This window comes from Ranitomeya variabilis, chromosome 4 (genome assembly GCF_051348905.1).
Source record: "Ranitomeya variabilis isolate aRanVar5 chromosome 4, aRanVar5.hap1, whole genome shotgun sequence".
Classification (NCBI taxonomy): domain Eukaryota; kingdom Metazoa; phylum Chordata; class Amphibia; order Anura; family Dendrobatidae; genus Ranitomeya; species Ranitomeya variabilis.
The window spans coordinates 94,940,825-95,085,003 of NC_135235.1; the positions used below are offsets into that span (position 1 = coordinate 94,940,825).

Sequence of the window (144,179 nt, forward strand, 5' to 3'; positions counted from 1 at the left end):
CAGCCACTCTATGTGACTGCAGACTTGTGAATCCTCACAGCGTGTGCACTGCACCCTGTGAGGATTCTCCATTGTTGGCATCGTATGTGATTTGACTACATGTGGTCACATTCCGACTAGAAAGGTGTGGCCTTGCTGAACGCAAGTGTATTGAGTGAGGCTTGATACAGTCTAGTTGGACTGTGACCAGAAGTATGCCGGCACCGCACAATGTGAGGATTCCCAAGTCTAATCACTTAGAGTGGCTGCAGACTCGAAGCATAAGGTCGGACAACCCCTAGTTCTCTTGTAATGGACAACCCCATTAAAACTTTTGGACTATAGCTGGTGTTTCACAAAACATTACATAGTAGCATAACGATATACTTGATAGCTGATTTTCAATAAGTAGGTTATTACAGTGGGTACGGAAAGTATTCAGACCCCTTTAAATTATTTCACTCTGTTTCATTGCAGCCATTTGGTAAATTCAAAAAGTTCTTTTTTTCTCATTAATGTGCGCTCTGCACCCCATCTTGACTAAAAAAACAGCATTGTAGAAATTTTTGCAAATTTAATAAAAAAGAAAAACTGAAATATCACAAGGTCATATGTATTCATACCCTTTGCCCAGTATTGAGTAGAAGCACCCTTTTGAGCCATACAGCCATGAGTCTTCTTGGGAATGATGCAACAAGTTTTTCCACATCTGGATTTGAGGATCCTCTGCCATTCTTCTTTGCAGATCCTCTCCAGTTTCGTCAGGTTGGATGGTAAGCGTTGGTGGACAGCCATTTTCAGGTCTCTCCAGAGATGTTCAATTGGGTTTAGGTCAGGGCTCTGGCTGGGCCAGTCAAGAATGGTCACAGAGTTGTTCTGAAGCCACTCCTTTGTTATATTAGCTGTGTGCTTAGGGTCATTGTCTTGTTAGAAGGTGAACCTTCGGCCAAGTCTGAGGTCCAGAGCACTCTCGAAGAGGTTTTCATCAAAGATATCTCTATACATGGCCACATTCATGTTTCCTTCAATGACAACCAGTCGTCCTGTCCCTGCAGCTGAAAAATACCCCATAGCATGATGCTGCCACCACCATGTTTCACTGTTGGGATTGCATTGGGAAGGTGATGAGCAGTGCCAGGATTCCTCCAAAAAAAAGTGGTTTGGTACCGTGTGAAAAAAATATATATACTAGAGTGCTCTCAGTCTGAGAGACAAAATAGGAATCTTGTGGGTGTGATACCTTTTAATGGCTAACAAAATATAGTGAATGATGTTACAAAGTAAGCTTTCGAGATGGCTTGCGTCTCTTCATCAGGCTGGTTTAAAAAAAAACATACAACCGAAAATGAAGCTTTACTATACAACCCTGCAGTCGTACCTAATATACAACAAGAAAAAGAAACTCCACAGACTTCGACTGAAAGCAGGATTATGAACCAGTCAAGATCCTTCTAAAAACTACAGCATGGCGCAAAACCGCCAGAAGGACACAGGTACAGTCAGCTGTGTTATTAATTTGTCATCTCACAAACCCACTAATCTAAAACTCAATGTACTTTCCAGAGGTCTAACATTCTGTCCTACAAAATCTCTAGACAAAAAAGAACTTTGTAGTGACATGGAACAATACTTCCGGAGACTTAGGGTACTGTCTCACAGTGGCACTTTGGTCGCTACGACGGTACGATCTGTGACGTTCCAGCGATATCCATACGATATCGCTGTGTCTGACACGCAGCAGCGATCAGGGACCCCGCTGAAAATCGTACGTCGTAGCAGATCGTTTGGAACTTTCTTTTGTCGCTGGATCTCCCGCTGTCATCGTTGGATCGGTGTGTGACACCGATCCAACAATGCGTTCGCTTGTAACCAGGGTAAACATCGGGTTACTAAGCGCAGGGGCGCGCTTAGTACCCGATGTTTACCCTGGTTACCATCGTAAAAGTAAAAAAAAAAAAAACGTACATACTCACATTCCGGTGTCCGTCAGGTCCCTCGCAGTCTGCTTCCCGCTCTGACTGACTGCTGGCCGTAAAGTAAGAGCAGAGCACAGCGGTGACGTCACCGCTGTGCTGCGCTTTCACTTTACGGCGGCACTCAGTCAGAGCGGGAAGCAGACGGCAAGGGACCTGACGGACACCGGAATGTGAGTATGTACTGTTTTTTTTTTTTTTTACTTTTACGATGGTAACCAGGGTAAACATCGGGTTACTAAGTGCGGCCCTGGGCTTAGTAACCCGATGTTTACCCTGGTTACCCGGGGCCTTCGGCATCGTTGGTCGCTGGAGAGCGGTCTGTGTGACAGCTCCCCAGCGACCACACAACGACTTTCCAACGATCACGGCCAGGTCGTATCGCTGGTCGTGATCGTTGGAAAGTTGCAGAGTGTGACAGTACCCTTAGACTGAAGGAGTTCTTCTCTGCCAAAGAGGACTTGGGGCTTCTGGGCAGCCAAACTCAAGTCAGAGTAGAGAGTAAGAAAAACTCTGACTGGACACCTGCTTCTGGCCGCAACACCATTTTGGACCAATATATTGACTCACTTAGACATTCTGTGCAATCCACAATATTGGAAAAAAAGCAAAGGAAATATCTAATATCAGCTTCCAGGAGAGAAAGGCGATTCACGGCCTGAAGAACAACAGGGAGATCACTATTAAGCCTGTGGATAAAGGTGGTGCCATAGTTCTCCTTAACACAACCAACTACATCAGAGAGGCACACAGACAACTGATGGATATACAGTACTACACCAAACTGGATGATGACCCAACTCCAAAATATCTGAGGGAGCTGAAAAGATCTGTGTACAGACTCCATAAACCTTCTGGACTTAATACCTGACAATCCAAGGATGGGAACTTTCTATATGCTTCCTGAGATTCATAAGCCAGGCAACCCAGGGAGGCCTATCATCTCAGGGGTGGGAACACTCACTGAAAAAATCTCAGGGTGGGTGGAAAACATCCTTAAGCTGCTGGTAAGGAAGACCTCCAGCTATATACAGGACACTACAGACCTGCTAAATAAGCTATCCACGATAGGTCCACTCCCCGAACCATCTTAGCCAACATGGATGTTGAATCCTTGTATTCTAACATCCCATACGAAGATGGACTAACCGCCTGCCGAATGTTTCTTGAGGACAATGGGATCCCTTCAGAGTCTGTAATAACACTGACCAGATTCATCCTCACACACAACTTTTTCTCTTTCGGTGAGGAGCTTTATCTACTGGCTAAACTGGAAAATTACTTTTTAACATCCTGCTCCATTAAACCCTTTGCCTATTTCTGTTATATAGATGACATCTTAATAATCTGGACTGAGTCCGAAGAAGAACTTCTAAATTTCCATGAGAAATTCAACAAATTTCACTCTACCATAAATTTGACATTGGACCACTCAAAAACAAAAATCAACTTTCTAGACACCACCATAAGGGTATGTGCACACGTCCGGATTTCTTGCAGAAATTTCCTGAAGAAAACCGGAAATTTTCTGCAAGAAATCCGCATTTTTTTTTTGCGTTTTTTTTTTCTGTTTTTTTCGCGGTTTTTTTTAGCATTCTGCAAGCGTAATTAGCTTGCAGAATGCTAAAGTTTTCCAAGCGATCTGTAGCATCGCTTGGAAAACTGACTGACAAGTTGGTCACACTTGTCAAACATACTGTTTGACAAGTGTGACCAACTTTTTACTATAGATGCTGCTTATGCAGCATCTATAGTAAAAGATAGAATGTTTAAAAATAATAAAAAAAATTAAAAAAATGGTTATACTCACCCTCTGCAGACAGCCAATCTCCTCAGCGGCGTCCGTTCCTATAGATGCCGGTGTGGTTCAGGACCTTTGATGACGTCGCGGCTTATGATTGGTCACGTGAGTCACATGAGCGGTCACGTGACCAATCACAAGACAGCGACGTCATCACAGGTCCTGAACCACACCATCTATAGGAACGGAAGAGAGAGCATGCACCGGAGAGGCGGGAACACTTCGGGGGCCATCAGAGGGTGAGTATATCACTATTTTTTGTTTTAATTCTTTTTTTTTTACCAATTATATGGTGCCCAGTCCGTGGAGGAGAGTCTCCTTTCCTCCACCCTGGGTATCAACCGCACATAATCTGCTTACTTCCCGCATGGTGGGCACAGCCCCGTGCGGGAAGTAAGCAGATCAATGCACTCCAAGGTGTGCGGAATCCCCGCAATTCCGCATTTTTAATGAACATGTTGCTTTGTTGCTTTTCTTTCCGCAATGCGATTTTTTCGCACAAAAAATGCGGAATACCCTGTAAATAATAGGAGGCATATGTAAGCGTTTTTTTTGCGTTTTTATCACGTTTTTATAGTGAAAAAACGCGAAAAAAACGCGAAAAATCCTGAACGTGTGCACATGGCCTAAGAGTCCAAAATGGTTTGTTCCAAACATCAGTGTATCAGAAACCAATTGACCATCCCACATACCTCAGATGGGACAGCTTCCATCCTAAACACATTAAGGCTGTGTGCACACGTAGCATATTTTTCGCGGTTTTTTTCGCGGTTTTTCGCTATAAAAACGCAATAAAACCGTGAAAAAAACGCTTACATTAAGCATCCTATGTAATAGAATGCAATCCGCATTTTTTGTGCATATGCTGCATTTTTTTCCTGAGCGGAATCGCATTCCAGAAAAAAATGCAGCATGTTCATTAAAATTGCGGAATCGCGGCGATTCTGCACCCATAGGAGTGCATTGATCTGCTTACTTCCCGCATGGGGCTGTGCACACCATGCGGGAAGCAAGCAGATCATGTGCGGTTGGTACCCAGGGTGGAGGAGAGGAGACTCTCCTCCACGGACTGGGCACCATATAATTGGTAAAAAATAAAGAATTAAAATAAAAAATAGTCCTATACTCACCCTCTGATGGCCCCCGAAGTGTTCCCGCCTCTCCGGTGCATGATCTCTCTTCCGTTTCTATAGATGATGTGGATCAGGACCTGTGATGACGTCACTGTCTTGTGATTGGTCGCGTGACCGCTCATGTGACTCACGCGACCAATCACAAGACAGTGACGTCATCGCAGGCCCTTCACTGCACTCCAGCTATAGGAACGGACGCCGCTGAGGTCTGCAGGTGAGTATAACCATGTTTTTTATTTTTTTTATTATTTTTAAACATTCGATCTTTTACTATAGATGCTGCATAGGCTGCATCTATAGAAAAAAGTTGGTCACACTTGTCAAACACTATGTTTGACAAGTGTGACCAACCTGTCAGTCAGTTTTCCAAGCGATGCTACAGATCGCTTGGAAAACTCTAGCATTCTGCAAGCTAATTATGCTTGCAAAACGCTAGTTTTCTGCGGGTATATACATGCTAATTCTGCATGCGATATACCCGCGGCAGGAGGCGCAGAATTGCCGCTGAAATTTCCGCTGCAATTCTGCAACGTGTGAACTTAGCCTAAAAAGACCATTGTCTACAGACAGGCCCTCAGATATAACCATATCTGTTCCAGTCCTAAGGACAGGGATGAACACCTAACCCAACTTAAAATGTCATTTTTAAATCAAGGTTACCATCCCACCTCCATTGATGATCAGATCATTAGGGCCACAAGGATCCCTATAACTCAAGTACTTCAATATGGAAAAAAAGAGGAAAGTCATCGTGTACCTCTGGTAGTGACCTACAACCCACAGCTTGAAATACTGAGAAAAATGGCTAAGAAATTTCACCATATCCTACACAAAGATGACCGGTTAAAAATATTATTCAAAGACCCCCCCTTGCTATGTTACAGGCAACCTCCTAATTTAAGAAACATCATGATCCAAAGTTCAATGCCCTCAGATTCACCAAGAGGGACATATCCTTGCAATGGGAGGAGATGCAAAACCTGCATTCATATAGAGACCAACGACAAGATCCAAATCCCCAACACCCAGCAGGACTATAAGATCCCCGGGACATTCACATGTTCCTCTTCCAATGTGGTAATTTAATTCTATGCAATATATGTCCTGTGGGAGGCCTCTATGTTGGAGAAACAGGACAGAGACTGAGAGCAAGGATGAGGTCCCATCGCCATACAATTACAGACAAAAAAATCCATTTACCTGTGGCCAAACATTTCTGTGGTCCAGGACATAACATAGACAATATGAAAGTTGTCATTTTGAAAGGCAACTTCAAGTCACAGAAACATCGCAGGGTTTGGGAATACAAATTTATTAACATCTTTAAATCTGTTCACACAGGACTCAATTTGTCAGGAGGATTTATGGCCCACTACCAAATCTGAACAATTTCCTCCAGCCCTTTGATCTCACATGCATATGGGGTCCATGAAACTTTCACACCACTTGTCTAATCTTACCTAATTAAGGATTCTCTCTTTAAGGTACCTTCACACGAAACGACGCTGCAGTGATAGCGACAACGATGCCGATCGCTGCAGCGTCGCTGTTTGATCGCTGGAGAGCTGTCACACAGACCGCTCTCCAGCGACCAACGATGCCGAGGTCCCCGGGTAACCAGGGTAAACATCGGGTTGCTAAGCGCAGGGCCGCGCTTAGTAACCCGATGTTTACCCTGGTTACCATCGTAAAAGTAAAAAAAAAACAAAACAGTACATACTCACATTCCGGTGTCCGTCAGGTCCCTTGCCGTCTGCTTCCCGCTCTGACTGAGTGTTACCAGTGTAAAATGTAAAAAAAACAAACAGTACATACTTACATTCGCGTCCCCCGGCGTCCGCTTCCTGCACTGACTGAGCGCCGGCAGTAGCAGGGCACAGCGGTGACGTCACCGCTGTGCTGTGCTTTCACTTTCACTTTGCGGCGCTCAGTCAGTGTGGGAAGCAGACGGCGGGGGATGCGAATGTAAGTATGTACTGTTTGTTTTTTTTACATTTTACACTGGTAACCAGGGTAAACATCGGGTTACTAAGCGCGGCCCTGCGCTTAGTAACCCGATGTTTACCCTGGTTACCAGTGTAAAATATCGCTGGTATCGTTGCTTTTGCTGTCAAACACAACGATACACGGCGATCGGACGACCAAATAAAGTTCTGAACTTTATTCAGCGACCAGCGACATCACAGCAGGATCCTGATCGCTGCTGCGTGTCAAACTAAACGATATCGCTAGCCAGGACGCTGCAACGTCACGGATCGCTAGCGATATCGTTACAAAGTCGTTTCGTGTGAAGGTACCTTTAAGCTCAGTGTTTGTTTATTTAAATGTCTATGTATCACACCTTGCCTGTGCACATTACTGTATATAATTGAGTTTCTTCAAATATTTTGTTATACCAGCCGGATGAAGAGACGCAAGCCGTCTCGAAAGCTTGATTTGTAACATCATTCACTATATTTTGTTAGCCATTAAAAGGTATCACACCCACAAGATTCCTATTTTGTCTCTCAGACTGAGAGCACTCTATATATATTGGTTTCCTCCACACATACCTCTTAGAATTATCACCAAAAAGGTCTATCTTCGTCTCATCAGACCAGAGAATCTTATTTCTCATAGTCTGGGAGTCCTTCATGTGTTTTATACGGGCTTTCATATGTCTTGCACTGAGGAGAGGCTTCCGTCGGGCCACTCTGCCATAAAGGCCTGACTGGTGGAGGACTGCAGTGATAGTTGACTTTGTGGAACTTTCTCCCATCTCCCTTCTGCATCTCTGGAGCTCAGCCACAGTGATCTTGGGGTCAGGTACGGACTGGGGCTGAAATTCAGTTCTGGCATTTGAAATCACACAGGCCCATGATGTCCCCATCCCAATGAACCAGATGGGATATACTACTAATATTACCATGGATGGAGGAAAGGAAGATTTTCTACAAGACCAATATTTCTAATGATACCCTTGGCCTGCTGGGGTGACGGAGTCGGTGTGCTCCATCACAACAATCTGTTAACAACATAGCAGACAAGGCAGCCCATGACCAGACAGGCCCTTCTGGCATTTGCCAGAATTGCCAGATGGCCAGTCCGGCCCTGCTTGGGGTTCTTCTTTACCTCTCTCACCAAGGCTCTTCTCCCACGATTGCTCAGTTTGGCTGGATGGCCAGGTCTAGGAAGACTTCTGGTGGTCCGAAACTTCTTCCATTTAAGGATTATGGAGGCCACTGTTCTCTTGGGAACCTTGAGTACTGCAGAAATTCTGTTGTAACCTTGGCCAGATCTGTGCCTTGCCACAATTCTGTCTCTGAGCTCCTTGGCCAGTTCCTTTTACCTCATGACTCTCTTTTGGTCTGACATGCACTGTGAGCTGTGAGGTCTTATATAGACAGGTGTGTGCCTTTCCAAATCAAGTCCTATCAGTTTAATTAAACACAGCTGGACTCCAATGAAGGAATAGAACCATCTCAAGGAGGATGACAAGGAAATTGACAGCATGTGACTTAAATACGAATGTCTGAGCAAAAGGTCTGTGTAACGAATGGAAGCGGAGGCACAGGTGATGAAGTTCACATTCGTTTCTTTATTTTTTGAGTGGAGCCTCAGTCTGGGGGGCTCCAAAGGGGGTGTAACTAGTGAGCCCCAGGTACCCATAGTAAGATTCCTTGAACAGGACCAGAGTGGAATACCTGGGGGACACAGGTGCTACCTCCAGTTAGACCCCGGACACGTGGCAGCTGTCCCAGCGGGACAAATGGATAAACACATATAACAGATATGGAGGAGCTGACCGGCGGACACCAGGTGTGAGATATGAAGCTGGCTCTGGCAAGGGGTCAGACTTCGGTAGATGGGAGGAAGCTGACTTCGGCAACTTTTGCGTTGTCCAGGGATTTGGATGGCGAGTGGTGGAACGGGATGGCACTTGAGTAAAAGGTACAGGTGTCATCTTAGGATAGCCGAACAACTGGTCACTGATATTCTGCGGAAACAAACAGTATAAGCAGAGTGCAAACGGAATGCTAAATCAGCGCAGACAGAACAAGAACAGAATCGGAAATAACAAGAGTAGATACTTGTTGCTCCAGCACCCTCCCTAAACCGGAGGGGCCAGAAGTAGTAATCAGTGCGCTGCCATTGGTTAATTGAGATTTTCAAAAAAGCGCGCTGTCCCTTTAAGAGACTGGAGGTAAGTGCGCGCATGTCATAAGTAGTGTTGAGCGATACCGTCCGATACTTGAAAGTATCGGTATCGGATAGTATCGGCCGATACCGATACCCGATACCAATACAAGTCAATGGGACACCAAGTATCGGAAGGTATCCTGATGGTTCCCAGGGTCTGAAGGAGAGGAAACTCTCCTTCAGGCCCTGGGATCCATATTACTGTGTAAAAAAAGAATTAAAATAAAAAATATTGATATACTCACCTCTCCAGAGGCCCCTGGACATCACCGCTGGGAACCGGCAGCCTTCTTTGCTTAAAATGAGCGCGTTTAGGGCCTTCCATGACGTCACGGCTTCTGATTGGTCGCGTGCCGCTCATGTGACCGCCACGCGACCAATCACAAGCCGCGACTTCATTCTCAGGTCCTAAATTCCTAGAATGAGGAGTTTAGGGCCTGAGAATTTTGAATTTACTAAATGGCTGCAATGAAACAAAGAGTGAAAAATGTAAAGGGATCTGAAAACTTTCCGCACCCACTGTACTGTTCTGTGCACCTGTTTGTACTTTGTACTTGTGCAAAGTGTTATGTATACAGGGTCGGACTGGGGCACCGGGACACCGGAGAATCCTCGAGCGGTGGATGCTTTATTCTATAGCCGCCCATCACTGGCTGGCAGGCTATACAAATAATGTGAAGTGCAGCCGCGCGACATCTCTTTCACATCACCTGCTAGCAGCAGTGCGCAGCCTGCGCACATTGCAATATTTTCATAAATCAGTTCCCTTATAGTATTACTTCGGGGTATTTTTTATTTCACCACCAGAGTGGTATCAGTAATGTAAGTTCCCACTGTGTAATAAAATACGTAACAGTCGCTGTCTTCTGCCAGTGTGTCGTAGCTTTGGTCCTCTTCGTTGCCGGAAGCAGTGGAATACGACCAGTAGTATTTAGATTACCTCCTGTGCAGCATAATATATATAGAGACTGTGTCCCGTATGGAGTAGTATATAGAGGATGTGTGGTGTAGTATATAGAGGATGTGTCCCGTGTGGTGTAGTATATAGAGGATGTATCCCATGTGTTGTAGTATAGAGAGGATGTGTCCCGTGTGGTGTAGTATATAGAAGGTGTGTCCCATGTGGTGTAGTATATAGAGGATGTATCCCATGTGTTGTAGTATAGAGAGGATGTGTCCCGTGTTGTGTAGTATATAGAGGATGTGTCCTGTGTGGTGTAGTATATAGAGGATGTATCCCATGTGTTGTAGTATAGAGAGGATGTGTCCCGTGTTGTGTAGTATATAGAGGATGTGTCCTGTGTGGTGTAGTATATAGAGGATGTATCCCATGTGTTGTAGTATAGAGAGGATGTATCCCGTGTGGTGTAGTATAGAGAGGATGTGTCCCGTGTTGTGTAGTATATAGAGGATGTGTCCCATGTGGTGTAGTATAGAGAGGATGTGTCTCGTGTGGTGTAGTATATAGAGGATGTGTCTCGTGTGGTGTAGTATATAGAGGATGTGTCCCATGTGGTGTAGTATATAGAGGATGTGTCCCGTGTGGTGTAGTATATAGAGGATGTATCCCATGTGTTGTAGTATATAGAGGATGTGTCCCATGTGGTGTAGTATAGAGAGGATGTGTCCCGTGTGGTGTAGTATATAGAGGATGTGTCCCATGTGTTGTAGTATAGAGAGGTTGTAACCCGTATGGTGAAGTACTGTATATAGAGGATATGTCCTGTGTAGTGTAGTATATAGAGGTTGTGTGCTGTGTGGTGTAGTATATAGAGGTTGTATCCCGTGTGGTGTAGTATATAGAGGTTGTGTCCTGTGTGGTGTAGTATATAGAGGATGTATCCCGTGTGGTGTGGTGTAGTATATAGAGGATGTATCCCGTGTGGTGTAGTATATAGAAGTTGTGTCCTGTGTGGTGTAGTATATAGAGGAGGTGTCCCGTGTGTAGTATATAGAGGTTGTGTGCTGTGTGGTGTAGTATATAGAGGTTGTATTCAGTGTGGTGTAGTATATAGAGGTTGTGTCCTGTGTGGTGTAGTATATAGAGGTTGTGTCCTGTGTGGTGTAGTATATAGAGGATGTATTCTGCGTGGTGTAGTATATAGAGGTTGTATCCCGTGTGGTGTAGTATATAGAGGTGTCCTGTGTGGTGTAGTATATAGAGGATGTATCCCGTGTGTAGTATAAATTGTATTATTTCTATATAACTGCATGGTGGGCCTCAAGAATGTCATTTCTCTGGTGGGCCCAAGGTACTCCAGTCCGACGCTGTATGTATATGCATCTATGTGTGTATGAGTTCTTTTTGCCCTGAAACCCCTTCTTGTAAAAAGGAGTGTGATGTGGGGTGGGATGCTTTCTTTACTCACTTGTTGATTGGGAGTCCTTGTTACCTCCCTGTCCACTGCTACAGATATGACAGGAGACCATAGGTCCAGTTCAACAGGTTTAGCTTTACTGAGTATATGGATTCAAGCAGATGCGGCATACATATTGAGACAGTCCCTTTTTTGTGATGTTCTCTTGGTCCTGTGTATTATCAGTCATTGACTCCATTGTTCCTGACCTGCCCCCGCCTCAACATCTTCTGTTGGTCCCAGTAGCTTCCCATCCGGCATAAGTTTCCCTGAAGCCCACCATACTTTCCTTCTGCTGCGACCCAGCTGACATCTTCCTCATCAGGGAGACAGAGACACAACACTCAGTGTCTCTTCCGGGCCCCAGGCCCAAAACTGTCCCGGTGTCCACACGAAGCTTGGGATGTGTCCTGCTACTGTTTAGAGACTTGTACTGAAAGAACCCTTCGCCTCTGCTACATCCGTTCTCTTACATCTTGTTGGCACCGTCATTATCTAGCACTTCTTGACTCTGCTAAGCACTTCACTCACTCTCCTCATTCTTAACTCCACTGAATCTCCCGAGGAAGTGCTTCCCCTATAAATTAATCTAACACCTCCCAACTATATGTTTTCCTGTGTAGTTTAAACTATATCCCATTGCTGGTAATGGTGCCCCAAGTGGACAGACCTCCCCCATTACCAGGGACATCCTTGAGGCAGAGCCTCCAGGAGAACCGAGACACAAACCGGCCATAAGGATAAAATACAACTCTCTTTTATCAAACACATATAACACAACATATTAATATATCACAATGCATATTTAACCTTATGTTGCCATGACATCTTCATCTACCCCCTACATATACAACCACAGATAACCACAGCACACTATATATATTTATGTATATTAGTACTTGAGTGTTCAGTAGCTCAGTGTGTCACAGAACTATATATTAGTACCTGTGTGTACAGTAGTACATGTTTTTGTAAAGGTGTATTTATGTATTTAAATATATATATATATATATATATATATATATATATACATATATACCGTATATATACATATATACATACATACACTGCCCATTGCCACTTCTTCTATCCTTTATGGTTACAAATACATTAATCAAAAAACACGTTTTTATATATAGGCTGAGAGCATGATAAAGTTAACCTCCCCCAGTAATAATCATACAATAATACAAAAAGTGGAATACTCCAACTATATGTATACCAAAGAAAGGAGTAGCACACACCACTGTGTATAAACTACACAAAAATCTTTATTAATTACACCACAATCTAAAAAATTAGACAGAATCATCCTACATAATTACATAAAAAATATATAGAAAAAAGACAAAGGGGGAAAACTGCCGGTAAAAGACGAGGAGGCGATGCAGATCCAAATGTAGGATTTTAGGCATGCAAATATCAAATCCAGATATACAACCACATTAAGCTACTCATAAACCATAAATTCAAACATCAGACTTATAGTCATCAATACCGCATTTGCTTACATGTTGTCAAGTAAATGGTTAAATGCTTACCCATTGTGTATCCAGACCTGCGACAACCTCCCCACGGCCCCTGAGGCGCATTTGCGTGCTCGCTTTCTCAAAGGGGGATGGTAACCTTTATGGTTGGTATAAATCTCATTATGTGCTCTTACTCTGTATTATTTTGGACATCTCAGGGGGTGTGGTTTTATCAAGGGGCGTGGCAGACATCTGTGAAAAATTTGGACCGTCAGTGACTTTTGATCCAGTTTTCCAGGAAAAATCAAATATGAGGTTGGCAACCCTGATGGTGTCTGCCAAATACCAAATGTTGCTTCTTCCTTTCCGAGCCCTGCCGTGTGTCCAAACCAAAACTTTTTGACTACATGTTGGTGTTGCCACTCAGACGAAGTGCACAACAAATTGTGTGGTCCGGTTTTTCATGTGACCTCTTTGAAAAAGTGAAAAATTTGAGGCTAAAGCAACATTTTCGAGAAAATTTGTTTACATTTTTAATATGACAACCTAATGTTACTAAATTCTGTGAAGTACATGTGAGTTCACTATACCCCTGGAAAAAAATCCTTGAAGGGTATAACTTCCAAGATGGGGTCAGTTGTGGGGGTTTTCTGCTGTTTAGGCACTTTAGAGGCAGTGCGAATGTGACAAGGGGCCTGTTATCTATTTCAGCCAAATTTATGTCCCAAAAGTCAAGCATTGCTCCTTCCATTCCGAGCCCTGGCGTGTGTTCAAACAGATCTTTTCGACTACATGTGGGGTATTGCCATGCTCAGAAGCAGGGTAACAAACTTTGCAGTTCATTTTCTCGTTGCCTCTTGGAAAAGTGAATAATTTGGGGTTGAAGCAACATTTTAGAGTAAAAATTTAAATTTTATTTTTTTTAATTCGACTTTGCAATAATTCCTGTGTAGCACCTGAAGGGTTATAACTTTTGGGGAGTTTTCAATATATAGGACCCACAAAGTCCATTTAAATCTGATTAGGTCTCTAAAGTTTTGTAAATTTCTTGAAAAAAAAATGAGAAATTGCTACTAAACTTTTAGCCCTTCCTAACAAAATAAATGACAATTGAAAGATGATGCAGCTTTAGGCTATGTGCACACGTTCAGGAATTTTCGCGTTTTTTGCGAGTTTTTTCGTGATAAAAACACTATAAAAACGCATACGTATGCATCCTATCATTTAGAATGCATTCCGCATTTTTTGTGCACATGATGCGTTTTTTTCAGCAAAAAAACGCATTGCGGGAAAAGAAGCATCATGTTCATTATTTTTGCGGATTTTATGCGGATTTCCCATTGTATTATGCCATTTGGAGTGTCCGAAAAAAAAAAAAAACGCTAAAAATCTGCAAAAAAACGCGCAAAATCCACGCAAAAAACGCATGCAGAATTCCTGCGGAAAACCTCAGGTTTATCTCAGGAAAATTCTGCATGCATTCCGGACATGTGCACTTACCCTTAAAGTAGACATAAGGGAAATGTTATTTATTAATTATTTGTACAGCATGACTCACTGGTTTTAAGAAAATAAACATTGAAGATTGCGATTTTTTTTTTCCAAACTTTTGCCAAATTTCAGATATTTTCACAAATAAACGCAAAACATATCAACCTAAAATTACCATTAACAAACTACAATGTGTCTCGAAAAAAGTCTCAGAATCAGTGGGATCTGCTGACGTGTTCCAGAGTTATTACCACAAAGTGATACTGGTCAGAATAAAAAATGTGGCTTAGTCAGGAAGGTCAAAACTGGTTCAGTTACTAAGGGATTAAAGATGCCGTGGTACCATGTTTTTTAGGAGTATTTTCAGCAAAGATTTCTATACAAGCCTCAAGAAAACATATAAAAGCGCAATTATATTTTTGTGCAGAAGTGCAGATTCTCTGCATTTCTGCAAAAATAACACATTAAAAAAATACTGTATTTTGCAGATTATAAGACGCACCCCAAATTTTGGGGAGGAAAATAAGAAAACTTTTTTTTTTTTACATTTTTTTTTTTTTTAAATAAAATGGTGGTTTGTCTTATAGCCCACTTTTAGCTTACCGGGGGGAGAGGTGATGGCTGCAGTGGAGCGGTGCTCCCATAGGAATGGTCGCAGCTACAGGAAGCTGGCGGCGGCAGTAGTGGGACGATGCTGCGAGCCTGGTAAGCTACATTCAGATTATAAGACGCTCCCCCAATTTCTGCGAGCCTGGTAAGCTACATTCAGATTATAAGACGCTCCCCCAATTTCCCCCCAAATTTTGGGAAAAAAAAGTGTGTCTTATAATACATCAAATCAGCTGCAAAAATACAACACAAAAGTAAAAATAGCATAAAAAAACAACTCAGCCTGACTGCATCTAACATCTGCTCCTATTTTCTGCACTTATTCATGCGTTTTCATGTGCATTTTGATGTAGTATAAATGCACCAAAAAAAATGTAACAGAACAATGACAGACTAGCCTTTAACCTGCAGATTTAGGGGCCCTATTGAAATAAATGAGTAAAATCTACATAAAAAAATGCATTTCCGCAACAGAAATTGACAAGAAGTGGATTTAATCGATGCAAAACAAGTCAATTTCAACCCAAATTCTGCAGCATAAAAAATCCAGTTTGCTGTTACTGTAAAATTCTGCAGATTTCATATAAGTAAAATCCACACCAAATACTCAACATGTGAACCTAGCATCATGGTGGAAAGCAAAAACAAGGGTTTCTGGGTCTAGAGGTTTTTGGACCATTTACCAGCCTTCTGACTTGGTTATTTCTTGAGCACTAGCGTTTATCATGAGTTTGCCCAGTATGGTTTGACCTCTGACTGCTTGACCCTTTGCTTGAATACTTTTACTAGCTCTAATGGATCTTGTCTCGGCTACTCATGACCTTGCTCTTTGATTCTTGTTGTGCTTGTCTAGTGTTTCTACGGTTCTGAGCCCCGCAAATTTGGATCATCCTTATATCCTGTAACTCCACAGTTAGGGACTACTCCGTGGACACAACCTGGGAGCCCATGCAGCAATCTTTATATCCTTCTAGAGGGGTAATGGGTGTACACCAGGGTTCTCCCTAGACTCTGTCAAAGTGATATGCGCAAGGCCAGATTTTGGAAGCCCATTTATAGCTGACCATTTCATGACACCTACCCACATGTAGGGCACAAAATTGTTGTGAAATTCAGGATATGCTATAGATTTCCAAATCCTTAGCAGGCCTATTATGTTGTGGTATTTCAGAGGCTTAAAGGGTTTGTCCTATGAACAATATACTGTACATGTTAATAAATATATTTTTGAATAATAATAAGAATGTGTTAAAAAAATGTTCCTGTTAATCTTAAAAATGTGACACTTCTATGTACTGTGTAATGGATCCCAGGAGCTGTGAAATGATCAGACCATGTTCCTACACGGTCAGACACGGCCATTACACAGTACACAGCAGGGACACATTTATAAGATTATCTCAGCACAGGAACATTTTTTTTAACACATCCAATTGTGGAACTTATTATTATGCCAAGATCTCTTAAAGAGTACTTTGTGGGAAATTCCGTTTAAAGGGTTTGTCCAATCACATCATAATGGTGGACATATCCATAGGTCAACAATAGGAGATCAGTTGGGGTCTGACAATCTGCAACCCCCCAATAAGCTATTATTTGCTTTCTGCTATTGAATGGAGCTGAGCTCTGCACCTTTGTTCTATGTCTTTACATCCAGCCACCGCCGGAGCGACCAATTCATCAGTTGGGGGGATGGGTGTTGTTACTCCCATTGATCCCATATGGACAAATCATCAATATGGTGCTACTGGACAATCCCTTTAAATACATATGTATTTTGCTGCAGTCTTACATTTTTGGAACACTACTTCACACAATATAAAAACAAGAAAAAACAACATTAAAACGTTGCAAATTTTATTTAAAGACAGACGATAGGCAGTATTTATTATGTTGAGATGAAAACAATGACAGATGAAATTTACACATTTTTACAATTAACAGTTTTCAAATAATCTAACACACAATGAAATGTACTCTCAGTATCAACAGATTAATGCAATTACCCCAATGGAATATTCAACTTGTCGGCCACAGAAAACTAACAGGATATTGCAAACACATTATAGACTATAACAAAGCATTAATTCCAGTTTTCTAAGAAAAATCAGTTTAAGTTCTAAAATAAAAAAAATAAGGCATAACATTTTTGTGAATTAAAGACATGAGCTGTACAATATTCTGTACCATTTGTACATTAGAACCGCATTGTTACACAAGTTATTTGCGTCTTATCATATAAAATAAAACTTTTAGAAGTCAGATTAAAAAAAATTGTCTATACAGTAGTTTGTTTCGGAAAAGAAAATCAATCAAACGTGACCCTGGACATATAATAGCCGATCAGAATCTCCCATGAATGAGTCCAAGTCATTTCAATTCTGCCAATATCAAAGACGTGTGCTCAGAGTCAGGAGGCTGCACGCTGAGGGGAGATGGTGACTGCTGCCGGGCAGCTCTAGGTCCGGATTATCTGACATAAGAACACGCGATTCAGCGTGCCGAAATCCAACATGCAAGATTCTTCTACTCCCCGATATCTACTATTGGGTGGCATTGGGACACCCCAATACACACTAGATGTGTGGTCTACTCTGCCAAAATTGGTTGGTTTAGCTGATGTCCTTGAAGGGAGCATGGGCATTATTGGAAGGTAACCCAGCTTTGAAATAATTTTTTCATCAGTGGTCTTAAGACCCCCAACAATTGCTTAAAACAAGGGACGGAAGCAATCAGTTTACGACTTGCCAAACAGAGGTGTGTCGGCCTATTAGAAAGTCTATAATCTGAGTCGAGGATAAGCGAAACTCTTCTGCCCCTTTGAACAATCACAAGGCATTTCAAGACTCAGACCAACAGCGATAAATATCAAAAAAATGATTTAGAAGTTTAGTTTCCACTTAAATATTGGCAATTGGAAACTTCTGAAGAATCTACTTCATGCTACAGGGTTTGAGGGGGCATAAATATTGCACCAAACCACCATGAACTCTGAGCCCACTGATTCGCTTAGTTTGGCTTATCATGCAGAAAGTGTCTATCCAACAACTGACTGTCAGCTAGAGCCACCTTACAGAATATAATGTAGTGTCAGGCTGGAGTTACACCGAGATTGTGGCCACGACAAGGTCGCATGGCCAAAGATTGCTATGACCCACTCCTATATGTGAGTGTATTGCAGTTGAAAGGAGTTGCATTGCGCCCCTGACGGTCCAGTAACCTGGGAAGCGAAACGCAAAAAGTCAAGATTTTTTTGTGCCTCGCTTTTTGTGGTACTTAAGGGGTCTCATTGTGACCCCATTCATGGACAAGTAGCAGCTGCACATAGCGACCTCTGGAAGCATGACACGTATCGTGGCCAGAGAGGTCTCATAGCTCCAGCTTTAAAATTACTCACAATGGCGAGTTTTAGCATTTAACATCACAAATCTATTTATAAAAAGGCACAAGCAATGCTCATGTCCAAAAAAATACGAAAAATTAAAGTGAAGAAAAGAGAAAACAAACTAAATTTTAAATAAAATAAAGTGTTCTGAAGGAAATGTCAATCGCTGTGCAAAATTGGTAAGGTAGTTTTCTTATATGAGAGTATGACGCTTTATATGACAGCACATAGCTTTAGCAGCACTTTTAGTGGGACCACTAAAAAACCTTCAGGGACATATTAAAAGGGGGAGGAGGCATGTCATTGACGTTACTCAATGTCTCTTGCATGAATCTAAAGTCTTCTCATTCAGATTAAGTTGAATGAAACTAATATTTTGATATCAGTCTGACATTCTCGGAAAAAGCTGCAATGTAATCTGAGATCTCACAAAGCCAAAATCAGGCCAAATGCAACAATGTAAGGAGATTAAGGCGGCCTTCCTGGAGTCTCCTGCCTGCTAGGGTTGTGTCCTGGAGGCTCCTGTCTGCTAGGGTTGTGTCCTGGAGGCTCCTGTCTGCTAGGGTTGTGTCCTGGAGGCCCCTGCCTGCTAGGGTTGTGTCCTGGAGGCTCTTGCCTCCTAGGGTTGTGTCCTGGAGGCTCCTGTCTGCTGGGGTTGTGTCCTGGAGGCTCCTGCCTGCTGGGGTTGTGTCCTGGAGGCTCCTGCCTGCTGGGGTTGTGTCCTGGAGGCTCCTGCCTTCTACGGTTGTGTCCTAGAGGCTCCTGTCTGCTAGGGTTGTGTCCTGGAGGCTCCTGCCTGCTAGGGTTGTGTCCTAGAGGCTCCTGTCTGCTAGGGTTGTGTCCCAGAGGCTACGGTCTGCTAAGGTTATGTCCCTAAATATTCTCATCTGTTCAGCACTAACTGGATAATGTCACCCCATTGACAGAGGGTTAGGTGACACCTAGAATGAAACTAATATTCTGATATCAGTCTGACATTCTCGGAAAAAGCTGCAATGTAATCTGAGATCTCACAAAGCCAAAATCAGGCCAAATGCAACAATGTAAGGAGATTAAGGTGGCCTTCCTGGAGGCTCCTGCCTGCTAGGGTTGGGTCCTGGAGGCTCCTGCCTGCTAGGGTTGTGTCCTGGAGGCTCCTGCCTGCTAGGGTTGTGTCCTGGAGGCTCCTGCCTGCTAGGGTTGTGTCCTGGAGGCTCCTGCCTGCTAGGGTTGTGTCCTGGAGGCTCCTGCCTGCTAGGGTTGTGTCCTGGAGGCTCCTGCCTGCTAGGGTTGTGTCCTGGAGGCTCCTGTCTGCTAGGGTTGTGTCCTGGAGGCTCCTGCCTGCTAGGGTTGTGTCCTGGAGGCTCCTGCCTGCTAGGGTTGTGTCCTGGAGGCTCCTGCCTGCTAGGGTTGTGTCCTGGAGGCTCCTGCCTGCTAGGGTTGTGTCCTGGAGGCTCCTGCCTGCTAGGGTTGTGTCCTGGAGGCTCCTGCCTGCTAGGGTTGTGTCCTGGAGGCTCCTTTCTGCTAGGGTTATGTCCCTCAATATTCTCATCTGTTCAGCACTGACTGGATAATGTCACCCCATTGCCAGAGGGTTAGGTGACACCTCGTTATCAAGTTTTTCAAAGATTTCCAAAAGGAAAAACGGGAATAGCACAACACTGAGCTTCATGAAAAATTAACTAAAACAAACATGTCAGGAGAACTAACAGGATCTTTTCAGTAAATTTTGCATGTGTATTTAAAGGGAGTGTTTAATAAAAAAAAGGCCTACTGTTTAAATCAGGATTATAAGTTAAATGTACCATGTATTTTTAAAAAAATATTATTCATATCACGATCTGCATTAAATATTTTTTAATCTTGCCACTGCGGATACTAGCGAATCATACCTCTTTACAAAATAATTTTCAGCAGTTTCATTACCATGACAGACAGGAGTACAGTGAAAAGTAACATCTCAATACACTGCTAATACAAGATCAACCAACGATGATCGGCGATGTCACAGCTGACCCTGATTCCCATCCTTTTTAATCACCTTTCACACGCTCATTAGATGCTTCCATGCAATGGAATAAGGTATGAGTCAGTCTATTGCTGCTAAAGTACATGTGAACTTCTGGATATAACAATTGCTGGTGTGAAAATAGCAAGATTTTTTTTTTTTTAAATAAAGATTGTGACATGGGGTAAAAGAAAAACATAAATGCACCATAAAAACCTGATTTAAACAGTAGGTTGTTTTTTTGATTACATATTCCCTGTGATGTATCAGGTCCAATATATGCAGGATTAAAGGAACTTTTGGCCAGACTGGAGGTTTGTCAGTAACCAGATTACCAAGTTGTCCAGTAATACCCCAATGCCCCACTGCGCAGCCCCACAATGGGAAATAACTATGTGATGTCATTGTGCGTCATACACATCCTTTACAAGAACAGATTAGACTCGCTTCAGACTAGCTTAAAAGATGTAAAATCATAAATTAGATTTATAGTTGTACCTGCAGCAGCCCCCAACAAAAGGGCAGATTAAAAGGCTATTTACATAAAAATAAATATAAAGAATTACCGCATTACAATTAGTTCCCGATCACTACAGTACATTTGGCCTTGTTGCACAGTTTGTTTTTACAGTAAAATATACAGATAATATTTATATATACACAGTCTCTCAGTGACTATTTACAGGGTATAACATGAAGGTGTAAAATGGCTTTATGTGTCTTCTTGAAGGAAGGATCTTCTCCAGCAATGAGCAGCACAGAAATTGGATGCGGGGGTCTTCCTTCAATGATCGTCATTCATCTTGAAAAGCTCCAGCAGGGCACCAACAGCCCCGAAGTAACCCTGTAATAGACACATAGAGAAGGTTTTCACAACACTGTACTTTCACTTGATCGCATTTTATAGATATTTTGCAAAAGAAGCAATGTGCAAATTACTTTATTCTGAGGGGTTTTCCAGTACTTTTATATTTATAGCCTATTACTGTAGACCAGATGTGATTAGCTGCGGAGCTGCACAGCCCAACTATGTCAACCGTATAGTGGCTGCGGCTGGGTTCGCCACATCCGCCCCTATTCGAATGAACCAGGGTGGATCTGCACTACCTCGCTGCAGCCATTATACAATTGATGGAGATACGCTCTTCTGCTCTGCTAACATGTAGCTGCCATTAGCACCGGGACCACTGAATGCAGGCAGTGCTGGGTGTTGTACCCCACCTCTAAGCGTAGGCCATCAATATAAAAGTACCGGATAACCCCTTTACAAATGATATTCCTTTCCCCATGAAAAGCACTCCAAGCTGCCGGCCACTAGGTGTCTCCCTTCTCTCTAACATGCTGTCCACTACCTCAGATTTAACCCTTCACCCACGGGCCATTTTTTCGAGTTTTGCACCCTTTCTTCCCAGAGCCACAACGTTTTTATTTTCATATCAATATGGCCATGTGAGGGCTTGTTTTTTGAGAACAGAGTTGTACTTTTGAATGTCATCATTGATGCTACCATATAATGTACTGGAAAACGGGGGAAAAAACCAAACATGTATAGGTTTTCTTTTATTTAAGTGGTGAAAAAAACCAACGTATGTATATATTAAAAAAAAAAAAAAGGTACGCAAATTTCCGAGACCTGTAGAGTCTTTATTTTTCAGTACCTGGGGTTGGGTGAGGGCTTATTTTTGCACTCTGAGTTGCCGTTTTTATTGATACTATTTTGGGATAGATACGATATTTTGATTGCTTGTTATTGCATTTATTGCAATGTTGCGGTGACCAACAAGCCGTAATTCTGACGTTTTGATTTTTTTTCTCGTTATGCCGTTTACCAATCGGATTAATTATTTTTATATTTTGATAGATTGGGCGTTTCTGAATGCGGAGATACCAAATATGTGTATTTTTTATTGTTGTATTTTGAATGGGACAACAAAGGGAGTGATTTGAACTTTTATAATTTTCTTAAAAAACATTGTTCCTCTCCATAGGAGGCTTTAAGCTGTGATTTCTGATCGCTTGCGCTGCACATAGCTGAAGCCCTGCTCTGTGTAGCAGAAATGGTCATCTGCTATGTACACTGGCCACGGGGCGGCGCTCATAGCAGATTGGCAATGACAACCAAGGGGGTCTCCTGCAAACTCACGATTGTCATGCCGACCCATTGGTGCCCCGCGATCATGTGACAGGGTCACCAATGGGTGGAGGGTGGGGGGGTTTAGACATGCTAATGTTAAATTCTGCTTTCAGAGATTAACAGAGGCATTTAACATGTTAACAGCCACTAAAGAAAAATGAATGGCAAGTTACAGAGCATAGAAATCGACAATTTCTGGAAATACTGTATGTGACTGGTATGTGCACAAAAACTATTTAGCATGTTGTGCAGGTTGAGAGCAACACAACTAAGCTTTTCTACAGCTTTGTGTGAAATAACGGGTACACCTTAAGTTTAGAGGGATTTTACACTTGCTGTATCTGTGAAGTCACATCATTAGTGACTAGATAGCACTAATTCCACTAAGTATTGTATCCTAAATATATCACTATTTAGGGTTAGTATATACAGTAGCTCCACTGTAGATTTCATTCTAACTATTTCACTAGGTAATTCTCCCTCTTCCTCACATAGAGCAGCGGGCGTCACACATGAGCTGCCTACCCTACATGGTGGAGCATCAATGTATCCTTCAGTGCCATAAACAACGGGCAATGGATGTATTGACATTTCGTCATTGGTCTCTGTCGTGTCACGGATGTGAGGTGGAGCATCATGCAGAGAACCCGCCAATGTGTGACATAAACAGATGTTAGTTACACCTTGCTATTTATACCCTTTGATTTCAATATTAATTACCTCCTGATAAAGCAAGGATGCGAAACGTGCTTCACCGTGTCTGAGATTGGTGCACTTGAGCAATCTGCATGCCTTTAGGTAATATAAACCCTTCAGATCTTTAGGAATATGAGTAAACTACCAATACTTATGTATGCAATGGATATGTATACAGGCTGAGATTGGGTGGGCAAGTACCATTATGGATGTCTATTAAATTGCAAATTTAGTGTGATCATACTTCTTTGGTGTACAGTGTTATACGGATACCTGAACTAATACAAGATAACTAATACTTAGAATTGCATGACACCCTTTCCAGTAATATTATATATTGGGGATATGCCGCCATCTTTTGCAGACAAATACATTGTTTTATATGGGATATCCCGCCGATATGCTCTGTATGGCTTTTGTACTTGACCATTCTAAGGTACCGGTAGTCCATTGTTCTAGCTGGGCCTTGGTTGGTGTTTTTTTTTGCTATACTTTTTAATTGTCTGTGATTTGTTATTTGACACTAATAAAAATTTATTTTTAAAGATATACATGTAAGTTTTGCAATAAAGTTTCATGAAAAATATTTGGAATGTTTGGCTACTATAGCCCTCATAGTACATAGACTGCAGAGAAGTTAATAGTGAATCTGTCACAGCATGGTCTGTAACCCTTATCTCTGTTCTCCTCAATGATCTTCTAAGCTAACAGAGGACTATGTGGTCATAAATCAGCTTGGCATAATATGGTTCAGGAGAAGAAAGATAAGAGTAATAGTTCATGCAGCCAGAACAACCTCGATGATGGATCTTGCAGTCTGCCATACACTGTAATACGTAGAGGCAGTTTAAGATTTTTAATAAAACCCTATTAGTTTTTTTTTTTAAAGCGAAAACTACATGCCTTTAAGTATTTTCATAGACTGGACATAATGGCATCCGCTTCTTCGCTTGCCGGGGATTGCAGCCTGTGATTGGATACACCTTATGTTCTGGTGTGCCGTCTAAGATCCTATTAATCTGAACCCCCACTAATTTGGTTACTATGGATTTACCTTAACTGTATATAGGCAGAATACCACTTTAAACTCCTCCTTCTCTCACCTCATGTTCCAAAAAGAGGGCTTTCAGTTGTCCCTTTGACCAGTAATCCATTGCATAGGATAGCAGCTTCATGGAAACCATGTTGATCCGTAGAAAGTTCCCAACAAACAGCACTCTGTCAATGTTCTACAAATGGAGGTATACAAAAGGATTTACTCAAAAAACAAAGATTAATCAGCCCAATTATTGAAGCAGAGGTATCACTGACATGGCAACACATGAGACAGGGCCGGTCATGCAAGGGCAGACATGGAATTCAGAGGGAGGTACCTCACTCCCCAAAATTATTTAAAAAATACTTTTTCTCCATGTACACACAGGTAAAATAAATTAAAAAAAATGTTCAGAAGGCCTACGCGTTTTAGGGTTTCCGATCCCTGATCGATAGATAGATGTAACACAAGAAGTGTGACAATGAGCAAAACAACATTCCTGTGCATTATGCTCATTTTCGGGGAATATATGCACTAGTATGGGGCGAGGCCGCACCTTCTAGTCAGATGCGCACACTGTCCGGCCTCCGCTCCATACACTGGCCTGGGGTATGTATAACTCATACATATGATTACAGACTTATTGATTTGGACCGGACAACCCCTTTAAGGGCTCACTCACATCTGTGTATGAAAAAAAATTGCTCCGATGTTCATCCTGAAAAGTTGGAACTTCATCTTTTACATACTATAACGCTCTATGTAACTTAAAGCTCGTTTCCACACCTAAAAAAAGCAATCTTATATAAAGATAATAGACAGATAGATGAAAGAAATATATGAGATATATTAGAGATAGATAATAAAGAGATAGAATAGATGGATATCCTGTAGATATGTCATTTCTCAAGCCCTCTACATCTTATAAACTTGCACCCTTTGGTGCCTTTCATGTGGAGCTTATTCTACAGTGTTTTAGGCTTTTTTTAATCAAATAAATAAATTTAAAAAATGACATGGAGTCTCCCCTATTGTGAAACCAGCAAAGGTAAAGCAGACAACTGAGAGCTGATATAATCAGACTGAGAAGGTCGCTTGTTATTTGTCCCTTCCCAGCCTAAAAACACCAGCCCACAGCCACCCCAGGAGTGGCACATCACATGACATGCGCCAACTCTGGTGCTTCACCGTCACTCTTCCCTATTGCCCTGATGTGTTGGCAGTCAGGGTGTATGGTAGTTGGGGTTGAAATCACAGCTGGAATAAAGCCCTGGGTTAGTAATAGAGATGTGTCCATCAGACGCCCCCATTACTAACCCAGTAATAAAAACAACACAAACATAAAAAACCTTTATTTAAAAATAAATAAAAAAAAAAAACACTCCCCGACACTTTCCCTGGTTCACCAATGTTGCCCCGTTACCCTGATTTTCACCGCACCAGGGCAATCGGGAAAGTGAAGGTAAGCACCAGAAATGGCGCATCTGATGCACCGCTTCTGGGGCGGCTGCGGGCTGGGATTTTTAGGCTGGGCAGAGGCCAATAATGAGGGACCTTTCCAGCCTGATACAATAAGCCCCCTGCTGTCTGCTTTACCTTTTCTGGTTATCAAAAAGAAGGGGGACCTCACAACTTTTTTAAAATTATTTATTAGGTCAAACAACCCTAAACACCCTTTAGTGCTACAGGAAAAGCACTAAAGGGTGCAAGTTTATTACATGCAGGAGGGTTGTGAAATTATATATGCACAGCAGACCTGGAAAAAAACTCACAGACCAGCACTGACTCGTTCAGTAACATTAGTCAGAGTGCAATGGGATTTTTACTCACAATGCACTCGTCCGATTTCTACGCTAATGTGAGCGAACCCTCAAGGAAAAGAAGAAGCTCCTACTTGCTGGTTTTCCTGGGATTCCTTTTATCCAGTTTGGCCTTTTGGCCACTAGATGTCAGCCCATGACAAGCCTAGAATATGTGGTCATATATACACCCATCAGCCAGAACATTTTACAAATATTGTGCACTATGCAGCTTCATCCACAGCAAGCTGCAAGGCAATATGTCTACTGACACTCTTTATCATAGTCATCAATAGCTTTGTCAGCCATTTTTGCTCTTGCTCTGGCCTAACATACTTGTGTCCTCTAATATAGCTATCTAGTAGCGGACGATCAGATTAGGCGTCCAAAATGAGACTTGCCAGAGTCTAATACCCCCACATCATCTTTCGAAAGAAGAATCAAGGGGCCACCAAACACATTAGATGACTATTGGCAGATTCAACTGACATTAATCTAATGTGTACGGGGTCTTTAGCTTACCAGTTGTCCATTCTTAGCCAGGACGACCCCACAAGATCTGCCATTTCTTGGATGCGGTGACCCAGTAGACTACTTGTCACAATTTAGCTCTTGCCAAAGCTACTCAGATCCTTACACTTACCCATGTTTCCCGCTTCCCATACATCTACTTCAAAAACTGTTGTATCGCTGCCTAGTATATCTCCCCTTCTCCATGGGACGACGTAACAAGATAATGTCATTCACTAAACTGGTTAGTGGTTTTAATGTTATGGATGCTTGGTGTATATACAGTACATGGGCACACAACAAAAACAACAACAAAAAGATCCTACAAAGTAAATAATAAATGGTGTGAAAACAGAACACGCTATGGCACAAATCCCTAAAAAGCTGATACATTTAAAAGGACACTTGTCTATAGACACGAGGCTTGAATACTTTGTGTAGACACTGTACTTGCTAGGATGCACCCACATTGGGTGTCATTTATATGGCGCAGAGGGCCTGGTAGGAGAAGTTTACTGTGTTTACACCGTACCCAAAATATGCCCAAATACCACAACGCTATGATGACACAATGTGCTACCTATAAGACGCACAGCAGTCATGGCACGACCATCCTGGGGGGAAAGACAATGCAATGTGGAAGACTAGACCAAGAGTCGGGTCCTTGGCAGCTTCTCCCGACTGACAGGTCTCCCCATATGTGTATGTCAGCCAATGGTAACCGGGCTGGGAAGACCACCATTGACCAGCCTCTTGGACTAGTCATCCAAGCTGTATTGTCCCCATCCAGCTTTTAAAGGAATGTAAAGCAGCCACATTTCAGAGTGAAACCTACAAGGTTGCAAAAATGACGCCAGGGTCGGATTCATGCTGCCTGCCATTTGGGCACCATGAATCAGCTGTCAGGTTCCCTTTAACCATAGGCTTTGAGAGACTTGTAAACAGGCCAGTCGAGTTAGTTAAGGAACCCCGATCGGCTACATGAAAGCTGACTGCCTTTTCCGACAGGCCGGCAAACATTCTATGTGCACAGAACGCGTTAACACGAATGTTCTCGGCAGCACACTATTTACATGGGGTGATATGCCATCAATAAAGATGATTTATAAGCCGGCTTCAAAATCATCGCGCCTGACGAACAAGAGTTTTTTTTCCGTGCTTGTTATGTGATTGCCCACCTGTTTAGATGAGCCGATAGTTAGAAAGGGGCATTTACCACTTGTTGGCTCATTTAATAGGGCTGCTTTACAGACAGGTGAATACAGGACTAATGTGATCTACCCTACACATGACACATTTAGGATGACTAATGAACCCTTTCTGTAACCCAGAACTGAACAATGTGTGCTGCCGAACATGACACAGAGGTATAATACACACGGCATGCACAGCAGAAACGGTCATAGGAAGCACAGGCTATGGCACAGCAGAAACGGTCATAGGAAGCACAGGCTATGGCGGGGATCCGACTCTAGGATTCTGCTGCAGTTCTTCATGCTTTGATAGCCCTGTACAATGCTGCTTGAACTCCATGCCACAAGGCAACACTGTAAAGAAGCTGAAAGCAGAAAGACGATGACATGTTGATTTCATTCACCAAGCAGGTCTGTGCCCGTGCAGGGCTTACAATCTCCATTCTCTACTACAGTGACATAAACATATCCATAGTCATCAGGAGTCTCAGTTATAAAGAAAAATAAATTCTCTAAATTAAAAAAAAAAAAAAATACTGCAATTCACCCCAAAAAAATGCAATAAAAGACGATCTCCAGTCTTGATACACTGAGAAACAGCTCATGGGATTGAAAAAGTAGAATATCGCAGCCGATCATCAGTCCAAAGACTTTTTTTCTTTACTTTTATAAATAATAATTTGTTTCCTCTTGAAGGGCTTATCCTACAAAATATAAGAATCATCTATCCCAAGGACAGGTGATTATAGGGGTTGTCCGGTAAAAACGATGCATCACCTTACTGATTGGCGGAGGTCAGACAACCGACACCTACATCAATCAGTAATTGGGGGAATTTTTTACTCCCCCCACCACCAAAGAGAGACCTTTCATCACTATTACAAAGTAGGGTGCCTGACCACCACGGCATTCATTCTTTATGCCTAACAGCAGTAGCACCATAGGGAATGAATGGAGCATAGGTCGCACACATTGCTCCTCCACGCCAACTGTCTACAAGTGCCCCGTTCTGACAAGTGATGACGGTACCAATGATCAATACGGTATCGTCTCTCCTATGCGTAAGTGATAACTTGTCTTCACCAGACAATCCCTGTAATGCTTGATTGCTGGGCCTCCCAATGATTTAACGCCCACTTACCACTGAAACGGGGGTCTCCAATTCATCCTCACTTAACAGAATGGTGGTTGAGCATTTGTGTTGTTGCTCCACTCTAAGTCTGTGAGACACAGTGCTCGGTGAGGCAGCCCGGTAATGATACGCCATCCTGACATTGTGAATCCAAAGGGGCCATTTAACTTCCATTTACCTTTTTTTTTTTTTTTTGGGTGGTTCTCAGTCCCCACTAACAGGGGAAATGATAATGAGTAATTTGTTAATTTATTGATACAGTTCCAGGAGGAACAATAGCGGGAAAAACAATACAGAATTCTCAGATACCCCTTTAAACGGTAGAATTTCAACTAACTGGGACGGTATATAGAGTATATAGCGGAATAGGTGTAATTCAGTTTTTCGCCTAACCAGTTTGTAAATCCCATTTGAATAGATGAAGAAATGTGATCATTACCTCATTGAGGGCGCACATACGAGCAATGGATCCTATGTTGTTTGTAATGGTAACCAGGGTCGCTCTTGCCAAGTCTTCCTTACTTATGGTGTCTCTTTTCTCTTTGCTCATCATGTGGCCAAAGCTTTGAGAAGGACAGCAAGGACAAAAGTGTTAATATGTGTAGACACAGGCATGATAGATTTCCACTAACATACAGGTTGCTCTCAACGGGCAAGGCTCATGTTGCCTTCATTCTTGTATATACAAATCCCCTTATATTCTACTTACAGGGGATTTCCAGGACCACATTTTATTTTTACTATGTGCCTAAGAACATAACAGGCAGGTAGATGCAACCTATGTTGTACCTGACGACAATTTTTGCTGACCCAGAGCGGTCACAGACCACTCCTGCCAGCGATTCAGTGGCTTCCACTGACCTTATGTCGACAGAGCAGAGGCTTCCTTTCCGCTCTGTTGACGAGGTGTGACTGCCAATATCATGCTGACCGACAGCCGGCTCCCCGCATCCTAACTGCGGGGAGTTGGCTATCTTTCCAGATAATGTTGGAAGTGGATAACCGTGGACAGAGCACCCGGAAAAGGAAAAGCTGCTGTTTTGAAATGGAGCAGCTGAATTGCCGGCAGGAGTGGTAAGTGACAGCTCAGAGCCAGCACTGCGTAGAACAGCAACTACTTGCCTGTTACTTATTAGGCCCATAGAAAAAAAAAATCTTTGACAACCTCTTTAACCAGGAGCCGGAATGACATGGATGTAAGTGGTAGTCGCAACTGGGTATCACCTTTGGAAAATTAGAATGAGGATCTTAAAAGAGGACGTATCACTCACTAGCCATAAATATATGGCTGAATGTGGAGTTGTCGGTTATTTGTTCCTGTACATCTTTGTTCCTGAGATATGGCCCCCTCTTCCCAGTTTTAAATCTAGTCTTGTTAGCCATGGAGGTATGATCATTAATGCTTCTCTGGGTAATTTAGAGTAATAGAGAGTCATATCTCAGTAATGGAGAGGTGCAGAAACAGGTTAAAAAAAAAATAAAAAAATTAAATAACCCACAATGCCAGACTCAGGAAAGCAGTGACAAAAAATTACATAAGCATGGTAAGTGTCAGGTGTTTTTTAAGTAGTAAAAAGTGAAACAAAAATGTCACACATTCTGGATTCGGCCAAGGAAAAATTATCAAAAAAAATTAAAACTATGTATTAATGGATTTCCTAAATGACCTTAAAGAAGACCCATCACCAGATCAGAAGTGTTCAGCTTTTGCTCTCACTTTATTCCCCATGCTTCCCTGATTATTGCATGGTGTGTTTTTTTTAAATCCACCATATGGTTCCAGACAATTAGCCTTGTTATTTAGCGCTAATTTTAAGGTCTTCACCAAGGAGGCGCTGCTCACAGGGTAATAATTCAAAGCGCCTAAAGACACAACCCCAAAGAATCCTGAGAAACGCCTCCTTAGTAAAAGAAAAAGCAGCACTAAATAAAAGGCCTAGATCTCTGGAACTGTATGTTGGATTTAAAAAACAAACAATGAAAAAAAAACTATGGAACATTCAGGGGAGAAGCAGGAATAAAATAAAAGCAAAACCTTTAAACATGCTGCCTCCCCAAGACAACACCTTCGGTGAAGACAGCCGCCCTTGGCGATCACCTGATCGCAGCAGATCAGGTTCCCGGGAACACCCACAGTAAGCTGTTTTAGCTTGGGGAAATCTTTCGATAAGGTGACATGAGGACATGATTTATTCCCTGAAATTATTATTCTATGTGTCACATATACGGATTATGACATTTACAGTCATGGCCAAAAGTATTCACACCCCTGCAATTCTGTCAGATAATACTCAGTTTCTTCCTGAAAATGATTGCAAACACAAATTCTTTGGAATTATTATCTTCATTTAATTTATATTAAATGAAAAAACAATCCAGCAAAAATAGCTAGAAAAATCTATTCTGCCACTAATTGACCAATCAGCAAGAATACCAGCTACAGCATGGTCAGCCTCAATATATGCTAAAACATAACATTTATTAAACCTTTAAAACGCAATAACAGCATAAATAAATCATTAATTAATATATGTGCTCATAAACACCAGTGCTCAAGTAAAAAAAGGGTTTTGGTTCAATCTCACCCATATGAGTAGTTCTCTCTCGTTTCTCACAGCTCATTCCATGAGGATAAACCGCACCAGCAGGATGAAACAAATATACAGTTCTAGAGGGGGACCTTGGGGTCTATATCTCCTTGTCGTGCCCCTGTACGTCTCCTGCCCTAACAAGGGCAGTACCCAAGTGTCATACTGCTTTAAAGGATACCCATAAATCATGTAGCCTCCCTATGTAATGTATCTTCCCAACGCGTTTCCTCCCCTGTCACGGGAATTCATCAGGGGAAGTTTAAAGTAGGCTATTAAATAGTTGCCTGCAGTGACATTTGAAACTCCGAAATACCGACTGGTGTTGCCGGTGCCCCTCAATGGGGAAAGTGCTCTCATGGAATGAGCTGTGAGAAACGAGAGAGAACTACTCATATGGGTGAGATTGAACCAAAACCCTTTTTTTACTTGAGCACTGGTGTTTATGAGCACATATATTAATTAATGATTTATTTATGCTGTTATTGCGTTTTAAAGGTTTAATAAATGTTATGTTTTAGCATTAAATGAAAAAACACAAAAGAGAATGAAGCAAAAAGCAAAAGATTGATCATTTCACACAAAACTCCAAAAATGGGCCAGACAAAAGTATTGGCACCCTCAGCCTAATACTTGGTTGCACAACCTTTAGCCAAAATAAATGCGACCAACTGCTTCCGGTAACCATCATTGAGTTTCTTACAATGCTCTGCTGGAATTTTAGACCATTCTTCTTTGGCAAACTGCTCCAGGTCCCTGATATTTGAAGGGTGCCTTCTCCAAACTGCCATTTTTATATCTCTCCACAGGTGTTCTATGGGATTCAGGTCTGGACTCATTGCTGGCCACCTTAGAAGTCTCCAGTGCTTTCTCTCAAACCATTTTCTAGTGCTTTTTAAGTGTGTTTTGGGTCATTGTCCTGCTGGAAGACCCATGACCTCTGAGGGAGAAACAACTTTCTCACACTGGGCCCTACATTATGCTGCAAAATTTGTTGGTAGTCTTCAGACTTCATAATGCCATGCACACGGTTAAGCAGTCCAGTGCCAGAGGCAGCAAAGCAACCCCAAAACATCAGGGAACCTCCGCCATGTTTGACTGTAGGAACCGTGTTCTTTTATTTTTTTTTTTATTTTTTTTTTTATAATGCCTCTTTTTTTCTCCTGTAAACTCTATATTGATGCCTTTGCCCAAAAAGCTCTACTTTTGTCTCATCTGACCAGAGAACATTCTTCCAAAACGTTTTAGGCTTTTTCAGGTAAGTTTTGGCAAACTCCAGCCTTGCTTTTTTATGTCTCGGGGTAAGAAGTGGGGTCTTCCTGGGTCTCCTACCATACAGTCCCTTTTCATTCAGATGCCGACGGATAGTACGGGTTGACACTGTTGTACCCTCGGACTGCAGGGCAGCTTGAACTTGTTTGGATGTTAGTCGAGGTTCTTTATCCAACATCCGCACAATCTTGCGTTGAAATCTCTTGTGAATTTTTCTTTTCCGTCCACATCTAGGGAGGTTAGCCACAGTGCCATGGGCTTTAAACTTCTTGATGACACTGCACACGGTAGACACAGGAACATTCAGGTCTTTGGAGATGGACTTGTAGCCTTGAGATTGCTCATGCTTCCTCACAATTTGGTTTCTCAAGTCCTCAGACAGTTCTTTGGTCTTCTTTCTTTTCTCCATGCTCAATGTGGTACACACAAGGACACAGGACAGAGGTTGAGTCAACTTTAATCCATGTCAACTGGCTGCAAGTGTGATTTAGTTATTGCCAACACCTGTTAGGTGCCACAGGTAAGTTAGAGGTGCTGTTAATTACACAAATTAGAGAAGCATCACATGATTTTTCGAACAGTGCCAATACTTTTGTCCACCCCTTTTTTATGTTTGGTGTGGAATTATATCCAATTTGGCTTTAGGACAATTCTTTTTGTGTTTTATTCATTTAAGACAAATTAAATAAAGATAATAATACCAAAGAATTTGTGTTTGCAATCATTTTCAGGAAGAAACTGAGAATTATCTGACAGAATTCCAGGGGTGTGAATACTTTTGGCCATGACTGTACATTTATAAAGTCAGAGAAATAAAAGTTACCTAGAAGCAACAGCAGAGCCCTGAAGGCTGAAGCGCTCATAGTCCCCACCGTAGATATCCTTCACCAGTTTATCCACATTAGTGCTGTCTCCTTTTGCGGCCATTTCCAAAGCTTCTTCAAATGTCTCACAACCCGTCAGCAGGCAGCACAGGCCAAGGAATGTTCCTCCTCCCAAACTGAAAACCGGACACAAAAATGTAATAATTGATGATTACACAAATCATATGGGCAGACAATCTACACTTATTGGTGCAGCGTTGTGGTACATTTGTGGTGTAGGTTTGTCTTTCACGGAACAAAGCCTAAAAAACAGCAACTGTCATGTTAACATCCCATGACCGCGAGTTCCATGAGACGCTCCAGAAATCCAATGACAGGAAACCAATCTGCTCTTAGCTAGAATTATTTTTTAACATTTTTCTAGTAGGAAATTGGGGAAATAGTAGTAGAATATAATTCCACCCCCGCCATGATTATATTTCTGACCACAATCACATACGCTAGGTGTGATATATGCAGATCTCAAAATCCCTATGTTATGATGTTCTTTATGACATTGTGAGAGCATAACAGCCAAGAACAAAAATATATTATCTATGAATGATTGTCTTGTAGACTTATCCAAGATAATACCCAGTGTTAGAATAAAGCTCAGGCTACAAGGCGACATTGCCGCAACTTCTGTCACATGACCAAAATTTGTCGCATGTCGCTGCTACATCAGTATAAAGAAAAAGGCAGCATCCATTCCAGCTACATAGGATAAAATGCCAAACCTTATCATACAATGGATAAAATTCCATAGCACTCAAAAAATAAACGACGCGTTGCGATGGCACGCATGCATTCTTAATCAGAGCTCTGATTAAAGAAGCCCTCTTCACATCAAAATTGTTATCCTCTTAATAAATTGCAATCATATTACATAGCACTGTGTACTTACAATTGCTCATTTTGCCCTTCTAACCATTTAATTCTTCTGTTTTCCATTTGGTCTATTCCATTAAAAACTGACTAAATGAACCCTTTTAAGCTCTATGTAAAAAAAAAGGAGGTCAATTTTCCCTGTATGAGTCATTACTCACTGCAAAAGTCAATGGCAGTGGAGAGGGGCAGAGCAGGTGGGTCAGGAGTTGAAGAGAAGAATGATTTCTATGGAGACAAGAAGCTTCCTGTTTCTACATACAAAAAAGAAAGAAGAATTATCTGGGTAGAAACGCAAAATGAGCAATTGTAAGTACACAGTGCTATATAATATGAGGAGTGAAATATATTACGAGGAAAAAAAAAAACTTTTTATGGGAGGGCTTCTTTAACATTGAAGGAGTATGAACAAAACACGTAGCTCTTTCCTCCCTAATGGTTTCTCTATTTTCTGAGCGCTATAGAATTTTAATCATTATATAACAACGTTTGGAATTTTAACTTAGAGGTAGAACATTTTTTTCTATATACTGCTCCATACATTTGTCCAGGACGAAGTAACGTGTACATGGAATAATTGGATATTTTTGGTGAGCTAACTCTATCGCCTATATTTTACTCACAGTGCTATTATTTCCACAGCGCTTTACATACATTAGCCTTTATGAGTCGCTGCTACATCACAGCACAACGCAAGTGAATGTGGTTGTCTTGTGACCCTAAGGCTGCCTGCACACGTTCTGGATTTTTCACGTTTTTTTCGCTATAAAACCGCGATAAACGCATACATATGCATCCCATCATTTAGAATGCATTCCGCAATTTTTGTGCATATGTTGCTTTTTTCCGCAAAAAAAATGCATCGCGGTAAAAAACGCAGCATGTTCATTAATTTTGCGGATTTCCCACTATATTATTGCATTGGGAACCTCTGGAAAAATCCGCAAAAAATCCGCACAAAAAACGCGAGAAAAATGTGCAAAAAAACGCAAAAAAAACGCATGCGGATTTCTTGCAGAAAATGTCCAGTTTTGTTAAGGAAATTTCTGCAAGAAATCCTGACGTGTGCACATAGCCTAAAGGTACTGCGACAAGCAAGTCGCAAAAAATCTGACGCTGTTGGACTTCTTGTGACATGCTTACTGCAGTACCCTCGGGGTCATGCGATACGACCACATTAATTTATATTGTGTTTTGATGTAGCTGTGACACCTAGTAAACGTTGGTAGCATGACAAGTGTTGTGATTAAAGTTGTCTCAACCTAAGGTTGTTGGGGGTCGCTTTGAAAAAGCAATTCGAAAAAAAAAAAATAATATAGTCTCTTATTTCACCTATGGGACCCTATCAGACCTTACATGAGCACTACATATAACTATGGCCTTCTGCACAAAAGTATATGGCAGTTATAGGGACACCAACAACCTTAGAATTCAAGAGAAAGAGTTGCAGACAAATTTAGCCACTTCCCTACCAAATGGCCGAGAGGATGAATGGTGAAGGTCCTCCTATGTCCTCAGGTGGTGCATGGCCAAGAGGTTAATTGCCCCATATGTATAATCTATCTGTGGTGAATGGAAGATCTCTCAGGGATAAAACGACGTTTACCTGGTCCCAGTGACTCTTTTATAGTTGTCTTTAGAATATACCGCAAGAATGCTGACTCCTGAACCTATGTTAACCAGCAACATAGGATAAGGATTATCAAGGCAATATGGCTTCTTCTGACACTGTTCTGGGTTCGTTGGGTTGTCAAAGTAGTAGCATTCTGGACGGCCATTAAAGCCAACAGAATCGACATAGAGGAGGCCTCGGATCAAGCAGTCCAATTCATCAAGTTTATGGAGCTGGAGGTCGGCTATCTAGAAAGAGAGAAACATTAAGTTAATGAATAAGCAGGTGTAAGTAGAGCAGAGGATACTGTCTCCAAACACAAGGGCAAAGAGCCATCAGGCGACACTTGCTCTCCTGTACATATTAGATATTGCATAAGAAGTCACTTATAAACAAGGTACAAAAAGTTATTAATTTCTACATTGCACTTTGCCTGGGCAACTACAGCAAAAGCTACCAAAGGTCGTTCCAGGTTCTTCAGGGCTAACAAAAAAGTGTGGGGAGTGGGGCACCACTAATCTTATATTCAGGAAGTATATTCATAGACAACACACGGCAGCATAGCATCTATGTACACATTCCTTATCCATGGAGGATTTCTAGGCACCGAAATTGACCTGTAGCAAAGATCCTCAAGATCTGCTCTCAGAGACTAAATGAATCCGAGCTGTGATCACATTTCTCTTTGCACCTTCCGTTTAGAGGAGCAGACAAATGGATTTCATGTGCAAATCCATCGGCTGCATTACAACTGAAGCAGAGGTACCCCGCTGATTATCATGGTCTCCACCTGGATTTCCATTTTGTTCAAGTTTTTAGAAGAAAATTTGCATCATGCAGAACACATAACAGAACCCAATGAGCAACGGTACAGTGCAAAGACTGAGTACAGTGCCGCGGCTCATCGCTCCCTTAAATTCATTGAACTGGATGAGGAAGCCTGCATAGCAGAGATGCGGCACACTGTCACGATGGACGCCAGGACTAATGCTTTCAGCTAAGAGTACCTAGAAAGCAACAGAGAAACAGCCAACTTGGTGAAAAGACCCACCATAGACCCCCTTATTGCTCAGATCCAGGGGTATATATTATCAGTATCTCGGGGAATGTATCTGTCTGTATATTATGAGGGGAGGTGAATATATTATCAGATTATTCCCAACATTTACAAATATCACCTATCCACGGGATAGGCTATAACTTGAGGATTGGTGGGTACCTAACCTTTTTGATCCCCAATGATCCAGAGAATGAGGCAACAATTTAAGTGAACCAATACTTCCTTTATTTTCTATGGGACTGAAGGAATAAAAAGGAGTCCTGTACTCGGGTATCTCTGCAAGTCCCATATGAAATGGACAGAATTGTAGTGCTCATGTGGGCCACCAATCCATTCTGACCGGGCATTGTACAGCTTTATTATAGCTATCCGTGGGAGTCAGGGCAGTTGGCACCCTCCGATCCGCAAATTACCACCTATGCACTGGATAGCTGATAATTTTAAAGGGAACCTGTCACCAGGTTTGGCTGATAAGAGATACGGCCATCACCCTTCAGGGCTGATATACAGCATTCTATAATGCAGTATATCAGCCCCGACCTGCAAGAGAAGAAAAATAACTTGTTATACTCACCTGCGGGGCGGTCCGGTCCGATGGGTGTCACTGGTCTTGGTCCGGTGCCTCCCATCTTCTTACGATCCCCGTCCTCCTTGCTTCATATGGATTGACGCATCCCTTTGTCATCCACACAGCCTCCTCGGCACCGCGCTCCTGAGCAGGCGTATTTCGCGATCCTGTTAAGGGCAGAGCAAAGTACTGCAGTGCGCTTTCGCCAGGGCTCTTTCCCAGCACCCACGCACTGCAGTGAAGGGCAGAGAAGTACGCCTGCGCAGGGGTGCCGAGGAGACCCACCATCCACACAAAGCAGCACACAAAGCGGCGGACACCGCGTCCATGAGCGCCACGGTGGCATGCAGCACATTGACTGTACATAGACTTCAACAACGCCATTTCTCTACCTTACGAAGGTCTGAAGTCAAGACCGAAACGTTTCTCTACTACAGTAGTGATTCCTATTAAATGCCGTTTGGTCACCTAAGATGAGTTCTGGGTTTACTTAATATATCCAAACAAAGCAAGCAGGATGGCGGCATCACAAGAAGAAGGGAAGCGCCAGACCAAGACCAGTGACGCCCATCGGACCGGACCACCCCGCAGGTGAGAATAATAAACGTTATTTTTCTTCTCTTGCAGGTCGGGTAGGGGGCAGAAATACAGCATTATAAAATTCTGTATCAGCCCTGAAAGGTGATGGCCGTATCTCTTATCGGCCAAACCTGGTGACAGGTTCCCTTTGTATTGGGAATAACCCTTTAAATACTACTACTAAAACCAAACTGTATGCAATGAACACCAAATGTTTCACATTTTTCAGTCCAAATGAGAAAAGATTTGTGATGCACTATAGGGGCTATCTACAGTAATGGCCAAAAGTATTGACACCCCCGCAATTCTGTCAGATAATACTCAGTTTCTTCCCGAAAATGATTGCAAAGACAAATTCTTTGGTATTATTATCTTCATTTAATTTGTCTTAAAGGGAACCTGTCACCACGTTTTTGGAAGATGGGATAAAAATAGCGTTAAATAGGGGCAGAGGTGGGCATTACATTAGTGTGTTTGTTATGCGTTTATTACCCACCTAAGTTGCCGAAATACCTTTGCAAAGTCTCCGTTTTCGCCTGTCAATCAGGCTGGTCTGGTCAAAAGGGCGTTGTCTTCCCCCAGATTTTGCGTAGTTTTCCGTTGGTGGCGTAGTGGTGTGCGCATGCCCAAGGTCCCGAATCCTTTGCCAGGGGATTTAAAAGAGCGCGCTGTTCGTTTTCATTGGTGATCGGTGGGCGCGGCCATCTTCCTTTGGCCGCGCGTGCGCAGAAGCGGCGCTCTGCTGGCCGCGGCTTCAGGAAAATGGCCGCCGCGATATCCATCTGCGCACGCGCGGCATCCCGCGGCCATTTTCCTGAAGCCGCGGCCAGCAGAGCGCCGCTTCTGCGCACGCGCGGCCAAAGGAAGATGGCCGCGCCCACCGATCACCAATGAAAACGAACAGCGCGCTCTTTTAAATCCCCTGGCAGAGGATTCAGGACTTTGGGCATGCGCACACCACTACGCCACCAACGGAAAACTACGCAAAATCTGGGGGAAGACAAGACGCCCTTTTGACCAGACCAGCCTGATTGACAGGCGAAAACGGAGACTTTGCAAAGGTATTTCGGCAACTTAGGTGGGTAATAAACGCATAACAAACACACTAATGTAATGCCCACCTCTGCCCCTATTTAACGCTATTTTTATCCCATCTTCCAAAAACGTGGTGACAGGTTCCCTTTAAATGAAAAAACACAAAAGAGAATGAAGCAAAAAGCAAAACATTGATCATTTCACACAAAACTCCAAAAATGGGCCAGACAAAAGTATTGGCACCCTCAGCCTAATACTTGGTTGCACAACCTTTAGCCAAAATAACTGCGACCAACCGCTTCCGGTAACCATTAATGAGTTTCTTACTATGCTCTGCTGAAATTTTAGACCATTCTTCTTTGGCAAACTGCCCCAGGTCCCTGATATTTGAAGGGTGCCTTCGCCAAACTGCCATTTTTACATCTCTCTACAGGTGTTCTATGGGATTCAGGTCTGGACTCATTGCTGGCCACCATAGAAGTCTCCAGTGCTTTCTCTCAAACCATGTTCTAGTGCTTTTTGAAGTGTGTTTTGGGTCATTGTCCTGCTGGAAGACCCATGACCTCTGAGGGAGACCCAGCTTTCTCATACTGGGCCCTACATTATGCTGCAAAATTTGTTGGCAGTCTTCAGACTTCAAAATTCCATGCACACGGTCAAGCAGTCCAGTGCCAGAGGCAGCAAAGCCACCCCAAAACATCAGGGAACCTCCGCCATGTTTGACTGTAGGGACCGGGTTCTTTTCTTTGAATGCCTCTTTTTTTCTCCTGTAAACTCTATGTTGATGCCTTTGCCCAAAAAGCTCTACTTTTGTCTCATCTGACCAGAGAACATTCTTCCAAAACGTTTTAGGCTTTTTCAGGTAAGTTTTGGCAAACTCCAGCCTGGCTTTTTTATGTCTCGGGGTAAGAAGTGGGGTCTTCCTGGGTCTCCAACCATAAAGTCCCTTTTCATTCAGACGCCGACGGATAGTACGGGTTGACACTGTTGTACCCTCGGACTGCAGGGCAGCTTGAACTTGTTTGGATGTTAGTCAAGGTTCTTTATCCAACATCCGCACAATCTTGCGTTGAAATCTCTTGTCAATTTTTCTTTTCTGTCCACATCTAGGGAGGTTAGCCACAGTGCCATGGGCTTTAAACTTCTTGATGACACTGCGCACGGTAGACACAGGAACATTCAGGTCTTTGGAGATGGACTTGTAGCCTTGAGATTTCTCATGCTTCCTCACAATTTGGTTTCTCAAGTCCTCAGACAGTTCTTTGGTCTTCTTTCTTTTCTCCATGCTCAATGTGGTACACACAAGGACACAGGACAGAGGTTGAGTCAGCTTTAGTCCATGTCAACTGGCTGCAAGTGTGATTTAGTTATTGCCAACACCTGTTAGGTGCCACAGGTAAGTTACAGGTGCTGTTAATTACACAAATTAGAGAAGCATCACATGATTTTTCGAACAGCGCCAATACTTTTGTCCACCCCCTTTTTATGTTTGGTGTGAAATTATATCCAATTTGGCTTTAGAACAATTCTTTTTGTGTTTTTTCATTTAAGACAATTTAAATGAAGATAATACCAAAGAATTTGTGTTTGCAATCATTTTCAGGAAGAAACTGAGTATTGTCTGACAGAATTGCAGGGGTGTGAATACTTTTGGCCATGACTGTAAAAAAACAACAAAAAAAAACGCAACATTTGTATACATACATTTACATTTTTTGACTGTAGAATAATATAATAAATTTATACAAAATGTATAACTGGAACACTAGCATGGGGCACAACTATTGGTTCATAGGAACAGTCCATGTAAAACATGTAACGTTGAAAATAGCGATCATCAAAAGTTCACTGCCAAGTGATAAAAATTTTAAAAAACATGCCACATGTATTGGACGTCCACTAGAAGTAAAACTGGGCGAGTCCCTTGTGTGTATTTGCAGATCCCAGACTAAATAGCAGCATCCAATGTAAAAAATGCTACAAGTCTCAAATATGCAGTTCAGTTCTGGGCACCAGTTCATAGAAAAGATGATCTGGAGTTATGGTGCTTTCACAATGGCAGCTGTTCATTGGTCCCATCGGGGCTTATGTCTGCGCCCCCTGGCAAAATGGGATTAGGGTGTATGCCCCAATGGGGCCAGACTATAATGGTGCGGGCAGAGCGAACATGTGCTCTGTCATTCATCATTTGCGGGTGTGTATGCCTACTGGAGACGTACACCCAGACAGTCTGATAATGGATATGGAGGATCTTGGTTTTGAGGAAAGATTTAAAAAAATTATATATTTTTTTTTTTTCTTGAAAAGAGACATCTAAGGCGGGGGGACATGAGTACCTTGTACAGGTACATGAATGGCCTTCACAAAAAGTGTGGTCAAAAGTTGCATCATGTACAGTTATATGAAAAAGTTTGGGCATCCCTATTAATCTTAAGCTTAATGTTTTATAAAGGTTGTTTTTTTTGCAACAGCTATTTCAGTTTCATATATCTAATAACTGTTGGACACAGTAAATGTTTCTGCCTTGAAATGAGGTTTATTGTACTAACAGAAAATGTGCAATCTGCATTCAAACAAAATTTGACAGGTGCATAAGTATGGGCACCTCACCAGAAAAGTGACATTAATATTTAGTAGCTCCTCCTTTTGCAAAACTAACAGCCTCTAGTCGCTTCCCGTAGCTTTTAATGAGTTCCTGGATCCTGGATGAAGGTATTTTTGACCATTCCTCTTTACAAAACAACTCCAGTTCAGTTAAGTTTGATGGTCGCCGAGCATGGACAGCCCTCTTCAAATGATCCCACAGATGTTCAATGATATTCAGGTCTGGGGACTGGGATGGCCATTCCAGAACAGTGTAATTGTTCCTCTGCATGAATGCCTGAGTAGATTTGGAGCGGTGTTTTGGATCATCGTCTTGCTGATCCATCCGCTGCGTAACTTCAACTTTGTCACTGATTCATGGACATTATTGTCAAGAATCTGCTGATACTGAGAGGAATCCATGCGTCCCTCAACCTTAACAAGATTCCCAGTGCCGGCATTGGCCACACAGCCCCAAAGCATGATGGAATCTCCACCAAATTTTACTGTGGGTAGCAAGTGTTTTTCTTGGAATGCTGTGTTTTTTTGCCGCCATGCATAACGCCTTTTTGTATGACCAAACAACTCAATCTTGGTTTCATCAGTCCACAGGACCTTCTTCCAAAAAGAAATTGGCTTCTCCAAATGTGCTTTTGCATACCTCAGCTGACTCGGTTTGTGGCGTGCTTGCAGAAACGGCTTCTTTCGCATCACTCTCCCATATAGCTTCTCCTTGTGCAAAGTGCGTTGTATAGTTGACCGATGCACAGTGACACCATCTGCAGCAAGTTGATGCTGCAGCTCTCTGGAGGTGGTCTGAGGATTGTCCTTGACTGATCTCACCATTCTTCTTCTCTGCCTTTCTGATGTTTTTCTTGGCCTGCCACTTCTGGCCTTAACAAGAACTGTACCCGTGTTCTTCCATTTCCTTACTATGTTCCTCACAGTGGAAATTGACAGGTTAAATCTGAGACAGCTTTTTGTATCCTTCCCCTGAACAACTATGTTGAATAATCTTTGATTTCAGATCATTTGACAGTTGTTTTGAGGAGCCCATGATGCCACTCTTCAGAGGAGATTCAAACAGGAGAACAACTTGCAAGTGGCCACTTTAAGTAGCTTTTCTCATGATTGCATACACCTGGCTATGAAGTTCAAAGCTCAATGAGGTTACAACACCAAAAAAAGTGCTTTAGTAAGTCAGTAAAAAGTAGGTAGGAGTATTTAAAACAAGAAAATGATAAGGGTGCCCATACTTATGCACCTGACAAATTTTGTTTGAATGCAGATTGCACATTTTCTGTTAGTACAATAAACCTCATTTCAAGGCAGAAACATTACTGTGTCCAACCGTTATTAGATATATGAAACTGAAATAGCTGTTGCAAAAAAACACAATTTTTATAAAACAATAAGTTTAAGATTAATAGGGGTGCCCAAACTTTTTCATATAACTGTAAGACCCCTTCAAAAGACAAGGAGTCACTTCCTTCGCCTGGAGAAGAATAGGTAAATCTCCAGAGGAAACAAGCCTTCTTTACCATAACGAATACTCTGTGGAATAGTCTACCTCAGGAGCTGGTCACAGCAGAGAACGTTGATGCTTCCAAAAAGTCTTAGATGCTTTTTAAGAAGAAAATAATATAAATAATCAAGTGTATAATTTTTTAAATGAAAATTTGGTCCAGTGGATTGATAATTGGGATCAAGAGGAAGGGTTCTCTCTTTTGGGGTGGGTTGGATCATGCCTTGTCGTTGTACATATGCTCCATTTCCTTTCTTATTTTCCATCTCTTGTTGAACTTGATGGATATTTTCTCAATTGTACTAACGATGCAAGTAATTGACGCAAGAAGGAGACCCATATTTTTTTCTGATAAAATGCAACGGTCTCCAAAAAAACCCTAAAATTTCTTGTCGCAAGCCACAAGTAACATCACCATCATGGGCCACAATGTAATAACTACACGCTATTGCGACTTGCTAACAATCTGACGGGGTTTTTGTTTTGATAGCCAAATCACAAATAGTCACAGACAAATCCCACAATCTAAGATAGATGTTGCTGTAGCCCAAGATCCTGTAATATATACAGCGTGTGCCCTAGATGATCCAACCCAGGAAACGCTGGACTCCTGGCACAAAGTAAAGTGTCTGAACTCTGCTGTTTTGTGGCCAATATTTCCATATATTACCCCATTAATAGCCCTACAGTTTGCAGCCTCATTTCTCTGTTCGGTTGCCTTTTTGATGAGAAATGGTTCCAAATTACAATCAGCCGCCGAGGCCGGGCCTACCGTCTCTTCATGCACATTTGGTTGCTATGCAACAGGCGGCAGTGAGATCGCCAGCTCTTCAGTGTCCTGTCTGTTTCATAGAGAGACCAAAGGATTATTCTATTCAGTGTTCACAGAGCACAGGCTCGGGATTATACTTGTGTGTCCTCCTCGTATCACTGAGAATCAGTCCTGCTCCTACAGGCACTGCCTACAAATGGCCCTCTGCAACCATGTGTGAGAAAAACCCACAATGGTCACTGGAATTACATGAAACTGACAAAAGTCATGTTCTATTTAAATGTATTTAATATCAACTAAGGCTTCTTTCACACTTCAGTTGTTTGGCGTCAGTCACTTCCGACATAGTGACGGATTGACGGATCCGTCACAATTGTTGAGAAAACGGTTCCAACGGATCCGTTTTTTTGACGGATCCGTTACTTGGGGGTTGTCTGGGAAAAGTATCTACTTTTTGGAGCATGCGCAATTGAAAAAGCGGATTGGGGCGACGGATCCGCCGAAATGACGGTCGCGACGGATCCGTCGCCCATAGGCGGCCATTCTATGGAATGACGGACGCGACGGATCCGCCGCGAACCGTCATTTCGGTGTTGACAAAAAACGTTTCAATGTCCGTCTATGTCTAGACAACGTCCGCCAAATTTTGACGGATCCGTCGCATGACGGATGGAACGGACGACCATCCGTCACAATCCGTCGCCAATGCAAGTCTATGGGAAAATAACGGATCCGCCAAAAAAAAATGACGGATCCGTTATTTGAGGAAACTGGCGGTTTTAGACTGACGCCAAGCAACTGAAGTGTGAAAGAGGCCTAATGAAAACCAGAGGATGATTTTGAAATTGTGATTCAACAGAAATATTTAAAAAGCAAACTAATGAAAATGTCCCGGATAAAAATGATGGAACTGCTTGAAAATAATTTGGCCATAGGGACATGTTAAACTAAGGTGTGTCCTGTTACTAGCATCACAGGAGTCTACAAACTTGTAATCAGTCAGACTGCCTATTTAAAGGGAACCTGTCAGCAGTTTTGGCCGATATAAGATACGGCCACTGCCTTTCAGGGCTGATATACAGCGTTCTATAATTCTGTACATAAACCCCAACCTGAAAGATAAGAAAAATAAGTTTGGTCTGGTTCAATGGGTGTCGCAGGTCCGGCACCTCCCATCTTCTTGCGATGCCGCCCTCCTGTTGCTTCATCGCTCCCTGGCATCGTGCTCCTGCGCAGGCGTACTTATCTGTCCTATTGAGGGCAGACCAAAGTACTGCAGTGCGCAGGTGCCGGGAAAGGTCAGAGAGGCGCAGCGCCTGCGCACTGCAGTACTTTGCTCTGCCCTCAACAGGGCAGATAAGTACGCCTGCGCAGGAGCACGATGATGGGGAACCATGAAGTAAGCAGGAGGGCAGCAATCATCATACCTAACAGACCGGACATTCAGCGTCTCCCACTCACACACCACCTCCTCACCTCGCCCCCTATCTGTCGGAGTCCCACAAGGTTCAGTCCTTGGGCCCCTGCTCTTCTCCATTTACACCTTTGGCCTGGGACAGCTCATAGAATCTCATGGCTTCCAGTATCACCTCTATGCTGATGACACACAGATCTACATCTCTGGACCAGATATCACCACCCTACTAACCAGAATCCCTCAATGTCTGTCCACTATTTCATCCTTCTTCTCCGCTAGATTCCTGAAACTTAACATGGACAAAACAGAATTCATCATCTTTCCCCCCATCTCACGCGACCCCCCCAATGAACCTATCCTTTACAGTAAATGGCTGCCCACTCTCCCCAGTCCCACAAGCTCGCTGCCTCGGGGTAATCCTTGACGCTGATCTCTCCTTCAAACCACATATCCAAGCCCTTTCCACTTCCTGCCGACTTCACCTCAAAAATATTTCACGAATCCGTTCATTCCTCAACCAAGAATCTGCAAAAACCCTAGTCCATGCCTTCATCATCTCTCGCCTTGACCACTGCAACCTCCTACTCTGTGGCCTCCCCTTGAACACTCTCGCACCCCTCCAATCTATTCTAAACTCTGCTGCCCGACTAATCCACCTGTCCTCCTGCTATTCCCCAGCCTCTCCCCTCTGTCAATCCCTTCACTGGCTCCCCACTGCCCAGAGACTCCAGTACAAAACCCTAACCATGACATACAAAGCCATCCACAACCTGTCTCCCCCATACATCTGTGACCTCGTCTCCCGGTACTTACCTACGCGCAACCTCCGATCCTCACAAGATCTCCTTCTCTACTCCCCTCTTATCTCCTCTTCCCACAATCGTATACAAGATTTCTCTCGCGTATCACCCCTACTCTGGAACCCTCTACCACAACATATCAGACTCTCGCCTACCATCAAAACCTTCAAAAAGAGCCTGAAGACCCACCTCTTCCGTCAAGCCTACAACCTGCAGTAACCACCGATCAACCAAACCGCTGCATGACCAGCTCTACCCTCACCTACTGTATCCTCACCCATCCCTTGTAGATTGTGAGCCTCAGGGGTCCTCACTCCTCCTGTACCAGTTATGACTTGTATTGTTTAAGATTATTGTACTTGTTTTTATTATGTATACCCCTCCTCACATGTAAAGCGCCATGGAATAAATGGCGCTATAACAATAAATAATAATAATAATAATAATCATAAGAAGATGGGAGGCGCCGGACTGGATTGCCCCCGGGTGAGTATAATAAAACTTATTTTTCTTATCTTTCAGGTCCGGACTGGGGGCTTATCTACAGCATTATAGAAAGCTGTAGATAAGTCCTGAAAGACGGTGGCCATATCTTATATCAGCCAAACCTGGTGACAGGTTCGCTTTAAAGGTTGAAAAGTAGTGACTGTGCTGTTTGGTATCATTGTGTGTACCTCACTGAACATGGACACACACAGTTATGTTCTCTTTGCATGCGTTTCCTCCCACACAACAAAGACATGCTAATATGTATATTGTTATATACATTGCACATATAGCCACTGTAAAAAATTTTAGGCTATGTGCACACGTTCAGGAATTTTCGTGGTTTTTCGCTATAAAAACGAGCTAAAAATGCATACATTAAGCATCCTATTATTAGAAAGCATTACGCATTTTTTGTGCACATGATGCGTTTTTTTCCGCGGCGGAATCGCAGCATGTTCATTCTTCGTGTGGAATCGTGGGGATTCCGCACAATAGGAATGCATTGATCCGCTTACTTTCTGCATGTGGCTATGCCCACCATGCGGGAAGTAAGCGGATCATGTGCGGTTGGTACCCAGGGTGGAGGAGAGGAGACTCTCCTCCAGGCCCTGGGAACCATATCATTGTAAAAGAATTAAAATAATAAATCGTGATATTCTCACCTTCCGGCATCCCCTGTAATCTTCCCGCTCCTCGCGATCCCAAGGATGCTTTGCGGCAATGACCTGTGCTGATGTGCAGTCTCGCAAGACCGCTACGTCACCTGGGGTCATTGCCACTAGGCATTACTGTTTTGTTTATTGGGAGTTTGATTTTTGTGCTGAAACATTCATGTTGCTCTACAGTGGAAACTCTTAAAAGTATTTGTAAAGATCATAAAATCAGGAGAGGAACCTCCACAAAGGAGAGGCATGTGTGTCAAGTTAAGACGGACAAATTGATAGATTAACACGTGTTCTTTGGTTTCGAGTCGCTACTGTCCTTAGCCTTCAAAAGCCATGAAATACTGACCAAAACTGTTGCTGTGTGAATAAGGACTTGCACTTATCAATTTTTGGAGTTGAGTCTATGATAAATGATCATCAGGTTTATTCAGGATACATGCATCAGCGTAAATAATGAGTTACAAGACAAGCATTGCCTGCAGACACCTCCTCAGAATATGCACACTTTTACATAGGAGATTCCATTAGGAGCCACCATCACAGGTTTCATCTGTATTCTAGGGGATCCTGCAAAGCCACAAACCAGATGTAACCAGCTATACAATTAGATGACTTTTGGCTGATAGACATCTTGGCTCTCCCATACCCAGGAGCACTTATTCGGTTCTCTATGTGTAAGCCATCACCAGACATCTCTGCCAGCTGCTTATCTCCAAGAGGACAAATTGATCGGTAGTCCAATGTTGGATATGCTCAATCAACACCGCCAGTCATAGTCAGTTGCCAAACACCACCATATACATTAGGTTGTCCACTAAACCCGTCGATATAGGCAGGTTGGGTCAACATTAGTCCAATGTTTATGCGGACCTTTAGTCTCACCATAAAATGGTCATATTTTTTACATCTCAAGTCATACTGTTCATGGGGAATTTGATGATTAGCATATCAAAATATTTATTAATTGATGTAGGTGTGAGTTGAAAATTAGAGGTAGCTGCACAGTCATCAGCAGCAAGACCTTTAATTATCAAAATCTCTAAATGCACGTTGACTCACTTTGTAATATGTACATTCACAATCTATTGATTGTAGGTAGCAGTATCGATCATCATTTTTGTAAGGCTAAGATGACATCATCATATATCCGGTCTGAGTGCTGTCAATGGAAAAAACGGACATCGCTTGGACAGAATGATGAATAATGTAATTCAGTTGTGCCGTTCAGATGTCTGTTTTCTTTTTACATGAACCAAATATCCTCGTGTGGAAAAAATTGCAGTATGGACACTATAGTCTCTTCCATACTTCAGACGAGACTCTCTCATTCAAGTCTATGACTGCTCAAAAAAAAAAAAAAAAGAAAAGATGAAAAATTGTCAGTTTTTTCTGGATGAAAAATTGGACAGTTTTTTTATACCCTCATGTGAACTCAGCCTTACTAACATATATACTATTTTAAGAGTGAGATTGGGATAAGTGGCTTCCAAACTTCTGACACCGCTTGTCACAATCAGCAAGCTGGAATGTAAGCTGCCGAATCCTATAAGAGTGATGTCTGGGTCCAGATCAAATCTTGAAATTGCATGTCACGGCTAGGAATCCAGGTCAAGTACCAGTACCTGAGGGCAGCAAAACGCCAAGTGCCACTAGGAGATTTCTACATCAACCGCTCGGTGACGGCATGTCACTCAGCTGATTTCTCATGAATAGACACAAATTGTTAATCTTACACGTGTTCTCAGTTATCTAAATATGTCCCATGTACTAATTTGGCGGGTCAGCCTGTACACAAGAATTCAGATATGCTAATGAGCCTCGAGATGTTTTCACTTATTACTTTGCCCTTTGATTTCTGTCTATTGCTGCCTGTTATCTAAAGTCAAGGACTGTACAAGTAGCAAGAGTGTAAACTGAGGTGTGACATTTATCTGGAACAACAGGCCTGACTGCTACATGAGCCTGAATTTAACAGACAAGATCTGCACCCTATATACAATGTCATGCCATTCTGTCGTATATTGCATTTTATCATTGAAGAAATGCCCGATTTTAAAAGTGAACTCGCTAGTAGCCATGTTTGCCAGTTGCACAACCAGGGGTCAGCTGACCGGTTGGCTTTGCTGGATTTCCATTTTCTTTTAAATGTTGATCCTTCATTTTGGAATGGGAAGATGGATAATGCCTTGGAAATGTACGGGCCAATAAAGCTTCCCCCAACGAACGATAACTGCTGATTACAGAGGCAAATTGTCAATACACATTATATAAAAGTCAACCAAATCTGCCGATTTGAACGAGACTATTGACCACTTGATAGGGGCCTTCTGACATCAGAGAAGTATCAGGCAATTGGAATTTCAAAACCTTATGTTTTCAAGGTACATAGGCCACTACCAAGGTTGTCTGGCAGTGGCTTTCTCCTCTCCCCCAAATGAAAACAGATGAGCAGTCAGATAACTGCTCATGTAGGAATCGGGAGAGGTAAGCAACTCCTGTATGAACATTTGGCCAACAGCCCTCATCACCTTATGAGAAGTTGACCCCACAAGAGATCATTTGATCACTGTGGTGGCTCCCGAGTCACATAAGAAAATGTTTCAAACAACTTTTTAACTTTTTTGTTCCTAGCCAGGAGAGATTGCATCAGACACCTTCGTTTTGCTATTATCAACGATTTGGACATTTCCTTTCAACATTGTGGATCATGGGTGATGGCAATCAGGAGATTACACATCTTCTCAAATAGACCTTATAAAGCAGAAACAAGCAACTTTTTTCTGGTTTGAGAACTACCTTGTCAGATCGAATTAATCCCCAGGACCCGCAATAAAACATAAAAAGATTCTATAAGAATGTGACAATAATGGCTGCCATCACGTATTTCACGCTGCAACCAATCCTAGTCATGTGTCAGTATGAGTTGCAACCTGAAGAAACACAGTTTGAATTAAAAAAAAAAAAAATTAAGAAATTCTCCTTGGCTGACTGAGCAGTACAATTTTGTTTCTCCTGCTTTAGGCTATGTGCACACATTCGGAATTGCAGCGGAAATTTCCGCAGCAATTCCTCAACTCCCTGCCACGAGTAAAACGCATGCGGAATTGGCATGCGTTTTCCCGCTAAACACTAGTGTTTTGCAAGCGTAATTAGTTTGCAGAATGCTAGCGTTTTCCAAGCGTTCTGTAGCATCGCTTGGAAAACTGATTGACAGGTTGGTCACACTTGTCAAACAATGTTTGACAATTCTGACCAACTTTTTACTATTGATGCTGCCTATGCAGCATCAATAGTAAAAAGATAGAATGTTAAAAATAATAAAAAATCGTGATATTCTCACCTTCCGGCGGCCCCCGTAGCGTTTCCGCTCCTCGTGATGCTCCCGGCAACTCCCGTTCCCAGCGATGCCTTGCGACAATGACCCCAGATGACGTAGCATCACGCGAGACCGCTACGTCATCACAGGTCATTGTCGCAAGGCATCGCTGGGAACAGGAGCTGCCGGGAGCATCGCTAAGGCCTGGGCTGGATCCAGGGGCCTACAGAAGGTGAGTATATAACTATTTTTTATTTTAATTCTTTTTTTTTTTTTATTTATTTATTTTTTTTTATTTTACACAGGATATGGTGTCCTCCAGACACTGGGTACCATCCGCACATGATCAGCTTACTTTGCGCATGGTGGGCATAACCCCATGCAGAAAGTAAGCGGATCAATGCATTCCTATGTGTGCGGAATCGCGGCGAATGAACATGCTGCGTTTTTTTCCGGAATGCGTTTCCGATGTGGAAAAAAACGCAGCGTGGGCACAAAAACTGCGGAATGCATTAAATATGATGGGATGCTTAAAGTAAGCGTTTTTATAGCGGAAAAACGCAAAAAATCCTGAAGCCTTAGTCTTGCTTTGTGCTCATTTGTGAGCCCGTTCTTCCAGACAGTCTGAGAGCTTTAAAGCAGGGCATGAAGGATAACTAAGCATGGAGCAATGCTGAAACAGGAAAGCAAAGCCCATTCTGCTCAGTCAGACAGAGATTTTTCTTCTCTCCTGCTTTTGCTCTGCTCCGCAGCTGAGTGAGGACATCAGTTATGCTTGTTCACGATGCTGCTCCTCAGCCTGACAGTGTAGACGTGTCACAAGTGGTGTTTTTCTTAGGCCTTCAACCCATCCTGATAAGTGACTAGGACAGGTTACTGCTTGAAGTATGTGATGGTAGCCATTTTGATCGCATTTGCAGAGAACCCATTTAAAGGGATAGTACATTCTACAGCATTTATGGCACATCAGCAGTATGGTGTCATTTTCACTTTCAGTACTTGTGTCTATGTGGAGAATGGAAGTATATTCTTCCCCAATGGCACTCTGAAAAGCAAAAGACCATCTATGCATGTGGCTTTTCCATGCACATTACTCAAATTAAATAGATAGAAGGAATATAGCCTCAAACAAGCATGGCCACCTCTCCACCTCACACATTGAACCGTTAGTATTTACCTTTACCTGTTTCTGCCAAAGTAATTATCTCTAAAGTAGAAATGACATCTGAGCAGCTACCTGGCACAGACAAAAATGTCAGTGACCAGATGGTTAGTGGCTACACTGATTGGCATAGATGGGTACAGGTGGTCCCTGGACAACATGTTTTGCATCCCTATAGTAAAGGGTTTCCATTAACCTCTAAATGTTCTTCTCGCCTTTTAATGGTTGCCAGACTTTGCATTTTTATTTATCTCAATGGTATACTTCTAGAAGAAACAATCTAGAGTAGATAACACTATATTTTATTGGTTATTGACCCCATGTTTGGTTAATCTGAGCAAAGCATGCTTTACAAAAAAAATGTTTATTTAGACGGTTCTATTGGATTGGACTTTGAGACCCCGTTCTGATCGCTTGTGACACAGTGCCCTTTCCCCTACATACCGTCCTGAAGTCTTCTTCAAACTTGTAGGCGCCCCCTCCGGTGGCACATAGTGTAGTGTGCAGGCTGGAGAAGTTTTTCTCGCTCCCCATCTGGATGAACCGATGCATGGCACATGAAGGGAAGCGGATGAAGTGCAAATTGCCCTTGCGGCCGCACATGGTCAAGTTTTTCAGTTCCAGGTGTACATCTCGGATACCAGTTTTACCGTACGCTGTATTTGAAGTCAAGTATTTTCTTATGCTTTTCAGATTTTCAACCTCCTCCTGTTCTTCTTCTGCCGTGATATCTTTAGGCTCAAAGTAAACCAGCTTCACCAGTGTTCCCCCAATGTCCATTCCAAACCATGGGAAGGCTGAAAGAAATGGAGAAAATCCAAACATGACGAGAAGGCATAAAACTTTCATTGTATTCATATTTGTAATTTTCTAGACTGTAGTTCTGTGGGAGACTTGCCAATATTCTGAAATTTGTGCATGATCATTGTTCAGTGATTGACAAAAAAATAGGGGTACCATGTTGGTCGAACAATCATCCATGGTATCTTAATAGATCAAGGGGTCAAAAGAGTCTCAATTTTAGACTGTCCTCAGAAAAATAATACATCTGTAAAAGATCAATCTGAGGGCAAAAATTAGATGTGCAAAAATTATATCTTTTATTTATCTTCTCCTCTTGATGGACATAATAAATCTCTAATATTCATACAGCATTATCACCTATACCGACATACAGGTAATTTCACCTCTCACCTCTTCCTTTTAGACCTAATGGACTGACTCTGATATGCCAGGATTATATGTCTATTTTGCTGGGACTTTATGGCACTGCTTGGTGTTAAGATTTGCCAGTATTTTTTACTTTTATTTTCTCTTTTATGTATGAATATTAGAGATTTATTATGTCCATCAAGAGGAGAATATCCCTATCCTATCATCATGCGATTTACTTTAATTTTATCCATTTATGGATATATCACTTTGGATGGACACTTCTGTTTTGTGACTTCGACCATGAGGAACTTGAATAATATTGATTTATATGTGACATTCAATGTATTTTGTCTATTGTGATGTAATTTTGTTTTCTGGAATATATTTCTAGATAAATCGCCGTGTAAAAGGCCAGGTTTGGCCGAAACGTTGGCGTAGTATTGTATGTCTGGTCGAAGATAAATAAAAGATATAATTTTTGCACATCTAATTTTTGCCCTCAGAATCATCCATGGTAGTTAGTTATGTCAGGGATCTGGGTCTGAACTGGACTAGGGCATGGTCTGTAAAGTGAATTGTATTTCTCTAGATCTTGATAAAAAGGTTGTGTGTCTGATCAGTAGATAGACCCTGTTTTGGGTAGAGCATTCACAAAGCCTTTTTATTGAGCAAACTGGGCTACACAGTTCTCCGCCTCCCCATCAGGATCCGTCAAATATCCATAAATTTTTCTCCCATTTGAAAAGGATCCGTTTTTTGCTTACTGGATCTTTTTCAAGTAGCTAATTCCTTGAAAGTTCACATGTCCAGTAGTGTATGACATATATTTCTTTTTCCACCTCCAGTATGGCTGCTTTCACTCATCAGGCTCAATCCGGCGAATTTTGAAAAAAACAGATCCGTTGCAAATTGTGAAAAACTGGTGCTACGGATCCGTTTTTTTGATGGATCTGACTAGCTGATATGGCATTGGATCCTAAAGGTATGGTGAGAGACAGACCAGACTGGAAAACGCTACTGAACATACTCTAAAAAAACAAATGGAGCTTGCTCAGTTTAAAAAACGGATCCATTCTAGCAAACACCAAATGGCGCCGGATCCGTTGCTCTCCGTTTTTTTGACGGACACAAAAAACGTTCCTCTGTGCGTGGTCTCCGAATCTGGGGAAAGATGGATGAAACATGGGGACATCCGGTGCTAATATAAGTCTATGAGAAAAAAACAGATCTGGCTGCATAATTCGCCGGATCCATTTTTTTCAAAATTTGCCGGAAAAAAACGGATCCTTTTCAAATGAAGGAAAATGGATTGCTATTTAAAGGATCTGTTTTCCACAGACTTCAATGGTAAAAAAACCCAAAATGGATGAAGTTTAAATCAGTGTCTATTTCAGGCGGACGAGGAAGTTTTTGTCAACCGATTGCTGCTGGATCGGTCCTAATGGATGATTACTGGACATGTGAACTTAGCCTTACACTGGAAAAGAAGCACTGGCCCATACAATGTGAGCCAGCAAAGCGGAGTACTTGTCACATGAGCCAGCAGACGACAAGAGCGGAGCTGGAAACCAGGGATGTTAACAATCGGTAAGTATTGATTACAATTACACTACGTCACATACAGAATTAGGAGAGTTTACAACATTATTTTCCTGAGACTTCATCTTTAATAGAACAGTGCCCCACTACAGAGGTCACCCTGATGTGGCAGTGGGCTTATACACTTTGATTAAAATGTTAACAAGAACCTTATGTTCAATTTTGTTTCAAAATTCTTTTCATTAGGGGATTTTTACAGTATATGGGATAAGGGGTCAGGAAAGGAATGAAGGGAAAGGAAAGGCAACCAAAGGAAAAGAGAAAAGGGGGTAAAGAGGAAGAAAAAAAAAGTGAAAGGAAATGCAGATCATCTTAACATAGTTGCACCACAACAATTAGGATACCAAGTGCAAAAATGACATAAAATAAAGTATATATTAAAAGAATCCTGCTGAAGTAATAAAGATACTTTTCTTGCATGGAGGAAAAACTGCGTTCCAAAACGTATGCTCAATTTTGAAAACAATTGCTCAGTCGTAGTAGCTCAATAGAATATTTGGATCAGATGTGATTTATAACCAGTATCATTGTTGGAGGGCAGTGGAGTGTGGTGACCGTACATCTTGTGATATTATCCGATGACCACAAATTAAACTATTAAGTGACAGCGGAGACCTTGAAACCCGGAAGGACTTGGTGCAGAAAGTATATTGGAAACTTGTACGAGTTTTCATTTACACAATGTAATGACCTCCATTTGCTGTAAGTGGAATACCCCTGTAAAGAAAAGAAATCTACGCCCTCGTATGATAATTTACAGCATAACAGAAAGTCTGTAGTGCAACATACTCAGCAATCCCAGTCAAAGAGGCATTAACGCACCGGAGAGGATTTTATTCTCCGCACCGGAGAGGATTTTATTCTCCGCACCGGAGAGGATTTTATTCTCCCTTTTGGCTTCTATACAAAAGTGGCCACATGAGAAAAGCCTTGTGTGGTGGGAAAGGCGAGAATAAGATCTTTATTACCTCCAGCAACAGCCAACCAGGGCCAAGAAATGGCCGACGAGCCCACCCTGCCTCTGAATGCAAACTTGGCATCTAACACAAAACAGTCGAGTGTTTTGATGTGGCTCTAAATATAGAGGTGATGTAGAGTCTCCGAACTGTCCTCCTCTAGACTCTGATGAAGTCATGGCTTAACCGTCAGTGTTGAGTTTTAAAGAAGCAGCAGAGTTTTACAGAGGTTCGTTAGGAAGTTCTCACATATACGGAAACTTACCCTATAGTCAAAAATTACCTGGAAATTGAATTTTCTATGAAGTCTTAATATTTTATTCCCGAGTATCCACTTAAGTTATAGGCAAATCGTATTTGACTGTGGATTACGAAGGCAAACAACGTGCAACCAGGATCCAAAAATGTAACCGCATTGCGGTCATGACAGGTTGTGACTAGTGATGAGAGAATGCACTCTGATAAGGAGTTATCTAGGGTGCTGACCGAGTGTCTTCGGCGTGCTCGAATAACACGTTCCAGTCCCCGCGGCTGCATGTCTCGTGGCTCTTCAACAGCCGCAACACATGCAGAGATGATAAAACTTGATTCCAGCTCACCCAGTTGCTCTATGCTCATCCACCTGGGGCTCAGACATCGGCCTCGCCCTGGCCTCACATCAAGGAAAATAGAAAAAAATTGGAGTCTGGCTCAACAGGACTGAATTTTCCTTTTCTCTTTCAAAAGAAAATATGATGCATACAAAAGAAAAATGTATATGGTTGATATGACCCAGTCGACGCCTTTCAACTGCACTAAGCAGTCTTACTCATGACTCACTACTCATCGTAAGACTGCCCATGTAAATTTTTCTTTTGAAAAAGAAAAAGAAAAGGAAAATCCAGTCCTGTTGAGCCGGACTCCAATTTTTTCTATTTTACATGCAGAGATTGCCTAACAGCCGTGACCGTGAGTCATGCAGCTGCGGGGAATGGAACATATTATTCGAGCACGCAGAAGACACTCGGTTAGCACCCTAGATAACACCTTATCCGAACACGCTCGCTCATCACTAATTGTGACCCCAATGATACACTTTTTTCTTCTGGTTTCTACCCTCTTGAGGCTTTGGTTATGAAAACTGCAAAAACTACCTAAGCTACTGCAATGCCCTGCACATGAGGAAAGAGACACAGCGAATCAGGAGAACTATACATTTCTAAATGGAGGTATTTGCGAATATTATTACTGTATATCTACTATATATTGAGTGGGAGAGGATCTTGGAGATGGGCATACCCCTTTAATGAAAGCCTGTCTGCATGAATGGAATTCTGTTCTACGCACCTAATATCCTTACAGTTCATCATCAATCACGTGGGGTAAGCAAGCAGGTGGCAACTGAAAGGATGAAATGTGATCTAGGCTGTAGCAGACAGCAATCTGGGGGAAAGGTCTAAGGCTCCAAACAAGAGTAGCGCACAGTAACTACAGAGCCACATGGGGTTAATGGTGTTTCTGGCTTCTAGGGGGGGTTTATCACACCTGATTTTTTACACTAGTTTTGCAGATATTAACAAAAAAAAAGTATCCAATGCAATAAAAGCACATGACGACACTGTTCTGAAACACATGACTATTTGGAAAACTCCGCTTGCTGTGACTGAATAGATTCTGCCATGACGTTCTTTAAATTTACAAACCTTGAATCTCTAAAGACAATTTTACTAATCAAACTAGTTGTGCGGCTGTATAGGTTTTAGAACAATACAAATGATACAGATGATACCTGTCTGGAAAGAATAAGCTGTCCAGAAAAAAAAGTAAATCAAAATGTCAGCCATGGCGATCAAAAGAGAAATCATGTGTTGATTGCACGTGCCAGTGCTGAGAAATCAAAATTGGAAGCCACATGCAAAATAGCATGGAAATGATTTGGGGGCATGTCAAAGTAAGTGCAGAAGCGCCCCCAACTCACATCCATACTAATCTGCATGTGGCTTCAAAGATCGATTTCACAGCACATGCAATGAAAGCTTGATTTCTCAGCACATGCAATGAAAGCTCGATTTCTCAGCACATGCAATAAAAGCTCGATTTCTCAGCACTGGCACATGCAATAAAAGCTCGATTTCTCAGTACATGCAATAAAAGCTCGATTTCTCAGCACTGGCACGTGCAATAAAAGCTCGATTTCTCAGCACTGGCACGTGCAATAAAAGCTCGATTTCTCAGCACTGGCACATGCAATAAAAGCTCGATTTCTCAGCACTGGCACGTGCAATAAAAGCTCGATTTCTCAGCACTGGCACATGCAATAAAAGCTCGATTTCTCAGCACTGGCACATGCAATAAAAGCTCGATTTCTCAGCACTGGCACATGCAATAAAAGCTCGATTTCTCAGCACTGGCACATGCAATAAAAGCTCGATTTCTCAGCACTGGCACGTGCAATAAAAGCTCGATTTCTCAGCACTGGCACGTGCAATAAAAGCTCGATTTCTCAGCACTGGCAGGTGCAATAAAAGCTCGATTTCTCAGCAAAGCTTGATTTCTCAGCACTGGCACGTGCAATAAAAGCTCGATTTCTCAGCACTGGCAGGTGCAATAAAAGCTCGATTTCTCAACACTGGCACATGCAATAAAAACTCGATTTCTCAACACTGGCCACATGCAATAAAAGCTCGATTTCTCAACACTGGCAGGTGCAATAAAAGCTCGATTTCTCAACACTGGCACATCAGATTGCTACAAAGCAGATATAATTTTCATCTGCAGAATAGACATGTTAAGTTCATTGACACAACCCCAATTCAGAGTACAGTGCCCATCCCTCATGATCTTTCAGGCTAATTTGCATGTGTGTTTTTCTGCAATCTGTGCAGCCATATTACTAGTTGAGTAGTATAATGATCATGAGAGATTCCCTTTAAAGCCTTTGTTAGTACCCTGATCATTTGGGATTAAGACTAAATAGCCAAGGGTAATTTATTTCCGGGGATTAATATAAATCTGGCCATTCCTGATGAGTGTAGTCAATGATGTGGACAGTTGTAGATTTCTACTGGTTCATACTCTGACATTTGTTATGCAATCATTTTTCGAAACACAGGGTATATTTTATCACCATAATATGTGCCGTAACCGTCATGTGGATTATGTCCACTTTGTATGCACTACTTTGTATACAGTTTCATGGGATTATCCTGAATTACCTCTACCGAACTGCACAAATCATGTTGTGTAGTCGGCAAGTCATGTGAAAGGCACCGAGACCTGATGTCAGGCTGGAAAATGGTCATCAGTGTTCACAAATGGCATCACTGATGAGTGCGGGCACTCCGTGTGTCTAATGATAGTGCGCAGGAGAACACGAGCTGGCGCGTCATGCCACTCGTCACACTGTACCCAGCTTGTGTCTGAATCAGAACTTATATTTTTGCTGTCTATGCAAAACCTAAATATCCAGGTGATGCGACTATAATTAACTCTATAAACCATTAGTACAATGTGATGCTAAGGCGAGGCCTCCATGATAAGGAGCAATGCCTGCGAGTTTTATCTTTATCTATGGGGGGGGAGCAAACAACAGTGCGACGTGTACCTAATCCTACAACTACCACCAAAATAAAATAGATAGGAGTACAAAAGATTGTATCAAAATGTATCCAACTTTTATTATAATCAATTTACACAAAAACAGAAAAGCTTATTTAAAAAAAACCCACTTGAAAAATTGGACAGTTACATATACTAGTCTCAGATTACTCCTGCAATAGCACGCTTTGCAAATTACAAAGAAAATCCTATATCCACCATTTGTCATTGTGAGTACAAACCACACTGCTCAGTACCCTGATGCGCGTTTTGAGTGTAGCTTCATCAGAGGGTAGGCCCGCACATGATAGCAATGATATGTGGGACACAGGACGAGGAAACTGCCATATAAAGAATGGGGCACACTGGAGATCTGTTAGATGTTCCTTGATGAACATGAGCTATTAAGCAGTGGTGGACACAGGCAGAAGAGGCTCCTGTGTAAGAACAGTATAGGGATCATTTGCAGTCCAATAGCTTAATGCTGACTTCCACCAGCTTCCGAGGTGAAAATAGATTTACATACAGTGAAGAGGATGCCATATTGAATGGAGAAGTACAGAAAAACAAATCAGAATCGTGATTGCAGCATTTACAGAAGATCTTGTAAAAAAAACAACAAATGCTTATGTCAGGCGACAGGTCCTTGTTAAATGCAAAGAATCTGTCAATAGGATCAACCCTCCTAAGCCATCTAGAAGGCCATGTAGGTCATAGGAAGCTGAATAAAATGATACCTTGATATCTGCGATCTGATGTCTTATTACAGAGAAATCCACGTTTTTCCTATATGTAAATGAGCTGGTAAGGCCGGACACTGATCATATATTATTTTATATGAAAGGGGCATTTCCAGTGTGATGTGTAATGGCCGCTCTCTGATCTCACTGCAGAGCCGTGTGTGATTATACCTGACACATCTGCAGGTTCCTCTCAGCTTCCAGCCCACAGGAGCCGGTGCTACAATACAGCAGAGCTGTGAGAGCTGCAGCAAATGTGTTTGTCAGGAGACAAGGTTCAGCCCTACTGTTCTGTGTTAGTTACTTGTCTCACACTGGTAACTCCCCCTTTTTATTAAAAATAATCTCTGGAGCAGATTCTCATGCAGATCAGAGTCCGGCCCACAGTCCTGTACAGCTCATTTACATATAAGAAAAACGTGAATTTATCGGTAATAAGACATCAGATCGTAGATATCAAGGTATCACTTTAATCAGCTATTAGCAGGATCATCAAGTTGGAATCCCAACGGCCGATCCGGTTCTGGGTGGAGTTAAGCTGCTACCTTTTACTATGGCCTCCTGAGCCCATCAACAAGGTGCAGCGCCTTAACATTGACGCATTTCAGACAACACAGATGTCCTTAGGCGATTCAGGTCTTTTTCTTGGATCAGAAGCCCATAACAAAAGAGATTCCAAGACATTACTCAGCTCTAGGGCTGTTTTTGCTCCACACAAACACTTCCATGAATTGCCAAGGCACTACATCTCTTCCTAGAAGCTGAATCAGCGCTGTCAAAACCTGTGCTCCTACTACAAGAAAGTCATCTCCCTTCACTTTGATGAACTAATGTAAGCCATGATTTCTTCATTCCAACATACACTAATTTCCTACATCAAAGGTTTTGAAGAAGCCCATCAACATGTTTATCCTCTTAATATATTGCAATCATCATATTATATAGCACTGTGTACTTACAATTACTAATTTTCCCTTCTACCCAAGTAATTCTTCTCTTCTCCATTAGGTATATTTCATCATGTGATTAAACACTGACTAACTGAATCCTTCTAAGCTCTATGTAGAAACAGGAGGTCAATTTTCCCTGTATGAGTCATCACTCACTGCAAAAGTCCCTTGCAGGGGGGAAAAGAGGGAGCTGTTGGATCAGGAGTTGAAGAAGGGAATGATAAATGCAGGAACAAGAGACTTCCTGTTTCTTCATAGAGGAGAAAAAAAAAGACGAAGAAATAGCTAGGTAGAAAGTCAAAATGAGCAATTGTAAGTAGAGCTATATAATATGGTGATTGCAATATATTAAGAGGATAAAAACCAGTTGTCACGACCCAACAGGGTCGGTCCAGCGGATGGCACAACACACATCCAAAAAAAAAGGGGGAGGAAGGCCCTAAGAATAGGGAACGAGGGATGGGGCACCTCCTAAACAACGACCTGTGCCTATCCCTAAACTCCCCTAACAACCTATGCGGGTCCTTCTCCCTGCCGCCGTCACATGCCTAGTCCCTAGCCGTCACTTCACTATACCCTGGCCGGCAAGGGCGCTAGCCTCACCACTACAGATGGTATAAACACAGGGGGTAGTGACAAGCACGAGACAGACAAGGAAAGGAACAACGAAAAACTTAGCTCAAGCTTCTGCTGCAAACTCCACACAGCTGGGGATACAAAACCAGGACCACAAGCAGCTGATACACAGATGGCACCAGAGAGCTCCCGTTTCCTAGGCTGGTCTCCAGAGAAAAACTCTAGCTCATGCATTAGGTGGTTATCTATACGATTGTGGGAGTGGTCTCCACCCACATCAGATGACCAGCAACACAGCAGCTGCCACCAAGGAAACCGACATTAATCCTTGCTGGCACAAAATCAAAATCCACATTAAAATAAAAAAAAAACACGTTTAAATGAAAGCCAGAACCAGTGCCATCATGACTCCAAAAACGGTCCCACTGATATTGCCCGACAATGTTAAGTGTATGGGGGCCTCCCAACTCCCCTCTACAGATAATGTTGGTGGAAAGATAGGTGTCGGGCAGTCTGAACTTAAACACAAGACCTTTTTGTTCTCTTGAAGATATGTCGCCGCCAAAACTGTCTGACAGCAGCTTTCTCCACTCCACCTATTGAAAACATGTGAACGCTTGAACGAGACAAACTTTTTGAACTTTGTGCTCAGTCTACAAGGTTAAACAGCAAAAAGTATATATATAAAAAATATTTAACGCCAAGGATGGCATGACTGTATACAGGACAGGGAACCCTCAGTATTGAGCTTCAAACTTGGCAATAGTCAACTCTTACAGAAGAAGTTGACAAAGGGAAGGGACTTATTTTATGACATGAATAGAGAACTGATAAAATCCCATTCATCTGTCTGATACAAAAAAGAATAAACAATAAAAAGCCTGTAAATAGATATTTCCCTAACAGAAAGAATAGGACAACCTTTTTTGCCCTATGGTTGGTACATAGTTGTGATAATCTGACTGGCATTCATGCTGAGCTTGTATGGGAAATAAACAGTGGCCATTTGAGCCATTGAAAACCGATGGAGAGGTAGTCGTCCACAAAAATCTATACTGAAGTTTGGTAAAAATTTAGCCAAGCGTCGCTATAAAAGGGCGAAGAGGGGACACAAACACCCTGAAAGGTGTGTGTCTCAAAGGTGGGATTTCCACCTATTAGACATTTAGGGCACTTCATACGTATACCACTAGGGGTATATGGAGAATGTCAAGTTAGCGTAAGGAGACTTATAGGCCATACAATGCACCGCTGAGAAAATAAATAAATAAGCAAATACCCTCCTCATGGAGGAAGAGGTCTGGAACTCCGGTGCCACCTATTGGGAGCAGCAATCCTATAGTCAATATGAACCCTTTAACAAGCCTTGCCACATGACTTAAGATAAGAAGCCAAACCAGACACTTCATTTGTAGACAAGTGTTTCAGGGCGTGTGCTTTTCATCAGTATAAAGCAAGAGGTCTGATTTGGAAGGTTATAGGCACTCTCACAGAGGCTCTCTTTCTGTAGAGTGCTATGTCAGAGTAAGGAGACTTATAGGCCATGCAAGGAAACAGAAAAGCTATTTAATTTGATTAATTTAATTAGGTGGCACTAGAGTTTAAGTCCTATTTCACTCTGAAGAGATAATTTGCGTATAACATATAACTGAAATTTTCGAGACGGCAATACTTCTTAAATAGGAATATGTTGCTTAAAAGGGGTTGTCTAGTGAAAACAAATTATCAGCTGTCCGTAAGATAGGTGAAGGCGGACCGTCGGGAGCAAAAAACGCTACATGTAACGTTTTTTGCTCACGACGGTCCGCTTTTTCCGACCGCGCATGCGCGGCCAGAACTCCACCCCCACCTCCCCACGCTTCCCCGCACCTCACAATGGGGCAGCGGATGCGCTGGAAAAATGCATCCGCTGCCCCCGTTGTGCGGCGGAGACAACGCTAGCGTCGGGAACGTCGGCCCGACGCACAGCGACGGGCCGAGCCCGACGCTAGTGTGAAAGAAGCCTTATCGATGTATTCCTTATGGTGCTGTAAAGCGCTGCACTTGGCTTTTTCCAGTAGCACCATAGAGAATGAATGATGGTTGAGTATGCGCTCCATTGTAGAAGGGATAAAACAGCCCAATCGGGGATAAACGTTACTCATGATCAATAAATTATCATCTACCCTATGGATAGCAGATAACTTGTTTTCACCAGAGAACCCCTTTAATGCACTCCCTTATACAAGACTGACTGTTAGATTGTTAGGCTAGTTTGCAACTCTTGTATCAGAAAAAGCTCCCTGCCAAATCCTCAGTTAACTTCCTATACAAGGAGACAGAGTTCATTAAAATGAAAAATGGTGAAAATTTTTTAATGAAACCCAATTGCAAAATTGATTTTCCCTATCATTTAAATGACCAATCTGATTAATTAGTTTGGCACTGTGCAGACAAAAAGGACAACAGCTCCTCCGCAGAAAAATCATGTCTCCAGATATAACTAATGATCTACAATGGACATGCTTCCCTTTCTATATTGTAGTAATTGACCTGGTTCTTGCCTAGTAATCGGACCACCCCAACCCCCACACTCCTGGTGATACCATCTCTGCAAAATGTGGAGTAAAACCCACATAAATAAAGGAGTGAAAGGTACCTGTGTATTATGGTGCTATAAGGCTATAATTACTAGTCATACATAAACAATAATGATGCACAGAAATATGGAGGTCACAGAGTTCTTTCTTGAGTAAACTGCATGACTTTCCTCTTCACGTGTCAGCCCGTGAACCTGACAACTCTACATTCTGCACTGTATTCATTTGAGAGAAAGGTATATACTGCACCTACAACAGATCTGCCTGGAGAAAGCCCGCTCCTCAGGTAAATACTAAACTTAGCCTTGGAAACAGTCTCTCACATTCATGCATTCAGTGGTTAGATACTGCAGAGCTGAATTCATAGAGCTGAATGTAGTCATCAAGAACCATCTTGCTAAGCAGAAGCAGCTAAGCCACATAAAGAGACCAGAACGGCAGTCATAACCTGACAATAATGTGCGCTCCCCTTGTGTCAGCCCTGTGAGAGGTGCTGTGACTCCCGAGTTGGGCTCAGGGGCGCTGCTGTGACTCCCGAGTTGGGCTCAGGGGCGCTGCTGTGACTCCCGAGTTGGGCTCAGGGGCGCTGCTGTGACTCCCGAGTTGGGCTCAGGGGCGCTGCTGTGACTCCCGAGTTGGGCTCAGGGGCGCTGCTGTGACTCCCGAGTTGGGCTCAGGGGCGCTGCTGTGACTCCCGAGTTGGGCTCAGGGGCGCTGCTGTGACTCCCGAGTTGCTCTCAGGGGCGCTGCTGTGACTAACGCGTTGGTCTCAGGGGCGCTGCTGTGACTACCAAGTTGGTCTCATGGGTGCTGAAGAGAGAGGATTCAAAAAGATATAAATAAACTGGAGCAGTGGGCAGCAACTAACAGATTGGTTTTTTAACAGGGAAAAATTCAAAGTACTACATCTGGGCAATAAAAATGAAAAAAGTATATACAAAATGGGAGGAATAGAGCTAAGCAACAGCACATGTGAAAAAGACTTGGGTATACTAATAGATCACAGGCTGAACATGAGTCAACAGTGTGATGCAGCAGCAAATAAGGCAAATACAATTCTGGGATATATTAACAGAAGCATACAGTCTAGATCATGTGAAGTCATTATTGCCCTCTACTCCTCTTTGGTCAAACCTCATCTGGAATACTGTGTCCAGTTTTGGGCACCACATTTTAATAAAGACTTCAATAAACTGGAGCAAGTTCAGAGAAGAGCGACCAGAATGGTGACCGGTCTGCAAACCATGTTCTATGAGGAACAGTTACAGGATTCGGGAATGTTTAGCTTGCAAAAAAGAAGACTGAGAGGAGACTTAATAGCTGTCTACAAATATCTCAAGGGCTGTCACATTGTAGAAGGATCATCTTTATTCTCATTTGCACAAGGAAAGACTAGAAGCAATGGGATGAAACTGAATGGGAGGAGACACAGATTAGATATTTGAAAAAACTTTTTGACAGTGAGGGTGATCAATGAATGGAACAGGCTGCTACGAGAGGTGGCGAGTGCTCCTTCAATGGAAGTCTTCAGAGGCTGGACAGACATCTGCCTGGGATGATTTAGTAAATCCTGCTTTGAGCAGGGGTTTGGGACAGGAGGTCCCTTCCAACTCTACCATTCTATGATTCTATGACTACCGAGTTGGCCTCAGGGACGCTGCCGTCAAAAATGAGTTGGCCTCAAAGACGCTGCTGTCACTAACGAGTTGGCCTCAGGGACACAGCTGTCACTACCGAGATGGCCTCTGGGACGTTGCTGTCACTACCGAGATGGCCTCAGGGGCGCTGCTGTCACTACCGAGATGGCCTCAGGGGTGCTCCTGTCACTACCGAGATGGCCTCAGGGGAGCTGCTGTCACTACCGAGATGGCCTCAGGGGCACTGCTGTCATTACCGAGATGGCCTCAGGGGAGCTGCTGTCACTACCGAGATGGCCTCAGGGGAGCTACTGTCACTACCGAGATGGCCTCAGGGGAGGAGCTGCTGTCACTACCGAGATGGCATCAGGGGCGCTGCTGTCACTACCGAGATGGCCTCAGGGGCGCTGCTGTCACTACCGAGATGGCCTCAGAGGAGCTGCTGTCACTACCGAGATGGCCTTGGGGGCACTGCTGTCACTACGAATTAGCCTCAGGGGCGCTGCTATGAGGACTGAGTTAGCCTCAGGGCGACTGCTATGAGGACTGAGTTAGCCTCAGGGGAGCTGCTATGAGGACTGGGCTAGCCTCAGGGGGACTGCTATGAGGACTGAGTTAGCCTCAGGGGGACTGCTATGAGGACTGAGTTAGCCTCAGGGGAACTGCTATGAGGACTGAGTTAGCCTCAGGGGAACTGCTATGAGGACTGAGTTAGCCTCAGGGGAACTGCTATGAGGACTGAGTTAGCCTCAGGGGAACTGCTATGAGGACTGAGTTAGCCTCAGGGGAACTGCTATGAGGACTGAGTTAGCCTCAGGGGAACTGCTATGAGGACTGGGTTAGCCTCAGGGGAACTGCTATGAGGACTGGGTTAGCCTCAGGGGAACTGCTATGAGGACTGGGTTAGCCTCAGGGGAACTGCTATGAGGACTGGGTTAGCCTCAGGGGAACTGCTTTGAGGACTGGGTTAGCCTCAGGGGAACTGCTATGAGGACTGTGTTAGCCTCAGGGGAACTGCTATGAGGACTGGGTTAGCCTCAGGGGAACTGCTATGAGGACTGGGAAAATCGATAGGGGCTTTGGTGATTACCTAGCTAGTCATGGGGCTGTTGTGACTTTTGGGTGAATCCAGTTGGGACGGCAGTGGTTACTGAGCTAGTCGAAGAGGGGCTGCGGTAACAACTAGTAATAAGGTGGGAGTTTTTCTTCTGAAATGTTTATTTTTTTGTGCACCAATTGCTCAACTGGTTTTGTCACAGAAAATGAACTCTCCGGCATCCCCAGTACACACAGTGCTTTCAGCGCTGCCTTATAGGCTGAATATAGCACAAAAAATAAATCAGGCAGAATATGGGCAGCCTGTATTCTGCAGCGGGAGTCAGGGTAAGGACACGTTCACACATTCGGTATTTGGTCAGTATTTTACAGTAGTATTTGTAAACCAAAACCTGGAGTGGGTGATAAATCCAGAAGTGGTGCATGTGTTTCTATACTTTTCCTCTGATGTTTCTCTCCTGGATTTGGCTTACAAATACTGGGGTAAAAAAAACTCATCAAATACTGAAGGTGGCCTGTTGTTTCTAGGACACATCTCTGTAATAAGAAGCACAACTGAATGCACTGTAAAGATATTTGGCCTGAAATCCCAGTAGTCCAGACGTGTAAGCTAATCACCATATACTTATGCCTGGCTAGGGACATTGCTCAAAAATGCACAGAAACTGGGGAATTGCCATTTATGCCGTTTCCTAACATATTCATTACCTATTGGCTACACAGCCTTTTTTCATTTTACAAAAGCACATGATGAGGAGGAAAAATAAATGTCTGATTGCTGGGATTATGGTACAATTATGTAACACTTATCATTCTCTAATAATTACGAATTAAAGTCCAAAGTGGAGAGATTAGAGGAGGGCCATGTACTCACGTGGAATGGGACGACCATTATATCTGAGCAACTCATAGGCAACTAGAAATAAAACAGAAGGGGTGAACGGGGCGAATATGAAAAACCTGCAACTCACATCAGCTTTAGTTAAGGGGTCAACATTTCACTATGATATATGTCACCTTAAAATTAAAACCCACCAATATGTTATTGTAGGAGGTCAGGCCGCTGTAAGCAGCAGCCTGCATTCTGCACATTGTATATGAAGGGCAAAGGTAGAAAATGTGAAATATCCTGCAGCGCTGCATGTGAATGTTCCTTCATACGTAAAGGGACGGATTCCAATACAAAGAATATATACCGTATATATATATCCATTCCCGTATACATACTTAAAGGGGCTGTCCGCCAAGTTCCCTGCCCAGACCCTCAGTGATCAACTGTAATCTGATGACAGAACCAAGTAGTTAGGCTATGTGCACACACTGCGGAATGGTGTGCAGATTTTTCTATACTGATTTTGGTAAATCCGCAGGTAAACCGCACTGCGGATTTACTGCGGAATTACCGTGGATTTACCGCGGGTTTTGTGCGGATTCCACCTGCGGTTTTATGCCTGCGGATTCCTATTCAGGAACAGGTGTAAACCGCAGCAGAATCCACACAAAGAATTCACATGCTGCGGAATATAAAACGCAGCGTTTCCGCGCATTTTTTGTTCCGCAGCATGTGCAATGCGAATTTTGTTTTCCATAGGTTTACATGGTACTGTACACCTCATGGAAAACTGCTGCGGATCCGCAGCGTCAAATCCGCTGCGGATCCGCAGCGTGTGCACATAGCCTAAGGATACATTCACATGGAGCACATACACAGCGGATTTTCCAAGCGGAAAATCTAGTTTATTACATTATTGGCACTTTGCATTTCACAAAATCTCCTTCACAGGCTGTTGGGATCTGCAGCATAAACTGACTGATGTGTGAATTAGGCCTAAATCTCTAGCATCAGTTTTTCTTGTCAGCGTTTTATTGGTATTTTAAAGTGAAAACCAGAAGTGGTTCCAAAAAAAAACCAGAACAGATCCATTGCTTTTAACTACGGTAGTTTTTTTCACACAGGTTCCACTCCTGATTTTTGCTAAACACTTACCAAAAGAAGTTGATGTGTGAATGAGGCCTTACGGTATGTGCACACGTTGCGGATTCCATTGTGGATTTTTCCGTGCGGATTCTGCAGAATCCGCAGGTAAAATGACCTGCGTTTTAACTGCAGATTTTGTGAGGATTTCGCCTGCGTTTTTACACCTGCGGATTTCTATAAATGGAATAAGTGTAAAAACACTGCGGATTCCGCACAAAGAATTGACATGCTGCGTAAAATAAACCGCTGTGTTTCTGCATGGAATTTTCCGCAGCATGTGCACAGCGGATTTGGTTTTCCATAGGTTTACATGGTACTGTAGAATGCATGGAAAACTGCTGCAGATCCGCAGCCAAATCCGCAACGTGTGCACATACCCTTAAAGTTTACAGCAAGTCAATTTATGCTGCAGAGGTCATAATTAACCCTACGTAGGGTGAATGGGAGGCATAGCCACAGCATTTCTGCAACAAAATCAACAATTTTAGCTGCTGATTTTCAGATGTAAGGGATACCTTAAGACTATGTTCACATGCAGCATTCTTTCTGCAGCCAAGACCTGCTCTCTTCGCAGTAAAAGCATTGTGTTGAAAAGTCAGATTTTTCTGCGTATTTGCCAAGTTTCTTTAGTGCAAAATACATGTGACTTGTCTACAGTACATGTTTAATAATGTTAGTATTATTCACCAAAAATGCAGTTGAAAAAACAAAACAGCAAAACATGCTTGCCACTTTTTTTCGTTTTTAGGCTATGTGCACATGTTGTGGATTTGCTGCGGATCCGCAGCGTTTTTTGAGGTGCAGAAACGCTGCAGATCCGCAATTGATTTACAGTACAATGTAAATCAATGAGAAAAAAAAATGCTGTGCACACTTTGCGGAAAATCCGCTGCGGAAACGCTGCGGTTTAAAAGAAGTAGCATGTCACTTCTTTTTTGTGAATCTGCAGCGTTTTTGCACCCACTCCATTATAGAAAACAGCAGGGGTAAAAACCGCAGCAAATCCGCAAGAAAACCGCAGCAAAAACGCACAAAAAAACGCTGCGGAACCGCACAAAAAACCGCAGGTGCGTTTTCTGCCAGGAGAGGCAGAATCCGCACCAGAAATTCCTAAGCCTAATCCGCAACGTGTGCACATAGCCTTACAGTGTTTTCGCTGTTACTGTAAAATGCAACTTCTTTTCTATAGAAAAAAAAAATGCTGTGTGTGAACTTAGCTTTTTTTTTTGTTCAGTTTCACTCCAAAAATTGCCTGAAAAGTCGATTAAAGGGAATCTGTCACCTACTTTTTCGTATATAAGCTGTGGCCACTGCCATTAGGGGCTTATCTACAGCATTCTGCAATGCTGTAGATAAGCCCCCCCTGTTAGACTATACTCACCTGGGGGGGGCGGTCCGGTGCGATTGGCATCGCGGTCGTCATCGCATGAAGATGGGAGGCGCCGGACCGCCCCCCAGAATGCTGTAGATAAGCCCCTGATGGCGGTGGCCGAAGCTTATATACGAAAAAGTAGGTGACAGATTCCCTTTAAAAAAATGCTTGAAAGACTTTTCCTATTCTTTTCTATGGTGAAGCCACTTTTACTTGTCATATAAATTGGTGTATTGAGCTCCCCACCTCCCTGCCTTTTGGCTTGGTAAAAAGAAAAAAATGCATGTTTTCTTCTTTCCTTATGAAATCCACTCCAAACAATTCATGTCCAACCAGAAGTCTGAAAAAAAAAAAAAAAATCTACAAAGCCATTTCAGAAAATGAAAAACTCTTCAAAGAATTTCATGAAGTCTTTACACTTGAAAAACTTGTTTTTAACCAACTTAAAAAAAAAAAATCCTATCTGCACAGCACATAGCCTATGGGTGCTTTCACATAGCGTTCAGGCACCTGTTCGTCTCCCCTCACAAAACGGGATTCGGCATATGTGCCGATGGGGCTATAGACTATAATGGTGCTGACAGAGCGAATGTGCGCCGTCGTGCATTATTTTCGGCTGTATACGACAACTGGAGGGGACACTCAGACACAGTCTAGTACATCTGGGTTTTTCGTCTCCAGTAGGCGTATACGTCCGAAAATTATGCACGGCGGAGAGCACGTTTCCTCTGTCAGTAACATTACAGTCTATGGTCCCGTCGGTGCATACGTTTGAATCAAGCTTTGAGGGGGTTTGGACGCAAGCCCTAAAGGAGACATTGAGCGGGTGCCTGAACACAATGTGAGAGCATCCTAGGCCACATGTTCAGAATTTGGCGAGTTTTTACCTCAGTATCTGTAAGCCAAAATGAGGTGAGGAACAATCAGAGGGAAAGTATCATAGAAAAACATCACCACTTCTGTATTTATCACCTGCTACTGGTTTTGTCTTACAAATACTGAGGTAAAATCCTGACCAAATACTGAACGTGTGAACGTGGCCTAAATATTCAATATCCTTCCAGATGGGAAATAAAGTGACATTTCATTTTAGTGAATTTCCTAAAGCAGACAACCCTTTTATTGATTGTATGATAGTGATGAGACAAACAAACTTACTGGGAGCGCCCCGGGCCTATTTGCCCTATACCCTTTGTCCTCACCCCATACAAATGTAGATATGTTGTGCATTGTGTAACCTTTAGTTACCTCAATAAAAAAAAAAAACACAAGCTGCGAAAGTAATTGCATCTTCTTAATCCTTTTAACAATGCTAAACAAGTCAACAGGACATGACGACCTACAGTCTCCTACCTATACTGCGCTACCATCCCGACCAAACCAGAAAAACTTGGTGCTCCAGTAGGCGCCTCGCGTGCCTCCCACCCATAGGCCAAGGACAGCAACAACTTCTGCCATGACAATTCTGGATATCAGACCATGTCCACAAGGGGGGAAACAGACAATCCTTTTCAGAATCCACAAGTATAACAAGCATTCTTGCTTTGAAATTGTGAAATAATTCAGCACGGATTTCACTACTTAATATAGAAATGGCGGATAAAATGCAGAACAGAAATTAACATGCCAATCTGCATAGTATTCCAGCTCATGGATGAGATTTCTTCTAATCTCATGTTTCCATCTCAAGTAAATGTTACCTTTGTCACACATAAGATCATTTCTGAAGCCATAGCATTATAGGACATTATGATGCCGTCAGTTTGGGTCAGTACATCCTCATCAGGTCGGGACGCTCCACCATAATACAGATGCAAAAAATGCTCTCATATTGCACAAGTGTGAAACTAAACCTAGAGGGGTATTATCGTTCCCCACCCCGATATATTAGGTAATTGTGCTCCACTCTCTTCCCTAATACAATATCATAAAAAAAATCAAGAGAGCAGCAGTGATGTGATCACAATCGGAGATCGCCAATACTGTATAGATCACCATTTCTGGAGACCTATAGTTTGCTTAAGGGGCACTTATTTATTATGCTTTGCTTATATAGCGCTATCATATTCCGTAGCGCTTTACAGACATAATCAGCACTGTCCCCATTGGTGCTCACAATCTAGATTCCCTATCGGTATGTGGACGGAAACCGGAGAATCTGGAGGAAACCCACAGAAACACGGGGAGAACATACAAACTCCTTGCAGATGTTGTCCTTGGTGGGATTTAAACCCAGGACCCCAGCGCTGCAAGGCTGCAGTGCTATCCACTGAGCCACCCTGCTGCCCAATATAGACATAGAATACTGTATGGCGGCAAGGAAAATGCTGACTTCCCTACAACTTCTTCTTTACACTGAGACATATTAGGAAATTGCACAAAATGCAATTCCTGAATCCCAAGTCAGGACTACCCATCCGAGAGTTCTGCCTATGCCGAGAGTGTGCCACAAGGCACAGAGGCAAACTTACTGCAAACCTACTTCTCCCACACATGATGCCAGGGGCACAAACTGCCCAGAAGAAGCGCTTATCCCCATGACAACTCTTCCTGTATGAGTTATATAGGATATCACAATCCACACAGCATTCCTGACAATCGCACTGTTCTGTGTCCCTGATGAGTTTCAAATTCCTTTAAGAACACCAAAAAAAAAAAGAATTAAAAAGTAAGGAGCCTAACTGCAGAAAATGGGCTCAAATAAAACAACCCTTATGTGCCAGTGCTGGAGGAGAAGCAGGTAAATAATGGATATGTACTATCACATTGCCTTTAGTTACACTACTAAATGTGAGGAATTTGGGGGAAAAAATTATCAATCCATTTACGATCCATAAATAGGTGCAAGTTGAGTAACAGAAGTATCCTACCAGCTACATACATCTATTTAAGGATCTTAAAGGGATTGCTATTTCTAACCGCTTTTCTTACTTGTACTGGAGACCTTTTGGCACTGTAATTCATAGGCACATCTATGCCATAGTGCGACTTTTAGGGAGATGTCGCACAGCTCATCAGGCGCACCTATGACGTGCATCATTCAGTATCACAGCCACATCTGGGCTCAGGGGTCTCCGCCCCCCGCCATTCTCATACTTACAATGTTTCTTTTCGTCAAGAAGCTTCATTATCAGGCAGTGGGGGGCACAGAGTCAGTAAGCAGCAGTCCTGTCACTCCGCCGCTCGCAGCTCCGCATCCCCGCACAGTCTCGTCTGGATTTACTAGGAACAAGGTCACATATTTCGTTGCTGCACATAAATTGCGAAATGTCTCCTGTTGGACCGAGCGCCCGGGATCCAGCATGCAATCACAATAGCCATGCTTCCCGCCTCCTGATTGGATGATCGCAGACCGGCCCTCCGTGGTATCAGTGGGTGTGTTTGCGATTCCGCTCTCGTGATTGGCTGAGCGGAGCAGGCATTTAACTCGGCATTGATTTGAAGCCGTCTACTGACTGCGGTCTCACCAATCCCCCGCAGCCAGCGCCTGGTGCCAGCCCTGCAGGGGGCGATGCCGGAGACCCACATCATGCCCGTCATGTCTGCACAGAGCCTGATGTCATGGGGATGGGAGAGCCGGCAGCCTCAGCCATTGCTAGGATGAGATCAGATACGACCGGTAACCGCTGTAGGGAAGCAGAACTGGGGTATGCATGTATCCTCCTGCCACGGAAAATCCTCCTGCCACGGAAAATCCTCATCAGACATGTGAATGGGATGGTACCTGCAGCATTGGGTGGATTTCTGCAAAATCAGCATGTCAAGCATGGAGACCCTGCTGTGGAATTGCATGGCATGTGCAGAGATGGCCCCATGGCCCACAGCTCTCAGGCTATGTGCACACGTTGCGGATTTGGCTGCGGATCCGCAGCAGTTTTCCATCCGGTTTACAGTACCATGTAAACCTATGGAAAACAAAATCCGCAGTGCACGTGCTGCGGAAAATTCCACGCGGAAACGCTAAGGTTTATTTTCCGCAGCATGTCAATTCTTTGTGCGGATTCCGCAGCGTTTTACACCTGCTCCTCAATAGGAATCTGCAGGTGTTAAAACGCAGGTGAAATTTGCACAAAAAATGCTGGAAATCCGCAGGTAAAACGCAGTGCGTTTTACCTGCGGATTTTTCAAAAACTGAGCAGAAAAATCCACACAAAAATCCGCAACGTGGGCACATACCTTCAAAGGGCCCACTCTGCCCAGTCGTCAATTGGTGACACCTGCAATAACACGTCACTGCATGGATGAAGAGCACAGAAGCCGAGTCTGCGTCGCACAGCGCCAGTGTCGACTGGGTAAGGGCCCAGTCAGGCTACTATATCACACCGAGGTCAGTCTGCAATGCACGGACTGGCCGCAACTCTCCTGACCCGAGTGTGAGAGCTGCATAGACAAATATCCAGCCGTCACCGGCCAGTCCATGCACTGCACACCAATCTCGTTCGATTTATACAGCCGGGCGCCTGACTGCGCCCCTACACCACGTTCACACGTTCAGTAGTTGACATCAGTATTTATAAGCCAAAACCAGGAGTGGGTGATAAATGCCAGAAGTGGTGCATATGTTTCTATTATACTTTTCCTCTGATTGCTCCACTCCTGGTTTTGGCTTACAGATACTGAGGTAAAAAACTGACCAGATACTGAGGTAAAAAACTGACCAAATACTGACCGTGTGAACGTGGCCTAATAGAGATGCTAGCACCCGAGCTAATGTGGTCAAACCTAGCTCCGATCACAGCAGTGAAGCGTTTAGATGCTGCTGTTAATTTACTAAAAGAAAAACATATTTGGTGTCATCACGTGCGTAAATGTACTAATGAAATAAATGATGATAATGTATGCAATCTGTAAAGCGCTGCGGAATATGTTAGCGCTATATAAAAATACAGATTATTATTATTATTATTACTATTATTAAAGACATAAGAACCCAAAAAAAGGTAGAGGTAAAAAGTCAAAACTATCAACCAAAAGACGAGAAAAACTAAAATCACAGAGAGGCCTCCATAAGTATGGAAACATAAACCGCATGTAAGAGCGCAAGATTCCTGCTCTTGTCAATCCATCGTAATGAAGCTTGCGGAAATCCAGCCCCATTTATGCAGATCTACTGCATGTAAACCTACAACCGCCCCAATTACAGGGAATCGGCCCCAAGGTTTTTGCCACCTAATCTCAGGTCATAGTATTAAAATATAAGAAACAAAACCACTTGAGGATGGAGAGAAACCAAATGACAAAATATAAGGAGACCACTTGCACAGAGATAGTAATGAAGGGTATAGTGACTAAATAACATAATAATAAGGAAAATATTTCCACACAGCCAATTATATGTGAAAAATGTAAAAAACATCATAAACATTAACATGATAAAGTAGGCATAAAGAGAAAGGAAGTGGAAAAAGAATTATATACACTGATCAAAAAAATAAAGGGAACCTGTCACCTGAATTTGGCGGGACCGGTTTTCGGTCCGATGGGCGGTGTTTTCGGGTGTTTGATTGACCCTTTCCTTACCCGCTGGCTGCATGCTGGCCGCAATATTGGCTTGAAGTTCATTCTCTGTCCTCCGTAGTACACGCCTGCGCAAGGCAATCTTGCCTTGCGCACGCGCAGTATGCTTTGCCCACCTGCAGGCAAAGCCGAAAAGCATTAGTGCGCATGCGCCGGCGCACTATGTCCCGGAACACAGCAAAATACTTCCGGGACATAGTGCGCATGCGCCGGCGCACTATGCGGCCAGCATGCAGCCAGCGGGTAAGGAAAGGGTGAATCAAACACCCGAAAACACCGCCCATCGGACCGAAAACCGGTCCTGCCAAATTCAGGTGACCGGTTCCCTTTAAACAACAGAATATAACTCCAAGTAAATCAAACTTCTGTGAAATCAAACTGTCCATTTATGAAGTAACACTGCTTGATAATCAATTTCACATGCTGTTGAAATAGACAACAGATGGAAATTATTGGCAATTATGAAGACAACCTCAATAAAGGAGTGGTTCTGCAGGTGGGGACCACAGACCACATCCCAGTACCAATGGTTGTGCTTTCACACTCGTGGTAGCATGAGACGGACTCTACAACCCACACAAGTGGCTCAGGTAGTGCAGCTCATCCAGGATGGCACATCAATGCGAGCTGTGGCAAGAATGTTTGCTGTGTCTGTCAGCATAGTGTCCAGAGGCTGGAGGCGCTACCAGGAGACGTGGAGGGGGCCTTAGGAGGGTAACAACCCAGCAGCAGGACCACTACCTCAGCCTTTGTGCAAGGAGGAACAGAAGGAGCACTGCCAGAGCCCTGCAAAATGACCTCCAGCAGGCCACAAATGTGCATGTCTGCACAAATGGTTAGAAACCGACTCCATGAGGATGGTCTGAGTGCCCGACGTCCACAGATGGGGGTTGTGCTCACAGCCCAACACCGTGCAGGACCCTTGGCATTTGCCACAGAACACCAGGATTGGCAAATTCATCACTGGCGCCCTGTGCTCTTCACAGATGAAAGCAGGTTCACACTGAGCACACGTGACAGCCGTGACAGAGTCTGGAGAACGATCTGCTGCCTGCAACATCCTTCAGAATGACCAGTTTGGCAGTGGGTCAGTAATGTTGTGGGGTGGCATTTCTTTGGAGGGCTGCACAGCCATTAGGTACCGAGATGAGATCCTCAGACCCCTTGTGAGACCATATGCTGGTGCGGTTGGCCCTGGGTTCCTCCTAATGCAGGACAATGCCAGACCTCATGTGGCTGGAGTGTGTCAGCAGTTCCTGCAAGATGAAGGCATTGAAGCTATGGACTGGCCCGCCCATTCCCCAGACCTGAATCCGACTGAACACATCTGGGACATCATGTCTCGCACCATCCACCAACGTCAAGTTGCACCACAGACTGTCCAGGAGTTGGCAGATGCTTTAGTCCAGGTCTGGGAGGAGATCCCTCAGGAGACCATCCGCCGCCTCATCAGGAGCATGCCCAGGCATTGTAGGTAGGTCACACAGGCACGTGGAGGCCACACACACTACTGAGCGTCATTTCCTTGTCTTGAGGCATTTCCACTGAAGTTGGATCAGCCTATAACTTCATTTTCCACTTTGATTTTGAGCATCATTCCAACTCCAGATTTTTAGGTTTTATTGTTCTCAACACATTCCACTATGTAATCAATAAAGATGTACAACTGGAATATTTCATTCAGTGATATCTAAGGTGTCGGATTTTAGTGTTCCCTTTATTTTTTTGAGCAGTGTACATACGTTTCGCCTAGTGGCTTTCTCATGGAGTATGAGAAAGCTACTAGGCGAAACGTACGTTGGAGTCATGGGAGCCACAGGGTACTGACTACTGGGATATATAATTCTTTGTCACTTCCTTTCTCTTTATGCCTACTTTATCATGTTAATGTTTATGATGGTTTTTACATTTTTCACATATAATTGGCTGTGTGGAAATATTTTCCTTATTATTATGTTATTTAGTCACTATACCCTTCATTACTATCTCTGTGCAAGTGGTCTCCTTATATTTTGCCATTTGGTTTCCCTCCATCCTCAAGTGGTTTTAACTGTTTCTTATATGTTAACATTATGACGTAATAAAATTACATTTTTATATATATTTCTTTGATTTGGTTTATTCACAGTTTTGGAGTAGGTATATACTGTAAATTTTGCTTTAGTGACTATCCATACTTGTGCAGTAATTACTGGTAATTTTTCACCTCTGTTGTTGTTTCACGTAGTCTCAGGGCAGCATGATGTAGGGGCAGAGAACCTGATTCCAGCGATGTGCCACTTACTGGGCTTCTAAGTTTAGTTTTGACAAAATCACTGTTTTATCTGCAGATGATCACTAGAGGACTAGCAAACCTGTTTCCATGTAGTCCTCCATATTCATGAGCTCTGTAAAACCCCACTCCTGCCACTGATTGGCAGCTGTGCGTGTACACTGTGCATAGGCAGAAAGTTGCCATTCAGATGTGTGGGCAAGGATATACAGAGCTCAGCATTTAGAGAACTGGTAGATCTGCAGTAGATAATCAAAATTGCAGCAAGAAGCCCAGTAAGTGACACATCACTGGAATCAGGGTCTCTGTCCCTACATCATGCTGCTCAGAGTTCCTTTACTGACAGCTCTACTTCTTCATAAATGCCACCCAAAAAGTTGTGTTTGTGCCAAGCACTAGATGTATTGTGTTTTCGCTGTGTGCCTCTCTGGTGCTGAGTGCAGGAATCCCCCCGGTACATAATATGGGGGGATATGTGGCCTCCATGACTTTCCCTGAGGAGGGAGAAGTTTCCAGCACTCAGTGAGCCCCATACTTATATCCTGGGTACTAGTTGGGGAAGTTTAGTATTTTTTCAGTGGGGAAGGGGGAGTTATTCATCTCAAATTACCCCTATGTCCCAACTGCAGCTAGTCACTGTAGTGAAGCCATTGGGGGTCCATAGCCCCCTATCCATGTGTCTCCCCAGTAGTGATCCCTCATGACAGTTGCTGGGAGCCATCATTTTGGCACCATAGCTGTAGCTCTCGTCAGCACCATCATTGGGTCCTCAGCCCAAACATCACGACCTGCTACCAGGGCTCATGAGCCGGATCCTGAGTGATCGCTCACACACATCGCCCGACCAATCGTTACATCTGCTGGACAATGAATGCCCGGGAGCAGAGGACCCCACTGCCGCCACTTACGGGGTCTGCTCTTCCTGCCCGAGTCCAGCCTTCTCCGGATCCTGCTCTTCTTGGCCGGGGAGCCTTGGTGCAGGGGATCTGGGGGAGATCGCTGGTGCCCGGCTCCATGCTCGCTGCTCTCTCCGTTACTGAGCAGTGAGGGGGCGCCCGGTGGATGGAATCCGTTCTGTATGTGCGGAGCGGAGGCCGCTGCAGGCTGCGCATGATCTCCCATCACTGCGAGGAGAAGCCCGGGAGGGGGCGGCACCGAGAGCGCTGGCAGCGGCCGCCCCGCCTCTGCTCTCCGCGGCACCTTCCGCTAAGAATCCGACGCTGGACGGTGTGTGTCCGGTGACCGCGGAGGGGGCATGTCCCCTGGTCTCAGTGCCCGAATGTACCCGCCAGTGCGGCAGCGAGGAGTGACGTCATGGCCCGCCTCCTCCTGACAGGGGGGGAGGGCAGTCAGTCAGTCACTGGCGGGACCGGGAGCAGGGAGTGCGGCCGGCAGTGTGCTGCTGTACCGGGGGTGCCAGGACCGATTATACCACTACACCGGGGCGTAGGGACCGATCACTACAGAGGGGTGTAAGGACCGGTCATACCAGTACCGAGGGGTGTAAGGACCGATCATACCAGTACAGAGGGGTGTAAGGACCGATCATACCAGTACCGAGGGGTGTAAGGACCGATCATACCACTACAGACGGGTGTAAGGACCAATTATACCACTACAGACGGGTGTAAGGACCGATTATACCACTACACCGGGGCGTAGGGACCGATCATACCACTACAGAGGGGTGTAAGGACCGATCATACCAGTACCGAGGGGTGTAAGGACCGATCATACCAGTACCGAGGGGTGTAAGGACCGATCATACCAGTACCGAGGGGTGTAAGGACCGATCATACCAGTACCGAGGGGTGTAAGGACCGATCATACCAGTACTGAGGGGTGTAAGGACCGATTATACCACTACAGAGGGGTGTAAGGACCAATTCTACCACTACAGACGGGTGTAAGGACCGATTATACCACTACAGACGGGAGTAAGGACCGATTATACCACTGCATAGGGGAGTAAGGACCGATTATATCACTACAGAGGGGTGTAAAGACTGATTATACCACTACAAAGGGGTGCGAGGACCAATTATACCACCACAGAGGGGAGTAAGGACCGATTATACCACTACAGAGGGGTGTAAGGACCGATTATACCACTACAGAGGGGAGTAGGGACCGATTATACCACTACAGACGGGTGTAAGGACCGATTATACCACTACAGAGGGGTGTAAGGACCGATTATACCACTACAGACGGGTGTAAGGACCGATTATACCACTACAGAGGGGTGTAAGGACCGATTATACCACTACAGAGGGGAGTAAGGACCGATTATACCATTACAGAGAGGTGTAAGAGACGATTATACCACTACAGAGGGGTGCAGGGACTGATTATACCACTGCAAGAGGGGTGTAAGGACCCATTATACCATTACATCAGGGTATAAGGATCGATTGTATAATTACACTGCGGACAAGGACCAATTATGTCATTATACCAGGGTATAAGGACCAATTATCTAATTACACTAGGGTATGGGGACAGATTATTTCATTACATTTGGGTATAGGGATCGATTATATAATTATACCGGAGACAGATTATTAAATTTCACCAGGGTATAGGGATTGACACTTATTGTCCCGGGGTATAGGGACTGGGACCAGCACTGATTGTACAGAGGTTGAGATGCCTACAGGATCGGCACTGATTACACTAATATAGGGACCAGCCCTTATCATGCTGGGTTATAGGCACACAGGACCGCAACTAATTATATCGAGGTATAGGGACTAGCACTGAAAATACCGGGGAATAGGCACATGGGACTGGCACTGATCATATCGGGGCATAGGGCTGACACTGATTATACCAGAGTACTGGCACATGGGACCGGGACATGATTACACTGTGGCACAGGCACATGGGACTGGCACTCATTATACCACGGTATAGGAATACAGGACGGCACTATTATATTGGGGTATAGTTATACAGGATCGCCACTGAATTATTAGGGTATATGCACATTGCACTGGCACTGATTATATTATATCAGGGTATAGGGGTGGCACTGATTATACTGTGGTATAGGCACATGGGATATAGCTATACAGGACCAGCAGTCATTATATTGGGGTATAGCACTGCAGCCTTGGGGTCCTGGGATCAAATCCCATGAAGGACAACATCTGCAAGGAGTTTGTATGTTCTACCCGTTTGCGTGAGTTTTCTTCGGTTCTCCGGTTTCCTCCACACTCCAAAGACATACTGAGAGGGAATCTAGATTGTGAGCCCCATCGGGGACAGCGATGATGTCTGTAAAGCGCTGTGGAATTAATGGTGCTATGTGAGTAAAATAAATACATCGGCCTGGTGCTGATTACCGTATAGTGGGGTACAGGCACACGGCACTGCACTGATTATAGTGGGGTACAGGCACACGGCACTGCACTGATTATAGTGGGGTACAGGCACGCGGCACTGCACTGATTATAGTGGGGTACAGGCACGCGGCACTGCACTGATTATAGTGGGGTACAGGCACGCGGCACTGCACTGATTATAGTGGGGTACAGGCACACGGCACTGCACTGATTATAGTGGGGTACAGGCACACGGCACTGCACTGATTATAGTGGGGTACAGGCACACGGCACTGCACTGATTATAGTGGGTGTCTGAGAGGATGATGTTGGTGAGATCGGTGATCCGGGGCCACAAATGACTTCTATATTTGCAAGGACTTGTGCACACGGAGGTTCACATTGCACTGTTCTATAGCCAAACTGGTTCAGAGACAAATACAGTTGAACTTAAAGGGGTGGTCCGAAGGCAAATCATTTTTCTATATCTTTTTAGTCCCATAATCTAAGCTATTTTCTAATATATCTGCTTTAAAAATTCCCTATCGTATTTTTTTCTCTACTTCCTATCTGACGATGATTAGTTGGGGTATCCCCACGTGCATGCTGGGATACACGAAGCGTCTTCAGAGTAAGGTACAGAGGCTGCGGTCACTGTCACAGCCCCTGCCCCTTCCCTAATACAAAGCGTCACCATTGACGCACGTTTCAGTGGCGGTGCTGTTCCTACTCTGTACCTGAGTGTCTCCCCCAGCGCCCTGTACGATGAGCGCAGCGTGCCGTCTGCTTAGCTGAATAGTAATAAGCTGGCAGCAGAGCGGTGCAGGAGGACTAGCACTGCCCCCGCGAATACCAGTGATGTCATCTGCGGGGGGCAGCCATAGTTCACCAGCATGCACTGTGGATACTCAAACGAATCTTCATCAGGCAGGAAGTACAGAAAAAAAACAAAATCAGATGTAGTTAGGGAATTTTTAAAGCAAGTATTAGAACATAGCTTACATTATGGGACTAAATAGATAAGAAAAAATAGTCTCACTTCGGATCACCCCTTTAACTAAATTCGTGGTGCTGAAAATTAATATGATGCTGAAATTTGCTGATTGGCTCGAATTGTCAAGAGCCAGCGGAGGTTGTAATCACTTATGACATCTTTCTTGGAGGAGGCTGCTTTCACACATCAGTTTTTGGATATCAGTCGCAATACGTTAAATGTTGAAAAAAACGGATCCATCGCAGATTGTGAAAAACTGATGTAACGGATCCGTTTTTTCACCGGATCCGACTAGCTGATCCAGCTAATTGTATCCTAAAAAAATCGGAGCATGCTCAGTTAAAAAAAATGGAATCCTTTTTTCGACGGACACAAAAAACGTTACTTTGTCTGTTTCCTCCGGCCGCCGGATAAACAATTTTTGATGGATCCGGCGAATGGCTGATGAAACGTGAGGCCATCCATCTTAATCCATCGCTAATACAAGTCTATGAGAAAAAATGGATCCAGCGGCAACATTCGCCGGATCGATTTTTTTCAAAATTTGTCGAATTGTAACTGATGGCAAAAAACTGATGTGTGAAAGTAGCCTTATTGAAAAATGTCATCTTTGTTATTTCAACATCATTATTGCATTGTTAGTAGCTCGCCTATTACATCATATGTTTAGTATATTGAGCCTTCAGTAGTCTGTGACCTCACTGTGACCAATCAGAAAACACCAACTCAGCTCCTGTGACGTAATCCTAATTACAGTTGCATCACCTAAATGATCTCTGTATATATTTCTTACCTTAGTTTCTTTGCATATTGACATGTTTCTATGTGTTTTGTCAGATATGCCTCGTTCTTGCAATGAACAAATCGGATAGTTTTTTTTACACGTTCGGAGAAGTCATTTTTGCGTCATACCATGACTGCCATGATAAGGAAAGCCTACAACCTGTAATTTGTCTGCAGAATAGATTAGGACAAGAGTTGGGCTCCACACATATGCTGCAATGGACGTGCATCATATCTTACCCTGTGGTTACATGAGAAGAGGCAATCTATACTTCATTTGAAGGATCCGGCGCCATAGGCTTCCATTCTAGCAAATGACGGACGGCGACGGATCCGTTGCTGTCTGTTTTTTTTGATGGACACAAAAAACATTAACCCCTTCACCCCCAAGGGTGGTTTGCACGTTAATGACCGGGCCAATTTTTACAATTCTGACCACTGTCCCTTTATGAGATTATAACTCTGGAACGCTTCAACGGATCTTGGTGATTCTGACACTGTTTTCTCGTGACATATTGTACTTCATGATAGTGGTAAAATTTCTTCGATATAACTTGCGTTTATTTGTGAAAAAAACGAATATTTGGCGAAAATTTTGAAAATTTCGCAATTTTCCAACTTTGAATTTTTATGCCCTTAAATCACAGACATATGTCACGCAAAATACTTAATAAGTAACATTTCCCACATGTCTACTTTACATCAGCACAATTTTGGAACCAAAATTTTTTTTTGTGACGGAGTTATAAGGGTTAAAAGTTGACCAGCAATTTCTCATTTTTACAACACCATTTTTTTTTAGGGACCACATCTCATTTGAAGTCATTTTGAGGGGTCTATATATTAGAAAATACCCAAGTGTGACACCATTCTAAAAACTGCACCCCTCAAGGTGCTCAAAACCACTTTCAAGAAGTTCATTAACCCTTCAGGTGTTTAACAGGAATTTTTGGAATGTTTAAATAAAAATAAACATTTAACTTTTTTTTCACACAAAATTTATTTCAGCTCCAATTTGTTTTATTTTACCAAGGGTAACAGGAGAAAATAGACCCCAAAATTTGTTGTACAATTTGTCCTGAGTACGCTGATACCCCATATGTGGGTGTAAACCATTGTTTGGGCGCAGGGCAGAGCTCGGAAGGGAAGGAGCGCCATTTGACTTTTCAATGCAAAATTGACTGGAATTGAGATGGGACGCCATGTTGCATTTGGAGAGCCCCTGATGTGCCTAAACATTGAAACCCCCCACAAGTGACACCATTTTGGAAAGTAGACCCCCTAAGGAACTTATCTAGATGTGTGTTGAGCACTTTGACCCAACAAGTGCTTCACAGAAGTTTATAATGCAGAGCCGTAAAAATAAAAAATCATATTTTTTCACAAAAATGATCTTTTCACCCCCATTTTGTTATTTCCCCAAGGGTAAGAGAAGAAATTAGACCACAAAAGTTGTTGTGCAATTTGTCCTGAGTACGACGTACCCCATATGTGGGGGGTAAACCACTGTTTGGGCGCATAGCAGAGCTCGGAAGGGAAGGAGCGCTATTTTACTTTTCAATGCAAAATTGACTGGAATTAAGATGGGATGCCATGTTGCGTTTGGAGAGCCCCTGATGTGCCTAAACATTAAAAACCCCCACAAATGACACCATTTTGGAAAGTAGACCCCCTAAGGAACTTATCTAGATGTGTTTTGAGAGCTTTGAACCCCCAAGTGTTTCACTACAGTTTATAACGCAGAGCCGTGAAAATAAAAATTATTTTTTTTTCCACAAAAATGATTTTTTAGCCCCCAGTTTTGTATTTTCACAAGGGTATCAGGATAAATTGGACCCCAAACGTTGTTGTACAATTTGTCCTGAGTACGCTGATACCCCATATGTGGGGGGGAACCACTGTTTGGGCGCATGACAGAGCTCGGAAGGGAAGGAGCGCCATTTGGAATGCAGACTTAAATGGATTGGTCTGCAGGCGTCACGTTGCATTTGCAGAGCCCCTGATGTACCCAAACAGTACAAACCCCCCACAAGTGACCCCATATCGGAAACTAGACCCCCCAAGGAACTTATCTAGATGTGTTGTGAGAACTTTGAACCCCCAAGTGTTTCACTACAGTTTATAACGCAGAGCCGTGAAAATAAAAATTCTTTTTTTTTTCACAAAAATGATTTTTTAGCCCCCAGTTTTGTATTTTCACAAGGGTATCAGGATAAATTGGACCCCAAAAGTTGTTGTCCAATTTGTCCTGAGTACGCTGATACCCCATATGTGGGGGGGAACCACTGTTTGGGCGCATGACAGAGCTCGGAAGGGAAGGAGCGCCATTTGGAATGCAGACTTAAATGGATTGGTCTGCAGGCGTCACGTTGCATTTGCAGAGCCCCTGATGTACCCAAACAGTACAAACCCCCCACAAGTGACCCCATATCGGAAACTAGACCCCCCAAGGAACTTATCTAGATGTGTTGTGAGAACTTTGAACCCCCAAGTGTTTCACTACAGTTTACAACGCAGAGCCGTGAAAATAAAAAATCTTTATTTTCCCACAAAACTTATTTTTTGGCCCCCAGTTTTGTATTTTCCCAAGGGTAGCAGGAGAAATTGGACCCCAAAAGATGATGTCCAATTTGTCCTGAGTACGCTGATACCCCATATGTTGGGGTAAACCCCTGTTTGGGCACACGGGAGAGCTCTGAAGGGAAGGAGCACTGTTTTCCTTTTTCAACGCAGAATTGGCTGGAATTCAGATCGGATGCCATGTCCCGTTTGGAGAGCCCCTGATGTGCCTAAACAGTGGAAACCCCCCAATTATAACTGAAACCCTAATCCAAACACACCCCTTACCCTAATCCCAACAGTAACCCTAACCACTCCTCTAACCCAGACACACCCAACCCTATTCCCAACCGTAAATGTAATCCAAACCCTAACCCTATCTTTAGCCCCAACCCTAACTGTAGCCCCAACCCTAGCCCCAACCCTAGCCCTAACCCTAGCAATAACCCTAGCCCTATCACTAGCCCTAACACTAGCCGTAACACTAGCCCTAACCCTAGCCCTAACCCTAGGCCCAACCCTAGCCCTAACCCTAACCCTAGCCCCAACCCTAGCCCTAACCCTAGCCCCAACCCTAGCCCTAACCCTAGCCCTAACCCTTGCCCTAACCCTAACCCTAGCCCTAACTCTAGTCCTAACTCTAGCCCTAACCCTAACCCTAATGGGAAAATGGAAATAAATACATTTTTTTATTTTTTTATTTTTCCCTAACTAAGGGGGTGATGAAGGGGGGTTTGATTTACTTTTATAGCGGGTTTTTTAGCGGATTTTTATGATTGGCAGCCGTCACACACTGAAAGACGCTTTTCATTGCAAAAAATATTTTTTGCGTTACCACATTTTGAGAGCTGTAATTTTTCCATATTTGAGTCCACAGAGTCATGTGAGATCTTGCTTTTTGCGGGACGAGTTGACGTTTTTATTGGTAACATTTTCGGACACGTGACATTTTTTGATCGCTTTTTATTCCGATTTTTGTGAGGCAGAGTGATCAAAAACCAGCTATTCATGAATTTCTTTTGGGGGAGGCGTTTATACCGTTCCGCGTTTGGTAAAATTGATAAAGCAGTTTTATTCGTCGGGTCAGTACGATTACAGCGATATCTCATTTATATCATTTTTTTATGTTTTGGCGCTTTTATACGATAAAAACTATTTTATAGAAAAAATAATTATTTTGGTATTGCTTTATTCTCAGGACTATAACTTTTTTATTTTTTTGCTGATGATGCTGGATGGCAGCTCGTTTTTTGCGGGACAAGATGACGTTTTCAGCGGTACCATGGTTATTTATATCCGTCTTTTTGATCGCGTGTTATTCCACTTTTTGTTCGGCGGTATGATAATAAAGCGTTGTTTTTTGCCCCGTTTTTTTTTTTTTTTCTTACGGTGTTTACTGAAGGGGTTAACTAGTGGGGCAGTTTTATAGGTTGGGTCGTTACGGACGCGGCGATACTAAATATATGTACTTTTATTGTTTTTTTTATTTTATTTAGCTAAAGAAATGTATTTATGGGAATAATATATATATATTTTTCTTTATTTAGGATATTTTATTTTTTTTTACACACATGTGGGGAATTTTTTTTTTACTTTTTACATCTCCTCCCTCATTTTGGTCTATCGGCCTAAATGACCTCTGCGCTTTGCAAATGACTTTCGACTAACCTCTGCACTAATCCGTACCTCCCACTCCCGACTCCAAGACTTCTCCCGTGCTGCGCCAATCCTCTGGAATGCTCTACCTCAAGATATTAGGACCATCCACAATTTGCATAGTTTTAGGTGCTCGCTCAAAACACATTTGTTCAGAGAGGCCTACCACGTTCACTAATCAAAGTCATTTTATGTTTGTGTGTGTGTGTAGCCCATTCACTATCTCCATCTATCCCCCACCACCTGAAGATGGCTGGACCATCATTGTAAATACATCATTGTAAATACACACCTGTACTTTGTATCTCCCCCACCTCATTGTAGATTGTAAGCTCTCACGAGCAGGGTCGTCTTACTTTGTTTTAATTATTGTATTGTTAACGTTGTTACTTATGAGTGTTTTGTTTGAAACTGTTAAACTGTAAAGCGCTGCGGAATATGTTGGCGCTATATAAATAAAGATTATTATTATTTTTGGAAGAATCCAAGACAAATTGGGGTTATTCCTCCTGGTCGGTGGACAGGAAAGACGTGGAAAGCGCTACCACCTTAATGTTCCTGTCAGTTGTCCACTTGAGAATTGAAAATACCCTCTCTGGGTCCATCTTCAAACCAGTGTACATGAAGATACATCCTCGAGGCGATGAGAATCCCGGAAGCAGGTCTATGGAACATTCGCCTAGACTGTGTGAAATGTCTGTAAAGCGCTGCGGAATATAATGGCGCTATATATGGAGCGCCCCCAAGGGATAGGGGTACTCGGTACCGGGTCTTTCGGTTCTCAAGGGGGATGTCACGTTGGCTGACCCAGTCCGTGGCCCTCGGGGGGTCCGTTGTAATAGGGAAAGGTCTTTAAAGGGGAAATGTTCGTGACACCACCTGTGGTATTCAGTCAGGGTGATCGACGCTGCTTTAAGGGGTCTGCTGGGGTGATGTTATGGCAGCTAGATGGTATACCTTCCCACAGGTGAAGTGTATCCCCAGGGCATCCCAGTGTGTGGATGGTGTGAGGCGCAGTGAAGAACGAGGACACAAGGTTGCAGTCTCTTTACCTTTACTGATGGCTTCAGCATCCACAGTCCAGAGCACAGATCACAGGGCAGGCAGTGTCCGGCTGGTTTGGAGGCAAATCCAGAGTCCCCTTATCCAGGTGGAAATCAGTAGCCTTCCTCTAGCGCCTTGGTGTTGTAGTACCTTATTGCTGAGCCTCTCATAAGGTCCTCACAGATGTTGTAGATGTTATTGATGTTATCTCTCTCTCTGTCCCCCAGATGGATAGGTAAACCCGTATGACCGGTGGCTTGAGGCTTTTTACAGGGACTCTATCATGCCCCGGCCTCTCGTGGGTGCCAGTGTTGTGAATTCTGCTTTTGGGCTCCCTCCGGTGGTTGTAGGTGGTAATGCAGTTGTCCCTGAGTTGCAGTTCTGGTCAGGTGTATCTGCTGATTGCAGTTCTGACTGGGGTATTTAGGCGTGCAGGATTCATTAGTCCTTGCCAGTTGTCAATTGTTGTTGGGAGGTGTTGGACCTCTGCCTGGTTCCTCCTGCCTTTCTGCCAAATCAGCAAAGATAAGTGTCTGGTTTTGTTTCTGTGGCACACATGCTGTGTGCTTCATAATTCAGTGCTATTCTTTTGTGTTTTCTTGTCCAGCTTAGATTGTGTCAGTATTTTCTCAGTCTTGCTGGATTCTCTGGGGTTGCAGATATTCACTCCACGTCTTTAGTTAGATTGTGGAATTTTTTGTATTATCTGCTGTGGATATTTTTTGAAGGGTTTTAATACTGACCGCCTAGTATTCTGTCCTATCCTTTCCTATTTAGCTAGAGTGGCCTCTTTTGCTAAATCTTGTTTTCTGCTTGCGCGTGTCTTTTCTTCTCCTACTCACAGTCAATATTTGTGGGGGCTGCCTATCCTTTGGGGTTCTGCTCTGAGGCAAGGTAGTATTCCTATTTCCATCTATAGGGGTATTTAGTCCTCCGGCTGTGTCGAGGTGTCTAGGGTTTGTTAGGCACACCCCACGGCTACTTCTAGTTGCGGTGATAGTTCAGGATCTGCGGTCAGTACAGTTTCCACCCACTCCAGAGAAAGTTTCATGCGGCTCCAAGGTCACCGGATCATAACAGCCAGCTTGCCTCCTGGGTATGGGGCGGATCAGTAACGTGAAATTAGCTGTCCTGCCGGTCTCTGGAGCAAGGCATAAAGGACTGTTGCTCCCTCGGGGTTCCGGCTACCGGGATCCTGCGCCTCAGAAGGAGGCAGCCTGTGCAGGGCAGAACTCCTTCTGGTATCCACTCCTTTGCTATGGCTTCTTTTCACCCTCTCTACAATACAGTTCTCCTTGGTGTCCGTTCTTAGGAACTGCCGCACTTAGGGCAGGCTGTTGTGATTCGGTTCGTGGGCTCCCCCGGTGGTCTCTTGTGGTACTGGTGTCCTGCAAGCTTTGCCTTCTCAGTTCACCTGTTCCTATCAGGATGTGGGAGTATCCTATTTAACCTTGCTCCTCAGTCATTCTAATGCTGGCCATCAATGTATCCAGAGTGATTCTGTTGCATGTTCCTGCTCCCAGTTTTCTGCTCAGCTAAGTTGGACACTTTAGTCCTTAAGTCTATTTTTGTATGTTTTGTCCAGTTTGCACTTATGTGAATCTCTGCAGCTGGAAGCTCTTGTTGGGCTGAAATTACCACTCCAGTGGCATGAGTTGTCACATGAGTTAAGGTAATTTCAGGATGGTGTTTTGAAGGGTTTTGCAGCTGACCGCGAAGTCCTCTGTTGTATCTTTCTGCTATTTAGTTAGCGGGCTTCTCTGTGCTAAATCTGCTTTCATACTACGTGTGTCTTTTCATCTGCTCTCACCGTTATTATATGTGGGGGGCTGCTATCTCCTGTGGGGACATTCTCTGGAGGCAAGCCAGGACTGTGTTTTCTTCTACCAGGGGTAGTTAGTTCTCCGGCTGGCGCGCGGCATCTAGAGACAACGCAGGAATGCCCCCTGGCTACTTCTAGTGTGGTGTGTAGGTTTAGCATCGCGGTCAGCTCTAGTTTCCATCACCCGAGAGCTTGTCCGTTTATTCTATGCTTCTGATGTTTCCTTGCCATTGGAAACCATAACAGCAGGCGCAGCTCCGTGACCCTCTGTCTAGGCCTCTGACAGGCTCCCACCCCTGTCAGGGACCAACTACCTGAGCGGAGCTCAGACAGCAACTGCCTAACTTCCTCTCCAGGCCACCAGTTTTACCTAAGTGTGAAGAGTGCCCTAATAAATAGGAGCATAGCTCCCCCTGGTGGACTGGAGTATGAAATGTGTTGTATGTTTGTGATACCTGGTAAAGAGATCTCCTTCATTGCCTCCAAACGTAACATCACTCCTCCCTAGAGGAGAATGATATTACTGCAACGACCATGACCCTGGGGCGCTGCACTTAAGCAAAGTATAATAAATAAACAAATAAAGATAACAGCTTCGCTTCCCTTCTAACGAAGACATCAGCGCATGAGTAGTCCACGGATGGCTGACCTGGCAGAGAAGATGGCGACATCGATGGCCAGACACCGATGGAGACACCTCTCGTGATTCAACTATCCCCAGCGAAACGTATCACTGGATCTCCAGTCCAGAACGGGCTCATGAGTTCGTAGCTATTGAAGACTCAAGAGAAGTGGATAAATTAGACCAGACAGCACATAGAAGTCGATCTTCTCTATATGCAATATTCCTATCTGAAGTTTTACTTATTCAGTAACCACTTCAACGACTTTAGATTGGGCTGTTCCCTTCACTGATGACACCATCAAAGGACTCTGGTGGCAATGCACGGGAATTTGATACCAATCTAACAAGGCTTGTTGCAAGAAATTTCCCACCAAATCGGAGTCAAGGTAGGCCATCTCAATGAATCAGGAGCCTCCACATGATACAGATACACTCAAAGGTAAAGGGGTAATACTCTCGCGTAAGGTAGCCTTTCCCACAGGTCCTAGACTTTCGAGTTTTTTAGACTTCTCAGGACAAAAATTAACGAAAATATTCCACGCTACTGCAGAAGTAGCACAGTCCCTTGGCCCGACGGTGTTCTAGCTGCTGCTCAGGAAGCCTAATATGATCCACCTGCATGGGTTCAGAGAAGACGGATTTCTCAGAAAGCTAGGGAACAAGCGGTCTCTAAAAGGACGGAGCCAGACTCAACGGTTTCCTCTCACATGTTACCTTTCTGGTCTGCTCCTGGAACCTGAGGTCAATCTGGATTTCCAGGGAAATTAGGTTGTCTAGAGTAGCAGCGATGTCTCGACCAACCAATTCGTCCTTAATCCCTCCAGACAAACCCTCCCAGAAGGTGGCTACCAATGCTTCTCTGTTCCAACCAAATTTGGAAGACAGGGTTTGGAAGCAAGTGACCAATGGCTTACAGACCTCCCTGATGCAGTTAGAGAAGGGAAGATGAAGCAGAAGACACACAACCAGGCTCATTGAAGATTTTACGGAAAGCCCGCAGATCCGTGGTCACAGGGTCCCCTCTTTCCCACAATGGGTTGAGCCATGCTAATGACTCTCCTGCTAGGTGGGACATTAGGAAACCCACTTTAGCACTATCAGAGGGAAACTGATAGGCCAATAGGTAATAGTGGAGCGTGCACTGATTTAGGAACCATGGCACTTAGGATCCCCATCATAAAGTGGCGCAGCAGACAGATGAGGATTAGTTGCAGGCTGAGTAGTCACGACCGCAGGTACTGCAACTTGGACTGGAATTGATAAAGCAGCCTCCATTAGGGCTTCCAAACGGGTATTCACTCTCTGCAGATAGGACAAATAGGATACCTAAGGTCCTGCAACGCTTGCACACAAAGAAAGAGACATAACAAATAAAAAAAAAACTATACTACATTTCTAATTGGAGGTATTTGCTAATATTATTACTATTACACCTACTACATATTGGGATAGGATCTTGGAGATGGGAATATCCCTCTAAGAATCCCTTACACATTTGATGGTTGTTGGACGAACAATACTTTGGCCGATCATTCGTCTGACTGCTATCTCGGCCACAAGAGCGCCGACAGAACGTTGTTCTGTTAGATTCCATATAAAGGAAACGTAGATGCCAGGTCTACAGGAAAACCCCTATTATGAAGATGGAAACCACTGAGGGAACTTTAGACGATAAGACATCGTGACTACTAAAAGTTTCAAGAGGGTAAAACAAGTACCGTAAGTACATTATTTAGTGCATTGGAAAAGCCTTTTCCTTGTTGCATAGGCAGAACACATACTGATTACAGCAAACTGCATCTGCTAAAGATCCTGAGAGTGCACATTAATAGTTATCCGAAAGATCCTGAGAGTGCACATTAATAGTTATCCGAAAAGTGCATTAATGTCCTTCTAAGCCATAGAGAAATGTAAAGATTCTGCAGAGGGATGATGGTTTATATGGTTTAAACCTGTAACGTAGATTGGCAGCTGACATTCATGCATCAAGGGCGTGTCCACTCATGACAATCTCTGGTGACCACTCACTGTCCCCTGTTCCTTCTCACCCGCCCAACCAGGGCCGGACTGGGACTAAAATTCAGCCCTGGCATTTGAAGTCACACAGGCCCACTTGTCGCATGGTGACTGTATAATATCTTTGTACACTTGTAGGCTACAAGAAGTGGGGGGAGTGTAACACGACTATATAACATATAATTACAGCTGTATCCAGCATTACAGCTCAGTCCCCATAGAATGTAATACAGCACAGCCCCCATAGACTGTAATACAGCACAGCCCCCATAGACTATAATACAGCACAGCCCCCATAGAATGTAATACAGCACAGCCCCCATAGAATGTAATACAGCACAGCCCCCATAGAATGTAATACAGCAGAGCCCCCATAGAATGTAATACAGCACAGCCCCCATAGAATGTAATGCAGCCAGCCCCCATAGAATGTAATACAGCACAGCCCCCATAGAATGTAATGCAGCCAGCCCCATAGAATGTAATACAGAACAGCCCCATAGAATTTAATGCAGCACAGTCCCCATAGAATGTAATGCAGCACAGCCCCCATAGAATGTAATGCAGCCAGCCCCATAGAATGTAATGCAGCCAGCCCCATAGAATGTAATGCAGCACAGCCCCCATAGAATGTAATGCAGCCAGCCCCATAGAATTAAATGCAGCACAGCCCCATGGAATGTAATACAGCACAGCCCCATAGAATATAATACAGCACAGCCCCATAGAATATAATGCAGCACAGCCCCATACAATATAATGCAGCACAGCCACCATACAATGTAATGCAGCCAGCCCCATAGAATATAATGCAGCACAGGCCCATAGAATGGAATGCAGCCAGCCCCATAGAATATAATGCAGCACATGCCCATGGAATGGAATGCAGCCAGCCCCATAGAATATAATGCAGCACAGGCCCATGGAATGTAATGCAGGCAGACAGCATACAATATAATGCAGCACAGCCCCCATAGAATGTAATGCAGGCAGGCAGCCCCCATAGAATGTAATGCAGGCAGGCAGCCCCCATAGAATGTAATGCAGGCAGGCAGCCCCCATAGAATGTAATGCAGGCAGGCAGCCCCCATAGAAAGTAATGCAGGCAGGCAGCCCCCATAGAAAGTAATGCAGGCAGGCAGCCCCCATAGAAAGTAATGCAGGCAGGCAGCCCCCATAGAAAGTAATGCAGGCAGGCAGCCCCCATAGAATGTAATGCAGGCAGGCAGCCCCCATAGAATGTAATGCAGGCAGGCAGCCCCCATAGAAAGTAATGCAGGCAGGCAGCCCCCATAGAAAGTAATGCAGGCAGGCAGCCCCCCCCCAATAGCTCCACAATCCAGTCATCACTCATTGATAAAAAAAAACAAACACTCTACTCACCTCTCTCCTCGTGTCCCGTGCTGCTCTGGCTCCGGTCTCAGCAGTCGCAGTCTGCCCGCCCGGTCACACAGCAGGTGCGCGATGATATGACGTCATCGCGCACCCGCAGTGTCAGCGGCAGGCAGAGCGGGGAATGATGGGAGAGGGGGCGTCAGCAGACGCTCTCTCCTCCATCATTGCATTCAACTGTACCGGCGTCTATGACGCCGGTATAGTTGAATGCGGGGCCGGGAGTGTGCCGCGACAGCGGGGGGAGTGTGCCGACAGCGGCACATTCGAGCGGCCCACTACTGCCACCGGCCCTTCTGGCATTTGCCAGAACTGCCCTATGGCCAGTCCGGCCCTGCGCCCAACCATAGTTCAACTGCACTGGAAGTCAACCATGTTGTAAGTCCTATAGGGCTTAAAACAGAACTGTCACTAGATTAAACCATACAAATTGGATATATTATTGAATAGATCTTCTAGACTTGATGAGGCTGCAGTACTTACTGTGAATTTCCATATGAGAATGGTTAAATAATGATATTAAAATGATCCCAGCTACAAAGTGAGAGAGCTCCTGAGTCCAAATGTATTCAGTCTCCGCCTACTGAGCTTGACTGACAGCTGCAGTTTGTAATTAGCAGTGAGAGATTTCAGGAGCAGCGGGGAGGAGGGTCTGTTCATCTATTGCAGATGAAAAAGAACAGTGGAACAGAAACCCTGCTCTAGTTAGTGATCAAGACGGTCCCAGCTGCTTGGCCAAGAGCGCATAGAACAGAAATACTAGCAGTCCCACTGCTGCACATTCACACTTGCAGATTTGGAAGAGGTGTCTCATGTTCCTTTGACTACAGCTGCAGCTTTAGAAATCAGCAGGTTAGGAACAACATGGACATTATTTGTTTAAAAATGCATCCACAGGTGTGTCTCTAATTAACTCAGATGTTGCCAAAAATCAGAAGCTTCAAAACACATGAGATCATCATATGGGCAGTCCAGAATTGTTTAACCCCTTTGCGCCATGCGCCTTACTAGTACTGCATTTGTGCCAGCAGCAGTACTAGTACGGCGCACCGATCACCGCGGTCTCACGCTGAGCGCCGCGGTGATCGGGTGCGGGTGTCAGCTGTATGTGACAGCTGACACCCCGCAGCAATGCCCACGATCGGTGCTAGCACTGATCGCTGGCATTTAACCCCTCTGATGCTGCTGTCAGTAGTGACAGCGGCATAGAGGGGGATCGCGCAGGGACGGTGGCTCCCTGCGCTCTCCGGTGATCCGGAAGGAGTCCCCAGATCCAAGATGGCCGCGGGACTCCTTCCGGGTCATGAAATGACGTGGCTAGCCGGCGTGTTGCTCCGGTGATCTGGAAGGAGTCCCCGGATCCAAGACGGCCGCGGGACTCCTTCCGGGTCATGAAATTACGTGGCTAGCCGGCGCCTGCTGAGAGCTGCTGAGAGCAGGCGCCGGAAAGCCTCTTGAACTTGCCTGTCGGATCATTGATCTGACAGAGTGCTATGCACACTGTCAGATCAGCGATCTGATCTAATACAGTGATGTCCCACCCTGGGACAATAGTAGAAAGTAAAAAAAAAAAAAAATCCCCAAATAAAGGAAAAAAAAAAAAACATTTCCCAGTAAATCCATTTATTTATGTAAATTAAAAAAAAACAATAAAAGTACACATATTTGGTATCGCCGCGTCCGTAACGACCCGCTCTATAAAACTGTCCCACTAGTTAACCCGTTCAGTGAACACCGCAAAAAAAAAAAAAAAAAACAAGGCAAAAAACGCTTTATTATCATACAGGCGAACAAAAAGTGGAATAACACGTGATCAAAAACACGGATATAAATAAACATGGTACTGCTGAAAACGTCATCTTGTCCCGCAAAAAAAAAGCCACCACACAGCATCATCAGCAGAAAAATAAAAAAGTTATAGCTCTCAGAATAAAGCGATGCAAAAACAATTATTTTTTTTTATATAAAATAGTTTTTATTGTGTAAAAGCGCCAAAACATAAAAAAATTATATAAATGAGGTATCGCTGTAATCGTACTGACCTGAAGAATAAAGATGCTTTATCAATTTTACCACACGTGAAACGCTATAAACGCCCCCCTAAAAGAATTTCAGGAATTGCTGGTTTTTGTTCATTCCGCCTCCCAAAAATCGGAATAAAAAGTGATCAAAAAATTTCATGTGCCCGAAAATGATACCAATAAAAACGTCAACTCGTCCCGCAAAAAACAAGATCTCACATGACTCTGTGGCCCAAAATATGGATAAATTATAGCTCTCAAAATGTGGTGATGTAAAAACTATTTTTTGCAATAAAAAGCATCTTTTAGTGTGTGACGGCTGCGAATCATAAAAATCCACCAAAAAAACGCTATAAAAGTAAATCAAACCCCCCTTCATCACCCCCTTAGTTAGGGACAAATAATAAAATTTTAAAAAATGTATTTACTGTATTTCCATTTTCCCATTAGGGTTAGGGTTAGGGCTAGGGTTAGGGCTAGGGTTAGGGTTAGGGTTGGGGTTAGGGCTAGGGTTAGGGTTTCAGTTAGAATTGGAGGGTTTCCACTGTTTAGGCACATCAGGGGCTCTCCAAACGCGACATGGCGTCTGATCTCAATTCCAGCCAATTCTGCTTTGAAAAACTAAAACAGTGCTCCTTCCCTTCCGAGCTCTGCCGTGCGCCCAAACAGTGGTTCCCCCCCATTTATGGGGTATCAGCGTACTCAGCACAAATTGGACAACAACTTTGGTGGTCCAATTTCTCCTGTTACCATTGGGAAAATAAAAATGTGGGGGCTAAAATATCATTTTCGTGGAAACAAAATATTTTTTATTTTCACGGCTCGGCGTTATAAACTGTAGTGAAACACTTGTTGGTTCAAAGTTCTCACAACACATCTAGATAAGTTCCTTGGGGGGTCTAGTTTCCAATATGGGGTCACTTGTGGGGGATTTCTACTGTTTAGGTACATCAGGGACTCTGCAAATGCAGCATGACGCCTGCAGACCAATCCATCTAAGTCTGCATTTCAAACGGCGCTCCTTCCCTTCCGAGCTCTGCCGTGCGCCCAAACAAGTGGTTTCCCCCCATATATGGGGTATCAGCGTACTCAGGACAAATTGGACAATAACATTTTTGGTCCAATTTCTCTTGTTACCCTTGGGAAAAAAAAATTGCGGGCTAAAACATCATTTTGTGGAAAGAAAAAATGATTTTTAAATTTTCACGGCGCTACATTCTAAACTTTAGTGAAACAATTGGGGGTTAAAAGTGCTCACCACACATCTAGATAAGTTCCTTAGGGGGTCTTCTTTCCAAAATGGGGTCACTTGTGGGTGGTTTCCACTGTTTAGGCACATCAGGGGCTCTCCAATCGCGACATGGGTTCCGATCTCAATTCCAGCAAATCTTGCATTGAAAAGTCAAACGGTGCTCCTTCCCTTCCGATCTCTGCCATGTGCCCAAACAATGGTTTACCCCAACATGTGGGGTATCGGCGTACTCAGGACAAATTGTACAACTACTTTTGTGGTCCAATTTCTCCTATTACCCTTGGTAAAATAAAACAAATTGGATCTGAAGTAAAAATTTTGTGAAAAAAAAAGTTAAATGTTCAATTTTTTTTTAAACATTCCAAAAATTCCTGTGAAGCACCTGAAGGGTTGATAAACTTTTTGAATGTGGTTTTGAGTACCTTGAGGGGTGCAGTTTTTAGAATGGTGTCACTTTTGGGCATTTTCTGTCATATAGACCCCTCAAAGTAACTTCCAGTGTGAGGTGGTCCGTAAAAAAAAATGGTTTTGCAAATTTTGTTGCAAAAATGAGAAATCGCTGGTCAACTTTTAACCCTTATAACTCCCTAACAAAAAAAAATTATGTTTCCAAAATTGTGCTGATGTAAAGCGGACATGTGGGAAATGTTGTTTATTAACTATATTATGTGATTTAACTCTCTAATTTAAGGGCATAAAAACGAAAAGTTTGAAAATTGCTAAATTTTCATAATTTTCGACAAATTTCTGTTTTTTTCACAAATAAATGCAAGTCATATCGAAGAAGTTTTACCACTATCATGAAGTACAATATGTCACGAGAAAACAATGTCAGAATCACCAGGATCCGTAGAAGCGTTTCAGAGTTTTGACCTCATAAAGTGACAGTGGTCAGAATTGTAAAAATTGGCCCTGTCACTTAGGTGAAAACAGGCTTCGGGGTGAAGGGGTTAATGGCATAGTAATGTTAGTGTATGTAAACCTTTGACTTTGCATCAAGTAATAAAAATGCCTTAAAATATTCTCTCTCATTATTCTGGCATTTGGCAAATATTAATAATTATGGTAATCTTAACTGACCTAAAATGGGAAAGGTTTATTCTGATTTCATGTCAGATGTTGAGAAAAACATCACCAGGGAAAGGGATTAGTGGTGCCTCACCGGAATCCAAATGAACACAGGTGCCAGGAGCAAGTGGCTGGATACCACTTAATAGCAATAACAAAAAAGGAAAAAAGTTCCAGCACCAGGCGACTGTTCATAAAATCTTCAGTATTTTATTCTCATGTCAAGAAAGAAAACATCTAAATGACCCAGATCAAAAGTTTACATACCCTGATGATTTTGGCCTGATAACATGCACAGAAGTTGACAGAAATGGGTTTGAATGGCTACTAAAGGTAACATCCTCACCTGTGACCTGTTTGCTTGTAATCAGTGTGTGTGCATAAAAGCTGAGTGAGTTTCTGGGATCCAGACAGACTCTTGCATTTTTCATCCAGCCACTGATGTTTGTGGATTGAGAGTCATGGGGAAAGCAAAAGAATTGTCAACGGATCTACGGGAAAAGGTAGTTGAACCGTGTAAAACAAGAAAGGGATACAAAAAGATATCTAAGGAATTGATAATGCCATTCAGCAGCGTTCTAACTGTGATTAACAAATGGAAAATCAGGGGCTCTGTAAAAACAAAACCACGGTCAGGTAGACCAACAACAATGTCATCCTCAGCGGCCAGGAAAACTGTTTAGGATGCAAAGAAAAACCCACAAATAACATCAGACGAAATACAGGACTCTCTGAAAACTAGCCGTGTGGCTGTTTCTAAATGCACAATAAAGAGGCACTTGAAGAAAAATGGGCTGCATGGTCAATTCGCCAGAAGAAAGCCATTACTACACAAATGCCACAAAGTATCTCACCTACAATATGCAAAACAGCACAGAGACAAGCCTCAAAACTTCTGGAACAAGATAATTTGGAGTGATGAGACCAAAACTGAACTTTTTGGCCACAACCATAAACGTTACATTTGGAGAGAGGTCAACAAAGGAACACCATTCCTACTGTAAATCACAGAGGTGGATCGCTATTGTTTTGGGGATGTGTGAGCTACAAAGGCACAGGAAACTTGTTCAAGTTGAAGGAAAGATGAATGCAGTACGTTATCAGCAAATACTGGAGGCAAATTTGCACTCATCAGCCCAGAAGCGGCGCATGGGATGTACTTGGATGTTCCAACATGACAAGAATCCAAAACACAAGGCCTAGTCAACCTGTCATTGGCTACAGCAGAACAAAGTGAAGGTTCTGGAGTGACCATCTCAGTCTCCTGACCTCAATATCATTGAGCCACTCTGGGGAAATCTCAAGCACGCAGTTCATGCTAGACAGCCCAGGAGTTTACAGGAACTGGAGGCTTTTTGCCAAGAAGAGTGGGCAGCTTTACCATCTGTGAAAATAAAGAACCTCATCCACAACTACCACAAAAGACTTCAAGCTGTCATTGATGTTAGGAGGCAATACATGGTATTAAGAAATGGGGTATGTAAACTTTTGATCAGGGTAATTTGGATGTTTTGGGTTGTCATTATGATTTATATATTATTAGCAAGGTAGGGCTGTAGTTAGATATAATAAAATATAACTTTTAATAAATACTTCTTTAAAAAGAGCCTATCAGACTCATAAAACAACATAAATGACAACGTACATATATATACTAGCTGATACCATCAGTGAGCTATACAATAAGCTCCAACACAGCACGGTGATTGACACCAACACCTTATTCAAATAAAGACTAGCAAAATACAAGAGGTATCTTCTCTTATATGCCCTCTATATAGTGAGCTTTGTCACCCAAACAAATCCAATCAAAGGGAATAAACATTGACTGCTATTAATAATAGGAACAGTCTCACCCAAGATGGAAGTTGCTTCACAGGGTATTGTGGTCCGAAAATCCATGCATATAAGGTGGCACTCTGCGTGCCCGTTCCAAACCTCACTCATATGGATTTCATCCCGCCAAATATTATTCCTCCCTCATTCCATATTTCTCCCATTATTCCGGTGATATATTTGATATTAAAAATAATAGTCTGTTCCTAGGTTTGATTTCTCTGCGCCCGTACTACATGGTACATTTAGCATATAACAAAAGGTAGAAGATTATGCTAGGATTTTTATAGTTTCTTTGGACATAAACGCTCTCAGGTAGATTTTTTTGGTACCCTAAGTACTAGTGACCACTAATGCTTCTTATAATGTTCTCCTTCCATAATGTGGAGGTTGTAAGACATATTTATATATCATTGATTTATCTCTCCCCCATGGGAGTAAGGTTTGTAAACCTGCGATTAAGGTACCTTAAGGGTTAAAATTCTCCCTATTCTTTCAAAGACACTTTGTGTGTCTATATCTATGTATACAACGCTAGGTATGCCTCCTGGGGGTGGAGTTTTCTCCTCCCCTTGTGACCGGAAGTGACGCTTGCGTGTCACTGTGCGCTTCACGCGGACATGATCCTCTAACTTAGGATCATGTGATCGCTTGCAAACCGGAACCCGGACGCAGCTCTAAGTGCGTCACATATTCAATGCTAGTGGCGCGGTATAAAGGTATGAGCTGTGCGCCGGGAAACCGACCCTCTTATGTGTGCCGGACGGACGACACACACTTTATGATCTTTTTGAAGTGGCCTCTCCCCTGATGATATTGCCACAAGAAACGCGTTGGGAGAAATATGGAATGAGGGAGGAATAATATTTGGCGGGATGAAATCCATATGAGTGAGGTTTGGAACGGGCACGCAGAGTGCCACCTTATATGCATGGATTTTCGGACCACAATACCCTGTGAAGCAACTTCCATCTTGGGTGAGACTGTTCCTATTATTAATAGCAGTCAATGTTTATTCCCTTTGATTGGATTTGTTTGGGTGACAAAGCTCACTATATAGAGGGCATATAAGAGAAGATACCTCTTGTATTTTGCTAGTCTTTATTTGAATAAGGTGTTGGTGTCAATCACCGTGCTGTGTTGGAGCTTATTGTATAGCTCACTGATGGTATCAGCTAGTATATATATGTACGTTGTCATTTATGTTGTTTTATGAGTCTGATAGGCTCTTTTTAAAGAAGTATTTATTAAAAGTTATATTTTATTATATCTAACTACAGCCCTACCTTGCTAATAATATATTTATTTTGATTGGTGGCATCACATTAATAGTTTTGTCATTATGATTTAAAAAGAAAAAACACAGTAGTTTGACAATAAATGGCTTCACCCGACCACTAACCATGAGTGGAGGAAAAGTTTGGGTGTTATCATTCATATTCTGTGTAAAAAAGCCAAGAAAGCAAAAATTTTGCCAGGGTATGTCAACTTTTGAGCACAACTGTATATAAATGTGGCATGGTTTTACTACCTGATGGTTTGGTATTTTTCCCCTAATATTTATTATGCTTTGCTGATATAGCGCTATCATATCATGGTCACTGTCCCCATTGAGCCTCACAATCTAGATTCCCTATCAGTTTGTGTTTGCAATGTGGGAGGAAACAGGAGAACCAGGAGGAAACCCACCCAGACACGGGAAGAACATGCAAACTCTTTGCTGATGTTGTCCTTATTGTGATTTGAACCTAGGACCCCAGCGCTGCAGTGCTAACCACTGAGCCAGCGTTCTGCCCCTATGTAGATATGTATGAATATGGAAGATTAGAAAATAATGGTCTTTAACCTGAATGGAAGCAGCGGTGCACGGAGTCTTTGTGATTTATTAACCATTTGCATCCACGCCATGGAGTGAACTCATTTGGCATTTTCATAACACCTGCAGCACCAGATCTAAGTAAGACAAGCCTGCATGTTATGATGACAGTAAGCGGTGATCACCCGTCCAAAACAATTTGTATAAAATTGTATTTCTGACGTTTATGGAAATACTGACACCATATGAGGCGCCCTGTGTTTTTTTTTTAAAGTAAATTTATATTTTGACATAATGCAAGAGAAGACAATGGATCAGATGCTTCTTTGTTATGTTAAAAAAACAGAATCTAGGTCTAATTTTTTGTACAATAAAAGTAATTGTCAGCAGGATGGATTTGTTTTTCCTTCTATTCTTGAAAAACAAGATGCCAAAACATCCTGTGAGTCTTGTGGCCCGATTTATTAAGACTGGCGTTTTGTGTGCTGGTCTTATTGATGGAAGTGGAGGAGTAAGATGCGACTAATTCATTAAAAGGTGCACTCTACTTAATAACTTAGGCGCATTTTATCAGTGGCATGCGCCCCCGTGTGAGTAACGTTTTTGGCATCATCGGTAAAGATGAACGAACCAGAACTTGAAAGTTCAGTCTTCGTACCGGACACTGAGGCTATGTGCACACTTTGCGGATTTTGCTGCGGATCCGCAGCGGATTTGACCGCTGCGGATCCGCAGCAGTTTCCCATGAGTTTACAGTACAATGTAAACCTATGGGAAACAAAAAACGCTGTGCACATGCTGCGGAAATAGCCGCGCGGATGCGCAGCGGATTACATTCCGCAGCATGTCACTTCTTTTCTGCGGATTTTCACCTGCTCCAATAGGAAAATGCAGATGAAAAACCGCATAAGAATCCGCAGTAAAAACCACGATAAATCTGCAGTAAAAACCACGACGGGTTTTCACTGCAGATTTTGGAATTACGCTGCGGAAAAATCGGCAGTGGAATCCGCAAAGTGTGCACATAGCCTTAGTGTCTGCTGCTAAACTCCGAACACGGACGAGAAAGATTTTTTTTTCAAGCTCAAGGTTTGAGTCCCCATTTTTTTCAAAGGAATTTGGGTTCTGGTTGAGGTTCTGGTACAGGAGCCAAACTTTGGACTAAAATTTGTTCGGGTACCAGAACCTGAACTTCCACCTGTGCACTCATCCCTAATCATCAGCCATTTATCTGTGATTACACGGGAACATTAACATACCAGTCATTCATATGCAAACCTGTCAGAGTGCCAGCACCTCAGGGTAATGTGAGTGCATGTTATTGCATGTCGCCACGTCAGAAAAAGGTGGAGTGCCATCTACATTTATCTAATCCCTGATAATATTTCTGGATGCAATCCTAAATTTAGAGCTTATAAACTGCACAGACTCAGTTGTGCCTTGACTCATCTTTACATGGAAACATGGATGATGGAGTTAGTAGATACAAAAAATGAGTAACCATTGAAGTATTAGTAATGCAGATACCGTCCTAAAGTTTAAAGGGCCTGAATGTATAAAAGCATGTATAAGTAGACATCTACATATAAAATATAACAAAAACATCTATAGCTGAACTACATCTTCTGAGGTAACCCAACTTAGGCCAGGATTACACTTGCCAGAAACTCGCACACGTCTCACATCTCAATACCGGGCACTGCCGCCGGAACTCGGACCGGAGCATTCAGCTGCATAGAAATACATGCAGCCACACACTCCAGTCCCGAGTGCCAGCAGCAGTGCCGGGTATTGAGATGCGAGAATCGTGCGATTTTCTCGTAAGTGTGATCCCAGCCTTTTTCTACGTTCCCACCATGAGTATTTGTTGAGTTTTTTATGTTATACCATTTCTGCACCTGTTAGGTAAATTAGATGTTTTTTTTTCATTGCATTTTTGGTGCTGCCATTTTTGTGTCTTTTTGGTTTGTCATGTTTTAAATAAAGCTGCTGTTTTTTGATACTTCCTGGTATTTGGTTTTGAAAAAACTTTATTAATACAATCATGTGGATATTACATGCGTCCTTACCTGCTAATTTTTCGCATCTTATGCAAGTCTGTGGGAAAAATCCACACATAAAACTCATGGTAGCCACAAGAGAAATTGACATGTTGCGGATTTCAGAAACACACCACAGATCAGATTACGTAGCCTTAAAAAAAAAGCACAGTGGAATGAGCATCCCAACAATAAGGTTAAACGGGTTTTCCCACAAATAAAGTGATTTTTAATCAATAGATCTTGAAATAATAATAATTTCCACAATGGGATGTGATTAAATAAAATTTTCCTGTGCTGAGATATCTTATAAATGATAAATCATACCACAGCTCCTCAGCAGAGGGGGTTAGGAAAAGGGAATACTGACATTACAGCAGGGGATCACAGCTCATTTTTTTTTAGGTAAAACATTGTTTAAAAACAGGCAGTGAAATGTTTTATTTCGCAAAAAAATCAGCTGAAGAGGCTGTTTTTCTTTTATCAATTGAGATGGTTTATGGACATATAAACCGCTTGTTTTGTTTTGAACCGACAAACTGAATCCTTGTGTGTGAACCAGTGTCTACCATAGAGCCAATCCCTCACAACCCCCCTCCATAATTGTGCCCCTCACTATACTATGCCGTCTTTCACAACCCCCCCCTTATTTGTCCCGTAATGTCCCAAATTGCCACATTATGAGTCCTCGGAGTTACACTACCCTTTCCTCCCCTGGCCCCTCATCTAAAACAACAATTTAATCTTTGGCACCTTCATGGAGTGGTTACCAGTGCCCGTCTCCCCTGCCTGTGCGGTCCCTGCAGCAGGGTGATGACATCAGCAGCGTTCTAACTTCATCCCACTGCTGTACGTCGAGTGAAAATATTCAGAAAAATTCCCACGCTAGAGTTCATATGAGTTTATGCCACCAGGGGGCGCAGCACCGCAAGTCAACAAAGCTGCATTCCATTTATTCCCCAGTTTTTACAGCCAGGGGCGGCTGCATTAGCAGGCTCCTGGTTGTAAATTTATTTAACCCCTTCAGATGGATTTGCATCGTGGGACAAGTATGGGATATTATTGTTTTTTCTTTATTTTCCTTTTTTTTTATATCGCACCATTAATTCCATGGTGCTGTACATGTGAAAAGGGGTTACATACAGGGTTATAGATATCGTTAACAGTAAACAAATTTACAATGACAGACTGGTACAGAGGGGAGAGGACCCTGTCCTTGCGGACTTATATTCTTCGGGATAATGGGGAAGAGACAGGAGGTCGGTGTGCTGCAGCACTGGTGGTGGTGAGGCGGCCGCTCGGGTGGTTGGTGTGGCGGCAGAATGGTTATTGCAGGCTGTAGGCTTTCCTGAAGAGATGGGTTTTCAGGTTCCGTCTGAAGGATCCTAGGGTGGTGGATAATCGGACATGTTGAGGCGTGGAATTCCAGAGGATGAGGGATATTCGGGAGAAATCTTGGAGGCGGTTGTGTGAGGAACGAATAAGTGTGGAGGAGAGTAGGAGGTCTTGGGAGGATTGAAGATTACGTGAGGGAAGATAGTGGGAGATTAGTTCAGAGATATAGGGAGGGGACAGGTTGTGGATGGCTTTGTTGATCAGTGTTAGTAGTTTGAACTGGATTCGTTGGGGAATTGGGAGCCAGTGGAGGGATTTGCAGGGGAGTAGCAAGGAGAGAGGTGGATTAGCCGAGCAGCAGAGTTGAGGACAGACTGGAGTGGTGCAAGGGCGTTAGCGGGGAGGCCACAGAGGAGGGTGTTGCAGTAATGGACGGATTCTGGCAACATTTTTGAGTTGGAGGTGGCAAGAGTTTGGACGTGCGGTTTGAAGGACAGGGCAAAATCGAGAGTTACCCCGAGGCAGCGGATTTCAGAGAGAGAGAGCGTGATGCCATTTACCATAATAGATAGGTCAGGTAGGGGAGATACACGAGATGGGGGAAAGATGATGAGTTCGGTTTTGTCTACATTGCGTTTTAGGAAGCGAGAGTTGAAGAAGGAGGATATGGCTGACAGACACTCCGGGATTCTGGACAAAAGAGAGTCGACATCTGAGCCAGAGAGATAGATGTCTTTGTTTTTCAAGTGCTTTAATTTTGTGGTCCCTTACTGTCCTGGGATTAAGATTCTCAAAGCGTATGCTTTGTCACGGAGATTCCCTGGGGGTGGAAGTACTGATGATGCTGTGCCTATTTTACAAGTGGTGGTTGTCTCCGCAGTGTGTTCTGAACTTGATGGAGAGGTATGGAATTTCAGGGGGACACCCCTGCTGGTCCTTCAGGGAAATTGTTTGTACCTGTACATCTGCATCTCAAAATTTTATAGACACATCATAACTCGGCTCTGGCTGGTTATTCAGGTAGTAAGGCGACCTTGGACCTTCTTTCTCGTTGTTTTTGGTGGCCACAGTTGCGTAAGGATGTAGTTGACTTTGTGTCCTCCTGCAGTGTCTGTGTGTATTCCAAAACCCTGCATACTCGTTCTTCTGGGGCTCTTTTACCATTAACCATTCCCGACTGACCATGGACTAATCTATCCATGGATTTAATCATGGATCTTCCTTCACCCACTTGTAAAATGGTTATTTTAGTTGTGGTGGATAGGTTTAGTAAAATGGCACACTTTATTGCATTACCTTCTCTCCCTAATGCCAAGACACTGGCTCAGGTGTTTATCACTGATAGCGTGAAGCTTCACGGGGTTCCCTCCAATGTGCTGTCAGATCAGGGGACCCAGTTTGTATCTAAATTTTGAAGGACATTTTGTTCCCATTTTGGGATGCATCTATCCTTTTCCTTGCATTCCATCCTCAAAATAATGATCAAACTGAATGCCTAAACCAATGTTTGGAGACATGCCTCAGATGTTTTGTCAGATAACCAGGAGGATCGGTCTTCTCTTTTTTTTACCACTGGCTGATTTTGCTTTAAACAATCATTGTAAGTTGACATTTTTTTGGCGCATATGGCTTCCATCCACAATTCTTTACCTTCAGTAAAAATGAGTTTTTGGGGGTTCCTGGGGAGGAACAATTCTCTTCTTCGCTCTCATCTGTGTGGGAAGGTGTTCAGAATAATTTAAAGATCATGGGGGACATACAAGTGTTTTGCTGATAAGAAAGGATTGTCAGGTCCTGACCTGGGGGTGGATCATTTAGTATGGCTGTCCACCAAAAATAGTACACTGATGTTTTCCACATGTCTTTGCTCAAAAAATTTGTTGCACCTGTGGAACTGTCACCTTTACCACCATCACCAGTTTTTATTGATGTCCATTTAGAATTTCAGGTAGCAAAAATCATTATATTGTTCGCCTCTCTGTACAGTACCTGGTATAGGAAGGGGTATGGTCCTGAGGAGAGGATGTGGGTGCCAGCATCTGAGCTTAATGCTGGTAGGTTGATACGATCCTTACATTTGGCCCATCTGGATAAACTCGGCCCCGAGGGTCCTGTGACTCCTCGTAGATGGGAGGATATGGTCACGAGTATGTCACATCCTCCTGTGAGATCTGGGGTTAGAAAATCATTATTAATTGTGAATCGCAGGTCTTCCATTTAGCCTGTGTTTTACGTGTCCCATATTAAATGGATTTTGCTTCCTTTCTTAATGACCCTTCCTATGCTGGTTAGAAACATGCAGCTCCATCTCACAGCTGTTCCTGACATGGTCATTTCTGCTCTCTCTATAAAATCTGGCCAGACCTGCTCATCCCTGCTAGTGAAAATTTACTTCCTGGTTCCCTGGAGTTGCTGTGCTGCGTTGTAGATTTTTTTGCTGCTGGAGATTGTTGTATTCTGTTTTAGGGTGTACGCATTCCTCATTGTCCTATTCCCTTTTGGTTTGTATATTCCTACCCTTCCCTATATACTTTCGTCCTTTGGTAATTATTTTGTATGTTAGTTACTTTTTGTTATTCCTGTTTGTCTTATATGTTCATACACTAGCATTTTTGTCCCAGGCCTCTGTGGGGAGCAGAAGGGGACAGCGAACAGAAGACCAGTAAGGCACGAGGCCCAACCCTCCTTACCATCAGAGGTACCTTTAGGAGCAGGGATAGTTAGAGCCCCAGTCCGACTCCTAGGGACAGTGCAGGGTCCATTTCCCTAATCAGGTACAGTTACAGCGTGACATATGAGCTCTGTATAACCCCGATCCAGTCACTGATTAGCAGCATAGCGTACACAGAAAGCAGCCAATAAGTGGTGAGGGCAGGGTTATACAGAGCTCAGCATTCAGAGAACTGCTAGAACTGCAGCTGATATAAAGGCGATTTTATCAAAACTACAGCAAATAACCCAGTATGTGATATACCACCGAAATTAAGGTTTCCCCTATATCATACTTCTCTCAGGTGAAGTCCACCGGAATGGGAGTCACTCTCCTAGAGCGACTGTATTGAAGGTCAAAGAGGGAGTCCTGAGCACAGGACCCTATCCTAAGATTGACATCAGTTGTTCTTATGAGAACATGTACTAAATGTACTAAATCTTTCTAAAAATATTTGCTTAGTCTAATCTGCCTGTCATAAGGACGTGATAGAAAACAGATCAATGTACAGAGTGGAACTTTATCCATAATGTTGGAAAAAACAATGTACATGTGGTAATTTATCTGCAACATATTTTTTTTCAAGAGAATCTCTTGCTAAGTTTATTCTGCCCCTACCTGAGGGCAGCCGAAAGTAGTGACAGACACCCAGATTTCAGCACTGTCACTTAGGGTACCTTTACACCTGTTTACACTGTTCTAATATAGGCTGGTGAACGAGCAGCACAAGAAGAGAAGCTGCTGTGTCTATGTGACGTCACCAGAAGCATCAGCGGCAGGAGCGGTCAGTGACTGCTCGGAGCAGAAGAAATCGTTATGAAAAAGTAAGCAAAGTCATGGAATACCCCTTTAAGCAACGTGATACATAGCATGGCATGTGAGCCATTTTTTGATGCACATGCAAAGCTGATTAACCCCTTTCTGACATTAGACGTACTATCCTGTCGAGGTGGGGTGGGCCCGTATGACCACCGATGGGATAGTATGTCATATGCTCACGGGGGGAGCGCAGCCGATCGCGGCCGGGTGTCAGCTGACTATCGCAGTTGACATCTGGCACTATGTGCCAGGAGCTGTCACGGACCGCCCCCGGCACATTAACCCCCGGCACACTGCGATCAAACATGATCGCAGTGTTCCGGCAGTATAGGGAAGCATCGCGCAGGGAGGGGGCTCCCTGCGGGCTTCCCTGAGACCCCCGGAGCAACGCGATGTGATCGCGTTGCTCCGAGGGTCTCTTACCTCCTCCTCCCTGCAGCAGACCCAGATCCAAAATGGCCATGGCATCTGGGTCCTGCAGGGAGGTGGCTTCACAGCGCCTGCTCAGAGCAGGCGCCGGGAAGCCTGGATCTGTGCACGTCAGATCGCCGATCTGACACAGTGCACAGCAAAGTGTCAGATCAGCGATCTTACACTATAACATGATGCCCCCCCCCGGGGCAATGTTATAGTGTAAAAAAAAAAAATATTCACATGTGTAAAAAAAATAAAAAAAATTTCCCCCCCCCAAAAAAAAATATTGTTCCTATAAATACATTTCTTTATCTAAATAAAAAAAAAACAAACAATAAAAGTACACATATTTAGTATCGCCGTGTCCGTAACGACCCGACCTATAAAACTGTCCCACTAGTTAACCCCTTCAGTGAACACCGCAAAAAAAAAAAACGAGGCAAAAAACAACGCTTTATTATCATACCGCCAAACAAAAAGTGGAATAACACGCGATCAAAAAGACGGATATAAATAACCATGGTACCACTGAAAACGTCATCTTGTCCCGCAAAAAACGAGCTGCCATACAGCATCATCAAATAAAAAGTTATAGTCCTCAGAATAAAGCGATGCAAAAATAATTATTTTTTCTATAAAATAGTTTTTATCGTATAAAAGCGCCAAAACATAAAAAAATGATATAAATGAGGTATCGCTGTAATCGTACTGACCCGAGGAATAAAACTGCTTTATCCATTTTACCAAAGGCGAAACGGTATAAACGCCTCCCCCAAAAGAAATTCATGAATAGCTGGTTTTTGGTCATTCTGCCTCACAAAAATCGGAATAAAAAGCGATTAAAAAATGTCACGAAAATGTTACCAATAAACACGTCAACTCGTCCCGCAAAAAACAAGACCTCACATGACTCTGTGGACCAAAATATGGAAAAATTATAGATCTCAAAATGTGGTAACGCAAAAAATATTTTTTGCAATAAAAAGCGTCTTTCAGTGTGTGACGGCTGCCAATCATAAAAATCCGCTAAAAAACCCGCTATAAAAGTAAATCAAACCCCCCTTCATCTCCCCCTTAGTTAGCGAAAAATAAAAAAATTAAAAAATGTATTTATTTCTATTTTCCCATTAGGGCTAGGGTCAGGGCTAGGGCTAGGGTCAGGGCTAGGGTTAGGGCTAGGGTTAGGGCTAGGGTTAGGGCTAGGGTTGGGGCTAGGGTTAAGGCTACAGTTAGGGTTGGGGCTAAAGTTAGGGTTAGGGTTGGGGCTAAAGTTAGGGTTAGGATTACATTTACGGTTGGGAATAGGGTTGGGATTAGGGTTAGGGGTGTGTCAGGGTTAGGGATGTGGTTAGGGTTACCGTTGGGATTAGGGTTAGGGATGTGTTTGGATTAGGGTTTCAGTTATAATTGGGGGGTTTCCACTGTTTAGGCACATCAGGGGCCTCCAAACGCGACATGGCGTCCGATCTCAATTCCAGCCAATTCTGCGTTGAAAAAGTAAAACAATGCTCTTTCCCTTCCGAGCTCTCCCGTGCGCCCAATCAGGGGTTTACCCCAACATATGGGGTATCAGCGTACTCAGGACACATTGGACAACAACTTTTGGGGTCCAATTTCTCCTGTTACCCTTGGGAAAATACAAAACTGGGGGCTAAAAAATAATTTTTGTGGAAAAAAAGATTTTTTATTTTCACGGCTCTGCGTTATAAACTGTAGAGAAACACTTGGGGGCTCAAAGTTCTCACAACACATCTAGATAAGTTCCTTGGGGGGTCTAGTTTCCAATATGGGGTCACTTGTGGGGGTTTCTACTGTTTAGGTACATTAGGGGCTCTGCAAACGCAATGTTACGCCTGCAGACCAATCCATCTAAGTCTGCATTCCAAATGACGCTCCTTCTCTTCCGAGCTCTGCCATGCAGTCAAACGGTGGTTCCCCCCCACATATGGGGTATCAGCGTACTCAAGACAAATTGTACAACAACTTTTGGGGTCTAATTTCAACTGTTACCCTTGAAAAAATACAAAACTTGGGGCTAAAAAATAATTTTTGTGGAAATTTTTTTTTTTATTTTCATGGGTCTGCGTTATAAACTGTAGTGAAACACTTGGGGGTTCATAGCTCTCACAACACATCTAGATGAGTTCCTTAGGGGGTCTACTTTCCAAAATAGTGTCACTTGTGGGGGTTTTCAATGTTTAGGCACATCAGTGGCTCTCCAAACGCAACACGGCATCCCATCTCAATTCCTGTCAATTTTGCATTGAAAAGTCAAACGGCGCTCCTTCCCTTCCGAGCTCTCCCATGCGCCCAAACAGTGGTTTACCTCCACATATGGGGTATCAACGTACTCAGGACAAATTGGACAACAACTTTTGGGGTCCAATTTCTTCTCTTACCCTTGGGAAAATAAAAAATTGGGGGCAAAAAGATCATTTTTGTGAAAAAATATGATTTTTTATTTTTACGGCTCTGCATTATAAACTTCTGTGAATCACTTAATTGGTCAAAGTGCTCACCACACATCTAGATAAGTTCCTTAGGGGGTCTACTTTCCAAAATGGTGTCACTTGTGGGGGGGGTTTCAATGTTTAGGCACATCAGGGGCTCTCCAAACGCAACATGGCGTCCCATCTCAATTCCAGTCAATTTTGCATTGAAAAGTCAAATGGCGCTCCTTCGCTTCCGAGCTCTGCCATGCGCCCAAAACAGTGGTTTACCCCCACATATGGGGTATCGGCGTACTCAGGACAAATTGCACAACAACTTTTGGGGTCCATTTTCTCCTGTTACCCTTGGTAAAATAAAACAAATTGGAGCTGAATTAAATTTTTTGTGAAAAAAAGTTAAATGTTTATTTTTATTTAAACATTCCAAAAATTCCTATGAAACACCTGAAGGGTTAATAAACTTCTTGAATGTGGTTTTGAGTACCTTGAGGGGTGCAGTTTTTAGAATGGTGTCACACTTGGTTATATTCTATCATATAGACCCCTCAAAATGACTTCAAATGAGATGTGGTCCCTAAAAAAAAATGGTGGTGTAAAAATGAGAAATTGCTGGTCAACTTTTAACCCCTTTAACTCTCTAAGATAAAAAAAATTTGGTTCCAAAATTGTGCTGATGTAAAGTAGACATGTGGGAAATGTTACTTATTAAGTATTTTGTGTGACATATCTCTGTGGTTTAATTGCATAAAAATTCAAAGTTGAAAAATTGCGAAATTTTCAAAATTTTCGCCAAATTTCTGTTTTTTTCACAAATAAATGCAGGTAATATCAAAGAAATTTTACCACTATCATGAAGTACAATATGTCACGAGAAAACATTGTCAGAATCACCAGGATCCGTTGAAGCGTTCCAGAGTTATAACCTCATAAAGGGACAGTGGTCAGAATTGTAAAAATTGGCCCGGTCATTAACGTGCAAACCACCCTTGGGGGTAAAGGGGTTAAAGGGATTATCTCACCAGGTTGTTGTCATCTAATCTGAGAGCAGCATAATGTAGGATCAGAGACCCTTATTCCAGCGATGCGTCACTTATTGAGCTGCTTGCTTTAGGTTTGATAAATTCATAGGTTTATCAGCAAATTATCACTATAGGACTAGTAATCCTGCTGACCTGTAGTCCTCCATGTTCATGAGCTCTGAATAACTCTGTTCCACCACTGATTGGCAGCTTCCTACCTATGCAGAGTGTACACAGAAAGCTGCCAATCAGTGGTGTGGGTGGGGGTTATACAGAGCTCCGCATTCAGAGAACTATCATAAAATATAGGATGCAAGAAGTATCGTTTCTCCTTGCGGAGAGTGACATGTTAAGCATGTCGAGAAGAGGAGACTTAAAGCCACAATGCTCCTCTGGGAAATATGCAAATTGTCTCTTCAGAGAGAAAGAGGACTAGAACTCTAGTGCCACCTATTGGAAGTAGCAATCCTAACAGTCAATGTTGACTCTTTAACGAGCCTTGTCACATGACTTAGGATAATAGCCTAACCAGAATCTCAATTTGCAGACACTGTGTTTCGGGGTACTGCCCCTCGTCAGTGCAAAGTGGAGATCTGGCTTGGCTGAGTGAGAGGCGTCTGACCGGGATGCAAGAAGTATCGATTCTCCTAGCGGAGAGTGACATGTTAACAGGGCCAGACTGGGGCTAAAATTCAGCCCTGGCATTTGAAGTTACACAGGCCCACTTGTCACATGGTGACTGTATAATATCTTTGTACACTTGTAGGTTACAAGAAGTGAGGGGAGTGTAACACGACTAAATAACATATAATCACAGCTGTATCCAGCATTACAGCTCGGTCCTATTTATTGCTTTTAGTTGCAGTACCAAGAAAAGCCGCTACTTTACCTACATAGCTGGAACCTCATAGATAATGAAGGGATTGAGACGACCAAAGGCTATGGAACCTCATTCTAATGCTCCATAAACTTTGCCTACAGCCACTTTTGGTTCCGCTGCGCAGCACAAGACCCGGTGACTCTGAAGAGCAGTGACATCAGTAACGTCACCGCTCTTCAGATATTCCGGGTCTTGCGCTGAGCTCGGCTTCTGTGAAGAGTGGTACTGTTACTACCGTCACCGCTCTTCAGAGTCGCTGGGTCTCGCCAGGTCTGGGCTAGTAGTGGGGGTGTCTGATAGACACCTCTCTATTACTTACACCAGGGATTGATAGCAGCTGACATTACGCAGCTGACATCAACCCTAAAAATCATTACACATACCAGAATTACATGCTCTGGCGGCTGGGAAAAGCAGTAGAGTTAGAGCTATTCCCAGGTGCCGGGTGCTAACTACAACTGTCATCGTCCTTGCCTGGTCTCCCTGCGAAGCATTTCTGCTGTATTTACATGCACTGATCTCAGGCCACTAAACGAGTGTGATCGACAATAATGAAGTCGTTCGCTTGTTTCCCGGCCTCTTTACACCAACTGAGAAAGAATGAAGGGAACAGAACAATCACAATTAAATCAATCTGTCCCCATACAGTATCTTGTTATCAGCAGCACGACTACAGTTTACATCGGGGATGTGCTGCTGAGAACAAGGATTTCTGTTCCCACATAAACAATCCAATCACTCGATGAATAGGCAGCATTTTGCTTGTTTAGTATAATACACCCCATAGTCCTCCATATATTATAATGTCACCTCAGTCCTCCATATAGTATAATACACTCCTCAGTCCTCCATATAGTATAATACACTCCTCAGTCCTCCATATAGTATATTATACTCCTCAGTCCTCCATATAGTATAATACACTGCTCAGTCCTCCATATAGTATAATACACTCCACATAGTCCTCTGTTATGAGCTGGTGGTTTAGGGGCAACATGGGACGTGCTCTGGAGGAGGTGGTACCTGTACAGACCGCAGTTCCTGAGCTTAACACAACACTAGAAGTAGCCGTGGGATGTTCCTGTCACTCCCTAGACACCTCTTCACAGCCGGAGGATTAACTACTCCTAAAGATAGAAACAGGAAAGCTATCTTGCCTCAGAGAAAATCCCCAAAGGATAGGACAGCCCCCCACAAATATTGACTGTGAGTGGAGAGAGAAATGACATACGCAGAATGAAACCAGGATGTAGCAAAGGAGGCCAGTCTAGCTAGATAGATAGAACAGGACAGAATACTGTGCGGTCAGTATTAAAAACTAGAAAAATCCACCACAGAGTTTACAAAAATCTCCACACCTGACTAAAGGTGTGGAGGGTAAATCTGCTTCCCAGAGCTTCCAGCTTAACTGAATAAATCCATACTGACAAGCTGGACTAGAAAAAAACATAGAAAGTGCAGAAAGATTAAGTCCACAACAAGTGGACTGCAAAAGAACAAAGCCAGGACTTATCTTTGCTGAACTGGTCAGAATAGAATTGAAAACTGGCACAGGCTGAAGGATAGAACCAGGCTAAATAGCCGAGCCAGAAAGACAATCAGTGGAAGCAGCTGCTGACGACTAAATCCAAGGAGCAGCAGTACCACTTAAAACCACCGGAGGGAGCTCAAGAGCAGAACTCACAAAAGTGCCACTTACAACCACCGGAGGGAGCCTAAGAGCGGAATTCACAACAGTAACCCCCCCTTGAAGGGTTGTCACCGAACCCTCACCAGAGCCCCCAGGCCGATCAGGACTAGCCAAGTGAAAAGCACAAACCAAATCGGTGGCATGGACATCGGAGGCAACAACCCAAGAATTATCCTCCTGGCCATAACCCTTCCACTTGACAAGATACTGAAGCCTCCGCCTCGAAAAACGAGAATCCAAAATTTTCTCCACCACATATTCCAACTCCCCATCAACCAACACCGGGGCAGGAGGATCAACAGAGGGAACAACGGGCACCACATATCTCCGCAACAAAGATCTATGGAAAACATTATGGATGGCAAAAGAGGCTGGAAGGGCCAAACGAAAAGATACCGGATTGATAATCTCAGAAATCTTATAAGGACCAATAAACCGAGGCTTGAACTTAGGGGAAGAAACCTTCATAGGAACATGACGAGAAGATAACCAGACTAAATCCCCCACCCGAAGCCGGGGACCAACACACCGAAGGCGGTTAGCAAAACGTTGAGCCTTTTCCTGAGACAACGTCAAATTGTCTACCACATGAGTCCAAATCTGCTGCAACCTGTCCATTACAGAATCCACACCAGGACAATCAGAAGGCTCAACCTGCCCCGAAGAAAAACGAGGATGAAAACCAAAATTACAAAAGAAAGGCGAAACCAAAGTAGCCGAACTAGCCCGATTATTAAGGGCAAACTCGGCCAACGGCAAGAAAGCCACCCAATCATCCTGGTCAGCAGACACAAAGCATCTCAAATAGGTTTCCAAGGTCTGATTAGTTCGCTCAGTTTGGCCATTTGTCTGAGGATGAAACGCCGAAGAAAAAGACAAATCAATGCCCATCCTAGCACAAAAGGCCCGCCAAAACCTAGAAACAAACTGGGAACCTCTGTCAGACACAATATTTTCCGGAATGCCATGCAAACGAACCACATGCTGAAAAAACAATGGAACCAAATCAGAGGAGGAAGGCAATTTAGGCAAAGGTACCAAATGGACCATTTTAGAGAACCGGTCACAAACCACCCAGATAACAGACATCTTCTGGGAAACAGGAAGATCCGAAATAAAATCCATGGAAATATGCGTCCAGGGCCTCTCAGGGACCGGCAAAGGCAAAAGCAACCCACTAGCGCGGGAACAGCAAGGCTTGGCCCGGGCACAAGTCCCACAGGACTGCACAAAAGAACGCACATCCCGCGACAAGGAAGGCCACCAAAAGGACCTAGCAACCAAATCTCTGGTACCAAAAATCCCAGGATGACCAGCCAACACCGAACAATGAACCTCAGAAATTACCTTACTTGTCCATCTATCAGGAACAAACAGCTTCCCCACAGGACAGCGGTCAGGTTTATCAGCCTGAAATTCCTGAAGCACCCGCCGTAAATCAGGGGAGATGGCAGAAAGAATCACCCCCTCCTTAAGAATGCCAACCGGCTCAAGGACTCCAGGAGAATCCGGCAAAAAACTCCTAGAGAGGGCATCAGCCTTAACATTCTTAGATCCCGGAAGATACGAAACCACAAAATCAAAACGGGAGAAAAACAGGGACCATCGAGCCTGTCTAGGGTTCAGCCGCTTGGCCGACTCGAGGTAAATCAGATTCTTATGATCGGTCAAGACCACAACGCGGTGCTTGGCTCCCTCAAGCCAATGTCGCCACTCCTCAAATGCCCACTTCATGGCCAACAACTCCCGATTGCCGACATCATAATTGCGCTCCGCAGGCGAAAACTTTCTGGAAAAAAAGGCACACAGTTTCATCAAAGAACCATCAGAACTCCTCTGAGACAAAATGGCCCCTGCCCCAATCTCAGAAGCGTCAACCTCAACCTGAAAAGGAAGAGAAACATCCGGCTGATGCAACACAGGGGCAGAAGTAAATCGGCGTTTAAGCTCCTGAAAGGCAGAAACAGCCACAGAGGACCAATTCGTCACATCAGCGCCTTTCTTCGTCAAATCAGTCAGGGGCTTAACCACACTGGAAAAGTTGGCAATGAAACGGTGATAAAAATTAGCAATGCCCAAAAATTTCTGAAGACTCTTCACAGATGTGGGTTGAATCCAGTCATGAATGGCTTGGACCTTAACAGGATCCATTTCTATAGACGAGGGAGAAAAAATAAAACCCAAAAAAGAAACCTTCTGAACTCCAAATAGGCACTTAGACCCCTTCACAAATAAAGCATTATCACGAAGGATCTGGAATACCATCCTGACCTGCTTCACATGAGACTCCCAATCATTGGAAAAAATCAAAATATCATCCAAATACACAATCATGAATTTATCAAGATAATTGCGGAAAATATCATGCATGAAGGACTGAAATACAGAAGGAGCATTAGAGAGCCCGAAAGGCATCACCAGGTATTCAAATTGGCCTTCGAGCGTATTAAATGCAGTTTTCCATTCGTCACCCTGTTTAATACGAACAAGATTATATGCCCCTCGAAGGTCAATCTTAGTAAACCACCTAGCCCCCTTGATCCGAGCAAACAAATCAGAAAGCAAAGGTAAAGGGTATTGGAATTTGACCGTGATCTTATTAAGAAGGCGATAATCAATACAGGGTCTCAAGGAGCCATCCTTCTTGGCAACAAAAAAGAATCCCGCTCCCAATGGTGAGGAAGACGGCCGAATATGCCCCTTCTCCAAAGACTCCTTAACATAACTCCGCATGGCGGCATGCTCTGGCACAGACAGATTGAAAAGTCGGCCTTTAGGGAACTTACAGCCAGGAATCAAGTTAATAGCACAATCACAGTCCCTATGTGGTGGAAGGAAACTGGACTTGGGCTCATCAAATACATCCTGGAAATCCGACAAAAACTCAGGAACTTCAGAAGAGGGGGAAGAGGAAATTGACATAAAAAGGAACGTCACTATGTACCCCTTGACAACCCCAACTAGTCACAGACATAGATTTCCAATCCAGCAAAGGATTATGTCCCTGTAACCATGGAAAACCCAGTATAACAACATCATGCAAATTATGCAACACCAGAAAACGGCAATCTTCCTGATGTGCTGGAGCCATGCACATGGTCAGCTGAGTCCAATACTGAGGTTTATCCGTGGCCAACGGTGTAGCTTCAATGCCCCTCAAAGGAATAGGGCTCTGCAAAGGCTGCAAGGAAAAACCACAGCGCCTGGCGAATTCCAAGTCCATCAAGTTCAGGGCAGCGCCTGAATCCACAAATGCCATGACAGAAAAGGACGATAATGAGCAAATCAAGGTCACAGATAAGAGAAATTTAGGCTGTACAGTACTGTTGGTAACAGACCTAGCGACCCTCTTAGTACGTTTAGGGCAATCAGAAATAACATGAGCAGAATCACCACAGTAAAAACACAGCCTATTCTGGCATCTGAATCCCTGCCGTTCTGCTCTAGTCAAAATCCTATCACATTGCATAGGCTCAGGACTCTGCTCAGAGGATACTGCCATATGGTGCACAACTTTGCGCTCGCGCAGGTGTCGATCAATCTGAATGGCTAGAGACATAGATTCGCTCAAACCAGCAGGCGTGGGGAACCCCACCATAACATCTTTAAGGGCTTCAGAAAGACCCTTTCTGAAGATTGATGCCAAGGCATCCTCATTCCATTTAGTGAGCACAGACCATTTTCTAAATTTCTGGCAGTATACTTCTGTCGCTTCCTGACCCTGACACAGGGCCAACAAGGTTTTTTCTGCATGATGCACAGAATTAGGTTCGTCATACAATAATCCGAGCGCTTGAAAAAATGCGTCTACATTAAGCAATGCCGGATCCCCTGATTCTAGGGAGAATGCCCAGTCCTGAGGGTCACCACGCAGCAGAGAGATGACAATTTTAACCTGCTGAATGGAATCACCAGAGGAACGGGGTTTCAAGGCAAAAAACAATTTGCAGTTATTTTTAAAGTACAAAAACTTGGATCTGTCCCCAAAAAACAAATCAGGGGTTGGAATTCTAGGCTCTAAAGCCGGAGTCTGGACAACATAATCTTGGATACTCTGTACTCTTGCAGCATGTTGATGCACACGAGAAAACAAACCCTGAACATCCATGCCAGCGCCAAAATCCTGAACCACCCAGAGATTAAGAGGAAAAAAAGACAAAACAGACTGCAGAAAAAAAAATGGCTCAGAACTTCCTTTTCCTTCTTTTGAGATGCATTTAATTCATTTTTGGCCAGTTGTACTGTTATGAGCTGGTGGTTTAGGAGCAACATGGGATGTGCTCTGGAGGAGGTGGCGTTATGATCTGGTGGTTTAGGAGCAACATGGGACGTGCTCTGGAGGAGGTGGTACCTGTACAGACCGCAGTTCCTGAGCTTAACACAACACTAGAAGTAGCCGTGGGATGTTCCTGTCACTCCCTAGACACCTCATCACAGCCGGAGAACTAACTACCCCTAAAGATAGAAACAGGAAAGCTATCTTGCCTCAGAGAAAATCCCCAAAGGATAGGACAGCCCCCCCACAAATATTGACTGTGAGTGGAGAGGGAAATGACATACGCAGAATGAAACCAGGATGTAGCAAAGGAGGCCAGTCTAGCTAGATAGATAGAACAGGACAGAATACTGTGCGGTCAGTATTAAAAACTAGAAAAATCCACCACAGAGTTTACAAAAATCTCCACACCTGACTAAAGGTGTGGAGGGTAAATCTGCTTCCCAGAGCTTCCAGCTTAACTGAATAAATCCATACTGACAAGCTGGACTAGAAAAAACATAGAAAGTGCAGAAAGATTAAGTCCACAACAAGTGGACTGCAAAAGAACAAAGCCAGGACTTATCTTTGCTGAACTGGTCAGAATAGAATTGAAAACTGGCACAGGCTGAAGGATAGAACCAGGCTAAATAGCCGAGCCAGAAAGACAATCAGTGGAAGCAGCTGCTGACGACTAAATCCAAGGAGCAGCAGTACCACTTAAAACCACCGGAGGGAGCCCAAGAGCAGAACTCACAAAAGTGCCACTTACAACCACCGGAGGGAGCCCAAGAGCGGAATTCACAACAGTCCTCCATATAGTATAATACACTCCTCATAGACCTCCATATATTAAAATACACTGCAATTCCTCCATATAGTATAATACACTCCTCAGTCCTCCAAACAGTAGAATACATTCCTCAGTCCTCTAAATAGTATAACACATTCCTCATAGTGCTCCATATAGTATAACGCCCCACCATTGTCATCCATGTAGTACAATTCACTTCCCATAGTATAATGCACCCCATAGTTCTTCATATAGAATAATGTATTCCCCATAGTCCTCGATGCAGTATAATGCAGCCCACATATAGTATAATGATGCCACCCCAGAGTATAATGCAGCCACCCCACAGAATATATTGTAGCCCTCTGAGTATAATGTAACCCCCCAGAGAATATAATGCAGCCCCCTCATATAGTATAATGCAGCCCCTGCATATATAATATATGGTAGCCCCCTCATAGAGCATAATACAGCCCCCCATAGAATATAATGTAGCCCCTCCATAGAATATAATACAGCACCCCATAGAATGTAATGCAGCCAGCCCCCATAGAATGTAATGCAGACAGCCCCCCATAGAATGTAATGCAGCCAGCCACCCATAGAATGTAATGCAGCACAGCCCCCATAGAATGTAATACAGCCAGCCCCCATAGAATGTAATGCAGCACAGCCCCCATAGAATGTAATGCAGCCAGCCCCCATAGAATGTAATGTAGCACAGCCCCCATAGAATGTAATGCAGCACAGCCCCCATAGAATGTAATGCAGCACAGCCCCCATAGAATGTAATGCAGCACAGCCCCCATAGAATGTAATGCAGCACAGCCCCCATAGAATGTAATGCAGCACAGCCCCCATAGAATGTAATGCAGCACAGCCCCCATAGAATGTAATGCAGCCCCCCCCCAATAGCCCCACAATCCAGATATCACTCAGTGATATATTTAAAAAAAAACCAAAAAAACACTCACCTCTCCTCGTGCCCAGCGCTGCTCCTGGCTCCGGTGTCAGCAGCTGCAGCTGCAGTCTGCCCGGTCACACAGCAGGTGCGCGATGATATGACGTCATTGCGCACCCGCAGTGTCAGCGCCAGGCAGAGCGGGGAATGATGGGAGAGGGAGCATCAGCAGACGCTCTCTCCTCCATCATTGCATTCAACTGTATATAGTTGAATGCGGCGGCGCTGGCAGGGGGGAGTGAGCAGGGAAGGGGGGGGGGGTGTCAGCGCTGGCGAGTGGCCCACGACTGCCACTGGCCCTTCTGGCATTTACCAGAACTGCCCGATGGCCAGTCCGGCCCTGCATGTTAAGCATGTCGAGATGAGGAGACTTAAAGCCGCAATGCTCCTCTGGGAGCATTATCCTAAGTCATGTGACAAGGCTCGTTAAAGGGTCAACATTGACTGTTAGGATTGCTAATTCCAATTCCAATAGGTGGCACTAGAGTTCCAGTCCTCTTCCTCTCTGAAGAGATAATTTGCATATTGCCCAGAGGAGCATTGCGGCTTTAAGTCTCCTCATCTCGATAAGCTTAACATGGGAAGGTCCATGGTTATTGCTCCCTTCCCAGCCTAAAAATCCCAGCCCTCAGCCACCGCAGAATTGGTGTATCACATTAGATGATCCAATTCTGGTGCTTCACCTTTGCTTTTCTGATGCCTTGGTGCATTGGAAATCATGGTAATGGTGCTTGGGGTTGATGCCAATTGTGAATTGTCCAAAAACACAACTGGCAACAAGCCCTGGTGTTAGTAATGGAGAGGTGTCTATCAGACGGAATGATCTCTCTAGAAGGCCCCTGCTGTTTATGAAACGTTCCAAACCATAACCTGAACCACAGCACCACCTAGTGGAAGGCACTCGATATGCGAATCCCTGCTCAAAAACGTAGAGACTTTTTATATTTGTACTACTTTTGCACAAAAAAAGAACCTTTATGACAAAAAGGGGTTTATTTTTTATTTCAATACTACTGTATTGCAGTACTTTTTTCCAATCAGTCATAGGAATCATGCACATGTCACACAATTTATACAGAGCAATAAGAGTACACTCACCGGCCACTTTATTAGGTACACCATGCTAGTAACGGGTTGGACCCCCTTTTGCCTTCAGAACTGCCTCAATTCTTCGTGGCATAGATTCAACAAGGTGCTGGAAGCATTCCTCAGAGATTTTGGTCCATATTGACATGATGGCATCACACAGTTGCCGCAGATTTGTCGGCTGCACATCCCAAAGATGCTCCATACAAGGCAGGATGGATCCATGCTTTCATGTTGTTTACGCCAAATTCTGACCCTACCATCCGAATGTCGCAGCAGAAATCGAGACTCATCAGACCAAGCAACGTTTTTCCAATCTTCTACTGTCCAATTTCGATGAGCTTGTACAAATTGTAGCCTCAGTTTCCTGTTCTTAGCTGAAAGGAGTGGTACCCGGTGTGGTCTTCTGCTGCTGTAGCCCATTTGCCTCAAAGTTCGACGCACTGTGCGTTCAGAGATGCTCTTAGGCCTACCTTGGTTGTAACGGGTGGCGATTTGAGTCACTGTTGCCTTTCTATCAGCTCGAACCAGTCTGCCCATTCTCCTCTGACCTCTGGCATCAACAAGGCATTTCCGCCCACAGAACTGCCGCTCACTGGATTTTTTTTCTTTTTCGGACCATTCTCTGTAAACCCTAGAGATGGTTGTGCGTGAAAATCCCAGTAGATCAGCAGTTTCTGAAATACTCAGACCAGCCCTTCTGGCACCAACAACCATGCCACGTTCAAAGGCACTCAAATCACCTTTCTTCCCCATACTGATGCTCGGTTTGAACTGCAGGAGATTGTCTTGACCATGTCTACATGCCTAAATGCACTGAGTTGCCGCCATGTGATTGGCTGATTAGAAATTAAGTGTTAACAAGAAGTTGGACAGGTGTACCTAATAAAGTGGCCAGTGAGTGTATATGCTCACAGAGTTACCTATTCTTCAAGACTTTTAATGCAAGGTCTCTATGACTGGGTGTGCTGGAGTTAGAGGCATTAAGATGTGCGCGCCTCTTAATGAATAAGGTAAGGTGCAAAATGGTATGTGCTTTCGGGCTCCTTACCAGTAATCTTATTCCAAAGACCGGAGTAAGATTTCTGACGTGAGGAATGTCACTGCCTGTCATGAGTTTGATGAGCGAGGGCAACCATGCCCCTGTCTAGCTTTGTCACTTTTGTTAGAGCTGGAATAAAATAGCGACAAAATGGCAAAAATCTGTATTCTGGCGTAAAAACTTTGTTGAATGGGAGCCATAGGTTTTTGAGGAGTGTTTTGGCGCTCCTGAACCAAAAATGGCTCAAAAATTGCTCAAAAAAATGTTTGAAAGACACTTCCTATTCCTTTCTATGCTATGCTTTAGGTTCTGAAAAACGTTTGTTTGGCACAAAAGAAAAGTGCGCGTCACTACTATGAAGCGGCTACTGATAAAAAAAAACGCTTCAAACTAGGACTATTCATTGTCCAGTCAAAAGGTGGCAAAAACGCTTAAGGCCATGTTCACACGGTCAGTATTTTACCTCAGTATTTGTAAGCCAAGACCAGCAGTGGGACAATCAGGGGGAAAGTATACTAGAAACACGTCACCACTTCTGTATTTATCACCCACTCCATGTATTGCTATGCGGCCGCATGCTCCGCTCCTGAGTGCCGGGTATTAACATGCGAGACTCGTATTTCTCACATGTGTGATCCTGGCCTTATACTGCTGTTTCCTTCGCTCCATCTGTAGAAGTTGGAGCCTGGACAGTGATTCCTGTCTCAGCCATCAAAAGGCTAAGATGGAGGATGTGCCATAAATGTCTCCCATAGGATTAACCCTTTAAATTTGGTATTGTCAAGGTTAGAAGTTAACCTTTACCTGGTCTCTGGGGGTCTGACAGCTGGGACCCCAATGATGCTGAAAATCGGGGCTCTGATAATGTGCACTACTCCTCCCTTCATTCTTATGGGATAGAGCTGCGATCGGCTGATTATCGGCATTCCCACAAGGATGAAGAGAGCAGAGGTGCACGGGATCGACCACCACTCTGTTCCCACAGCCCCCGATTCTCTGGATTAGTGGGATCCCAGAGGTCAGACCCCCGGCGATAGGGACGTTATCACCTATTCCATGGACAGCAGATAACTTTCAAACTTGGCAATATCCCTTTAAAGGGAACCTGTCACCACCCCCAGGCGTTTGTAACTAAAAGAGCCACTTGTGCAGCACTAATGCTGTATTCTGACAAGGTGGCTCTTTTAGTTCTTGTTCCTGGCACTGCTGAAAGAATCGTTTATTAAATTTGATCCCGCTCCGCAGTCTCTTCTGATTTATTCACACTGTGGGGCGGGATCTCGGGCCGTGCGTCCACGCAGGTGCAATAAGAAAGACATCAAGTGATGTCAGTGGACGGGCAGCGCTAACTGCGCATGCCCAAGGCCTAAGATCACAGCGCAGGCGCTGGGAAAATTCAATAACGCTGAGGAGGCGGCGCCCTGTAAACATGAGGAAGTAACTGACGGCTGTGGTGCCTCTGTGTTAGGGGGGAAAGACCTGCCCCTCCCCAGACGAACTCAAGGCATGAGGGACAAATTTGATAAACGATTCTTTCAGCAGTGCCAGGAAGAAGAACTAAAAGAGCCACCTTGTCAGAATGCAGCATTAGTGCTGCACAAGGTGGCTCTTTTAGTTACACACACCTGGGGGGATGACAGGTTCCCTTTAATTGTATTTTATTGATATTATGGAGAAACAAAACAACCAAACTGGAAACTACTGGATAGTGTGAACAATGCTTTAGCTTAAACCAGGAGGGATCTGCTATTTCATATGGTCCTTATTGCATCTTTTGCACAAGAACTTTGCTGCAGTGATTGCAGCCATACTGGGTAATAATGCCTCAGTTCATCAATAATTGTCCTAAAGAAATGAAGAAAATAATTAAAAAAATACAACAGTCCTCAACAAAATGGCGCCTGCTCAAAGACATAAGTCTCTAGTACAGACTCGCTCTAGTGGATGACCAGTCCTCAGGTTCCGTCATGACGACAGCCTGGCCACGCCTACTCCCATCATACAGTTCAGTCAGCCGTTGCGGATTGGAGGAATTTAAAACAAGACGGCGGCTCCCGACTTGGTACTTGTGAGTGCGGCCGGTGCTCCGGGGATGTGTAGTGCGCGGTGAGCCCGAAATCTGCGTCTCCTCCTCCGTAATGTGAGTGTCGTTCTGCCGCTCCTTGTCAGTGCGGACTTACGGTAGGCGGGCGGGCTGGGAGCTCCTGTCTGCAGGTATCGCCGTGGCACAGGGTACGGGGCGTCATGTCACAGGGCTGCGGGCGGGCTGGGTGCTCCTACCTGCAGGTATGGCCGTGGCACGGGGCTGCGGGCTGGCTGGGTGCTCCTGTCCTGCAGGTATCGCCGTGGCACAGGGCTGCGGGCGGGCTGGGTGCTCCTGTCCTGCAGGTATGGCCGTGGCACAGGGCTATGGGCGGGCTGGGTGCTCCTGTCCTGTAGGTATGGCCGTAGCACAGGGCTGCGTGGGGGCTGGGTGCTCCTACCTGCAGGTATCGCCGTGGCACAGGGCTGTGGGAGGGCTGGGTGCTCCTGTCCTGCAGGTAAGGCCATAGCACAGGGCTGCAGGCGGGCTGGGTGCTCCTGTCCTGCAGGTATGGCCGTGGCACGGGCCTGTGGGCGGGCTGGGTGCTCCTACCTGCAGCAGGTATGGCCGTGGCACAGGGCTGTGGGCGGGCTGGGTGCTCCTGTCCTGCAGGTATGGCCGTGGCACAGGGCTGTGGGCGGGCTGGGTGCTCCTGTCCTGCAGGTATGGCCGTGGCACAGGGCTGCGGGCGGGCTTGGTGCTCCTATCTGCAGGTATCGCCGTGGCCCAGGGTGCAGGCGGGCTGGGTGCTCCTGTCCTGCAGGTATGGCCGTGGCACAGGGCTGCGGGCGGACTGGGTGCTCCTACCTGCAGCAGGTATGGCCGTGGCACAGGGCTGTGGGTGGGCTGGGTGCTCCTGTCCTGCAGGTATCGCCGTGGCACAGGGCTGTGGGCGGGCTGGGTGCTCCTATCTGCAGGTATCGCCATGGCCCAGGGTGTGGGCGGGCTGGGTGCTCCTGTCCTGCAGGTATGGCCGTGGCACAGGGCTATGGGCGGGCTGGGTGCTCCTGTCCTGTAGGTATGGCCGTGGCACAGGGCTGCGGGGGGGCTGGGTTCTCCTGTCCTGCAGGTATGGCCGTGGCACAGGGCTATGGGCGGGCTGGGTGCTCCTGTCCTGTAGGTATGGCCGTGGCACAGGGCTATGGGCGGGCTGGGTGCTCCTGTCCTGCAGGTATCGCCGTGGCACAGGGCTATGGGCGGGCTGGGTGCTCCTGTCCTGTAGGTATGGCCGTGGCACAGGGCTATGGGCGGGCTGGGTGCTCCTGTCCTGCAGGTATCGCCGTGGCACAGGGTACGGGGCGTCATGTCACAAGGTTCCGGGCGGTATGGGTGCTCCTACCTGCAGGTATCGCCGTGGCACGGGGCTGCGGGCTGGCTGGGTGCTCCTGTCCTGCAGGTATCGCCGTGGCACAGGGCTGCGGGCGGGCTGGGTGCTCCTGTCCTGCAGGTATGGCCGTGGCACAGGGCTGTGGGCGGGCTGGGTGCTCCTGTCCTGCAGGTATGGCCGTGGCACAGGGCTATGGGCGGGCTGGGTGCTCCTGTCCTGTAGGTATGGCCGTAGCACAGGGCTGCGTGGGGGCTGGGTGCTCCTACCTGCAGGTATCGCCGTGGCACAGGGCTGCAGGCGGGCTGGGTGCTCCTGTCCTGCAGGTATGGCCGTGGCACGGGCCTGTGGGCGGGCTGGGTGCTCCTACCTGCAGCAGGTATGGCCGTGGCACAGGGCTGTGGGCGGGCTGGGTGCTCCTGTCCTGCAGGTATGGCCGTGGCACAGGGCTGCGGGCGGGCTTGGTGCTCCTATCTGCAGGTATCGCCGTGGCCCAGGGTGCAGGCGGGCTGGGTGCTCCTGTCCTGCAGGTATGGCCGTGGCACAGGGCTGCGGGCGGACTGGGTGCTCCTACCTGCAGCAGGTATGGCCGTGGCACAGGGCTGTGGGTGGGCTGGGTGCTCCTGTCCTGCAGGTATCGCCGTGGCACAGGGCTGTGGGCGGGCTGGGTGCTCCTATCTGCAGGTATCGCCATGGCCCAGGGTGTGGGCGGGCTGGGTGCTCCTGTCCTGCAGGTATGGCCGTGGCACAGGGCTATGGGCGGGCTGGGTGCTCCTGTCCTGTAGGTATGGCCGTGGCACAGGGCTGCGGGGGGGCTGGGTTCTCCTGTCCTGCAGGTATGGCCGTGGCACAGGGCTATGGGCGGGCTGGGTGCTCCTGTCCTGTAGGTATGGCCGTGGCACAGGGCTATGGGCGGGCTGGGTGCTCCTGTCCTGCAGGTATCGCCGTGGCACAGGGCTATGGGCGGGCTGGGTGCTCCTGTCCTGTAGGTATGGCCGTGGCACAGGGCTATGGGCGGGCTGGGTGCTCCTGTCCTGCAGGTATCGCCGTGGCACAGGGTACGGGGCGTCATGTCACAAGGTTCCGGGCGGTATGGGTGCTCCTACCTGCAGGTATCGCCGTGGCACAGGGCTATGGGCAGGCTGGGTGCTCCTGTCTTGCAGGTATCTCCGTGGCACAGGGCTGTGGGCGGCCTGGGTGCTCCTGTCCTGCAGGTATCGCCGTGGCCCAGGGTGTGGGCGGGCTGGGTGCTCCTGTCCTGCAGGTATGGCCGTGGCACAGGGCTGCGGGCGGGCTTGGTGCTCCTATCTGCAGGTATGGCCGTGGCCCAGGGTGCGGGCGGGCTGGGTGCTCCTGTCCTGCAGGTATGGCCGTGGCACAGGGCTGCGGGCGGGCTTGGTGCTCCTATCTGCAGGTATCGCCGTGGCCCAGGGTGCAGGCGGGCTGGGTGCTCCTGTCCTGCAGGTATGGCCGTGGCACAGGGCTGCGGGCGGGCTTGGTGCTCCTATCTGCAGGTATCGCCGTGGCACAGGGTGCGGGCTGGCTGGGTGCTCCTGTCCTGCAGGTATCGCCGTGGCACAGGGCTGCGGGCGGGCTGGGTGCTCCTGTCCTGCAGGTATCGCCGTGGCCCAGGGTGCGGGCGGGCTGGGTGCTCCTGTCCTGCAGGTATGGCCGTGGCACAGGGCTGCGGGCGGGCTTGGTGCTCCTATCTGCAGGTATGGCCGTGGCCCAGGGTGTGGGCGGGCTGGGTGCTCCTGTCCTGCAGGTATGGCCGTGGCCCAGGGCTGCGGGCGGGCTGGGTGCTCCTATCTGCAGGTATCGCCGTGGCCCAGGGTGCGGGCGGGCTGGGTGCTCCTGTCCTGCAGGTATCGCCTTGGCACAAGGTGCGGGCGGTAATGTCTCAGAAGGCTCCTGTACCCAACCAATCTATGGGCTCTGCAGCCCTATAGTTCATAGCAGTGGCCCCCTGACCTCTGTTCAGCTGCCCAGGTGCCACCATCCGTACTTCCGCCCCTGCGTAATTCATATCTGGGGGTCTCCAGTGTTGGTCACCAGTGTCTTTTCCTGTATAATAAGATGATTAGTGGATTTAATTACAAATTAATAAAACGGGGAAATAAAATCTTGTAGATTTTATAAGTATAAAGGGGTCCTCGGCCTTGTAGAATTGCTGACTTATCAGTGGGGGTCCGACTATGACCGCCTCCCCCTCCTGCCCGCTGTTAGAGGCAGCGGATGGGTCAGTGCTGTGGTTTATACGGCTACTAAACAAGTACGGCCCAGGGAAGTGGACCACGAGCCAACCCTCAAACAGCTGATCCGGTGCCGATAGTCGGACCCCTGCTTGTCTAATCAAAGCTTATATACCAGGGGTACACCATTAATTCTAAACCGCTGGATGACCCCTGTATAGAGGACCTGACAGGACTGTGTGGTACTATGGAACGCTGCTGCATTTCCGAGACTTTGAGAAGCCGCCTGGGGCTGTGGACTTGGATGACTAAAACCAAGGCCGGTCCCAGACGTCTCTCCCTCCAAACAAAAGAACACTATCGTTAGAGGTCGATGTGGCAGTGACTTGCAGGGCCGGTCCAGCTGCCAGGTCTGTGGCCTTTGGCTGGGAGCCCTGTGACCCATCTCTTACCTGCCGACATCCCATATCATTGCAGCCTGAGGCACATGTGGCATCATGTCCGTCTGACTAATCAAAACAGGTACGGATTTCAGGAGGTAGATGGCGGTTTTTAGGGTTTCCATCCAACGTCCACAGGTTAATCTCTGGGACTTGAGATTAAGTTTCCAGCAATATCTCTATTTGTCCAGTCTGTTCCTCCTTTACTGAGAGATCTTCATTTGAATAAGTATGCAAATGAGGCTGAAGAGCTATGGTGGATCTGAGGCCTATGTCACTCCAGCTCTATTCCTCCTCCAACACTGCCTCCTGCTTGAGTAACAACCTTTGTGCTGTGTGACATCGTGCAACAGAGCTGTCAGTCGTGTAGGTAGAGGCATTGAGAGAGGAATAGAGCTGGATAGGTAGTAGGTATAATAATATTGGCAAATGCCTCCATTGAAAAATGTAGTATAGTTCTTCTGATTAGCTATGTCGCTTATCCAATGTTCATGGCATTGCGGTAGCTTAGGTGTCCGTCATTATGACCACTAACAATAACTGTCGCTATGAGTGGTTGTAGCTGTGGATACCTAAGCTACTGCATTGCCCTGCACATGAGATAAGCGACATAGCGAATCAGAAGAACTATACTACATTTCTAATTGGAGGTTTTTGCTATTATTTTTTATGTATGTTTTACACCTATATATATATTGGATAGTAACGTGCTGATGGGAGTATCCTTTTAAGGGCTGATTGGTTCAAAATATTCAAAGAAATGATACTCCATCCCCTTTATGTCACTTTATCAAATAATATGTTTGAGTCCCTGCACGTCTCACGACTGCTCGACAACTGTTTGTTAGACAATCCCCTGTATGTGTTGCGGCTGTCAAACAGTTGTGAGACTTGCAAGTCCGGGACTTGGAACATATTATACGAGCACGCTGATGACACTTTGTTAGCACCCGAGCATGCTCAGATAACACTTTATCCATGCACGTTGGCTCATCACCAGTGCTCACTCAATCCCTCCTTGTTTGTCCTGGTCCTGTCTTACCATTCTGGAAATGGGTTGAAACGGTGACTTTTTGCGATATTTATCAACCTTTTTTTTCCCTATAGTCTTTTCAGTAAAAATGAAACCATCTGAAGACAGTCACCCTCCTCCTAGACCCTCCTATCTTGGAGAGAACATAACCTATCCAGAAAGAGACGAACCACAAACGGTAGATGACATCAGAACCAATCTATCAGAACGCTTTTTATTAGTGGACGACTCCATATCTTGTCCTCCCCAGGTAAGGATGATGGTTACTGCGCAGGCATCCAATACAAGCAGAGTTCCAGACTTTGTTGAGCTCCTTTTACCACTTTGATCATGCTTGAGGATTGTCTTGTGATATGAATGGGGGTCTCCCAACATGGACCCGCACCAACATCATTGAACATTGTCTGGAACAGAAAAATTTGTTTAAAAGTTTAGTTACCTGTTTAAATGTAAACTGACCCGCAGGGCTGTGGAGTCAGTAAGCCAAACCTCCGGCTCCGACTCCACAGCCCTGCTGACCGGTCCCCCCTGCCCTCCAACCCACCATCATTTCTGTATTTTGGTTAAGTACCCTTCCTAACCAGCGATTTATACTGTTTATCAAGCCATGTGCATGCACAAGACTTTTACAGAGCTGGGGATGACACCATCACTTGCAAGTCATGTTATCGTACCACAGGGGTATGATGGCTGACAAGTCTGGAGAATACAACGCCCCATCGACTAGTTAAAGGGAATCTGTCACCCCCAAAATCGAAGGTGAGCTAAGCCCACCGGCATCAGGGGCTTATCTACAGCATTCTGTAATGCTGTAGATAAGCCCCCGATGTATCCTAAGGCTGTGTGCACACGTAGCAGATTTTTCACGTTTTTTCGCTATAAAAACGCTATAAAACCGCGAAAAAACCGCTCACATTAAGCATCCTATTTAATAGAATGCATTCTGCATTTTTTTGTGCACATGCTGCATTTTTTTCCTGAGCGGAATCGCATTCCGGAAAAAAATGCAGCATGTTCATTAAATTTGCGGGATCGTGGGGATTCCGCACACCTAGGAATGCATTGATCTGCTTACTTCCCGCAGGGGGCTATACCCACCATGCGGGAAGTAAGCAGATCATGTGCGGTTGTTACCCATGGTGGAGAAGAGGAGACTCTCCTCCACGGACTGGGCACCATATAATTGTTGAAAAAAAAAAAATAATTAAAATAAAAAATCATGATATACTTGCCTTCGATGGCCCCTGGAGTCTTCCCGCCTCTCAGCGGTGAACGTGGCCGCTTCCGTTCCTATAGATGGTGTGTGTGAAGGACCTGCGATGACGTCGTGGTCACATGACCTTCGATGACGTCACGTGATCGCGACGTCATCGAAGGTCCTGCACACACCATCTATAGGAACGGAAGCCGCTGAGGAGATCGGCTGTTTGCCGAAGGTGAGTATAACCATTTTTTAAATTATTTTTAGCATTCTATCTTTTACTATTGATGCGGTATAGGCTGCATCAATAGTAAAAAGTTGGTCATACTTGTCAAACACTATGTTTGCAAGTGTGACCAACCTGTCAATCAGTTTTCCAAGCGATGCTACAGATCGCTTGGAAAACGCTAGCATTCTGCAAGCTAATTATGCTTGCAAAACGCTAGTTTTCTGCGGGAATATGCATGCCAATTCCGCATGCGATATACCGAAATTTCCGCGGCAATTCTGCAACGTGTGCACTTAGCCTAAAAAATGAGAAAAACAGGTTAGATTATATTCACCCAGGGGCGGTCCCACTGCGATCCGATCCGATGGGCGTCGTGGTCCGGGACCTCCCATCTTCATCAGATGACGTCCTCTTCTGGTCTTCACGCTGCGGCTCCGGCGCAGGCGTATTTTGTCTGCCCTGTTGAGGGCAGAGTAAAGTACTGCAGTGCGCAGGTGCCGGGAAAGGTCAGAGAGGCCCAGCGCCTGCTCACTGCAGTACTTTTGCTCTGACATCAACAGGGCAGACAAAATACGCCTGCGCCGGAGCAGCGGCGTGAAGACCAGAAGAGGCGTCATCTGATGAAGATAGGCGCCCGATCGGACCGCCCCCAGGTGAGTATATTATAACCTCTTTCTCATCTTTCAGGTTACATCGGGGGCTTATCTACAGCATTACAGAACGCTTTAGATAAGCGCCTGATGCCGGTGGGCTTAGCTCATCTTGGATTTTGGGGGTGACAAGTTCCCTTTAAAGTCCTAATTATCATAGGAAAAGCAAGCTTTCTAAAAACTTTTTTAAAGATGTATACATGTGCTCATCACTATATAGGGCTGGTTAGGGAGGGTATTCAGCAACAAATACCCAAATGCTGGAGGGCATGGAGGACCTGTCGTGTTCCCTTTTAAGATGGTTATTAGGGACGAGCGAATAGCTTTGGATAACTCCTTATCCGAATAGCTATAGCGCTCACCGAATAGCTGCAATCGGTACCTTGGATACCTGGAGCGCTCCCGATAATCAGCTGTCCGGCGTCGCGGCTTTGAGAGGAGTTATCTGACGCTATTCGCTCATCCCTGGTGGTTATCAAGTACTGCTGTTGACACCTCGTCAACAAAGCAGTCCTTTCTGTTCTCTGACATGGTGTCACCTTAGGCATCGTATTGATTGACAGCCGGCTCCCCACAGTTAGGCAGCAGGGAGCCGGATGTCAATCAGCATAATATCAGCAGAGACGCCCCGTCCACAGAGCAGAGTGATGGAAAAGACTCTGTCGACATGGAAGCATTGTAATCGCTGGTAGGAGCAGTCTGTGACCCCTCAGCCAGTGGAGATTATATATTCCTGTGTAAGACTATGGGGCAAGTCATCAGACTGTTTACATCAGGAAACACTGAAAAGTTGCAGCATTTTTGCATAATGCGAAGTTGAGCAAAAAAATGTTGTAACTTGATGTTTTGACGCCAGTCTTGGCTTTTTCCAAAGTGGACTAGCTGGTTTTTAATGAAATGACACCACTCTTGGCTAAGATGGTGCTGTCATGAGAGTTCAAACAGAGGAAGTAGGTCACTGAAACGGTGAGCTTTTTATTGAAATGTTAGAGGAAGACACAGTGCACAGTCCGGTTTCTGTGCACTAAAATCTAATTAGCAGACACTTTTAGGCCATGTGCACACGTTCAGTATTTTTCGCGTTTTTTCCGCGTTTTTTCGCTATAAAAACGTGATAAAAACGCAAAAAAAACCCGCTAACATATGCCTCCCATTATTTTCAGTGTATTCCGCATTTTTTGTGCAAATGTAGCCTTTTTTTTGCGCGAAAAAAACGCATCGCGGAAAAAAAAGCAACATGTTCATTAAAATGCGGAATTGCAGGGGATTCCGCACACCTGGGAGTCCATTGATCTGCTTACTTCCCGCACGGGGCTGTGCACACCATGCGGGAAGTAAGCAGATTGTGTGCGGTTGGTACCCAGGGTGGAGGAGAGGAGACTCTCCTCCACGGACTGGGCACCATATAATTGGTAAAAAAAAAGAATTAAAATAAAAAATAGTCCTATACTCACCTTCGATGTCTTCCCGCCTCTCCGCTGCATGCTGCCGCTTCGGTTTCTATAGCTGGTGTGCGGTGAAGGACCTGCGATGACGTCACTGTCTTGTGATTGGTCGAGACTAGGGTTGAGCGACTTTCATTTTTTTAAGATCGAGTAGGGTTTTGGGAAACCCGATTTTGTCCAGAGTCGAGTCGAGTGCAGTCGGCCGATTATCGCTAAAAGTCGGGGATCGACCGAAACACGAAACCCAATGCAAGTCAATGGGGAAGCATAGTCGGCAGTGAGTGGAGGCCAGGAAAACACCTACAGTGCCCATTTTAATGCCAAAAACATCCATTCTTGTTTCTGAAGCTTGCCAATCTTAATTAACTGTATAATAATAGTTGGGCATAGGGAATTGGGGGAAAGTTGTGGGGGGAGTAGGGCTGGCTCAAGTTTTTCGTGGGCCCAGGAAATGCGGACTACGTCACGGCGGTGTTGCAGGGAAAGGTAAGTATTTAAAAGTTGCAAGTGCTGTGATCCTGAGCAAGCAGGGGGGGCCCACTCGTTCGCATTGCCACTGGCACAGGGCCCCTCAAAGTACGGCGGTGTGTTTGCATGGCGGGGGCGCCTCCCACCAGCAGCGACACTTTTGCGTACTCTGAGGGGCCCTGTGCCAGTGACGTCGCCAACGAGTATGCCCCCCCACCTGATGAAGGAACCTGCACTTTCATCTGCACCTTCCTCTTTGTCCCTGTGTAAGGTGGTATAACATGCGGGAAGGGGAACCTTACTTTCAGCAGGGACAGATTCTGGCTGTGTAGAGTACAAGGGGAATGTAGTGGTCTAGGTCAATGTACCAGCAGACTCATTTAGCAGTGGCTGGGCAATGGGCAGGATGAGGAGGAAACAGATATAGGGCCAAAGAATAAAGTAGGCTACATGCAGTTCAAAATTGGTAACAGGACTAAACAGGCGGCATTGCTTTGTTCAGTGGAGTAGCAAACCCAAGAGCAGCAGACACTGTTTCAAGGGCCTAACCACACTAGTAGGCCAAATGCAGTTTAATATCTGATAGTATAGGGCGAAAGCCAGAATGTGGAAGCTCAGCTTTGTTCAGTTGAGGACAACACCAGGGAGGGGCAGACACCTTTAGTAGGCCGGAAAAGCCTATTGCATTTTTTAAAATGGTAATTTGGAGCAGAAGGTTGAAGCTCAGCTTTATTTAGTTGAGGACAACACCAGGGAGGGGCAGAAGCCGTTAGTAGGCCCTAACCACCATTTTTTTTTTTTTTAAAACCACTTAATGAGAGCCGGAAGGTTGAAGCTCAGCTTTATTTAGTTGAGGACAACACCAGGGAGGGGCAGAAGCCGTTAGTAGGCCCTAACCACCATTTTTTTTTTTTTTAAAACCACTTAATGAGAGCCGGAAGGTTGAAGCTCAGCTTTATTTAGTTGAGGACAACACCAGGGAGGGGCAGAAGCCGTTAGTAGGCCCTAACCACCATTTTTTTTTTTTTTAAAACCACTTAATGAGAGCCGGAAGGTTGAAGCTCAGCTTTATTTAGTTGAGGACAACACCAGGGAGGGGCAGAAGCCGTTAGTAGGCCCTAACCACCATTTTTTTTTTAAAACCACTTAATGAGAGCCGGAAGGTTGAAGCTCAGCTTTATTTAGTTGAGGACAACACCAGGGAGGGGCAGAAGCCGTTAGTAGGCCCTAACCACCATTTTTTTTTTTTAAACCACATAATGAGAGCCGGAAGGTTGAAGCTCAGCTTTATTTAGTTGAGGACAACACCAGGGAGGGGCAGAAGCCGTTAGTAGGCCCTAACCACCATTTTTTTTTTTTTTAAAACCACTTAATGAGAGCCGGAAGGTTGAAGCTCAGCTTTATTTAGTTGAGGACAACACCAGGGAGGGGCAGAAGCCGTTAGTAGGCCCTAACCACCATTTTTTTTTAAAAACCACTTAATGAGAGCCGGAAGGTTGAAGCTCAGCTTTATTTAGTTGAGGACAACACCAGGGAGGGGCAGAAGCCGTTAGTAGGCCCTAACCACCATTTTTTTTTTTTTTAAAACCACTTAATGAGAGCCGGAAGGTTGAAGCTCAGCTTTATTTAGTTGAGGACAACACCAGGGAGGGGCAGAAGCCGTTAGTAGGCCCTAACCACCATTTTTTTTTAAAAACCACTTAATGAGAGCCGGAAGGTTGAAGCTCAGCTTTATTTAGTTGAGGACAACACCAGGGAGGGGCAGAAGCCGTTAGTAGGCCCTAACCAAAGTTGAAGGCCAAATGCAGTTTAATTTCTGATACTATAGGCCGAAAGCCAGAAGGTGGAAGTTCCGATTTAGACAGTGGAGGACAATTTGAATTAGGGACTGCAGACAGACTTAGTAGGCTGTCCCCTGTGGACCATGCATCCACCACATTAACCCATTGCGCCGTAATGGACACGTAATCTTCCGTGGCCATGCCTACAGGTCCATGCGTCTGTTGTCAGGTGCACCTTTGTACTCACAGATTGCCAGAGTGCATGGACAATGCGGTCTTCTACATGCTGGTGGAGGGTTGGGATGGCTTTTCTCGCAAAAGAAGTGTCGACTGGTTAGCTTGTAGCGTGGTACAGCGTAGTCCATCATGGCCTTATTAATAGTAAATAAAATATATAACTAGGCTCTATGAACTTTTAAATAGGTTCCAGGGGTACACGGGCAGCATTGGTGTGGTCAGTGGAGGAGTATTGCAAGTAGGGGCTGCAGACAGGCTATCAAAGGCCTAAAATAACAAACAGTAGGCAGTCATGGCAGTTTTACATCGGTTACATGGATACACAGGCAGGCACTCCAGGCAGCATTGTGCTCAGTGGAGGAGTATTGCAAGTAGGGGCCGCAGACAGGCTATCAAAGGCCTAAAATAACAAACAGTAGGCAGTCATGGCAGTTTTACATCGGTTACATGGATACACAGGCAGGCACTCCAGGCAGCATTGTGGTCAGTGGAGGAGTATTGCAAGTAGGGGCCGCAGACAGGCTATCAAAGGCCTAAAATAACAAACAGTAGGCAGTCATGGCAGTTTTACATCGGTTACATGGATACACAGGCAGCTAGGTGGTGAGTGGAGGAGTATTTAAAGTAAGGACCGCAGACAGGCTATCAAAGGCCTAACATAACAAACAATAGGCTCATGGCAGTTTTACAGCGGTTACATGGATACACGGGCAGGCAGCTTGGTGGTGAGTGGAGGAGTATTTAAAGTATGGACCGCAGACAGGCTTCGAAGGCCTAACACAATAAAATGGGCTGGCTGTAGGCACTTTAAAATTGGTTCCAGGGGTACACGGGCAGCAGTGGTCTGGTCAGTGGAGGACTAGTGGAAGGAGGGAGCGCAGAAAGGCTTCAAAGGCCTAAAATAACAAACAATAGGCTCATGGCAGTTTTACAGCGGTTACATGGATACACGGGCAGGCAGCTTGGTGGTCAGTGGAGGAGTAGGGACCGCAGACAGGCTATCAAAGGCCTAAAATAACAAACAATAGGCTCATGGCAGTTTTACAGCGGTTACATGGATACACGGGCAGGCAGCTTGGTGCTGAGTGGAGGAGTATTTAAAGTATGGACCGCAGACAGGCTTCGAAGGCCTAACACAATAAAATGGGCTGGCTGTAGGCACTTTAAAATTGGTTCCAGGGGTACACGGGCAGCAGTGGTCTGGTCAGTGGAGGCCTAGTGGAAGGAGGGACCGCAGACAGGCTTCGAAGGCCTAACACAATAAAATGGGCTGGCTGTAGGCACTTTAAAATTGGTTCCAGGGGTACACGGGCAGCAGTGGTCTGGTCAGTGGAGGCCTAGTGGAAGTATGGACCGCAGACAGGCTTCGAAGGCCTAACACAATAAAATGGGCTGACTGTAGGCACTTTAAAATTGGTTCCAGGGGTACACGGGCAGCAGTGGTCTGGTCAGTGGAGGACTAGTGGAAGTATGGACCGCAGACAGGCTTCGAAGGCCTAACACAATAAAATGGGCTGGCTGTAGGCACTTTAAAATTGGTTCCAGGGGTACACGGGCAGCAGTGGTCTGGTCAGTGGAGGCCTAGTGGAAGTATGGACCGCAGACAGGCTTCGAAGGCCTAACACAATAAAATGGGCTGGCTGTAGGCACTTTAAAATTGGTTCCAGGGGTACACGGGCAGCAGTGGTCTGGTCAGTGGAGGCCTAGTGGAAGGAGGGACCGCAGACAGGCTTCGAAGGCCTAACACAATAAAATGGGCTGGCTGTAGGCACTTTAAAATTGGTTCCAGGGGTACACGGGCAGCAGTGGTCTGGTCAGTGGAGGACTAGTGGAAGTATGGACCGCAGACAGGCTTCGAAGGCCTAACACAATAAAATGGGCTGGCTGTAGGCACTTTAAAATTGGTTCCAGGGGTACACGGGCAGCAGTGGTCTGGTCAGTGGAGGCCTAGTGGAAGGAGGGACCGCAGACAGGCTTCGAAGGCCTAACACAATAAAATGGGCTGGCTGTAGGCACTTTAAAATTGGTTCCAGGGGTACACGGGCAGCAGTGGTCTGGTCAGTGGAGGACTAGTGGAAGGAGGGAGCGCAGAAAGGCTTCAAAGGCCTAAAATAACAAACAATAGGCTCATGGCAGTTTTACAGCGGTTACATGGATACACGGGCAGGCAGCTTGGTGGTCAGTGGAGGAGTAGGGACCGCAGACAGGCTATCAAAGGCCTAAAATAACAAACAATAGGCTCATGGCAGTTTTACAGCGGTTACATGGATACACGGGCAGGCAGCTTGGTGCTGAGTGGAGGAGTAGTGCAAGGAGTGTCTGTCCCAGTACTCCCAAAATATAAATAGATGTTAATGTCTCGCAAAACAACCAAAACAAAAAAAAAGATGGCATACTTAGGTACAGGGGTGGGCTCATCTGCTGTGTTTCTGACATAGTAATTTGGCAGTAACTATTTAATGGTGCCAATATAGGACACAGACACAGACTACTTTAAGTTGCATCATAGATGTCTACAAATTTGTATTGTCAGTGCCAGACATTGAATGATGTCAGCGAATAGACTAAAGATTGGTGGAGCTGTGCGACATAATTTTGCACGTAGTAGAGCCCAGTTTGAGCTGGGGTAGGGGGGAACTCTCTTGAGGCCGGCGGGACCGCCCCAGGGCCACTCATGTTACAACGGTGTGTCTGACGTTGGGTGCGCACCACCACCGCCAGAGACACTACATTGTACTATGAGGGACCCAGTAGCAATGCCGTCAACCAAAAGCGAGCACACCCACCTCTTCAGACAAACAGCAGTCTCACGGGTGCTTGCGCCAAGTCGCGATACCACGGCCCCGTGTGGGGAGTTTGGCCATTTAGGGAGGTGTAAACATGTCGTATGCTGTACAATCTGCAGCAGCAAATTAGACATTAGAAAAGTAATTCACAGGCAAGAGCTTTTCATAGGAAAGCTAGGTGTCGGCCGGGCAAGGTGGGGCAAAAGATTTTGAAATCCAGTTGTGGTTCATTTTAATGAATGTTAGATCGTCAACATTTTGGGTAGCCAGACGAGTCCTTTTTTCGGTTAATATTGACCCTGCAGCACTGAATACTCTTTCTGATAGGACACTTGCTGCCGGGCAAGCAAGCTCCTGCAATGCATATTCTGCCAATTCTGGCCAGGTGTCTAATTTGGAGGCCCAGTAATCAAATGGGAATGACGGTTGAGGGAGAACATCGATAAGGGATGAAAAATAGTTAGTAACCATACTGGACAAATGTTGTCTCCTGTCACTTTCAATTGATGCAGCAGTACCTGTCCTGTCTGCGGTCATAGCAAAATCACTCCACAACCTGGTCAGAAAACCCCTCTGTCCAACGCCACTTCTGATGTGTGCACCCCTAACACTCCTAGTCTGCTGCCCCCTGGAGCTCGTGTGAGAACGATCACGTGCGCTGTGTGCTGGGAATGCCTGAAGCAAACGGTCAACAAGAGTTGATTGTTTGGTTGCTAATATTAGTTCCAAGTTCTCATGTGGCATAATATTTTGCAATTTGCCTTTATAGCGTGGATCAAGGAGGCAGGCCAACCAGTAATCGTCATCGTTCATCATTTTCGTAATGCGTGTGTCCCTTTGTAGGATACGTAAGGCATAATCCGCCATGTGGGCCAAAGTTCCACTTGTCAAATCTCCGGTTGTGATTGGTTGAGGGGCAGTTGCAGGCAAATCTACGTCACTTGTGTCCCTCAAAAAACCAGAACCCGGCCGTGACACGCAACCAATTTCCTGTGCCCCCGTGAAAGTTTCCGCATTAAAAATATACTCATCCCCATCATCCTCCTCGTCCTCCACCTCCTCTTCGCCCGCTACCTCGTCCTGTACACTGCCCTGACCAGACAATGGCTGACTGTCATCAAGGCTTCCCTCTTCCTCTGGTGCAGACGCCTGCTCCTTTATGTGCGTCAAACTTTGCATCAGCAGACGCATTAGGGGGATGCTCATGCTTATTACGGCGTTGTCTGCACTAACCAGCCGTGTGCATTCCTCAAAACACTGAAGGACTTGACACATGTCTTGTATCTTCGACCACTGCACACCTGACAACTCCATGTCTGCCATCCTACTGCCTGCCCGTGTATCCTCCCACAAATAAATAACAGCACGCCTCTGTTCGCACAGTCTCTGAAGCATGTGCAGTGTTGAGTTCCACCTTGTTGCAACGTCTATGATTAGGCGATGCTGGGGAAGGTTCAAAGACCGCTGATAGGTCTGCATACGGCTGGCGTGTACAGGCGAACGTCGGATATGTGAGCAAAGTGCACGCACTTTGAGGAGCAGGTCGGAGAACCCAGGATAAGTTTTCAATAAGCACTGCACCACCAGGTTTAAGGTGTGAGCCAGGCAAGGAATGTGTTTCAGTTGGGAAAGGGAGATGGCAGCCATGAAATTCCTTCCGTTATCACTCACTACCTTGCCTGCCTCAAGATCTACTGTGCCCAGCCACGACTGCGTTTCTTGTTGCAAGAACTCGGACAGAACTTCCGCGGTGTGTCTGTTGTCGCCCAAACACTTCATAGCCAATACAGCCTGCTGACGCTTGGCAGTAGCTGGCCCATAATGGGACAACTGGTGTGCAACAGTGTCATCTGCCGATGGAGTGGTTGGCCGACTGCGTTCTGTGGAAGAGCTGTAGCTTCTGCAGGAGGACGAGGAGGAGGAGGAGGGGGTGCGAACGCCTACAGCCAACTGTTTCCTAGACCGTGGGCTAGGCACAACTGTCCCTAAATTGATGTCGCCTGTGGACCCTGCATCCACCACATTCACCCAGTGTGCCGTGATGGACACATAACGTCCCTGGCCATGCCTACTGGTCCATGCATCTGTAGTCAGGTGCACCTTTGTACTCACAGATTGCCTGAGTGCATGGACGATGCGCTGTTTAACATGCTGGTGCAGGGCTGGGATGGCTTTTCTGGAAAAAAAGTGTCGACTGGGTAGCTCGTATCGTGGTTCAGCGTACTCCATCAGGGCTTTGAAAGCTTCGCTTTCAACTAACCGGTAGGGCATCATCTCTAACGAGATTAGTCTAGCTATGTGGGCGTTAAAACCCTGTGTACGCGGATGCGAGGATAAGTACTTCCTTTTTCTAACCAGAGTCTCATGTAGGGTGAGCTGGACTGGAGAGCTGTAGATCGTGGAACTTTCGGGTGTGCCGGTGTACATGGCAGACTGAGAGACGGTTGGAGACGGTATTGTTTCCGCCGGTGCCCTAGATGCAATATTTCCTCCTACAAAACTGGTGATTCCCTGACCCTGACTGCTTTTGGCTGGCAAAGAAACCTGCACAGATACTGCCGGTGGTGCGGAAAATGGTGGCCTTACAGTGACGGAAGGGATGTTGCGTTGCTGACTAGCTTCATTGGCCGAGGGTGCTACAACCTTGAGGGACGTTTGGTAGTTAGTCCAGGCTTGAGAATGCATGGTGGTTAAGTGTCTATGCATGCAACTAGTATTTAGACTTTTCAGATTCTGACCTCTGCTTAAGCTAGTTGAACATTTTTGACAGATGACTTTGCGCTGATCAGTTGGATGTTGTTTAAAAAAATGCCAGACTGCACTCTTCCTAGACTCTGATCCCTTTTCAGGGATTGCAGACTGAGCTTTAACCGGATGGCAACGCTGTGCTCCAACAGGTTTTGGCTTTGACACGCGTTTTGGTCCAGATACGGGCCCGGCAGATGGAACCTGTTGCGATGTTGATGCCTGCTGCGGCCCCTCCTCCACCTCCGCTTCTGAACTACTGCCGCCTGCACCCTGTTCCCCCAATGGCTGCCAATCGGGGTCAATAACTGGGTCATCTATTACCTCCTCTTCGAGCTCGTGTGCAACTTCGTCTGTGTCACTGTGTCGGTCGGTGGTATAGCGTTCGTGGCGGGGCAACATAGTCTCATCAGGGTCTGATTGTGGATCTGTACCCTGAGAGGGCAATGTGGTGGTCTGAGTCAAAGGAGCAGCATAGTACTCTGGCTGTGGCTGTGCATCAGTGCACTCCATGTCAGAATATACTTGTAATGGGCATGGCCTGTTAAATGTTTCACTTTCTAAGCCAGGGACGGTATGTGTAAAGAGCTCCATGGAGTGACCCGTTGTGTCGCCTGCTGCATCCTTCTCTCTTGTTGTAGTTTTTGCTGAGGAGGACAAGGAAGCGACTTGTCCCTGACCGTGAACATCCACAAGCGACGCGCTGCTTTTACATTTACCAGTTTCGGAAGAGGAGGCAAAAGAGCTAGAGGCTGAGTCTGCAATGTAAGCCAAAACTTGCTGTTGCTGCTCCGCCTTTAAAAGCGGTTTTCCTACTCCCAGAAAAGAGAGCGTTCGAGGCCTTGTGTAGCCTGACGACGAAACTGGCTCCACAGCTCCAGACTTAGGTGGAATATTTTTATCCCCACGACCACCTGATGCTCCACTACCACTACCATCATTACCAGCTGACAATGAACGCCCACGACGACCTCTTGCACCAGACTTCCTCATTGTTTTAAAATCTTAACCAAAGTAACTTTATTTGTTGCTATCAAACAACTTACACGGTGAGCTATAACTTCAGTATGATTTCAATATCCCTTAACAGGTTGGTGAGACCACAAGGAAAATCAGGCACAATGTTACACACTCTGTTTTCTGTGGCACAAAATCACAGAGATGACACACACGCAGGACTGTCACTCAAGCACTAATGTCAATATTAATCTCCCACCTAATTTATTTATTTTTTTTTCTCAGGGAGACTTTAGAAACCAAATAATATTAAAAAAAAAAAAAAAAAAGGCTTTCTATGGCCCACAATTAGAGAGAGAGAGGTGGCACAACCAGGAGTCAAGACTGGCGCACAAGCTGAAAGGGCAATATTACTCTCCCACTGTTTTTTATGTTTTTTTTTGTTTTTTTCAGGGAGACTTTAGAAACCAAATAATATTAAAAAAAAAAAAAATAGGCTTTCTATGGCCCACTGAATGAAAGGGAGAGAGGTGGCACACCCAGGAGTCAAGACTGGCACACAAGCTGAAAGGGCAATATTACTCTCCCACTGTTTTTTTATGTATTTTTTGTTTTTTCAGGGAGACTTTAGAAACCCAATAATATTTAAAAAAAAAAATAAATAGGCTTTCTATGGCCCACTGAATGAGAGGGAGAGAGGTGACACACCCAGGAGTCAAGACTGGCACACAAGCTGAAAGGGCAATATTACTCTCCCACTGTTTTTTTAGGTTTTTTTTTTTTTTTCAGGGAGAATTAGAAACCAAATAATATTAAAAAAAAAAAAAAAATAGGCTTTCTATGGCCCACTGAATGAAAGGGAGAGAGGTGGCACACCCAGGAGTCAAG

The 144,179-nt window shown here is 44.6% G+C and overlaps 2 protein-coding genes across 9 annotated transcripts in view; one reads left to right on the top strand and one right to left on the bottom strand.

The window, feature by feature from the left end:
- Positions 1–20,174: 20,174 nt before the first annotated feature.
- On the bottom strand, positions 20,175–79,477 carry PANK1 (pantothenate kinase 1). Of its 6 annotated transcripts, none has more exons than XM_077258934.1 (8): positions 78,926–79,284; positions 67,753–67,794; positions 52,499–52,851; positions 36,078–36,331; positions 33,547–33,723; positions 29,303–29,426; positions 24,297–24,422; positions 20,175–21,207 (listed from the first exon to the last, which is right to left on the bottom strand). In XM_077258934.1, the coding sequence occupies exons 1-8, from the start codon at positions 79,137–79,139 to the stop codon at positions 21,148–21,150; spliced, it is 1,350 nt and encodes a 449-aa protein (XP_077115049.1). In that variant the 5' UTR covers positions 79,140–79,284; the 3' UTR covers positions 20,175–21,147. The 6 variants fall into 6 exon arrangements, with proteins under 6 accessions (XP_077115049.1, XP_077115053.1, XP_077115050.1 ...); XM_077258938.1 differs by lacking the exon at positions 78,926–79,284 and adding an exon at positions 73,329–73,540; XM_077258935.1 differs by lacking the exon at positions 67,753–67,794 and having other exon boundaries at positions 78,926–79,477.
- Positions 79,478–108,242: 28,765 nt separating this feature from the next.
- The window catches only part of KIF20B (kinesin family member 20B), a 190,227-nt gene continuing 154,290 nt past the window's right edge, over positions 108,243–144,179 (top strand). Inside the window, exons 1-2 of one of the 3 annotated variants that reach the window (XM_077258943.1) lie at positions 108,243–108,299; positions 130,867–131,042. In XM_077258943.1, coding sequence (XP_077115058.1) covers positions 130,881–131,042 — 162 coding nt within the window. In that variant the 5' untranslated portion in view covers positions 108,243–108,299; positions 130,867–130,880. Of the gene's footprint in view, positions 108,300–125,704; positions 125,902–130,866; positions 131,043–144,179 lie in introns of those variants that run through there. The other 2 variants (XM_077258940.1, XM_077258941.1) reach the window with 2 other exon arrangements.

What these genes read in the sequence shown, in the direction of transcription:
- PANK1 (XM_077258934.1), bottom strand. Translation starts at nt 79,139, where the DNA reads ATGGGAGATCATGCGCAGCCTGCAGCGGCCTCCGCTCCGCACATACAG. An exon ending in AAAAGAGTCACTGGGACCAG is followed by an intron (nt 33,724 to 36,077) that starts GTAAACGTCGTT and finishes TCCGGTTTTCAG; the next exon opens with TTTGGGAGGAGGAACATTCC. An exon ending in GGCTCTGCTGTTGCTTCTAG is followed by an intron (nt 29,427 to 33,546) that starts GTAACTTTTATT and finishes TCCTTCTCAAAG; the next exon opens with CTTTGGCCACATGATGAGCA.